At 38.4% G+C, this 144,179-nt stretch overlaps 6 protein-coding genes across 8 annotated transcripts in view; 4 read left to right on the plus strand and 2 right to left on the minus strand.

Moving 5' to 3' along the window:
• The first annotated feature begins 4,103 nt into the window (after positions 1-4,103).
• On the plus strand, positions 4,104-57,722 carry kcnq1.1 (potassium voltage-gated channel, KQT-like subfamily, member 1.1). 3 transcript variants are annotated; one of them, XM_044355411.1, is made up of 18 exons: positions 4,104-4,779; positions 17,926-18,016; positions 25,124-25,250; positions 25,733-25,811; positions 26,357-26,453; positions 31,618-31,758; positions 34,651-34,761; positions 36,758-36,853; positions 37,039-37,155; positions 38,647-38,785; positions 45,069-45,095; positions 46,750-46,806; positions 49,656-49,785; positions 55,285-55,360; positions 55,723-55,817; positions 56,014-56,060; positions 56,167-56,228; positions 56,880-57,722. In XM_044355411.1, the coding sequence occupies exons 1-18, from the start codon at positions 4,421-4,423 to the stop codon at positions 57,141-57,143; spliced, it is 2,115 nt and encodes a 704-aa protein (XP_044211346.1). In that variant the 5' UTR covers positions 4,104-4,420; the 3' UTR covers positions 57,144-57,722. The 3 variants fall into 3 exon arrangements, with proteins under 3 accessions (XP_044211346.1, XP_044211348.1, XP_044211347.1); XM_044355413.1 differs by having other exon boundaries at positions 25,760-25,811; XM_044355412.1 differs by lacking the exon at positions 45,069-45,095.
• A 2,915-nt stretch (positions 57,723-60,637) lies between these two features.
• Positions 60,638-62,620, minus strand: cdkn1ca (cyclin-dependent kinase inhibitor 1Ca). Its single transcript, XM_044361171.1, has 2 exons — positions 61,310-62,620; positions 60,638-61,195 (listed from the first exon to the last, which is right to left on the minus strand). Exons 1-2 carry the CDS (start codon positions 61,719-61,721, stop codon positions 61,095-61,097), a joined length of 513 nt encoding a protein of 170 aa, XP_044217106.1. The 5' UTR covers positions 61,722-62,620; the 3' UTR covers positions 60,638-61,094.
• A 1,813-nt stretch (positions 62,621-64,433) lies between these two features.
• On the plus strand, positions 64,434-85,468 carry trpm5 (transient receptor potential cation channel, subfamily M, member 5). The gene is made up of 26 exons (XM_044355414.1): positions 64,434-64,505; positions 66,404-66,471; positions 67,645-67,801; positions 67,890-68,070; positions 68,556-68,722; positions 68,865-69,042; positions 70,453-70,517; positions 70,953-71,138; positions 71,473-71,572; positions 71,774-71,892; positions 72,693-73,040; positions 74,537-74,680; positions 76,972-77,095; positions 77,303-77,448; positions 78,255-78,367; positions 78,462-78,563; positions 79,055-79,313; positions 81,512-81,630; positions 81,806-81,938; positions 82,071-82,245; positions 82,374-82,542; positions 82,682-82,860; positions 83,034-83,166; positions 83,520-83,592; positions 83,743-83,833; positions 83,989-85,468. Exons 1-26 carry the CDS (start codon positions 64,479-64,481, stop codon positions 84,135-84,137), a joined length of 3,705 nt encoding a protein of 1,234 aa, XP_044211349.1. The 5' UTR covers positions 64,434-64,478; the 3' UTR covers positions 84,138-85,468.
• Positions 84,715-91,100, minus strand: traf6 (TNF receptor-associated factor 6). The gene is made up of 8 exons (XM_044355416.1): positions 91,018-91,100; positions 89,425-89,750; positions 88,997-89,147; positions 88,119-88,277; positions 87,929-88,000; positions 87,384-87,461; positions 86,936-87,265; positions 84,715-86,603 (listed from the first exon to the last, which is right to left on the minus strand). The coding sequence occupies exons 2-8, from the start codon at positions 89,748-89,750 to the stop codon at positions 85,998-86,000; spliced, it is 1,722 nt and encodes a 573-aa protein (XP_044211351.1). The 5' UTR covers positions 91,018-91,100; the 3' UTR covers positions 84,715-85,997.
• Positions 91,101-91,173: 73 nt separating this feature from the next.
• ttc17 (tetratricopeptide repeat domain 17) lies at positions 91,174-111,108 on the plus strand. The gene is made up of 25 exons (XM_044355415.1): positions 91,174-91,354; positions 91,960-92,049; positions 92,361-92,530; positions 92,979-93,090; positions 94,622-94,753; positions 96,771-96,880; positions 97,026-97,173; positions 98,029-98,168; positions 98,697-98,857; positions 99,994-100,106; positions 100,329-100,481; positions 100,659-100,774; positions 100,956-101,112; positions 101,275-101,346; positions 101,679-101,903; positions 103,025-103,244; positions 105,473-105,592; positions 106,890-107,185; positions 107,278-107,431; positions 107,558-107,678; positions 108,058-108,217; positions 108,556-108,639; positions 109,392-109,511; positions 109,675-109,818; positions 109,937-111,108. Exons 1-25 carry the CDS (start codon positions 91,184-91,186, stop codon positions 110,066-110,068), a joined length of 3,621 nt encoding a protein of 1,206 aa, XP_044211350.1. The 5' UTR covers positions 91,174-91,183; the 3' UTR covers positions 110,069-111,108.
• Positions 111,109-127,311: 16,203 nt separating this feature from the next.
• Positions 127,312-144,179, plus strand: part of hsd17b12b (hydroxysteroid (17-beta) dehydrogenase 12b) — a 19,557-nt gene continuing 2,689 nt past the window's right edge. The window contains exons 1-10 of the mRNA XM_044355419.1: positions 127,312-127,644; positions 136,726-136,772; positions 136,923-136,998; positions 137,749-137,856; positions 138,177-138,241; positions 138,945-138,989; positions 139,750-139,784; positions 140,951-141,032; positions 141,766-141,831; positions 142,115-142,264. Of these exons, the coding sequence (XP_044211354.1) occupies positions 127,467-127,644; positions 136,726-136,772; positions 136,923-136,998; positions 137,749-137,856; positions 138,177-138,241; positions 138,945-138,989; positions 139,750-139,784; positions 140,951-141,032; positions 141,766-141,831; positions 142,115-142,264 (852 nt within the window). The 5' untranslated portion in view covers positions 127,312-127,466. The remainder of the gene's footprint in view (positions 127,645-136,725; positions 136,773-136,922; positions 136,999-137,748; positions 137,857-138,176; positions 138,242-138,944; positions 138,990-139,749; positions 139,785-140,950; positions 141,033-141,765; positions 141,832-142,114; positions 142,265-144,179) is intronic.

Raw genomic sequence — 144,179 nt, forward strand, 5'->3', positions numbered from 1 at the left:
ATATTTGGTCTAGAAACGCAGACTTCAAAGGATGCAGCCTTTGAATTGGGCCACAGTGAATATGTGTACAACAGCATCGACTCAGTGACGCACATGCTGGAGACTCTTCATCATTATTAATTGGGTTATATCACAAAATGCAAAACCCTCACCCATCTTTACACATTATGTGCCGTTGCGTGATTAGCCACGTCTTTACATGAACAGGCTTAGTCACTGATCATTTGTTTATAAGGCCATCGAGTGATGGCTCCCCTTCCCTTTATGCGTTTATATTACTCATAAATATGGAGGACAATACAGTCTGAGATCCCATGACTAATTTCTACTGACTGGCCCGAACGCTTGGACAGAGCTTGCTAGGAAAGGCTGTCTGTTGAGTCCCCTGCAGAAACATTTCAACTGTATGTAACTGCCTATGAGTTCAAAGTATTTATGAGAAGGAAGCTGAATCTACTAAAAACTGTTGATATTTCATTTGTAAAACTTTGAATTCTGACTGTGTTTTTCCTCTCCTTCTCATTGTCTCTCTTTCTTTCTGGCTTCCATTTTCTTTTACTTGAGGTCATCAATTAATTATTATGGAGTGTTACAGTGTGTTTCTCCCTGCAACTAAATTATGAGTTGCTGCTTTGTCAGCTGGGCCTTGCTAAAAAGACTCCCTTAATCTCATCTGGATCAGCCTGGGTAAATAACAGTTAATAAAAAAAACTGCCTGCTCTAAACAGTATGCCCTTGTGGAGGGGGGATGAGAAACACATGGGCTCCAGCATTTCTCCACCTTATCTCAATGAATGACTCCAGACTCCAATAGCTTTCTGACTGCCCTCTGGTGTCAACTTCAATAGAGGGCGTTCTCCTCTACAGGTGAAAGTCAGTTTTCCAAATTGCTTGTTGGATACGGGTTAATGTGCATAATATTATTCGCCTCATGGGAGAATGAGTTAAGGATGATGCAAAGTGAATGTTATAGGTGATGTGTGGAGAGCAGTGTAGAGTTGTCAAATAGATGTATTCTCAACACATGTCCTGGGTGAAAAAAGGTCAAATACAGCACAGCTTTGGTTTGATTTGAATAATCTTACCATTGCAATTTTCTTCTTTTGGGCAACACGGATATACATACCAACCTGAATCTACTCTTTTTAAATAAAATACTTTTCCTATTACATATTTAGCTGGCAAAGGGATACAACTAATGATTATTTTCATTATCTATTAATGTACCAATTATTTTCTTTATTTATTATTTCTTTGTTTGATCAGTAAAATGTCAGAAAATAGTAAAAATGCCTATTGCAGTTCCCCAGAATCCAAGTTGATATACAGTGGTAAAGAGCCTAATTTGTATTTGTTGGTAATAAAATAGCTTGTTCTGTCTTCCAACAGTACTAACTTCCATCAAAGAAGAAAACCAACACATCTTCACATTTAAAAAGCTTGATGCAGTGAATGTTTTTGGCACGTTTGCTTAAAAAAGGACTTAAACAATTAATCAGTGATCAAAATTGTTGCTTATTACTGTACTGTAATGTACTGTTTGTGTCAGTTGAGTGGTCAATTAATTCAAAAATCAATTGTTTTGAAATAGGGAATACCCTTAGAAATTAATAGAAATTAAATGTTGAATTTCTTTCACACTATCAAATATTGGAAGATGGGTGACCTTCAATAACATACACAGCAATAACTGCCCTTCCTTTACTAATAACAAAAACATTAATGTAGTGGGTTGCCTCTAACAGCAACGACCAGTTGGAGCTGTGGTTAATATCTACCCGGTAACAGAAGCTGTCATCACATGGATGCCACTCGACTCTTATTAAAATCTGCTCCGGCTGACTTGTGTCCTCCTCCTTGGACTAGCTTGGCCAAGGTCACTGCAAAAAAAAGAAAAAAGAAATCCACAGGGTAACCTTGTCAAACTAAGCTGCATGTGTCCCCAGAGTTTCTGTGGATTACACTGACACCAGGGTTGAAGATGTAACTTCCAAACTGTAATAAATCACACATGAGTCAAGGAACAGACTTGAAATTTTAAACTGTAACATGTTGTATTGCTCCAGGTATGCAACAATGCAAATATACTAGATCTATATTTTATCATGCATTTGTGAGTTTCTATCGTTTCTTATTTTGAACAGCACATAGTGGATGGAAGTAAGAGATAGGAAACATTTTAGGTGGAAAACAGTATGGAAAGGTATGTACACAATACCAAATTTACTTAGTTACCCAAGTTGCACCATCTGAAATCATATTTACAGTCTCAGCAGTTGCACCTCTTAGTATTGTTGGTGACAGGTATGTAAAAGGAAACTGGATATGATTCCCAAACATACCAGAGACTTTCACACAATAACTTCCAACTTACTTCCGGCTGACAGCTTAATGAGAGAAAATAACTCAGTCTGTACGTCATCTCAAACAATGGGAGGCTGTTGTATACACTTCTGCACAAGTGAATTCTGCCAGTCGACTCTTTCCTCTCAGAGATTTGTCTTTTCTTGATAATAAATAAATTAATGAAAACACGTACAAAAATTAAAAAATGATGTGAAAATATATTATAGATGCAAAGGAAATTACAAATGCATTTCAGAATGAAAACTGTGATACATGTCTATGTCTGCAACACTATAGGTATAGTACAAAAAGCCCTTTCAGAACAGGAAGCTTATGCTTGAATCTGTCACTGAAAACAGCAGCATTAACAAATGAAAATGTGTCCTTCACATCACATACAACTATGACAAATATGACTTTTAACTCCAAATGCATTCTATCTGACCATGTATAGACAATCTATGTACTGTTAGCTGGTGTCATAACAGAACAAGTTATTCTTCACACACACACAAACAGACAAAAACCCTCATTTTTTTCTGATTCAACACTAAAATCCCAATCTGCCATTTTTGACAAAATAAATAAGAGGGTTATTCACATAAATTGTTGCACAGCTTGAATACAAATTAAAAACATATTAGTCATAACTGAAATTACAGTAATGTAAACAATCCTTTAACAGCATCAGAAAACAGTAATAACTGAAATTTCAGTTTTCTATTGACAGACTTGTAAATAAGTGAGTGCAGGAATGAGAGCAGGACCCTATCTTGTGTTTTGAAGTTTGGTGGTGGGGTCACCTGTTTGATAACATTTGGCTTAGGGCTGTGCCTTTAGTTTCTTTTAGTGTATGATTACCCAAATGCTGCAAGAGCTTTTTCTACAGTGTTGCAACACCATGCAGTATGTAGGAGCTTTGGTTGCTACTTATGTGTGCATCTTAATATCTTATATAACCTTTATTTAATCAGGTAATCTCATTGAGATCAAGATCTCTTTTGCAAGAGAGACCATTATATACTGTAGATATTATATACAATATCTTAATATGCATAATGATTACATACATAAATGTGACAGTGATAGAATTTCACTAAAGGCAATATGTCAGTTAATCTATTTTGATTAGCAAGGCTTTAATTATATATGTATAAAATCAACTGACATTTGAGTTAACAAGTTTGCAAAAATTAGCAAAGTCAAGTGCCTTTTGTGCGTTTAGTGCTTTTTGTTTTAAATATATTGGAAGTGGCTGGGGCAACATCAAGTTCTGGTGCAAACTTATTCAGTTACTCACCCCATTTCCCACAACTCGTGGGTTTGTTTTTTGTTTGTTTGTATTTTATATTATTGTTTTATGGCATTTTAACAATGTATGCATTGTTGTATGTAAGTGTATGGTTGTATTTGCAAATACACATGGATGAGTGTAAATGTATGGGTGGATGTGTGCATATGGATATATGTATAGTTTAATACTTTTATGGTGTACAATCATTCATAGATATATTTCTATTTTTTATTAATGTAAATTCTTCTTCTCAGTTCAGTTACTGTGAGCATGAATGCTAATAAACTCAAACTCAAAAATATTCAGTGTTTGCATATGGGCGAAAATAGTAAACGTGGGCAAAACAAAGTTAATGGTGTGTTGTTTTTTCACACAGAGCTGAGGCTTGAGTTCATCAGTTGCACATTGCTTTTAAAGCGGTTTTGCAAAACAGTACAATGTCTGAACAGCTGGCGACTTACAGCGCACCGCCTGGCGCCCACAGCTCTCCAGGCTGATAAGTGCTCTGCAAGAGGTAGGGGAAATTCATTCAGGGCTGAGACTCGCCATATCCTCAACAACCCAGAGAGCAGTAAAGTTAAGTTAAAGAAACACCATCCTGGTGATCTAGAGCATTAATAACCCAGTTTATGTTGCAATTTTATGCGCCCTGGTGCGATCAGGCGCGCAACAGAAGGTGGGCGCACATGGGCGAACATTTGTCCGTTTGAGTCAGTGACCGAAAAATAGCCTAACTGTGAAAAAGTTAACCCAGCGACAGAAGAAAGCCGGGAAGCTACAATGTCTAATTCCGCCCCCTATGAGGGTAACACACGGAGGTCTTCTGGTGTGGCACGTGGAAAAAGACCACCGGATTTGGAGCTGTCGGAAACCACTTTTAACGCGCCTGAACTGGGGACACCTGTGGGCAACGACACGTTTTCTGAAAGAGACAACATGCAAGAGGAAGGTAACACAATCACCGAGATACCCCAAGTTCACCTTCACCCGTACTTATCTCATCCCCGGATGTCAGTGCGGATGTCGGTGTACAGTACCGGGGTCCGTCCAGTCCTCACCCGCGCCCTCATCCAAGGACGCGTGTATAACTTTTTGGAAAGGCCATCTGGCTGGAAATGCTTCGTGTATCACTTCACAGTGTGAGTGTTTTTATTTTCATAATCATCCAGATCCATGGGGTATTCAAGGGTATAATTGCAACTCTAAGATCCTAATTAAACAGGGAGTTAATTGCGCGTGCGGAGCCTTGGAAGCCCGCACTACAAAGAACTGTTAATCCTGTGAATTTTAGAGAGATGCTGCACAGATATCACAGCACAACTGGGGGTCCCTCTAGGAATATTATAGCGATATTTTATAAGAGCCATAGCAGATTAAAAAATACCATATAACTCACCACAGAGAAGAGAATATCATATAAAATACGCTCTCTTAGGAACACTAAAGGAATATTATACATATTTTTCATTTGGGAAAGTATTTTCCTTAGCATCAGTGAGTATTTCATTTTGCAAAACAGTTTGAGCGCAGCAACACAGAGGTGTTTGGGGTTTGCATTCAGTGAGTCTATGACGACAGAACATTTACAACCTATTCAACCTTACAATAAATGTTTTAGTATTCTTTTCTTTTTCTGACAGTCTGACAGGTATGTGACTTAGTCCAGAATGAGGTGGATTTTATCTACTAAAGCTCCAATATCATGAAGATGTCAGATTGTTTCACCACCAAAAAATCAATGTGACAGCTCTGTCAGGTAGCTTGAAGAGCTGTCTTTTTTGACAAATGAAATGTGGTTAGTAGTGAGGGTTCCCTACCCACTGCCAAAAGAGACATTTCATAGTTTGTTTTTCCACCCACATTTGTGAATCTGACGGTCCAGTGGAACCAGACTGGCATTTTCAGGCAGTGGTTTAGGAATGTAGGATATGATCTTCCAGCTCACCCTCATGTGTGTTGTCTGTCCCCACTTGCTGGCACTGATAGCAGGCAGCTAAACTTGGCAGTGTGTGTGCTGTGGAGGAGGCAGCGGCCCTGTCTGGCGCTGCCACCCTGTGACCCTACAGTGTCGGAGGGGACGCAGGGGAACGCAGCCTGTCGGAGCAGGTTAGAGTCTCAGTGACTCAGAGGGAGCATTTCACAGTGCAACTGAAACACATTAGAACATCACCCTGAATATGCACAATACACAATAATAGGAAAGTCAGTGGCTGCTATGATTACGGGAACATCTTAGGTTTAATATCAACAATTCAAATATCATGTAAGTGCAAGCAAGCATGAAGAAGTGCTGTAACCTTCCTCTAATGACCACCTCATGCTGGATCCAAGAAAGCTTAGACTGCACAAAATGGGTGGAAAGACCACAGAGTGTCTCTTAACGTACAAAATCAATATTATTTTGCACAAGCCATGGTATCAGTAGCAAATGTCACTTCCGCTGGTGTGTTTGCTCTTGATAATTTGAAAAATAAGATTATAGTAGATGATAGAAGTATGTTTTGAGGTTGTATTTGCCTTGAGTTTTTCAGCCTGTCATTGGCATGATGGTTGCTGTCTGGCTAAGAAAATCATATTTTTAGAAACCTACAGTATATCTATAGTAAACATTTTCTAATATGCCGCCTCTATCGATGCTTTCCAAAACCATTACAAATCACTGTTAAAAAGTAATTATATTTATGATGTGACAACACTGTGGTTAAGGTCTGGTTAGGTTTAGGCACAAAAACCACTTGGTTAGGGAAAGATCATGGTTTGGGTTAAAATGATCACTTGAAACGTGGTGTGGGTTAAAGTTACAATTTCTTTAAAATTACCCAACCTTCATCATCAATAGACACCGAGACAATCGTAGTTACAATTTTTAAAAAAGTGTCCTGACTCGCAGTTGGAAACGTGACACTTGCGGTTGGAAACAGGAAGTGAACAGCGATGTCCTTCAGCTAAGCCCACTTTTTTCCACCTATCTATCTAGCCATGCACCCAACCCGCCACTTCCAATTATGGAAATTTGTCACCTTATATTGACGTCATCTGAACTGCATCACGTCTCCAGGTCATAATTACCATGTCTGCTAGATGGCATCTGTCACTTAAACGTAACTACAGGTTGTTTTTGCTGGCTTAATTTTCAACCTATACTTATTTTCAGGATGGGCTGATAGATAGTGTGGTGGCAAATAAATGAACTTTAGGAAAACAAAAATCATTCAGAGGCGAAGTTGTCAAAAAAGTAGAAGGTCTTCATTGAATTGACAAGTGGCAAAGACCTTGAGTTATTCTGAGCAGAGCAACTGACATGTCAAGCAATACAGTGTCATTTATACTTGAAAATGATATATGAGCACATCCTGATCCCTCTTACATCTCTCATTGGTCTTTCCTTATTTATCCCAGCAACTCCCCTAAAATATCAGTGGTTATAATACTAAAGAGGAGCTCACAGGTTTATTTACTTTGTCTGTTTATGCTTGGCAGACTATTGATTTTGTCTAGTGGTGGGGGCACCCTGCCCCTCACCAACTCCCCTTCTGTGTCAATCAGCAAAACAGTCTCAAAAACAAGAGAATATGAGCTTTAAAGGACATGTACAGAGCAATAAAATAAAACATATATCTAGTACATTAAGAATACGTGAGTATATATGCACTTAAAGAATATATGTAAGCTTAGAAAATATATATGTATTACATCATAAAGCTTCAACACATAATCAAAAATAACTGCATTACACTATGAATTTTCCACAACATTCCCCCCTCCTGGACTTCCATCAGTCACGATAAATTATCTTATGTACAATTACTTCATTCAGAATGTGCGTTCTGAGTTAGACACATCTACATCTTTTAATGTCATTGTCCATTTCTTTGTTCTCGTGAATGTATATACCTATAAACGCACACCTCGTTCTGCCAACACCCAATCTTGGGCCTGCCTGTTCTGCCACGTCGCAGTGCTAGTCGTTCGAAGTTGTTCTCCCAAAGCGCTTAGAGCGCCATCTGTGTGGTTAATAGATCTCTGTAGGAAGGGTGGAACGCAGGCACTGTTGTCTACACATCCAAAACTGGTCAGCCACTGCCTGAGTCTGATGATGATAAGGGCAAAGTGGGGGTGACATTAGAATTACATCTCCTTTCACTGTGATAGAATGTTTCAACCCAGCTTCAGTGCAATTCTCAGTTGCATCCCATATCAAATCACATTGGTGCACTGGAACACTCCCAACTGGTATCTGTCCCTGCTTTGGAAAACATTCAAACTTTCCTACTGCGGATGATGATATGTTGTCTGGAATGGTTATTTTCTAGTGATGTGGGCAGCCGGATATCTAATTTGTGACAATATTTTCCCATGTTACCTGTTGCGTCTCCTGAGGAGTAATTACTGATATACAGATATTCTCTGGATCCTAAAGACATGAGGCATTCTGTCTCCTCCCAAGGTCTCTCCGGTGAGAAAGTAGCGCAATCTGGCAAAGCAAAATCTGAGGTGGACGTTTTGGTGGATGTAGGTTGTTGCTTTACTTCACATGCATACTTAGCCATGTCTTTGTTAAATTTTTCCCAACTAAATTTAGTATTGGTGACATATAACTTATCAGGCTTTTGAACAGACATAACAATTGCTCATTCTATTTTGTGTACCTGTGTAGTGAGTCCATTGGTACCAATAATTAGCCTGTGCCTTTTGGTAAATTACATCTATTTCAAGATGCTAAGTTTTTATTTCTTTTAGAGAAAAAAAAGACGTGACTCTATCTAAGAAATCATTTAGTTCTACATGTTATTAGCTATTTCTTGTAATATTCTTCCTACATTATCTTCTGTAAATGCAGGAATAAGGTTATTAGAACTAGTTTTTCTTTTTGGTCTCTCGCTAGACTGTTGGCTGGGTCTTCTTACTTGAACTTGAACAACTTCAGTGTGAGTTAATGCGGTAGGAGTAATTGGTTCAAGTGTGGAGTAGATTTGCTGTTCGCTAGGTGTGGGGGTCCGATTACTGTAGCTATCTTCTTTACACTATACATTGGAGTTCTTAATGAGTCTTTGGTGTTTACTTTTGAGTTAACCTGTGGGAATTGAGTGGTGATTACTTCTAGTGAATAGCCAAAAGCTTGGTCCCACTGAGGCCCAAGCCCAAGTGTGACCTCTGCACTTCTGCGGGGTCTGCTCTACTTTTATACTTACGCATTATTGAGTGTGTCCTAATTTTACTGTCAGAGTATGTTGAACAAAGGATGTGGACAACAACAGGGCTCTGAGATCTTGAGGTGATATGCAAGAGGTTAAGATGCTTTTGCCTAATCCTCTCTTTTGCAATTTATCAGTATAGGAGGTTAACACACAATTTTTAAGATCCTGAACTCTACCTAACGTTAGACATCCACCATTGATCTAGTCTATCGTACAAGCATTCATTTTTGTAGCCACTTACAAGGAATAGATTTGATTACCTGGTTCGGGAGATATGCATCTTTCTAGCTGAGTTGATCTAATGTCCAGTGCCCAGAAGGGGTCTGAAGTGCAATGGTCTGCGTTCCTTGACTATCATCTCTATAGAGCATCCCCTGGAGTCTGCAAACATTATTAATGTGTTTATTATGGATCATTATTACAATTGCTGCCAGTAGACAATTCTTCATTTCATGCGTGACTGTAAGATTATTTGGCTTTAATGGATAATAGTCTGGTTTTAAATTGTACAAATGTTTTTAGTTGGCTAAGCAATGCCTTGTTCCCATTTGTACAGTACAGAACTTATCCATTTACCCTGATCCACTATTTTAGAAAATGATATTTTTTACACCCTATGTTGAAGAATAAATCGATGCTTGTGGAATCTAGTTTGCAGGTTCCAATCATGGCTATGGTTTCCAATCTGTGTGTCTGTTTGATTTAACAGCAATCAGAATATTTAAAGGGTATCTGTGACAGTAAAAGGCAAATTTAAAGATTTTTAGGAGTAAGAGACAGAAAGAGTTTTAATTATCTAATAGACTGTGTTTAATTTATGCAGGCCCTCTCAGAAGATTATCTATTGAGTAGTTGTGATTTTGCTCTTCCGATCTTGCTTCATTCCCCAACCTACACCGACTTTCCCGCTCTCCATTCGGGCCTCGAGCTTTGAAGTAATGTGTCAATCAATCTGGACAGGGAAGTTCAGATTGATCAGTCAAGTTCTTTTTTATTCTTCTGCTCCTCAGTCTGCACTTGACCTCTACGTACTTTTAGTCAGGCCTTCGATGTTGTGATATTGTGTACGGAATGTGACGTAATGATCAAGCCATACAAGGAAATTTAGATAAGTTAGTTAAAGCTTTTAACCAGCACTTTTAACCTTTCTTCTGTTACCCTCTACTGTATTCCTGCAGTGTGTTATGTCAATTCAACAATAAATCTCAAAATTAACCTTCCAAGGAATCAAAATATTCAGCAGAAACTAGGAATGTATTTGTCAACTCAACAAAAAGCCCAAAGATAGCTTTCAAAATAATTCAAAATATTAAGCAGAAATGTTTAAAGGGTAACTGTGTGTTTCTAATTTAACTGACAACAGACAAATAACAAGCTTAAAGCAATTTAATTAATCAGAGCGCAACTGTGTTATTATTTTTAATTTTACCAATAATCAAGACTGTGCTTAAAGTACGCCAAAGTCTGTAAAACAGTTCAAAACTGCATTTAGAATGGCCCAATACTTTAATTAGGGAAAGACAAATGTGTTTAGTGTAATCCAAAACTGTACCCCAGTTCAAAAATAGGTGACTGTGCTGTGTCAATTTAGTAACCAATAAGGGCATATATATATATATATATATATATATATATATATATATATATATATATATATATCCCAAAACAATAAATCTCTAAGCGATTCCAACTATTCAGTAGAACCGAGCAGTGTGTCAATTTCAACAACAAAGCTACAAAATAGCTTATTAAACAATTTAAAATATCCAGCACAAAGTAGCAGTGTGTTATCAACTTCAGCAATAAACTCAGACAATTTAAAATATTCAATAGGAATTAGCAATGTGTATCAATTCAATAACTCAACAATAGCTTTTCAAACAATTTAAAATATTTAGCAGAAATTAGCAATGTGTTGTCAACTTCAACACAGCTCAAGCGAAAGCTTTCAAACAATTTAAAGTATCCAGTTGAAATTAACAATGTGTAATATCACTTCAATAATAAACTCAAAAATAGCTTTTCAAACAATTTAAAAGATTCAGTAGAAACACAAACAATGTGTTCCTCATCTCTCCTATACTTGAAACTCCTGATCTTCTAGGTTAGTTATCATATAATACTAGTTATTTTATGTTTAGTTGGACCCGCTCATGGAGACTGCAAATATACTTTATAGAGTTGCACTCTAGATACACAACCACAGATTATCTTACCATAATGATCCTATTTCTTATTAGCATTCTTCTTATTGTTATTATTTTTATTATTGTTACTGAGTGAGTTTCTCTTACTCATAGTGGGTTACCCCAAAGATATTTTATATTAGATAAACTCTTTTTATTTGCCCGTGCAGACCTCCCGGGCCAAAGGAGCAGTATTCGCGAATAATGTTTACTTCCTGGCTCAAGTTAAATTTATGAGCGGTTCAACCCAAGTTCACAATTATGGGTTGGTTTTGCAGTCTTCACTTTCTTAGACTCACCAGTCTAACAGGTTTATCAACACCCTCAGTACCTTCGGGTTAAAGGTTCCTATTGCAATAGTTTCACTTCACTCTTATTCTGGTGAAAGCAGCTAGTCATGACCATTCACACCAATTCACCATTCACACGTTATGACTGGTTAGTTTTCTGACAACTTACCCCTGTTTGTTACAATCAATTATAACTTCTTCTGGTGCTTTATTGGTGAGCTTTCATGCTACCTTACCAGCTGGATGGCGTTAGGACCCAGAGCAATATCACCACACAGATTTCTATTATAAAGCAAAACTGCTTACCTATTTTTGCGGCCACGTCTGTATAGCGACAGGCTCCAAGGTCCCACGTCCTCCGGTACTGCAGCCTGCTCTTTGCTCAATCCTTGTTTGTAAATGCCAATTTTTGTGGTGGCAAATAAATGAACTTAAGGAAAACAAGAATCATTCAGAGGCGAATTTGTCAAAAAAGTACAAGGTCTTTATTGAATTGACAAGTGGCAAACACTTTTATTCATCACATTTATACTTGAAAATGATATGAGCATTTCCTGATCTCCTGATCCTCATTGGTCTTTTCTTATTTATCCCAGTAACTCCCCTAAAATATCACTGGTTATAATACTAAAGAGGAGCTCACAGGTTTATTTACTTTGTCTGTTTATGCTAGTGGTGGGGGCACCCTGCCCCTCATCAACTCCCCTTCTGTGTCAATCAGCTAAACAGTCTCAAAAACAAGGGAATATGAGCTTTAAAGGACATGTATACAGCAATCGAATAAAGAACATATATCTAATACATTAAGAATACGTGAGTATATATGCACTTAAAGAATATATGTAAGCTTAAAAAATATATATGCATTACATCATAAATCTTCAACACATAATCAAAAACAACTGCATTACACTATGGATTTTCCACAACAATAGATAGATAGATAGTTAGTAGGGGTGTGCCTGAATACAAATATGTTATTCGGCAAAGCACAAATAGTGTTTTGTTTTTTTTTCTTCGAATATTTGTTTCATACAAATATTTAAAAACGTATTTGTTTTCAGGAAGAAAAAAAACCCATGTCAAATACCAGCATACAGGTCGGTTACATCGCTATCTCAGTCTCTCTCCTCTGCTCCGCTGTTATGTCTATCAGCAGGTCTCATCAAGGGGAGTCACATCCACCTGCTGCATGACTCACATTTCCTAATTTGGACATCACTGCTGGAGTTGGTGGTGTTCCCCAGAGATAAAACTGAGCTACTGACACACGGAAAGTGCTCCCAAGGGACACTTCATAATCTGTTGTTCTCTTTCTCCTTTCCACAAAGTTATGTTGTAAAAAATAGGCAATAAATGAAAAGTGTAAAGCGAGAATCGCCTTTGAAGTTCCACATGCTGTGCTGTCTCTGTTATGGGTGTATAAATAGGAAGAGGTCTGTCTGCAATGAGGCGATTAGTAAAGTTTTAGCACAGTAGTCAGTGCAGTCGTCTATGATCTGGGAGACTCCAGTTCAAGACCCAGAGTGGGGACCTCCTTCGTAAGCTAGTTTATTCATGAAGACTTATTGTAACATTTTAATTTTCTAAAATTAAAAGTGTAATAAAAAAACAGGATTTTTAAGCCTCTTTCCACTTTTTTTCGAACACAAATACAAATACAAATAATTTTCCTCAACAAATATAGATACAAATACAAATACTGGGCGCTCTGCACATCCCTAATAGATAGATAACTAAACAGAGTAGGGGATTAAATATAAATCTATGAAAACTATGAAAATGTAAACTATAAGCACAATATATACAAACTTACAAGACAAAAATACAAAATTAGATACAGATATAAAATTACCAATAAGCTATGCTTTGGGTAGGGCAAATAAAACATCTGGTTACAGTTGAGCAAATAAATACGCAAAAAAATGATGATGGGACACAAACTCAGGTCTCCTGCATGAAAATCTGATGCTTTAAAAGGCGACTACCACTCCACTCACACACACTCTCTATATATAGAGCACACGACTTCCTGCATTGGCACTGAATATTGGCACTGAATGAAAATAAATGAAAATGAAAAAGGACACTGATCTGCAGTGTATTCACAGTTGTAATTTTGTTTGTATGTTCAGTTTTAAGCACAGAATATAAAGTGCCAATTCATTAATTTTAGCACTGGTCTTTCCAAAGCTGAAGATAGACAAAACTCTCTCCAGATTTGTCTCAATTCGACAATACAGCCAGGTGCTTGTTGCAAGAGCATGTTGTATGGATATTTAACTATGAAGCAGGTTTTTGGGGTCAGTGTGTTACCTTGTTTTGCAAGTGTTTGAGTGGGAGAAAAGCAGTTAAGAACAAGCATGGCCTTATCATTGACCCAGAACTAGAACGTCAGCGTGACCCAAGTCCTTATCAGAAATACCCTTGTGTGTGCGTGTTTGCGCATGCATATGTATGTCCATTTGTGTGTGTGTGTGTGCTTATACAGTATGCTTACAGGGGAGTCAGGTCTATTATGGTAGGAAAAAAAATCACACTGCACTTCTCTGAAAAGGAGCACAATATATATTTATCTTTACACTTCTAACAAAGTATATTCCATGCTCACTTTAGAAAGACAGAGCATTTATCCGCGGTTCATTTATGATTTTCTTCTCTGCCTTAACACATTTCCTTGATGTTTGTCTGCTACAGTCAAACAGTAAATGCAGTATTTGGGTCTGGAGCAGCTTGGATCCACCCCACATGCTGGTTGTAGATGAGTCTGCCAGGAGAGTTCAGATAAATCAGAAAGTGTTGTTTCAGACCAAGCCCCATTAAACTGAACTAGACATTCTGTCTAACAGTATCAAGCTGTAGGAAATAAATTCAGACACAATTTTTAATTATTTAACAAACAAGCCAAGCGCTCATGTGTTGTTATTCTTTTCAATTTGAGCAGAATTTTTGACTATAGCTGTTTGTATCATGTCCTGTATTTAAGTAACTGTGGGAAAAAGGGATCTGTGCTTTTATGAAAAAAACAGTCTTAGACAATCACTTCACTGCTCTTGCCTCAGTCCAACATCTTTCTTTCAACCTTGTTTTACAAAACTGATTGTCAGTAGAGCACACTGACAAGACCTATAAACTGAGGAAGGTTCCAATTGGCTATCTAGACAAGGGGTGAATTGCATTTCTTTTGGTTGATTTACTTTGCAGTGTTGATTTTTTTCCCTCTTTATCACTCTAAAGCACTTCATAACAGTGATAAAAATAAAGTATGATTGTTGCTGTTGTTGTTCCAAACAGAATATTTGATGGTAACAGCCAGTGACATGGTCAGCAGCGTCATTACTAACTCTTATCCCGTCCCCAGCTTTGTCTCTACACTGGCTGCACAACAGACTGCAAGTGAATCTGTCCATCAATAATAGATAGGAGGAATGCTTTGAGCTTTTGTTTAGAGTTCAGTTGTATCTGTGTAGCAGAGCCAATGTATTATTTTGTCTGTTCCTACACCAAGCCCATGGGTGCCACAGTGACACAGAGCTTGTATTATCTAATAGGCCTTGAGGTAAAGGAAGTGAAATATGATGGTGCAGTTAGTAAAGAGGGTCTGACGAGTCAGATAGTCTCAGATGGATTAAAAATAAAGCTGAAGTGAATGGGTCAGCATATTGAGTATGTATGTTTACTGGCATTTCCAATGCTCTGAAATAATTTAAGCAGAACTTCATTGACAAATTACAACCATTAGCATACCGGGGTGTTTGGTTGGGAAAGTTTGATATTATTTTTCTTTTGATCCTCTTTTTATCTGCCTCTGTCACATTTGAACATAATATTTTAAATTACTTGCTGCTTCCCTAACTTGTGAGTTGTGTTATCTTTTGCCCAATGTGCCCTGCTTTTCTAAATAGACAGATTTGCTTCTATTTCCAGACTGTAGATGTAACTTTGCAAAAGAGACAGGTACCAAACTACTGAGACATTTCGTTGTATCGTGTACTTGTTGTGTTCTTTCAGACAGGACCAGCTGCTTTGTTAGCTGTGTCACGCACCGGCCCATCTTCCCTGAGAAGGTCTCCCCTCTGTCTTTTATCTGTGTTGACGTGTGGCGTGCACGCACAAGCCGGTGTATTTGGATTCCTGGCCAGTCTTCAATAAACTCAAGCTGTAGTATGAGGTGATAAGAGTCTTCATGGTGCAAACACTGACTGGAAACTATAACTCCCCCTACACATAGTTTCCATCAAGTCTGCTCATATAGGAACAAGAGAGTGATTCGTAAGGGCTTAATGGTTTTACGAACAATAGTTGAACACTAGAGACAGTAGAGAAAATACTTCCAGTGTGCAGTATTGTTAAGATAAAGCCAATTCCACTATGGATTTCCTTCATGCCCCAGTATCAACTTGTTTCAACAGGACATTGAGTCTTGCAGAACAGGCAGGCTCATGTTTTTGTTTCATGTTTCATACAACCTCCAATCATGTATGTCCATGAACTGTCTCCCTGTTCCAAATAAACATTTGGCACTCAACATGTTGGGCACAATTCTTTTAATGTGCTCATGTCCATCAAATGTTGTTTATTTCAGGTTCTGCCAGGGGGTGTTTGTGAGCTCAGGGACAGTCTGTGTCAAGCTTGCTCAGATTTTCTCCAGAGCTTCACATGAGCAGAACCATAATTAGCCTAACTGCCAAACTACAATGCATAATGTTGCAATGAATGGTTACATTTTGACATGAGTTATCATGGCTCATGAAGCGTCCTGATGGCCTGAGGTTTTAAGACGCTGACCATGTAATTGCAATGTCCTCGGTTTTAGTGTTGCTGGTGATGCGAGTCTAGTTGCATGTCATTCCCCATCTTTCTTTCCTGTCTCATGTATACAGTCTCCTATACAATAAACAAAAAAAGCCCCCAGAAATACTGAAAAATTTTTACTTCTTTAGTAATGCCAGTTATGTCCATATTTTGTTTGGTTAATATTTAATTATTACATTAAAATATTTACTTTAATGTTGTTGTTGTTGTTCTTGTAGTTTAAGAAAATATTAGTTTTCTCAAGTTCTCATAATTCCATACTAACCACATACTTATATCAACATATACAAACATATATGGATGACAGCAAAACACAGAAAAATTATCAAATTTGATTCAATTAACTCAATTTTTGTTTAGTAGGCATTAGACTTCTGTCACTGTCCCAAGTTTTGAAATATTGGCAATGCATTTAGCTTTTAAAGAATAAGCTTTTCCATGCCTCCATGTTGTTTGGTTTTTACCAAGCATTGGAATATGCTACTCTTCTATAAGCTGATAAACTCAGATGGTGCCATATGACTCCATTCAGAAAATATGCCTTTCACCACCACGTCGCCTGCCAACTGAAATGAAAAGTTAATCAGTTTGTCCTTGCCTCAGCACCAACCTTCCCTCAAAGTTTAATGCAGATTCTTTCTTAATTTTCTGACTTACCCTGCTAACAGACAAACATGATCAGATGGAATGGGGTGAAAGGATAACCTCATCTTCAACTCTGGTAGTGGAAGCAATGATGCAATGAAATAAAAACAGGAACTGGGCGGACTGAAGCACATGTTAGGGTCAAGGGTTTGAGAATGGCTCATCACCTACATATATTGCAAAGAGATCTCCACTACTATCAAATTGAACTGAATTTCACCATTTGTCTTTTACAGTATGAACAGCAGTGAAAAAATGATTACTATAATTAATTTTGTTTTACAAGACAGTGTTTAAGCCTTTGTTTTAAGTATGAACTGTTGTCTTTTCAAGTAACAGAAGCACAGTTGTCAAAAGACTCCTGGTGTGCTTCAAAATTATAATTTGCATTGAGAGAGATTTGAAGTCAAAACCTCCGGAGAAAGACAAGGCCATGCAAGTGAGTGTTATTCTTTCTGGTATAGTGCCATTGCAGCTTGAAGCCTTATCTCAAAGAAATAAAATATCTTTATCTTACGCAAGTTGAGGAGTTACAGACGTCTTATTGTTGCTGCAGCTGAAACACTTGTGACCTTGAGGGGGAATAAGGAGAATGTTAAGGAGCAATTTAGTGTTTGTTAATACTGTGTGTGCGTGCGTCTGTGTGTGTGTGTGTGTGTGGTCCTCAGACGTGTGTACGAACCTGTGCGCTCATTATTTGACAAGTTTATCATGCGTTTCACATTCATATGGTTGAGTTCAAAAGGTTTCACAGTATTTCCTCTGAAGGGCTGTCCTTGAATGTTTGCTCAAATTGAGTCAGATACTTTTCATGACAAAAATACAAAGTAATGTTATGCTGTCTAGAAACTTTATTTGGAAAGTTGTTCAAAAGCTCAGACTTGAATCAGACACCAAACTTAAGTGAAGTTGTCGCGGTTTAAATCAAAATCTGAGATGTTGACATAAATATGAGGTGGAATGATGAAAAGTGTTTGAGTGACTTGAATGATGACAAATTTATGTAAAGCTTTGATTTGAGGAAAATTAAGTTGATAAGTGCATCAAGAGCATCATTATCCAAATAGAATAAATAACTACAAGACAATAAGAATGACCACCAATGTAAAACAAATTTAAGACTACAGTATAATCTGCTTTGTTTCCTACAGGTTTCTCATAGTTCTCGCCTGTCTGATCCTCAGCGTCCTCTCTACCATCGAGCAGTACCAGGCTCTGGCTCACACAACTCTCTTCTGGGTGGTGAGTGTGAAATTTGATCAAGTAGAAAAGTAACACCTGAGATTAACCGTAAAACGTTTTTTCATTGGATTGTCTGTCAGATTTGATCTACCTCTAAGATAAAAAGTCACATTACATGATTTTAGCACCTACTGGACCATCCCAACCCTCAGAGTTGAGAGCTGAGTTTTGGGTCTGATGAGTGATGACTATTTTGCAAAACTAGAGACTTTAAAGCCACAATAAGACCAGAAAGTGGAACTGCAAGATTAATGTGTTTATCCTCACAAAATAAAGGTGATACTGAAAGCAGGCAGTTTATACTCTGACAAGATTGGGGATATAAAATGACACAACTAGCATGATATATATGGACTCTCCGAGTCTGTGTTCCCTCAAAGGTCGACACTTTCAAGAGGGTTTGAATGGGCCAACAATTTACTTTGCCTGTAAGAGTGAATCCACTGATAGTGGTGAGTCTATTTAATGAATATGAATGGATTTTGCTCAGAAATGTTACTGTTTTAAATGCAGGGATGTTAAGGTTGAAGATCCCTAAATGATCTCTTCTAGTGTGTTGGATTTGGTCAGGCTCAGTGTGACTGTGTGCACACATAGTAGAAAAGCAATGAGATTAATCTTTCCAACAGTGTAGATTCCCAATTCCTAACTGTAGTCTTGAAATGTCACTTTAGAATATATTCATATGTCCAGACTGTGTTTTTGGGAAACACTAAAACAGTCTCAAATAGGCTTACATTCCTGGCGGCCCCCTTTGGACATGATTTTACCTTGAAACTGCTCCACAGGTGGCAGCAGTGAATATCATCTGAGTGTGTTCCGTTTTGGAGAATACATTTACAAAATAATTAATCTGCATTTTATGAATGTTAACATGAGATAAAGTGTGAGCATAAAACTAGGAAACACTGTTTTTGTGCTAATAAGGCAAATTCATCTCCTACATTAAATATTTTATGGACCGTTTTACTCAAGCTGGAAACATGTATTCAGCTTCTAGGGAGGCCTGCATATGAAACTACCTTATGTGTGGTGCATAACAAGTCAAAGCTGCTCATCTGCCAAATGAAAATGAGGATAACAGGTGTATGCTTCACTTTCATGCAGTTTCACACGCACTATCTGTATGTACCAATGATAGTATCTACCAGTATGTTACATAAAAGGTATGCACCAGTACAGGAAGAGAAAAGGAAGACAGCCAGCCAATGTAAATAATGCAGGTTTCAAAACATAAAAAAAAACAAAACAAACAATCAGCTTTATAGATATTTTATGAGGTAGGATGCATCCCACATGTTGGTTATGCCTTAAGGATTCACTGAATGTTATTGGGTGAGAAATATCACATTTTTTTATGATCTTTATTGAATTTCACATCATTAAAATTCACAAAAAAACAACCAAACAAAACAATAAAACAAAGAAACAGTAATTTACATTAACAATAAAGTGCAACCAGTCCCAAAGTGCAAAACACCAATAAAGTGCATCATCTCTCAGACTCATAGACTCTCTTGTTTAAAGTGCTGTCAGTTCATAAGTCCAGTATGTTCCAGGGGAGGTGCTGAGATTTGTCCATACTTCTCCTCCTCCGGAGGTCAGTAAGTATCAGTGTTGGATTACAGTCTGCTGTATTATCACGGCACATCTTGTTTTCCATAATTTTGAACATACGACACATATAATTAATTGTATCAGGTCTGTATGTTTAGATGGCAGTTTTTTCATTAATAATACAATAAATGACCATTTTGCAACATAAATTAAAGTGCACACCAACAGCTTTCACTTTATCCCAGACTTCTTGAGCTTTGTAACAGTCCATTAAGAGATGCTGCTGTGTCTCATCATCATTGCAGAAAACCATTGGGCATTTTTTTGTAGTAACATAACAACTCCAAGACATAACAGCTCTAACAGGAAGTCTCCCCACAGATATCAGCCAGCGAACATCCCTAATGCTCCCTGACAGGTTCATACTTTTTAGATTTTTTATCACCTCTGTGCTTTCATTACAAGTTAAATTTTTATAATTAATAAATCCACCATCCAGAAAACTCCACAGTGTATCCTGATCATTGGTCCATGAAGTACATGTGTCTGAAAGATACAAGTAGAGTGATTGTAGTTTTGAAGAATCTCAGTAAGAAGCTGTACCTTTTTTCACTCTATAAAAGAACTGTTTACATTGTAGTTTCAGCTTGTAGCCTTTTCTCCCTCTGCTGTATCCTGATCTGACCTGCCCATCCATTCAGCACTTTTGTCTTGTCTATTTTTGTTGGATTCTGATTTTTGGAGGCTTGATTCTGATATATGAAGTAGTTAAGAGGAAGTTTTGTTCCCATTTCAACTTTTTATTGTCAAACAACTAATTTAAATAAATTAAGAGATTATAATAATGCTCTTAAAATAAAACAACGTAATAACTAGACATTGAGTCTTTGAAATGACTCATATATTGGATATAATTTATTAAAGCACAAAACTAATTTGAGAGTAAACAAATATGCTTAATTAATTTCTATCACAGTTTTTATAATGTTTGTATAATTTTAATTTTTTGTGTTGCTGGTGCTGCAACAGTAAGCACCATGATTGTGAAGATGTTTCTTTAACAACAAATATAAGCCCTCAGTTTCTGTTGTTTGAAAAGCAATTTCATGGGTAGAGTGACCTAACTGCTGCCTCACAAAAAAACAATTTTGGGAAACTTACTTTGGAACTACATAGACTTTTTTTCGACAAACAATTTCAGGGTGTCCCGCTGGCCTAAGAGGGCGAAGGCTCCTCCTCTAAAATCAATAGTAAATAGGATAAACTTAACCCTGAGGCACCAGCTGTGGAGCACAGGCACTGTTTGGGTGATGGGTGAATCACTCAGGCTCAGACAAAAGAAAACCCCTAGAAAGGATAAAAAAGGACTTGAGGATTTTCTTTGAGGAGGACTAGAGTGTGCCACATATGACAAGTTCACCTTGGCCTGAGGATAATGGGATGAAATGGTCATGGTGCTTCATGAGCTGGCACATCAGAATCTCAAATCCTCCAGGTTCATTGTTGGATCCGGAGAGATTCAGTCTGGTGCCAGAGACTCCTGCGTATGACTCAAAACAATTAAAAAGAAAAGCATGAATTGTGTTAATAAATACCACAAAATCATGAAATATACATTTCATGGCAAAATGTTTTTCTGCCTTAAGTTCACCCTCTGGAGATACTTAATCTTCTTATTATTCGCTTCTACACAGATAATGAATAATTAATATTTGCACTGCTACTAAACCTTCCAAAATCTCAAACATTAATCTTTTTCGTCCTCCATCCCAAAGGGACTATTTTGTACTTTGTGCTTTCTAGTATTGAGATTTGCTCTGACCCTGCCAATCTTTCTTTCTCTCCTCCCCCACCACAGAAGCATCTTCTTTGTCTTGTTTCTTTCTTCCTGCATACTCAAGGTTAACAGAGACTACGCTGTTCTTTACTTGGAGATGCAGCACAGGCTGACAGTGTATTTGGTCAGATGCTTGGCAGTTTGCCCAAAAGATTCAAATTCTCCAAAGAATATGTTTGTTTGTTGGATCCCAAATGACTGTTAGCTACGAAAAAGGTTTTGCTACATTTTATTTCATTCTGGGTCACACTGCAAAGAAATCCTGGCAACATAGCATGTTTTACTTTTAGTCAAAGACCATCAAGTCACTTTTGAATGCTAATCACTTTATTGGAAGGACATATAAAGTGGGAGGATGAACGAGAGTTAGGGAAAAGAAGACATGAAAGGGGTTAAGATTGAAGAGAGGGATGAAATTAGGGTTGTGCATGAGGAGATGAACAAAAGGGATTGATGATGGAGTGTAGGACAGAAAGTGTCGCAGAGAGGAACCCAAGGACTGTGACTCAGTGTGAGGAAATGACTACATGAATTATTCTAGTTTTATCGCCCCCCTTGTGATTCCTGTAATGAGAGAAGAAGGTGAGGAAGGAGAAAGGAGGATGGGGGGGTGTCCACTGATATAGGTAGACACAGAAAGTTGGGTGAGAGTTATGTGTGGTCTTTGTTCCTGATCCTAATTTATAACTCATTTATAATTTATGACCTTAGTGGTGTTTCATGCAGCAAGATTACCAGTTACAGCAAGACAGGCTTACTTCAATAAATCAGGCTTATTTTCAGGAAATGTTTGAAGTTATTTTAAAGGTGGTTTACATAATTAAGCCAGATGTAAGTTACCATGGAAACTTCTCCCTCCAGACTACCCTGGTCCCGGTCAGGCTAGTTTTCAGGCTTACTGAGAATCCACATCAAAAGTGAGACGCATGTAAGCACTATTGAAGTGTTCTATCCGTTCAATCCACACTGACTCCAACCTCCATACGGCCGTCACTGTCCACAGGACCAGCTGTCCTGTCAGCAGCACGTAATGTAGCCCCTGGAGCTGTCTTCACCAGGCAAGCTGACAGCAGAAATTAACAGAACAAAACTTCATACAAAGTTCAGTAAACAGAAGAAACCTGAATGAAATCAATATTTGGTGTGAGCACGCTCTGCCTTTAAAACAGCAGCAGTTCTCTTCGGTACACCTGCACACAATTTTTCAAGGTACTTGGCAGGTGGGTTATTGCAAGCATCTTGGAGAACTTGCCACAGTTCTTCTATAGATTTAGGTGTCTCAACTGCTTCTGTTCCTTAATGTAATCCCATTATCTTTTGTAGGGGCGTAAAAAAATGCGGGGGGTCCTGGAGTGTCTCCGAGTCATCGGAGATTGATACAATTGATAAAATGGAAGTGTATCTGTTCTGAGAGATACACAAGTGACGAAGGTCAAAAACGTTTTTTTGGCTTCTTATGTTTCATTTCAGGGTTAATGAGAGTTACCATTAACATTCTAAACTAAAACACAGAGTCTTCTCCAAAGTTCCTCCCTGAAGGTTTCTCTAATTGCATTACAAGTGAACATCAGTGAATTTGAGATACATATCAAAGTTGACTCACAGTCATGTCATCTTTATCACATTAGGCTCATTCATTTTTTTTGACAATAAGCCCGGCTTTTCTGGACTGCTTTTATGAAACATCGTATACTGTGGACAAAACAATGTTAACTCAAGGTCCACTTTACTCACTTGTTGTGGAGCTGTCGTTGTGTGGTTTTCTAGGTCGTCATGGAATTGCAATTCAAAATTTTGAAACTTTCCATTAGAGCACTTTTACTACCTTTTTTTTTTTACTACTAACTGCATGATGCCTGCAGTTTCTTCTTGATCATGGAAACAACAGTTAACTCAAGCTCCACTTACTTTCTAGTTCAGGAGCTGACCATATCACATTGCTTTCTGTTTCCAAGGTCAATAATGAACTGTCAAGCTCACCCTTTTAAACAAATATCGACAGTTTGATGATGACAACTAAGAAAACTCCATTTGTGGATGAAGATCATGTTATACAGTCTAAAGCTCTGGATCAAGTGAGTAAGTGGACATTGAGACGAGATTAGTTTGTCAACTGCTGTTTCCAAGGTCAGAGGGAACCGTCAAGCTTAACTAAAAACACAACAGCTTCCCTTCTGATTATTAATGCGTTGCTTCTTTCGATAGACCTTTTTTTCAACCTTGAAGTAGAAATCCTCAGTTAATAAATAAATAAATACAAAATTTTACATTTTAGATTCCAAGAGCAGAATTTAACATATTATTAATCCAATTTTCATTTTACAAGATGTGCTAGTTTATAATCACTGATGTTCTAATCTTTGGCTCTGATGAGGAAAAACTCTTCCAATAATTCCGAGCTGAAAGTGTCTCCCACAGAACAAGATGGCAAACATCTTCATTTGAATCCTCCAGTTGGCTCTCCCCATCATTCACTGCAAAAGGATCATGTCACCATTCAAAATCTATGAAAGGCTATTGATTCACTTTCAGACAGCTTCATTTCCAAATGCTTGTCAATGATTAAGAGTCGTGTGGAGGTAATTGCATTCTCATTCACACCAGTTCATTAATTTCCACATGTTGGTGTAATTGTGTGCTGTAATTGATTTTTTTTTTATCCATTTGTCCTCAAGGAGCACTGGAGGAAACTTGCATGGAATCGAAATAGAGCAGCCTTAATTGAGAAGCTTTGATTGTATGAGCTTCATGTTTAGCATTGGACACATGCTGCGGTGCCTTATTTTAGTGATTGTCTTGTAAATTAGAAAAATAATTAGGAGAATAAAAACAAGACGAAAATTAGAAAGTAATCAAGATATGGTAACAAAATCTGCCTGGCGGCTCCACTAAAGCCCACAAATTAACACATTATATTTTGCTTAAATTGCCTAATCCATACAAAAATTGTAGTGTGTAGTTTCACGGGGGGAAGCCAAGAAATAATCTCAGTCATAAAACCACAATGGGCCATTTTCACATTTTTTTCTGTGAGGATTACTCAAACAACATGTCACATGTTCATTTAGTGAGCGCCACAGGTGCTACTAGGTGGATTTTGTTATCTTTGGAGAGAGCCAGGCAAGCTGTTTCCCCGTTTTCAGTCTTTGGACTAAGCTATGCTAACTGGCTGCTGCCAGTAGCTTCATATTTGAACTGAGAGTGGTATAAATCATCATATCTAACTCTCTTCCCCACCAAAATTTCAAATTATTCTCTTAAGTAAACACATTGAAATGAACAAAATACAGATAAATATCCTGAAACGGATACACAATTATTACATAATTACATAATACTTTTTCCATCTATCAGGTCCATGTAGTGAATTAAAGAATGAATCAATGATGTGGTGCAAATTAAACAGTGACAAATGGTGTATCTGCTGAGTGAGAGTCAATATTCCTTAATGAATTGCTGCAACACAATCAAGTTTGTAAAACAAGCCACACTTTACCAAAAAGAGAACAGGTGTGCAACAGTTACATTTATAATTCTAAAAACGGTGTCTGTTTTAAAGCCCACTTTACTCAAGTCTGACCAGCTGTTCAGGTGTTGTTGCCCTAAATAACCTGCAACAACATCTGATGTTTGGTCCCCCCCCCCCACCTGTCCTCCTCCAACCTGTCCTTCTCCATCTTTTGTCTGTTCTCCTCCCTGCACTTTTCTGACAGGAAATCGTCCTTGTGGTGTTCTTTGGTGTGGAATATTTTGTCCGCCTCTGGTCAGCTGGTTGCCGCAGTAAATATGTTGGCATCTTGGGCCGACTACGCTTTGCCAGGAAGCCAATATCCATTATAGGTGGGAACTCCACACAAACACACACACACTCTTCTATACAAATGAACACAAACAGACATATCACTCTACTCCCACACACACAATATTTAAACAATATCTGTAATATCCTGAGCTTCCTCCCAAAGTGACATATGACGAAATTCTGCATGAAATTAAAACTGTCACTGCAATTTTCTCCCTCTATCTTCAGCTTTGTATTCTTAAAATTGCAACCTCCAGGTGTTTTTTAAATATTCCACAATGAATATTAGCGTTCACATTATTTGTAACCTCTCTACCCTCAATTGATTTATAGAATCATTTTGTAATGAAAACCAGTGCTCATTTGTTAATGGAGCACTCTCCCTCTGCTTTCTAATATCTGCACTTTCCTCTTTAACTTTTCGAACCAGATAAGGAGGACAACATTTGCTCTTGTTGTACATCATCTGCATATTTATACCATATTTATAATTAACGGCTCTCAATCTCTGTCAATACAGACCTGATTGTAGTCATTGCCTCAATAGTTGTGCTGTCAGTGGGATCCAAAGGCCAGGTGTTTGCCACCTCTGCTGTAAGGTAAGAAAGTATATATTGAGGCGTGCACTTTATGGCCAAACCACACATTGTGTACTTTGGACTAGGGCTGTTTTTCACAGTTTCAATTCAGGGAAATCTTAATGATAAAGCATAGAATGAAAATGCCCCTTGTGCTCAAAGCCATAAAGAAATTGTTTTCTGAGTTTGGTGAGGAAGAACTTGACTGGCCTGCACAGAGCCCTGATTTTTGGAATGAACTAGAGCTCCGATTGAGAGCCAGGCCTTATCACTCAACATCAATGGCCAACCCCACTAATGCTCTTGTTGCTGAATTAGAGCAAATCTCTGTAGCCAAGCTCCAAAATCTTGTGGAAAGCCTGAAACCAGAAGAGTGGAGCCTGTTATAGCATCAGATTAATGCCCAGGGTTTTAGAATGGGATGTTCAACAGTCACATGCAGTATGGATGCAATGTTTGGGTGTCCACATACATTTGTCCTTGTGGTGTGTATGTGTGTACGTACATAACCACATGCATTTGGTGTACATGTAATGTCAGCATTAAAACACCGTATTATTTTCCAGAGGGATTCGCTTCCTGCAGATCCTGCGTATGCTCCACGTGGACCGTCAAGGAGGCACTTGGCGTCTCCTGGGCTCTGTTGTCTTCATCCATCGGCAGGTACACAATCAGAGCTTTTAAAAGCACATCACATTCCAGCTCCAAAACCATGAAGCCTTCTGATTATTATAAGTAAGCAGGATGCTTTCTGTCGGGGGATTTATAGCCGCTCCACATCATGTATTATTTTTTTCATTACTATGCACGTAGAGAGAGTCTCCACGAGGGAATACACATAACAGAAAAAAGGATATTCAGCAGAGCCAGAAGAAAAGAGCTGATGTGCAGTAGGTTAGGGTAATAGGCTCTTTTGCCAGAGAGGGCTGCAGTTTCCTCCAGGGTATCATTCAGCTGAGAGACAGGGGTGGTTGTGATTATCCCCAGTGGGAACGGTAGTTGTCTTCAATGTCTGTGTAAAAAGAGAGTTGATGAAGGTGAACAGAGCAATAGGGATGTTTCTCATCCAGTGCTGCCCGCTGTGCTTTCTTGTATTGGCCTTGGCTGATGACCACATTGCTCCTGGCTGAGGCTGGTCATCAACAGCCATTGACCTCAGCTGTAAGGAAAGAGAGTGTCGAGCAGTGAGATATTGGGACCCTTTGCCAAACTGATCCCTGCCAGCTAGAGCTTCTCTCCGGAGTGTATAAAATCACTCTAACAGCTGTGGAGGGCACTCTGTATTAAGGGAAAGAGTGTAGAATATCCAATAAACACTGAGACGCACCTGCCACTCTCAACCATAATTATGGCTACGTTCACATCACAGGTCTTAATGGCCAATTCCAAAGTTTTAGTCAGATCCGATCTTTTTGTGTTGACGGTTCACATCCATGTTTGTAAGTGACATGTATCTGGCTCCAGTGTGAACACCGTTGAAGTCATAAAATGCTGTGCATGCGCAGATTTAACTGAAATGTGAGCTGTATGTGTGAAAGAATAACAACAATAATGTAATTTGTGAAGTCAAATCATAAACATGGATGAAACGGCTGTGCTAGCATACATTTCCAGGATTATCTGTTGTGCAGCTTGGCAGACGATACAGATGATGAGGATGAGAATGAGAATGAGAAGGCATTTATTTTTACCTGTGCCAACAATGAATGATGATAACAGGTAATACGCACAAGCGAAGTCAGACGTTAAAAAAAAAAAAAAAAAAAAAAAAACACATGAATTCCTATCTGACCATTCTGACAGCATTGCATATGAATGAAGCCCACATATGCAAGTGTTCCAGATTTGATATGAAAAAAATCAGATTTGGTTTGTTCAAACTTCTGTTAAAAAATTCAGATCTGCGTCACTTGGAAGCAAAAAAATTGGATATCGGTAAGCCATATCTTAAAGGGGTAAATGTTTTTTGCGATTTTCTGTTATTTATATGCTGTTAAGATGTCAGAAGACTATGTTAAACATAGTGAAGGTCCAAAACATGAGGTGAATGTAAAAATTCTCCCTGCAAATCAAAAGCCCAGGCTTCAACCTGCTCTGAATGCTTGGTGTTACCTCTACTTCCTCCTCGTAATGACGTTAGATTGTTCGTGTATACCCACAAACAGTCGTTCACTGGTTGCTAAGGTTGTTCCGGGGGCTGTTGACGTTGTCCACTTGCATAATTAGGATCAGATTTGGGCTTGAACGTATACATATGTATTTGAGAAGTTTTCATTTCGAGTAAAGAACGAGAAAAAGGAGTGATATCCTACTACTAATGTTCATTTAGGTGGCTTCCAGAGCTGCCCAATCATAACAGAGTGGGCTCATCAGGAGGGGGGCCTTAAAGAAACAGGAGCTAAAACAGCCTGTTTCAGACAGAGGCTGAACTGTGGGGCTGCATAACGGGTAAACGAGTACGAGTAAATCATGCAAAGATATTCCAGTAGAGCCCCAGAATGCAAATATAGACCTTGAAATATGCATGATTAGTCCCCCTTTAAATGCATACATACATGCACATAAACATATACACAAACATTCATACTCACGTGTCCATATATGGATATGATACATTTTGAATAAAGCTAGGGATAAAGTAATGGTTCCTTTTATTTCAACTTTATTGCACATCAGGTGATTTTTAACCCCACCAATGAAAAGGCAGTGTTAGGACAGTGTAGCAACAGGTTAATATACAGTATATGATCAAATCAATATTTTAGTAAAGATTGAACATACATTAATTAGATGCTTAGTTTCTGGTCTGGTGTAGTGGAGAATGACAAGATTTGCTGTTGGTGGGTTTTGTTGTCCACTTCCACTCCACTCTAGCTGGTTTGGGAAAGGCAGACAGGTGGGAGATTGGGAAGAGTGAGCGTATAGGGATTGGAATGAGATTAGGCCTGGTTATACTAAGTCTCATTGGACTTTGAAGGCATCAGAGGTCTGTGAGTCATCAACTTCTCCATTAGAACTGGGCTCTTCTTGTTTGTTTTCTGTACTGTGGACTTCTTATTGTGGCTAGAGAGTTATTATATGTTCTGTTTAGGCCCCACACAGCCCCAACAGCCCTAAGGAAAAATACAGTGTGGACTCATACAACAGCCTGTACAGCAGAGGCCACACTGCTTTCAGCCATCTGGATACTGGTGTGTTGTATCCTCAGTATTTGTTACTTTGTGATTTTCTAGCTGAGACGGTGAAGTCAACACAAGACTGTAACATGGACTTGTGCAACTGTAGCCCTTCTGTGTTAACAGCTGGAGTCCTTAAAGTGAGTTTCATTTACTCCAATTACTGTCCAGTCTTTGTGTTACAACAGCATTTAAATACACACTGAGTAGCATACTAGTGCTTGTGGCTTGTAAACACAATTTGCACAGTTGCTCCTGGCTGGCTCAGTGGCAGATGGAAAGTATTGACTCTTGAACGTGGTTGCCATGTCACAGCAGCAGCACCAGATCTACTAAACTTCTGGTATTGACTCAAGGCAGCTGTACCTAAATGCATTAAAAGCTGTTATTTTCAAGAATCATGAACTTATAAGTTGTAAGCAATGATGTTAGTTGAAGGTTTTACAGGTTCTCACATCCATTAACACACGTTTGATGCCAAGAAACATTAAGAAAAATTTGTTTAGCCGTATGAAGAAATGCAGAGCACCAATGGACCATAAGTACTATTTGAGTAGAGTAATGTAAAGGATAGTTTTACACTGTTTCAAGGGAGGCAAACAGCCTTTTCCTGGATCATTTTTGCAATAATCTGCTGCTGCTTCTCTGTGACACTTAGAAAAATCTGGGAGTGACCGAATAAGAATTCCACTCATCAGGAATTCAGTCCAATTTAGTGCAGTGAGTGCTCCTGCACTTTGAGTGGTTAAACACAGTTTAAATCACGTAGTAGGTGAGTGCAAAGAGAACATTCACTTAAAGAGCTCTTTCACAAAGCAGTAGTCCAATTACAGTCAGACAGGATAAGAGCCAAGCCCAATTAGACCTCCTGATTAAATCACAGACAGCTCCTTACTGAATCTGCAACAAGATGCCTCATAGTTATTTTAAACACAGCAGGAGGGATCAACTGCCTGGGATTTAGATTGATTTATGGTGATTTACTGGCCATCTGAATTCAAGCATTTAACACACCACCAGTGATTTTATTAAAATTACACTTCATTTAAACTCTGCTGCATTTAAGACTGCAAAGAGCATAATGATATAGATTTTTTCTGTTACGAAGAAATAATGTATAAATAATGAGAAGATACTTGAGAACAGACTGATCGATTAGTTCCTAGATGTGTCTGAATCTTCATTATATACCCTTTCTCGCAACACTATATTTTAAAGTTCTATTTAGCATTTATAATCAGATATAAGAACATGTTTAATTGTTTATTAATGTACAATATTTATCATCAATCATAACTTCTCCTTTGAAGACATATTTTATATTATGTTAAGTGTGTTTTCCTATGCTATCATTCATATCTGTTTATACACCAGCCTCCAATTATTGGTGTCTACAAGACTTACAGCTGTTGACAGATACATTAATAAATACTTATATCTGCTTACAACTTTAAGATAGTGTGTTGTAAACCATTTATTAAATGTTTATATATATGCTAAATGGGGAGACTTAAAGTAAATTGTTACCCATTTTCTTAATTTAAGGTGAAAACCGATAACTAATAATTACTTTCTTATTAAGTGGATAACCATAATGAGTCATACTGCATCATTACTTCATGATTACCTCATGACTGCAGGCCATGTTTGCCCCCTAAAGTTAAAGAATAAGGTTGCTTTTCTTATAGTCAACAAATCCCATGAAAAGATCGAAACTAGCAACGAATGAATCCTATGAACAATGGACTGTGTGTCCATAGCCTGATATATTGTATTCATTAGTGCCATAGAGCTCCATTGTTGTCCAAAAACTATTAAAACCACATCAGTGAGCCACACTGTTTTCACTGGGTGCCTTTGCTATAATGATCATCGATCAATGAGTCAATTTCACATACACTGTCCTGCTGCCATCACTATCACACTAAATGCATGTTACATGTAATCTGTGGCTGAAAATAGTCCCCAACAAAGTACCAATTACTGTTGTTTGAGTAAAGTTTGCTAAACAGTGCCCTGCTCTTCTAAATTAGAGCCTTTTTTTCTTCTTTAAAAAAAAACAAAACATATATATATATATAGATTTACATCTTCAGTAAGAACTAGTGGTCTTAGGGCTGAGTGCCACAGACAGGGTAGGGACATTGGAAAGTATGGAGAAACAGACTAGAGCATTGTTAGTTTTGGTCTTTTTGTGGGATTTGTTGATAGTAAAGTGATGGTATTACAGAATAATTTCAGCCTTATCCTTAAAGTACATCATCCTACCAAACTAACAAATACATACTGAGCTTAAAATGAGTGTGAAGCCACACATCCGTTCACAAATGACACAAGCCAGAACGGATAGCAGAATTCTAAAAAAAGATTTCAATCATCATATTCACAGCACATTTGCATGAATATTCACATCCATATGTCATATTATTAGCAAAACACAGCCACAATACATCAAGCCTGCTCACTGGTGAACTGGTGTAATTGATATTTTGTGGCAATCAGGAGGCATTTAATACATGAGTAAATAGTCAGTATAAATATTTACAGATATCTAGGCATCAGTTATATAATCGTATGATGTTTTTTGAAATGATCCATGTGTTATTTATTGAGTTTGAAATGTGTCATGCGTTTGTGCATGTGTATTTCAGGAGCTGATCACTACCTTGTACATTGGCTTTTTGAGCCTGATCTTCTCCTCGTACTTTGTCTACCTGGCAGAGAAAGATGCAGTCGACAGCAGCGGCTCCACAGAGTTTGGAAACTACGCTGATGCTCTGTGGTGGGGAGTGGTAAGAATATGTGTGTGTGTGTGTGTGTGTTTTTGTGAGAGAGAGAGAGAGAGAGAGAGAGAGTGGGTGTGTGTTTTCCTTTAAGAGTGAGTCTCTTAAGGGCTCAGTCAGTCAAAAGTGCTTTTCATTTCAGCCAATTTTCTATTATTTCATTCATATATTTATATAATATAAATTATTAAATTGATGTTAAATTCACACGTTATTTGCTAACTTTTTGGGTTTTTCCTTTATTTATTGCAAGATATGTGATTAACACAAATTGAGTGCAGGATAAGTGATTAACATGAAAAAACACGTGTGACACGGGGCAGTACAAACGGGAGAAGCAAAGAAGACCAGACACTAGCCCCAGGAAAACAATAACATGAAAAAAAAGTAAATAATAAATTGGCTTAATACAAAATGCACATGGTGTGTGTGTAAGGATATAGAGGGAAAAGAGCAGAAGGGAGGAAAGAGAAGGAAGAGAGAAAGAAAATAACAAAGGAAAGCTGGGTGGTGGTTGTGGTGGGGGGGGGGGGGGGGGGGGGGGGGTGGTCTCTGGTTAGGCGCCAAGGTGAAACCAGGATGATTCAGGACAGAGTTTTTTTTTTTCCCTCTCGCCCTCTCCACTCCTATCCAACCACTTCTTTTTATAGTTTGTTTGCTTGTCTGTCTGTTGCTCTCCTCCTCCCCCCTCCTAGCTCTCATTGCTCTCTCCTGCTTTAGGTCACTCCCAGACCTGTAGGAGGGTGCTGGCCTATTGCACGTCAGATACCCTCTAGAACAGCCCCCAATGCTACAGGAGGGGTCCGTTCATTTGGGTCTGAGGAGCATCTTCTTTCTCTTTGAAGGGGGATATAATAGGGAATAGGCCCTCAGACACCAGGCCGTCCAAACCAGTCAGGACCCCCGAGCCCCCGAATTATTTGCTTCTTTAGTTTCTGACCAAATACCTGCAAAAAGGGGACCTGGTTTATATTACCTGCTAAACATCAGCATATTAGCACTGTCATTGTAAGCATGTTAGCATGCTGATGCTAACATTTACCTCAACCTACCACTGTTTTATACAGCCTCACTAACATGAGACTTAGACTCAGGCTACTCAGTTGTGTCAACTGGTTGTTGATCTTAAACTGTCGAGTCAATTTTATTTGTATAGCCAAATATCACAAATCACACGTTTGCCTCAGGGTTCTTTAACCTGAATCGACTCTAATGTCACAGTTGTGATCAGACTCCATAGATCAATTGTTAAGCTTAAGTATATTTGTGACATTAACATGAACACTAATTGTATTTTGCTCCAATGAAAGTTTCAAGGTCTTGTCTTCTAAATATTGTTTTAGTAGCTTTCCCATATTGCAGAAGATATCTTTTACTTCTGTTGTTACAGTAGGAGTTCTGTTACAACCCTTGGGCACATCCAGTGGGCTGCTAATGCAAGAAGCAAAACAAGTAGTGTAGAGAATATGGGATGAAGTTTTATTTTCAGACAATAAGTCACCACCCACTCTTCTTGCTTCTTGGGAACTTCAGGGACTGATATTAAAAAACAAACACACAGAGAAGAGTCAAAACAACTTCTCTTGGAGGCTTGTTTACTCTATTTACGCACTACATGCTACACGAGATTTGTATCAGTCTCTCACACTTACATCATGTATCAGGTATTCTCAGTGCATAAAAATGTGTGTCACACAGGTGGAAAGGTTAAAGTTCTGGTTGGAGGTCAAGAAAAACATGGGCTACAACAGAAAAAAAGATGATTGATTACAATAAACCAGAGCTGTTTTTTGTCCTTTTAAGTCAGTCATGCCAACAGTTACATGAAAGGATGCAGCATTTGAACAATTTCCTTCTAAAGCTGAGCAAAAAGTGTCTTTATATACCTAAAATAATGTCTGTTGGTCTATTGCTATCTTATTTATTTTTATTTATCTGTGATTTCACCTCAAATTAAGTCTTGTCAAGTCTTTAAGAGGCCAAATCTCACACAAGTCAGATCTCACGTCCTATTTTTTGTGACTTAAGAACATCTCAAGAAAGTCTCAGTTCTGCAGCTCTGCAGCTAATTCATTTAAAATGTTAAGGATCATGATGCTGTTCTCTTAGTTTTCTTTTTTATTCTCCCAAATATAGTTTTTACAGAATCAAACCATCTTTAAAAAATCTGAAATGTATTGAGCTAAATTTATTGCATATTATAGAGCTACTGCTTTAGTTCAAAATGATCTGAATCATATCTGAACCCTTTATCCCGATTCTTTGATCTCAACATTGAACATGTCCACATGTGAGCTAATCTAGTGGCCGTAGTAATGCGCTCCAGAACAACCCACAGGACCATAATGTGCTGTTTTCCAAAACCCTTTCAAATGTTACAAAATGTTAAAAAATAGTTATGTTTATGATGTGACAACGCTGTGGTTAAGGTCTGTTTAGGTTTAGGCACAAAAAACACTTGGTTAGGGGAAAATCATGGCTTGGGTTAAAATGATCACTTGAAACATGGTTTATACTTAAAGTTATGTAAACTTTGTCGTTATGGCAACAGTAAACCCACAATGTTACAGTTTTTAAAGAAATGTCCTGACTCGCAGTTGGAAACATGACACTTGCGGTAGCAAAGTCCACTTTTTGCCATCTAACTAGCCATCCACCCAACTCGCCTCCTCCTAATAAGGGAAAATCATCTTATCAAGTCAACTTACATTGACTGCGTCACTTCCCAGGTCATAATTACTACAGCCGCTAGATGGCGTAAATGTAACTATAGGTTGTTTTTGCCCTTCTGAGTTTTAGACCTATACTGTCATTCTTCTTGTGAGGACAGGCTGGAAATATGCAACAATCAAAAGAGTGGTTGACAAATAAAGTCTCTTGCATGTTTTTTCTGTTTCCAAGGTAACAGTGACTACCATCGGCTATGGAGACAAAGTGCCTCAGACATGGATTGGGAAGACCATTGCATCCTGTTTCTCTGTCTTTGCCATTTCCTTCTTTGCACTGCCTGCAGTAAGTGGAGAGAGAAATTGCTGAAGCGAGACATCTTTTTATAGGCTGAAGTGTCTGCCATGTGCTCGCTATGTTGTGTATTCAGTTTCTTAACATTATTAATCCCTCTCTAATGTTTCCTATTACATGCAAAGTTGGCCAGTCCCTCAAAAAATGATGGTTTTAAATAGGGCACTTTTTTATTTTAAATTAATTCCAACTGACCTAAAACCATAATTACTTTGGTCCTTCAACTATCTTTAGCATTGCCGTACATAAAGCACCACTTTAGCACTTTATTTATTTATTTATTTGGACTCCCATTAGCTGTTACCAGCGCAACAGTTACTATTCCTGGAGTCTTTAGAAATAATATTACATATACACTTATATATGCACAGACACAAATATGTGTATTTACATATAAAACAGTTAGTAAAATAGAGTAAAAAATGGTACAGTACTAGTTTGTAACTGCCTAGGTCCAGACATTCGCCCACTCCACCAAGTCAAGTTGACTGATAATTCTGTCTGATATCAGGCACAGTTCATAACATAGTCAGCAGCAATGCAGCATACACACTGCCCTCAAATGTCCGTAACAACCGTGTCTCCAAAAACAATACAGAATAATAAGCTTCCCTACAAACTAAATAAACCTTGTGTCAGTCAGGATAGCTTTAGATCTATCTTTGACTCATCAGGAAATTCTTCAGTTGTTTTTTAAAGGTCATGTTATTCAGGGATTTTTTGACAGATGATGGTAAATCCCTGCCCTGTACAGAAGTTTTCTTTGAAACATTAATTCTGGGTTGTGGAAGAGCGATCTTACTCATTGTCACTTGTCTAGTTTTGTAATAGATCTTATTCCCTGTATAGATTATTCTTGAGAAAAGACAATTTGGCAGTTTTAGAACATGTATTCCCCAAAAAAAGGTTAAAAGACTACACAGCAGCCTCTCCTCCACCTTCAGCCTGTTGAGACTGGCATGCATCCCCTCAACCTCCTGTCTGAATGAATAGTTCAGGACCAGACGCTCTGTTCGATTCTGAACTATCCAAAGCTTCTGGAGTTCCTGTTGAGCTGCACTAGACCATATTGCTAAGCAACACTCCGCATGTGTCAAAACCAAACATTGTACAACCTGCTTTAATGTGTTTGGAGGTAGACATGAGTCACACCTTTTATTAGCAGATATTACTTAGACTTCAGCATATTCAGGATTTGTGTGTAAACATCATGTAACAAAGCTGGTTCTGTCATGTTTTGCCACCCTCTGCAAAGAACTGAAAGGATTACTGTTAAATAGTGTTGAGCTTTATACGTGCTTTCGTAATATTGTGCCTTCACGGCTGTAAAGACCTTGACAAGCCATAAAATACTATATATATATATATTCTATACTGTACTTCAGAGTGAAGGTTATTGATGACCTGCAGCTCACAGTATTACAATGGAGCTGTCTTATCATATATTTTAAAACTTTTCTGATTAACTGATTGTTGGTGCCGGGCGAGATCTGTCCCCTTGCAACATCCAAGGTCGTATAGTGGTGCATGAGCCAGAGCAGAGTCAGAAGACCTTAAAGTCCAGAGATATAGATCAACAATGGCAGATACAATTATAAAGTAACAGTATTGGGACAAAGCAGAAAACATTTTCATAGATTATTCTGATTGATTTGGTAATTGTTTAGTGTATGAAATGTCACAAATTGTTACTGGAAGTCATGTCCTGCTTACTTTGACTAGAAAGCAGTCAAATAAGAAAAGTTTTCAATTTACTGTGACATGAAATGGAGAAATGCAAGCAACCACTGCTGATACCAACAAAATTACTTCAGTCCCTCATTCAAACTGTCATTTATTAATTTTCTATTGATTAGTTTCTTGATTAATAGACAATTTTTTGTTTAATTTAGTGTTGATTTCTGTCTTTTGGATCATGCTACTGCCTGTAAGTGTATCATTAGGACTGAATTCATAATCAGTCACTCTTCTGTAATGTTGCTCACAGGGAATCTTGGGTTCAGGCTTCGCCTTGAAGGTGCAGCAGAAACAAAGGCAGAAGCATTTCAACAGACAGATCCCCGCAGCTGCCTGTCTCATCCAGGTATTTGACCAAGAAATACTGAAACCAAACCACAACACAGCCGAGGGACAGAACCGTCTCAGGGCCCTGGTCTTGTTATTGAGACCATCTTTTCATGTAACCCTTCCTTTTTCTTGCAAAGCAGACATGTTGGCATGAAATCTGTCCTGTCCAACCGATATATTGCTATTTTCCTGCCCCTCCAGACATCATGGAGAAGTTTCGCAGTGGAAAACTTTGATTCCGCCACATTCAAGATGTTTTTGAGAAAGAGACCCAACATCCCTGCCTCCTCTCTGAACACCCCAAAGCCCAAGAAATCGGTTGGTAATGATTTTTATAGGTTTCACTGTAACCACTGTTCTACGTTTTCACGCTGATAGCATTTCTAAGGTGTTGAAAGTGTGTGTAAAGGATAGAACAGTCCAGTGTCTGACAAGATGATAGTAATCAACATTTAATTAGTCAAGTCACTTTATTTTTAGTGTAAAACAACAATTAAAAGTCCTTAACGGAGAGATGACAATTACAATCAAATAAAATCACAGACGTACTTATGAGGATCAAAAGAAAATGAATAAAATGTGAAATGGAATAAACGAAATTGAGGTAAAATCATTAAAACAGTCTTATTGCGCAGAGAACAAATAAAAAGCAAAAGCAGAGAGGAGTTCAGAAAGATAAGTTGATGCCAGTCCGTTCAGTGCTTTAAAAATAAATAAAAGAATCTTAGAATCAATTCTGTATTCCACTGGTAACCAGTGAAAAGAGGCCAGTACAGGGGAGATATGTGGTCTCTCTTCTTGGAACCAGTGAGGAGTCTCACTGCTGTGTTTTGAACCAGCTGCAGGCAAAACAAAGCTGACTGACTAATTCCTATATACAAAGAATTGCAATAGTCACCACGGGAAGAAAAGCATATGGTCTCCAAATCCTTAACAGACAGAAATGATTTTAGTTTGGCAAGATCTGAGATGGAAGAAACTGGTGCTGAGAACGGAGTTGATTTGTTTGTGTTTGTGATAAAAGATAATGCCACATGGGAGTTTGGGGTTTGTGATTATCAGCGTATCACAATTTATTTATGATTGGAAGGATTGAAAGCCAGACTTTGATAATCAGTGACAAAGTATCTCACCACAATGTCTACTCAGCGGCTGTTCTGGAGCTTTCAACTGTATCACACAATCCTCTTCGGCTGATGGGAGTTGCCCAGTTGGCGTGAAATTTTAGAAAGTCAATTTCCCCAGAGCACTTAAAGGACTTCTCATCTGTCTTTGCTGGTTTGAAAGTTAAAAGACAAAAGTTATTATTATCAGTGGAATAAAGGTCCATGTTGGTGTGAGAATAGAAATGAAGACAGAAAAGCACAAAAACAAAAAAAGTGAAACCAAGTCAACAGCTAGTAGTAATTTTTTGATAATTCAGTGTCACTGCTAGTTGGATAAAATCCATGCCCATACTAATGCAAATATTTAAAAATACTTTTTATGTGTCAGACGTGTTCTCTCCAAACTTTGCAGGGCCTCATCTTAAATTTGTGAAATATCACATAAACAGCAAAATAGGTAAATAAGGTAAAATACACCAACATAAAATAGTACTTTTATTCTTTTGCTGCTGCACTAAGACTCTCAATCAAATTGTTATACCGTGTTCATGCATTCATCTGACCACAAAAGTTGAAAACCACATTAGCAAACTGTTTCCGACATCAGGCAGCACACAGTCTCACTGGTGTGTCGCTCATGTCTGAACCCTTCTTTTACTCAGGAACGTTTTGTTAAGCTGACATGTTTGCATTTCTTGCGCAGGTAAAGATAAAGAGGAAGTTGAAGAGCATTGACAAGGACAACGGTCCAACTTCTCCCACAATTCCCAGCATCACCTTCGAGTCTGTGTTCGACAATGGGAAGGAGATGAGCTCAGACGTTTACAGCACTGTGGGCACAGGTACTGAAAAAGAGACAAACTGCTACACTACAGTGCGTAAAAACTTTGTCTAAAACAGAACAACACATTTAAATATCCACTTATGCAACACAGATGTTAAACCTGTGGAGCCTTTCCATGTGGTTCCATAAAACAAATGTGTTTATCACTGTAACAGCTGATTTGAATGAACATCAGTGATAACACTAAAGATGCAAATAAGCATAGAAGAGAACTGGCTGATGCTGTATTGGTTGCAAACCACACATTTAGAGAAAATTCCATATTTAGTTGTGGGGTTGTAGCTGTAGGATGGTCACGGGACAAAGTCCAGACATTAAAAATGGAGGAGCAGATTGCAGCAATAAAACATGAGATTGCATTGATGAGTATGAACTCCAATAGTACACTGCTGAACTTACAAAACTTCACACAATGTACAGTACTGCAGGATCAATAATGAAGAGCTGAGGGAAAAAGCAAATAAAATCATATACTGAATCTTCTCAGTGTCAGTTGAGGTAGCCTGTGTGCTTCTCATTCTGTATACTCTTATCAAGTCAATTTAAACTTAGGCTACTTCAGTTTTTAGAAGGTAAAAATTACTACTCAAGAATATGTTTTGCTTATTCTTATTTCACTTGGATGTTTGAAAAAACATAACAGACTTGGTAGAAATGGAATATAATATATAATATATCCCACTCGCTTGGAAGGGGAGGGTGAGGGGTACTCAGTCGGTTGCAATCTGAAACCTCACTGCTAGATGCCACTGAATCTTAAACACTGGTCCTTTAAATATCAAAATCAAATTCAATCAGTGGCCTGTTTTTTCTTTTCCTATTTTTGACTTGAGCATAAAATTGAAGTATGAAAACAAGTCGCTATTAGTTTTTTTGTGTTAGATTCAAAAATGAATCATGAAATAATGAATAATTTTTCCATTTTCTGATTTCGATTCCCAATTTGAATATAAAAAGAATAAATGAGACATGGATTATCAAAGTGGTGGGTTAGACCTTATCCTGCAGCTGGTTCAAATGACAAGCCTGTTATCAAGAACCCTTACTGCCTTACCTGATTCTGCAGCAGGTGGTCAAGGGTTTTTGACAGCATTTCAATGTGTCATAAGAAACAATGGCTGTGCTCAAGATCATTATAATTGCGTGTTTGCACACTCTCTTCAGCAAAGAGCACACAGGTTTTAATTACAATTAAATACTGTTGCAAATCATTGCATTGTACCATGTAAAATAGAATTAGAATGAGTAACCAGAGGCACTTCAAGGCTCTGGTTCAGCTGTTCCACCCTTCACAAGAACTACACGGTCCTTCAACCTCTCTCACATGGAACTCGTTCTCTCCTGTGCATCTTAACATCCTCACGATGTGAAACTCATCCTCTCTTGCACACGTTAATGACTTATTCTTTCTCACACACCTTAACAGTCCTTCGGCATCTCTCGCATACATTCGTTTCCTCTCGCAATCTTTGCTCAGCTACTGTCTGGTTTGGCGCCTCATTCTTGCTATAGAGCAGAGAGAGTGAACCGAAACAGTAAAGTTGCAGCTGGACAGCTAAACAATGAGCTGAAACTCGCTAAAGTCGGGAGGAGCTGCAGAGTCTCTGATCATTTTCTATAGGTTCATTACTATGAGCGACAATGTTCCATACATTGTTATTATAGGAAATATTGATTATAGCCACTTTAAAAAAAAGTCTAACAGAATATCTGTTTCTTTCTTTGTCCCTAATGCAGTAATGACTCAAAGAAACACATCTGGGTCTGCTTCCCTGTACCATACACTTTACATATTACATCTATATTTTAGTTACATAAAACATTTTTCTTTCAAAAGACAATTTGTGAAAAGATCAGGATGATTTGTGAGGACAATGAAAATGTGAGTGAGTTCCTCTTAAATTTTCACTTACTTGCTGACAGAAGAGAGAAAAGACACAACTGAATAGCTTTTTGAAGATAAAAACTATGTTTCTCTTGAACGTCCCAAACCTTTATATAACTGATGTACCAAATATCAACAATGTCATCTTCAACTAGATAGCCTACCTTTCAAAAAGCTTTATAAGAATTATATGAATCATTATAATTATTACCATCAATGCTGCATAGAGGTCATTAATGAATACTCTGTTCAATGCAAGAATAGACGAACAAAATGAGACACTGGAGAGGACAGTACTTTTCAAAAGGAGATAAATATGGACACTTTTATCCATTTACTCATGAATGCCTGTAACATGTAAACATCTAATTGGATCATACTCTTTGTTATCCTCAGTTACATAACCTTTTTCTTTTTACACCAGCCACCAACCTGAAAAGCTGGCTAAATGCGTGACTGCTGTGCTGCCACCGACATGTAACTGTGCAAATGGCTTTGCTTTGCACCCGGTTCTCAGTAGAACAGCAGGATTTAATTTGCCAGGTTGTACAGATGTATGCATATCAGTTTGCTTCATGTTCAATGAAAATCAGTGTCTTTGATTTGAAGCTAAATTGATTCTACAGGTCTTACTGCACATCGTACATCTACGGCATGCTGCTTTTAACTATGAATAATTTAACTGAATTTCCATGTTGCCATCTGGCGTGTGGATGTATTGACTGGATGCACACAGTGACGGTGGCTCAAATGCTCAGCTGCTTATAGTGTTGTCAGGTTAACATTGTTGTGGATGGATTTCTAGAAAACGCAACCTGTGTCTTTCAAATTTAATTTAATTAATTTCAATACTGATTAAATATTGTTGGTTTAATCTAGTGTGACTTCATATTGTTGAGAGGGTTTCATGTCGACTGCGAGTTATTTAAAGCTCTCCTCCAGACATGTTTTAAGACTAGAGGCCCTATTTTCCTGAAATAGGGCGCAGGCACAGTTTCAAGTCTTAAATCCTAGCACATGGCGTGTGTGTGTGACCAACACATCTTTGAAATTTTTCCTGGCCATCAGCACTGGCGCACTCTGGGCTCAGCCAGGCGCAACGTGTAGGAGAGACTGAATACATTATTAGTAGGAGGAATTCAGAATCAGCAGGTGGTGTCGGGGCGAGCTTTAGTAATGACCGATCACATGAGCTCCTCCGATCCCTTTTAAACGCAGTAACAGGTTAAACAGGGGAGAGAGGCTGAGTGAGAGCCAAACACCTGTGTGAAGCACCAAAATACAGATTCAGGACACCACAAATATTAATATACATCAATCCAAATATGATGGCAATGCTAGAAAGAAAATAAAGTTGATGTGTTTTCAAGTGTGCTGCTCTTTATTTTATGCAAACAATTAATATAGGATAATTAATACATTTAAACTATGTAGGTCTACTCCTAATCTGCATATTTGAAAGCCTTCATTTATAAAGTATAGCTTTTAAGTATATACAATATGCTTAAATAAACAAATACAAAATCAGGTTTGGAAATTTGCTGGATTGTGTTTGAAGAGTTATCACTGTTTCATCGAAATTTTTTAAATGATGGATGACGGTATCCATGCTGTGCCAGCTGTGCAGAAATTGAACAGGATTTTGTTTAAACCTGTTTTAAAATGTTTTCACGAACATGTTTTATTACTTCATGGCAGATAGGATGTTGATACTCTGTTTAGGAAAGTGTGTGCACAGGACAGGACCTCTGGCTGTCAGAGGCTATTTTACACACTGATTATATGGATACAATGGGCAGAACTGACAACTGCAAATATTCTGACTGCAAGTAGCAAAGCTGAAAACTCACCGTAATAATCCATGTTACATGACAGAGAAAAATAATTTAATTCTCTAAACTCAGTTTGAACTTTTATTTGATAAAAATGTCCAGATAGATTTGATGGGGTTCAGGATGAATCCTGAGGACAGACGCGTTATTTCAGATCATTTTATCTGTATGTAACAGCTTTCCAGACTGATGTTCAGAAAATACAGAACATTAATTACCTTAGATCCTGCCCGATCCTATCGCTGTGTCAGAAGATTTAAATAATTTATGAAGTTTCCTCTGCTGTGCCTTCCCTGTTTATAATGATGCACAGCCCCTCTCTCAAATCAGAGATGGTAGATGAAACGAACGTATCATTCCAGTTGCTGTGTGATGACTACAGCTTTTTAATAAACATGGAAAAGATCCAACATTCTACAAGTTATTGTGGGAAACTCACTGATCCAGCAGAAGGTGGCCTATTTCTGAACTCCAGGTCATTAGATTACACTCATGGATATTATTGGCAATAATCTTCCTTAAAAATTGTGTTTTGATTTTCATATCAATCTGTAGTAAATGAAAAAAATGTGCAGCAAACCGAAAGGGGCAAAATTTCATATAAATGAAAGGTGTTTTGTGATTTTGGAGACATCGTGTCCATGCACCTCCGCCAACTGAAGCCATGTGAATTGCCTTGCGTTTGCTTGTGCAATAAGAGGTGGTCTGAGCAGGTTTTATTGCAAACGCAATTTCATGCCGAAATGAGCAGCAAAATTGCACTCCGTTGCCTAATCTGCATAAACACAGCCTCAGCTGCGCCTCTACTCCCACATCGGTGCAAGCGTGTTCCTTTGGTGTCGGGAAAAGAACCAAAACAGGCAGAGATGCAAAAAAATAGATTTGCGCCTGAGGAAAATTGCATAAAGACTGCGTTTGGCCCAGTGCTGGCCTTGCGCCTGCAGGAAAATAGGGCCATAGGGCTTCAACTAACGATAATTTTCATTATTTATTAATCTGCAGATTACTTTCTTGATTCATCGATTAATTGTCTATAAGAAATAGTGAAAAATGCCCGTTATAATTTCTTAGAGCCCAAAAGGACATCTTCAAATGTCTTGTTTTGTGGGACGAACAGTCCAAAACCTAGAAAACACACAAATAAGCATGAAATCCTCACTTTTGAGAAGCTGCAACCAGCAAATTTTTGGGGCATTTTTGCTTTAAAAATGCCTGAAACGATAATTCAATTATCATTATTGTTTCAGATTAATTATTTGTCAATTGAATACTCGATTAATTGACTAATCATCACAGCTCTATTTAAGACATATAAAACAACAGCTTTCAATAATAATTTGTGTCTGTTGTGTGTGGTTTTTACACAAAAAATTAATTACTAGAAGAAATTCATAAAATAATATTTTTTCCCTCACTGAAAAATCCAGAATCTGTGAATATGAGAATATTTTCCATTACAAAAGTTTTGCTACTGAACAAGACGTCTCCTACTTCACTCCTACTACTTTATTGAGAAGTGCAATCTCAGCATATGTGCATTGAAAGCTTCAAGTTTCCTCTTTATGTTCGTGTAATTTGCATATTGAACCATGATCATCTTCCAAACTAGTTGTGATGTCACAAATCATGCTTGTACGTACATGCCTCAAACTTAGATTTAAGGTGAGCGCAAAAAGAATGACTGACAGAAAGATCACATCCCACCACTGAGGCGACTGTTTGAAAAGCTTTATTGCCAAAAAGGAGGCTTGACAGGGTGTATGTCACAAGTGTGTCTACATGTGTGTGTGTGGTTTCTAAAAGGGGAAATAAAAAGACAAAGTAAGAAAACCTTGTACAACACGTAAATTAAATCTTTTTTTTTTTTTTACTTAAACTAAAACTAGCCTCACTAGCATGACCAGCAGTAACAGCCAACAAAAACAGCTATAATCATTTTAGCAATATGCATGTAAATATATTAAATGTACTAACAATTTGATGAACGCACACAACAGCCAAAACCAAAGGCAGTAACACACGTCTTTGGACTTCATTAGTTTCAATCCTTCATTCAGTTCTCCTCCTTCATTCTCTGAGATGGAACATACCACTTTAAGAGGGGGAGGGAGGATTGGTCCAAGTGGTGCTGACTTTTTTTTACACAGAGACACTTTCCACTTTAAACAGATGAATGTGAAAACAGTGTCAAACTCTGCAAATACACATAAACATTCTACGCAATGAAGCTCAAATATCCAATTGAAGGAACAAGAAGCAAAACTAATTTTTGAGTGGAGGAGGTAAACATATGTTTTGTTTGTTTACCACAAAACCCCACAAGGCACCTTTAAGTAAAAGATCTGAATACTTCTTTACCCACTGTTCCTTGTCAGCTCTTAGTAGAAGTATATCTGTAGGTATCTGTATAGTATAGGTCACAGATTTGGTGATACGACAAACTCTTTTACCATTTCATGTCTTTCTGATGTATATCTCCTGGGCCTCTCTTATCCAACTTCACTGCTTATTTCCTCTCTGTTCTCTTTCCCTCTGTCGATATTCTGTGTGTCTCCCCGGTTTAGCGGGATCCCACACTCTGGGAGGATGTGGTGAGCTGCTGTTAGTGTCCACATCCTGCACACGTCCTCAGTATAATCACTGTCCTCTCTTACTGTCAGTTTTAACAGCCTCCTATTCAGTCACTTTATCACTTCAATTACTCCAATAGCATGATACTTATCAGTGCATGATCTTGTTGTGATGTGTTATGTTGGTGTTTTAAAGGGGAGATATCATGCTATTTGAGATTTTCTTTCATTTATATACTGGTAATGTTGGATGTCTATGTTAAAATGTTATGGTCAAAGTTCCAAAACTTGAGATGAACGTATGTAGAAATGCTCCCTGCAAGTCAGAAGCCCAGGCTTCGACTTGCTCTGAACACTTTGTTTACAATGTCCTCTACTTCCCAGTCAGAACGTTCACGCACGCCCACAAACAGCCATCTGTTGCTAAGGTTCTTCTATGGGTTGTTTGCAATTGATTAATTTTTTCGATAAATTAAAATGCAATACACAGAATGTGCAAACAGTATTAAAAATTCATTAAGATATCACAATAACATCACTACACATCCTAAAAAAGATGTGTCATTATACTAACTTATCTATTAACTTAACTTATCTATTCAGAGAATGAGTTAATTTTGTTTGGGATTTTATTCCATTCCTCCCCCGCGTGTAGAGGAATGTACTTCTCCCTACTTTACTTTTTAGATTGGGTTGTTTCAGGTTAAATTCACTAGTCCTCATATTCAGGCATATGAGAGTCCCAAACAAACTGAAAATAGTGGATAAAATATTGGACATAAACCTTGTAAAATCTTATAGACCATAATGAGTTTTAACTGTTGAACTCTACATTCAACGGGGAGCCAATTCAGATCTTTAAAATGGTTTGGGCTCACGTGGACTGAGGTTAAGGATGACCCTCATTAGTTTGTTCTGAGCTTTTTGAAGTTTATCTTTTGTTCTTTTAGTTATACCACTGTACCAGGTTATGCAGGTATAATCATAGTGGCATTGAACTAATGATGTTGCTATTATGTTCTCTTAGTTTCCTTATCTAGGAACTTGAATAATCTTGCCAGATATTTTGTTTTTTAATGAACCTTCCCAATGACAAAGAGGGCCATAGACTCACCGGACATAGACTGTTCCAGTTCACATCCAAGATTAGTAATAGAGCATTTGTCCTGTATCTTTGTTCCATTACATTCAACAGAAAAACTGCAATGTCCAATTCCATATTTTGGATCAGATTCAGGCTTGAACATGTACTGGTGTGTTTGAGAAGAAAAACAAGTGAAGTTCACCTCCTGCTGTTTGTTTTATGTAGCCTTCGGTGCTTCTGGAAGTTGGCCGAGAGGCAGCTTCCCAGCTGCACAGCACCAATCAACACAGAGTGGGCTCATCAGGAGGGAGGCCTTAAAGAGACGGGAGATAAAACAGCCTGTTTCAAACAGAGGCTGAACTGAGGGGCTGCAAAAAGGATAAATAAGGAATTTTTTAAAACTGTAAATCATGCAAAGATATTCCAGTAGGGCCCCAGAATAAAAGTATAGACCTGGAAATGTGCATGATAAGTCCCCTTTAAATAAAATGATATTAGCACCATATTTTTGACTAATATCACTGTTATTTTCCTTTTTGTTGCCTTAGAAAGCATAGATTTTGTTTGTGTTTCTCTTAATGTGTGTTTCAGATCACCAGCAGTCCTGGACATCTTTGTCCTCCCTTCAGTTCAGCTCACCATCTCCAGGTAACTCACATGTCTTGACATGAGTGTTTTTATGCTGCTTTCTCTCTCCAGAAGCGAATAATTGCATCACATGGGAAAGATGTCAGGCCATCTGTGGTTTAGAGAGTTCTGGGTAGGACTAAAAGGTTGAAGGTGATAATTCAGGTGGTATTTAATGACAGTTTAAGTTGGTATTTGATAAATGGTAGAAAAAAATACTAGGACCTTGTCAAAACTCACTAATATCTCAGAGGGTGAATGTGGTTAGTTATTATTGGACACAAATTAACAATCTTTATTTTCTCTCAGGAAAAAAAAACATCCACAGTCAAAAATGTACTCAAATTTAAATCTGTTTTTAAAAAGTAAGTCATTTATATATCCTTATGTTTAGTGTAGTATCACAGTGTCACAAACCCAGTACATTAACCATGATTAAAGGATCTCTGTGTATTCTGTTACTGAGAAACTGGCTTGTCATGGCTTGTCGTGTCACATCTGTCCTGGTTGACAGCGCTAATTAAGTCCATTCCATTCAAAGTCCATTTACAGCGGACGCCTTTCAAACCATGTTTGTATATTCACATATTGAAATTGAAGCAAAATCAAGACCAGTTGTATCACACACACGCTAGCTGACGCAGTTTCAAAACACTGCAGTGACAGACTCAAACACACAGCAGGCGTCCACAACAACTATGCCATCTTCTCACCGCTGCAGAGGGCTACGACATTCAGAAAGTTCTGGATGTCAGTGAGATTCCCTGGTTCTCTATGAGATTTAAAAATATCCCCTTTATTGTGCAGTAAATATAGAAGTTACCTAATATTTATTTTTAATATTATCCCTTTTTATTTTTGTTGCATGCATAAAATATGGATATCTTTGTGACCTCATGTATCTCTACCTGAATAACCAGTATCATGAAGTTGGCTATCAACTAGCTCAGTCAACTCTGGGTTTTCTTATCCAGCTAATGAGTGTGTTCATGTGACAGAGGCAGGGTTGTTAATTATGAGCCACCTTATCAAAACCATGAATGATGTACTTCATATGATATGAGATGAAACAGTGATACCATGTAAATAATCGTTTGAAATCATACAACAGAATAAGAAGATGTAGAAACACTAGAAATGATTTCCACATATTAAAAGTAGGCTAAAATAAAATACATGTAGGTATTATTTTATATTTACTTCAGTATAGAGTTAGTGTTATTTACTATTTAATTGGATGATGAAGAAACCATTCTGAGTTTGTCATGCACATAAAAAATCTTAAAAGTAATGCCAGACTGTTTCTGCTACTGAAGCAAAGTGTGGAAAAGTAGTTAATGACTGACGAGGTCTATCTGAGCAAAATGTTGCATTTATAATCATGGGAGCCAATTAACAGTGTGTGGATTATTTTTCTAATAAAAGACAAATCTTTCATTTTTATTTTCCATTATCATCAGACAGTTGTCTCATGTTACTCTGAGCTGCGGTGATGGAATCTGTCAGCTATCACTCTGGGGATAAAATAAACTTTGCATGATTAAAATGTAAAATCATTATCATGTGATTAACGTTGTTAATGATTAACGTTAACAATCTCTCCATTTCTTAGAAGCTCTGTTTTAAGACCAGAGTGGAAATAGAAAGCCTGAAACAATAAAATGTTTCTACTGACCTATAAAAATATATATCACAGGATCGTCAGGATCCTGTAGGAATGATGACTCTGATTGGTCAGTGGTCAGGGTGTTGACAGGCTGCTCTGGAGCAGGTTAGCTGTTCAGCATTAGTTGCCATGGTGATTTATCCCAGTTAAAAATTAGTCAGTTTTGTGATACTGGAAGTTAAGCCCAAAGATAGCTGGTTAACCTACTAATCTCGCTTCGTGATACAGGCCCTAACTGAGCTTGACACATGTTGCCAAATTTGGGATTCGAACCTCAGCCTTATATTTTAGTTATTGCTTCTTCAAAGAGAAAATTATATGCTTGCTTTGGCAACACAGAAATGTTTTCTTGCAGATATAAAATAACTGATTTGGAAACCAAAATTAGAGACATAGTGTACCAAAGCTCTGTTATGCGCATTTCCTGTGTTTGTTTTTGTGCTTGTGTTTGTTTTTTGGTTCGTGGGTGGGGGATTAATAGATAGGTGAAGTCTATGTTTTGTTATGTGTTTATGTCTTATGTGTTTATTGTTTGTTTATGTATAATTTCTTCCTGTACTACAAAATAATTAACCGTATTATATATCAGGCCTTCACAGAATAAATAATCAGCTACGGCACTATAGTATCTACAATATTTAATAATATAAACCATCTGCCTTACCTGGCCTCAGGCTTAGTGTCACCTTTTTTCCAGTATTGGCCTGACGAATGTGGCTGTAAACTCTAAAACTGTTTTCCCATCTGAAAGTAATAGTTCTGTCATAATCCAAAACAGCACAGAAGGAGTCACAGGTCACACGAGGTCATAACATTCCCACAATGAGGAAACCTCCTCCAAATCATTGGGGACTTTGCAAAGCTGCTGCTTTGGCATATTTTATGTCTTTATTTTATACTGAACGTGCAGTGTTCAGTATGAAATATTTCTTCTTTGGAACTAGAAAGAGCAATATAATGAATGAATTTCACAATTACCAAATAATAACAAAAAACCCAGCTCAGGTTGGTGAACAGAGCTCTATCAGCAGCATCACTGTACATTTTTTGCTGCACAGATATGTTGATTATGAAAGTCCAGTATATATGTGTGTGTGTGTGTGTGTGTGCGCGTGTGTTTGTGTCTGTGTCTGTCTGTGTGCGCGTTTGTGTGTGCGTGCGTGTGTGCGTGTGTGTGTGTGTATCCCTGTTTGTGAATCTACAGTGAAAAGAAGTCCTGGCCTTTTGGACGTTCACTCACCTGGTCCCCTCCGGAGAAACTGCAGTTTTGCAGATGACCTGGAGCTGGAGTCGGAGCGAGAAAGTGAACTGGCTCCTGCCACCTCAGTGTCACAGTGAGTTCTATCACCACCACTCTGCCATTGTAATGATGCTGTGCTTACGTGCAAGTGTTAACTTTTGTAATCTGTCAAAGCCCTGAGCACTTCTGTCTCTGCTCTATAATGATTCTCTGTTTGGGAAAAGCAGCATTATGTTTGCTAAAGCACTTGCACAGTGAGAGACTGAGACTGATATGAGGAAATGAGTGTTAAGTAACTGCATCGTAATGTAAGTGCACAGTAAGTGAAACAAGTGGTGCGACAGTTTTGACCCATGGGACTTCCTGTCTAAACGGTGGGGTAATGATGCAGAGTGGGATTTGCATGCAGCAACGTTGTTGGCAAAGATCACTCTGTGCTCTGCTGACTAAATACGTAACCAGCTGTTCTCATAGAGCAATGCCACATCACATCTCATGCTAAATGGAACCATTGTGAAATACTATTGCTTGTTTCATCCATGACGAGACAACAGTGAGTTAACATAAGCTTGAAAAATGGGGTTCTTTTCAGCAGGTTTGTCGAATTTCTGTGAAAACCTTTTCAATTTCAAGATGAGCCGCAGATTGAATTCCAAATTGTCTACAACTGTGGAGAACGCTCACAACATTGTTGTAAATCTAAGATGCAGCATAGGTTCCTTATTTGGAATGGTTCACAGAAGTCCTATTTCTCTATTTACTTTATTTTGACATGACAGTGCAATATGTTTTGCTAAATTGAAGAAGAATGGGGAATTGAGAATTTTAACAAAACTGCCACACTTTGGTCACCAAACAAACAGAAGTGACACCTGCAATAACACAGTAGACATGGCCTTTAAAGTGAAACAGAAAGTTGGGATTGTGGTAGGTAGGTAGGTGGGGGGTAAAAGTTAGAGCTTCCTTGAAAAATATTTCATGTTTCTCATGTTGTCTCTATTAATTCCTTTTAATGAAATATTTGGACTATAAGCAAGAGAAAAAAACAGTACAAAAGCTGAAACTGAAGGGGCAACAAGCAAAGGCAAAATACATTGAAGCACAGTTGTTGAAACTAGAATAGAGTAATTTCTACTAGGACAGTAACTGTACTGAAAATGTTGGTGCTTACTGAGAAATATGATGTGATTAAAGTGTTACCCTCAACACGGATCATAAACTTAACTTTCTGAGCTATCAAAGAATGACAGACACTGTTGATCAATGGAAACAAGTTAGTTAATATCAAACAGAAATGGTACTGTTTAAAGGTCTCCCTGCTCTACAAATAGGGAAATGACCAGTAAGAGAAAAGAGTACCTTTTCAGAAAGTAGGAGAAGTACTGAAACATACAAGATGTACACAGCAGATGCACTTTTAACTTTGTAGCTGAATTAAATTAAACAGTCTTCACTTCTAAAAACATTTTTGATCTCTGTGAAATTATGATCCTTCAGATTTCAGTCTTGGATAATTTGGCGACAAGTCCCAGAGATCTGTTTTAAATTACGTGTATCGACCACTGGGGGCAGCAAATACGCATTGAGAGGCTACCCTGTTAGAAAGACAACAGAAGAAGAGCCACTTGTGTATCTAAAAATAGCTTTGACTGCGAGGATTCATCCAATTGTTTTAATAAAGAAGAAGGAGAGTAAGAGTAAAGAAGATGGTTAACACTGGTGCAGTAATACTAAACTAAAGATCAAATGATGCATTCCACATTCCGTGAAATCCGAGCATGCATCGGCGTTCACATCACATCCAGTGCATGCATTCATCATTTCCTATGAGTCACTTGTGCATTGGAGGCCACTTCATCAGTAACAATGATGACTACTACATAAAGAGGCAACTACAGAGTGCAAATACATTAAACGACTTTTGCTAAAAAATGCTATGACTCTAATCAAACTTTGGGATTGATAATGAAAAGTTCAACATTTTGGGTAACATGCTTACTTGCTTTCTTGCCATGAGTTAGAAGATTTATGCCACTCTAATATTTGTCTGTTTAATATGAACCTGGATCCAGGAGTCTTGTCATTACTGTGAGGTTGCCGGGCAAAACCAGCAAAGATTCCAGGAAATTATTGATCCTGGCAAAGAAATTTTTCGTCTTACAACCCCACATAAAACTGCAAGTTGACGTTTTTACTCTTAGAAGTAAACATATAAAAGTATTAGTTGCAAAATGTACTCAGAATATTGAAAATAAAAGTACTCATTATGCAAAATATCCCCACTAAGTGTTATATGTATGTATTATACTGTATATATATATTGTATATAGTGTCTGTAAAAAGTCATGTTTTGTTTTCATAAAACATTGAAACATTGAAAGTGGATTTAATGTGGATTTTTTGACACTGATCAACAGAAAACTGCCCTTTAATGTCAAGGTGGAAACAGATCTCTACAAAGAGATCTAAATTAATTACAAATGTAAAAATTATAGAATACATCATCTGTTTTACATGTAAAATACTGATCTGAAAAGTAACTACTAACTACAGCTGTGAAATAAATGTAGAGATGTGGAGTAAAAAGTACAATATGTTCCTCTGACATGAAGTGGAGTGGATGTATAAAGTAAACTCAAATAAAAGTACTTCAAAACTGAACTTGAGTAAATGTACTTAGTTACATTTCACCACTGGTGGTACGCTAAGCTAACTGACTCCTAGCTCCAGTTTGATATTAAACAGATGACAGACATGTCTGTGGTATCTATCTTATCATTTAATTCCCAGCAAGCAATGAAAAGCGAAACAGTGTTTCCCAAAATGTCAAACTATTCCTTCAAAGATAATAACCTTAGAGTTAGGTTCAGATTTACACATGTTCATCAGTATCAGAGTAAAGATAAGACATGTTCACTCTTCAGTCTCTTCTGTAATTGTAAAACATCTGTCATAAAAGTGGAAAGAAAATGTGTGTACCCATTCAACCCACTATCTATTTCTGGTTATATCACCACCACATAATCCTTTTGTGGTGGAAAATGGATTTCTACTGTATAGTAGCTCACAGAGCACAGTATTTACATTTCATGATATAGTGGTAATTTGAGAAAATACTATGAAAGCTGCATTTGAAAATGAGATGATAGCATCGCCTGTGGAAGAAAATAGATGGACCCATTATGAGACACACAGACCTTGCTCCTCTGCAGTCTTGACACTCATTCACAGCTTTCCAGGGTAATCAACCCTGATGAGTAATAGCACCTCAATAATCCCCACAACATAATAATGGAGGCTAAATGTGCTACAATTACTCTGGGCTTTTAGCTAATGATTTTCAGATATACACACAGATCCCCCAAAACACCAGTCCTTTGTCCTAACTGTAACTCACCTTGGATCATATTCAAAGGCAAACAAACCAAAAGTGAGAAGCTTTTGATGTAAGGCGAGGCAAGGCAAGTTTATTTATATAGCACATTTCAGCAACAAGGCAATGTTTTATGTAAAAGTGCCTTACATAAAACATGAAAAGCATCGAGACAAAGTGCAAAAGAAACACATCATAGAAAGGACACTTAAATACAATTAAAAACAGTCATTAAAAAGCCAAGTGAATAGCAAACAAAAACAAGCTAAAATAGAATAAGACAGGTATAAAATGCAAGAATAAAAGTTACCGTGCTGTGTAAGAAATTAATAATTATTGGATTTAGGAGGAAACGTCTTCAGTCTTGATTTAAAACAACTGAGAGTTGCAGCAGACCTGCAGTTCTCTGGGAGTTTGTTCCAGATATGTGGAGCATAAATACTGAACGTTGCCACTCCGTGTTTAGTTTTGACTCTGGGGACAGAAAGCAGACCTGTCCCAGACGACCTAAGAGGTCTGGATGGTTCATAACGTAACAGCAGATCAGAGATGTTTTTTGGCTCTAAACCATTCAGTGCTTTATAAACAACCAGTGGTATTTTAAAATCAATTACATAGATGGAACAGTAACAGTTTGGGTATGAAGGCCATGTCAACCATCTATTCATTGATCCACAGAGACACTGAGATGTTTTAAACTCGAAAAATAAAACAAGTTTAAACAGTGTTTTTGGAAGATTCACCTAATTTTTACAGGGTTTTACAGGGTTATGTTTTCTTACTCTTTCTCTGATACAGGAATTTTGGCAGAAAAACAAAAATCAACAGTACCCACTGCAGTCTGTTAAAATACTTTCCCTTGGAGAAGTTACAAAATATGAACATTTGAGTGATTACTTACTAATCTATATTGGACATATGTTCATTTTCTGAAAGTAATTTATGGTCTCATTTCACTGCATTAAGCTCCATTATTAAAAGTCCAAATGAAATTAAATAGTCTATTTAACAGTCATATCTACTCTGAATACCACATTTTCTGTGCTCTCCTTTTAGACAAAAAAACTTGTTTTCATGATGTCACCACCTGTGTTTGCATTAATATGTTGGAATACCAACTAATAGATGAAGAATTTCATCTACGTAGAACGCTGAAATAGGTTTTGCTTGCTGCAATCATTCCTCCTGTTCATACTGACCTTTAGAAGATCCCCTCCGAATGTGCTCACCATGTACGTGATGGGAGACAACATGTACTCCTTGTTTGAGCAAAAATGGATTCAGAAAGTTTATCTGAAGTTAATATGAAACTTCAGCAATCTGATTTAATCAAATCAAGTGGATATCTTCCGAAGTTAGTCTTTTTGGAAGCATATTAACAAAAAGAGGGAGTTTTGTACTAAAAAGGCTGTAAATTGGACAGATATTGACTTGATTTGACTAATTTGAAGCCTGGAGCCTCCTATTAGCTTAGGATAAACGTTTTAATACCTTTTTGCACAAAATGAGGACTGTGGATTTTGGCTCCCATCACTTACATTGAAAGCGCATTAGGAGGGGATCTTCTAATGGTCAGTATGAACAGGAGGAATGATTACAGCAAGCAAAACCTGTTTCAGTGGTTATATGGGCACCTGACTATTGTTTTAAGACAGACTTGAACAATTGTGAACCCGTCCTTTAAACCATATGTGCATAACGTCAGCGTTCTATCATTGACAGAGCAGATGATCACACTGACTAACAGCCAGACAACCAGTCTGCTACACAACACAACAGAGCACATTAGCTAACATTAGCTTTCATGCTATAGTGTCCTTATTATCTAACTTGCAAACAGGAACACTTCTTGTCTTGTCCTGCACCTTAGCTTGTTGAACAAGCCGCCAAATAAACATTCACTGGAGAAAAGTGCATCATTAATGTCAGTTTGTAGTTTATAGCTAATTATCTGCCCAGCTGCAGCACATTAAACAGCATGTAAACATGTAAACTGCAAATGCCACTTAAGTCCATTTAGATACTTTTCAATACCACTGACACAACATGCTGTCTGCCCACAGCTTGGGGGCTACAGGTGAGAGCTACGACCTTGTGTTGATTTACCCCGATAATTATTAGGTAGCCTTTGGCAACGTTTTTTAGCCTTGGCATAAACAATTCAAAGATAGAAATCAAGGGATACTGTGTACTGAATGGTCATATCAAACCCTTTCACAGACTGACCGAGTCTCACCGAAAAGCCATCCGGGTGATCCAGAGAATGCGCTATTTTGTGGCTAAGAGAAATTTCCAGGTCAGTATGACAGTATTGTATTGTGAATAACTTTTTTAATTTATGCACATTGGAAAACTGTTGCTTTTCAGACATCTTTTATTTTTAAAAAAAATAAGCTGAAATTGAAAAACCCATCTGCATCCTCACAGTACTTGTGAAACTAACTGGAGGTTTTTCAGTGTCATCATTTTCTTATGCTCATTAAGACTGATTAATTTATCATTTATATTAATTTATCATGTGTGCAAAAAGTAAGCAGGGATTTTGAAGAGGTTCACAAAATAGATTGACTAGTGCCTGAGGAAAATTGCATAAACCCTAGTGCTGTATTTTTTGGAGGTTTTATTTCTTGATTTAACAATTCCAAGCCTTTTTTATAGCAAGCTCGTAAGCCATATGATGTTCGAGACGTGATTGAGCAATACTCCCAGGGTCACCTCAACCTCATGGTGCGAATCAAGGAGCTGCAGAGAAGGTACATAATTTAACTTAGATAAGCTTGATATGAATTACATCAACTGAGTAATGCATGAACAGATGTTTTTTTTTTTTTTTTTTCTTTTGCATGCAAAATCTCATTAAGGGAAGACAGTAAGAAAATGAGAGATGCAGATGCAGAGAGAGCATGTAAACATATTCCCCTGACTTGAGCCTCTCATTGTTTCTCTCAGACTGGACCACTCATTAGGGAAGATAACTTTGTTCCAGTCGGGTACAGGTAATGAATCACTTCACTGCTCTCTTAAAATATATTAACTATGGAGCAAACCACAGTCCTGATCCTCATGTCTTGTTATTTACTTGACTATTGTCTCCCTCTGAAGACAGAGCCAAAGACAAAGGCACCAACTCTATTGGATCCAGACTAAACAGGATGGAGGAAAAGGTGGGACGTGTGCAACCTCAGTGGGAAATAAGAACAATATTCATTGAACTTTTCAATCTGGCTGGGTTTGTCTTTTATTCAAATTTTTTGCTTTAGCCAAACTAACAAATAAGCTTTCTCTCAAGAGGATATCGACAGTACACTTGCAGGTCCACTATACATGTGGCTCTGCTCTTGTTAATTTAAATATAAAACTTTATAAGTTTGCTAGTTCTGGTGTGAGAAAACAGAAATCTTAAAATGCCAAACAAAAATGCTGCATCACAACCACCTCCCCAACACCCACCCCAAGAGTGTATCACATTTCTGCCTTGCCACCGTGTATAAAACTATAATCCTAAAGCTCTGTTTTGTCTGTTAAACCTGTAATGAATTTTAATGTTAATTACAAATTATTCTTGAAATTCAATTTTGCTTGAATGCACCATAATAAACCATGCGTACTATAATGTATTTTGTCTCACACAAGGCAGTTAAATTACATGAATGACATAATTGGTATATTCTCCTGTGTTTGAACTCACAGATGCTCCCAAACGTATTTAATTTTGTTTGAATGACTAAAAAGCATAATTAGCAGTGAATTCAAATCTGGGCCAGCATGTAATTTTGAAAGGTTTCTTTCATCAATATTTGATTCAACTCTTGTAGATAACACACATGGACCAGACGCTGAACTGCATCGCAGAGTCCCTTGCCTTTCTGCTAGACCAGAGGGACGTCGGTGGGGGCGAAGGTGGAGGCAGGCCGAGGCCACGGCTTGGACGGACCATCAACGTCCTCCCCAGTCAGGACAGCCTGCCAAGCTATGACCAGCTGTCTTCATCACCCTCGTCCTTCTCCTCTAACACTGCCAGCACCGCTGCCTGTCCCAACCCTCCCCTCAACCCCACCACCAGTCAGGAGGAGAGCTGAAACCTGAAACCAAATCTATCTATCTATCTATCTATCTATCTATCTATCTATCTATCTATCTATCTATCTATCTATCTATCTATCTATCTATCTATTTAAGCAGCTAGCAGCTGCTTTGCTGATTGTTGACAGCATGATATATATGTGGAATGTCTCATCATGTGGAATATATGGGACATATGTGTGAGAGAAACATCATAACCAATGTTTCGACACTCATTTCTCAGCATATCACATCAGCATTAGTTTGATCTTCTTGGAGTGCAAAGTTCCTTAGAATTGATAGGAATTGTTAGATGCCTTTTATGAGTATTATACCTACTTGAAATTCATTCAGGGTAATGCCAAAGACATTGCCACTGCCATGGCATTGTGTAACTGTGATTCAATATGCTATACTCTTTTGAAGTAATATTAAATTTTAAATGCATGTATCTTCATGGTGAGGCCTTAAATTTCAATATTTCATTTGAAAATTTTTAGTTCAATCAAAAGCTGTTTTCACCGTTTTGATTTTGTCTCACTTGTTTTTGTAAATGTTTAGAGATATTCTATAGCAATAAAAGATTGTAGTAATTATGATGCCTCTGTGTGATGTGTCTGGTGCCTTTAGGGAACTCTGACTATAACAGATAAGAAAAATATTTCAGTTTAAATTAGTTTTTTTTTTTTTCTATTGCCAGAGGTTTGATAGAAAACATGAAGCTACACTTTTTCCTCCTCAGTCATCAATCAAATGGATGGTTCACCTTTCAGTTCAAGAGGAATCTTTCAAGTGGCTGTTTCCTTCGATTCACTCTTCACTCGTGTTGGCAGCAGAATTTCCTTTATCACTGTGAGGTGGGGGTTGCTATGTTGTGTCCTCACTGACTTATGGAAATAGCCAAAAGCATGGCTAATACCATGGTCTTTAGACAGGTGACCTTTGGGCGGCAGATGGTGACCTTTTCCCTGCTAGCCATCCATGGGGTGTCCAGGCATTCCTTCACACAAGTGGCCATGTGGAGAAAAGGCCCAAATGACCATCTGCCTCTAGTGTCCACAACAATGGGCTCCACCCTCCTAAAGTGTGCTGAGTGTGGTTGGCCTTTGTGTTGATCAGGAGGTGGGTGAGGGGAGAGTTTCATTAGGGTGTGGAGGTTTGAAAACTTTTTTTTTTTTTTTTGAGGTAATTAGTGCTATCTGGGGTATTGGGACAGGAAATCATTACAGCAGTCATAAACAATAAACAATGAGGAGTATCCATCCATCTAAACAACAGTAAAACTAAATTGCCTTAGATGCATCATTGATTAGTTAATGTAAAAATATTTGGATATAAGGCTACAATTTACAAAGATGCTATTTTTTTTTTCTTTTGCTTGAATAAATGTATTGGTTTTCATATTTTTTTACACATAAAACAAAGAAACAAAAGAGAAAACATGTTAAAAAAAATGAACAAACATACTGGAAAAAGAAAAGTTATACAGTAGTAGTTCAGCATACTGTCATACATAAACTACACTTCTTCATCACTTCATCAGTAGTAGGTAGGGTAACTCCAGATGGTGACTAAGATGCTATTAAGCTATAAATGTACAAAGATGCAACTGTGTGGACCATTTTTAATGCTTTTGATGGGTTTCACTTAAATCCTCCAAACTTTTGGATCCCTGATTCCTGAATGCCTTATACATAAGGCCATTGACTGGTACTTGACTGGATATATATGTCAAAGAACAGCCAAACTACACTTAGATGGCTTCCTTCCCTGCAATTTCCATATTGCAAATCTGATTATTTTTGACAATTGGATCAAAGCCTGATAAAAAAAAAGCTATAATCTTGAGGTTTAACGCTGTTTCCACGGCTGAGTGTAACATACATTCTGCAATATCAGCTAACACAATCACCGCAGTATTAATTGTTAATGTAGGATTTATTTGCTGGTGATGTACTGAGCAGCTTGTAGTATAAATTGCTGAGGGAGTTTAATTAAGGTAGTGGGTGGGAAACTGGGAACCCATGGGACCCTTTGGACCCATGGGACAGTTTGACTGTAGATCTAAGATCATAAGATCACCAGTGCAGAAATAATAGTAGTTAACATGGTCATCCTTAGTCTTTAGATAGTTAAAAATGTAAATCTGATGTTTGCTCTTTCTTTTGTGCATGTATGTAAATATAAATGCAGTGTTCTTGCGAAGGTGGCACACGAATAAACATGAGCCAAAGTGAGAATAAACATTAGTAGAATTGGTTTGGGCACATGTCAATGATAATAGCTGCTTTGACTATGAAAAGGGCCCAAGTGAAAAGAGAAAAGTTGAGGAAAGATCTGGGGGGTTGAAGACCTCCAAAGGCTGATTTGCAGGTGAAATAGATGGCACACTCTGCTTTGTGGCCATTGTCCTGCTCTCCGGCCAGATGGTCGCTTGAAATTCTTTAGAGCTGAAGCCCCAACACTGTGGGAGTGAATATGCTTTCTGTGGGATGTGACCTTTCTAATGGGCTAATGTGGCAGTTACAGTTCTTATTAACGGATATAATTTTAAGCCTGACAGCACAGTCCTTATAATTGTGATTATGAAACATCTCATAATACAAGCCAGAAAATGCAATTACTTTAAAACGTTTTTTTTTTTCTTCTTTCGATTGCCAACTCGCAACTTGAATTGATTTTTCCACAACTTTAGAGAGACAGTTATTATTAGCTAAGTCATCTGTAGTTGCCATAAAGTCAGCATAAAACCAAAGATGTACTTTTTCATAAGATTGCGGTCATATTGAAAAACTAGTCATCTGAAACCTAAGTGTCTGCAATTATAGAACTCCAGAGTGAGTTTTTTATGCCATAAAGTTATCACAGCAGCTTTTAGATTGAGTGTTTTTGTACTTTTAATACCTAAAACTGCAGGTGAACATTCTAAGAAAAAACTGTTGCCGTGTTGAACATACAAAGCTGACATGTGGTTTGACAGCATGGGATTAGAAAGCTTGAAATCTGTTTGCTGCGAGGATTTCTTCCAGAATTAAATTTGCTTCAGGCAAACACACAGCGAAAACAGACATGTTGTCATTTAAACATTATCTTAGTAAATTAAAAAACTGTGTTTTTTTGCATACTATCTATGGGCTGCAGCTCACATGAAAGCTTTACATAAACAAGTCTGGACTCAGCTTTGTGAGGTACTGGTTGTAGATTGATGTTCTCTGAACAACTGTGTCACAATTAACTCAAGATAGAGTCCTTTGGAACAAAATTACAGTGCTGTGAGTGCTCTACACATTGACTGAATAAGCAGGGTTGACGTGCTGGGTGCAAATAACTCACTGAATTAACATTTGTCAACAAATTCATTTGGACAGTGGATTGTTATGTTTTTGTCTGTATATGAAAAATGTTGTTGTGCAAAAGTATATTTCCCCAAGCAGACAGCGGAAAATGTCACAATCACTCAATCAGAAGTGCAGTTAGTGTCAGTCATATAACAGTTTATTAAAACTGCAACATTTATAGACATGTACACGCTCATTTGTTCTGAATCTCAGTTAACTTTAGGCGAACATGACGAGAACAAAATAGTTGTTTTCTATACAGTTAACAGCAGCAGCTCAGTATATTACAAGAATTCACTAACAAGGTAAACAGCTGACAAAGAGATGAAACATACAGAAACGAAAATGTATATTCAGTCTCACAAAACAAAACAATACTGATGAAAAACAAAAACAAATGTTAAATAAAAGTGTCCATAAATAGAATCAAATAAATAACTCAAACTTCCACACAAATTTGGCACAAATGCCAAAATTGATGATAAAATAAAATTAAATGAACATAAAATAAGTGAAATAAAATAAAATAAAATAAAATAAAATAAAATCCATTTGGTGCAGCAAATTAGACCATGGTCCAGTCCATGGAAATGTATGTATAGAAATGTAAATAGTCCATTTTCAGCATGTTCATCTTATTGTTTTGCACAGAGCTGCTTCACTGGAACTTGTGAGAAAAGGATTCAGGACGCTCTTTGTTTCTGAAGTCCTTCTCCTCTTTACGAAGAAATCTGCCAAGAAAAAGAAAAAAAAGGAAATGTTAATTCAATTAATTATTACTGACTCAACGTGGATTACACGAACTAATTAACTCTTTATGAATCTGTGTCTGACTTGTTCCTTACCTGTAATTCGTGCATTGCTTCTGGGCTTGACTGCCGACTTTGAGAGCCTCCTCTTCCTCCGGACGGGCGTCACTTCAGCGGGACACTTGGGTGTGTTGGAGATACTGGGGCAGTTCTCCTGGTTGGTCGCTGCGCCCAGCCTTTCATCACCTTCAGTGTCTGGAGAACAGACAGCTGCGTCCTGCATCTCCTCGGACTCCTGGTAGAGAGCAGCAGCGCAGTGTGCGGGGATTTCCTCCCACTGAAACCTGCCAGGCAGTGGCGTGTCAGTCTGGAAGTTGAAGTTCCAGCGGCGGCTGTCCTGCTCAGTGATTTCCTTCAGCTTCAGCTTCAAGTCTCGGCGCAGCTGGTCGTGGTCCACTGGGCCAAACAGACTCCTACACACCGACTCTCTGCGCCTGATGGGATTCATCCTCCAAATGCTCCTAATGGACTTTTGGTGTAGTTTAAGGGGAAGCTGCTGTTGGCTGTCTCCCTCTGGTCTCTCCTGGTCATCACAGAGCTGCGGGGAGATTTAAGGACTGCAGGGCGCACGGTGCTCTGTTTGTACACAATGAGCAGAGGCTGCTGATTGGTTGAAACTCTCTGAATTGGCGCATGAGAGGAGGGGGAGATATCCATTCATTGTGTGGAGCTCACAAAGACCATCAATAGAAGACTCTTGTCCCATGCAAATAGCCTGAGTGTGATAAAGTCCGTCCCAAACATCTTAACGGTCATTATTTACTTCAGATAAAAACGTGCCCTTCTATCTGCTGTGATGTGTTAATGTCCTGAGAATTTCTAGAAATCTCGTCACTGTGACAGTTTATCTTTCTTTCAATTTGAATGGTTGCAAATTCTTAGAAAGAGCAAAACAACATGGGATCCTAAAAACCTCGACCTTGCAGCTGTTTTTCTGGTAACACTTTATAACAAGGATACAACTCACACTGTATACTGAAGTAATGCTTAACTAATGCATGAGTCATGATGATTTAATGCATGAATTAATGCAGGATGTATCATGAATTCCTGTTACTCACCATTAACAAATGCCCTCAGGCAATTAGTTAAGACTTTATAGGTAGTCAGTTAATGAATGTCAATTCAAAGTTACTTCACACATCACACGTTATTATCTGTTTCTTTCACATCGGTTAAGTTCTAGAGTACAAATAAACAAGCCCACACCCCCACAAAACGTCAGCTCAGCCCTGCAGCGGTGGACCGCACCCTCTGATATGGTCTGAATACAGCCTAATTGATATATCACCAAAGTAGTTGAATTCCAGGTATAGTAAAAGGCACACTGGTCAAACATCTACATGTTAGTGCATGACTCAATGGTCTTTATTCCAGACCACTAGACAGATATATTGTACATGATCAAGTTGTATATATAATTTTAATATTATACCCCCAGTAACTGACAATTAATGTATGAAGTAACTGAATTTAGATTCATTCATTGACTATCTTTTAAGTGTAAACTAATCACATAAAGTCGTGGTGATTTGATCAATTGCTAATGGTCAGCAACAGAAATTCATGATTCACCCTGCATTAATTCATGAATTAAATCATCAGGACTCATGCTTTAGTTAAGCATTATTTGTACCCGTATTATAAAGTGTTACCATTTCTCTGGATGAAGCAGTGAAATTTAGCCACTAGGGAAAAGTGAGTAGCCACTACTGGCATTGCTGCCTGCCAGCTAGAGAGGAAGTCTTGTGGCCAAAATGAGATTAAAGTAAGTATATGGTCCAAAATGAAAACTTGTTCAAATCAGGGGATGAGATATTATTTAAGACTTGGTGGAGTAAATAAAAAGGCAATACAGTATTGAAAATAAGAGATTTCCTCTCACATTAGAGTTCTATTTTTTAAATATGCTTTAGAAACCCAGTTCTGTTTGCTTACCTCGTAATTCATATTATAATTTCTACTTGATTTAACATTTTGTTTGGTAGCTTGCTCTTTTTAACCTTCATTTATTCAGAGAAGTTTTGCTGAGATCATCCTGCTCTTACTCACATTCATAGCAGGAAGCTGCCCTATAAAGCTGCAGTCTGATCCGGCAGCCAGTGAGCAGCTCCATTGAAGCAGCCGGGGAAACTCAGCAGAGGTAATGAGGGAAGGGGCTTTTCACTTTCCCACCCAGAGTGATCCTGCTGATTAAACCGGCGACCTTCCAGGCTCAAGCCTGCTTCTCTAAGCTTTGCCTCCACTGTCCATTGACTAGACACACAGCTTCACTGTACCTTTTTCGTAAAGAAATGTTTGGAGTAATATGGATGTTGCTGTGATGTTTTATATATGATAACATTATAAGATTTGATTAATTTGCATTTTGTCATTTTTCAACCCCTTTCCAATCTTTAGTATGATGTTTTCTTTACTTACAAACCTGGATATCAATGTGTTTGCTCAAGATGTTTCATTCACTAGTTGAACTAATTTCTGTGGTATATGAAACTCTTGTGATGCTTCCCTGTATACCTTATGAAGCTCAAACAGACTGAAACAGCATAAACTAATAAATTATTCCAGCAGTAAGAGAGACAGTGTGCGGGAGTTTTCTCATTTTTATTCAAGTTCTGCTTTCCTCCGACGCAATTTCATAACGAAATGCCCAAATTGAAAAAGAAAGGTTTACATATTGAGCTACATTAAGACTGAGATACTCGCCCAGGAAAACTTGTGGTTCTCTAATTCTTTGTGCTATAATGATGAATGAGCAGACAAAAAAAGTAATTGAAGTCACTACTATTATAACCAATATGTTTTAATGAAGCATTTTCATAGAATATATGATATATTATTGAACTGTATTGAACAATGCTGAAGCAAACAGGAAAAATTACACCTATTAGCTTTTTGAAATGTGGACTTTGTATGATTCTTTAGCTGCACATGATCATGCCAAAATATGTAGAAAATAAATATGCAGCTTTCCTCTTGATCAGTAACAGTGTTTCATTAGGTAGGAAGTATGTGTTGCTGATGAGAGCCATGTACAGTAGCTGATTAACATGCAAAGTAATGGTGCACAGCAGTGTTTGGGATTGGCTGGAGGGAAAGCCCCACCTTTGCACCACTTCCTCATGGCCCAGGTGGTTCACCTGAGGGTTGTGAAGAAAACCTGTGTGTGCAGGTACGCAGGAGGAGAGGAGCGTTCATCGCAGCCATGCAGGACAGACAAGGCACACCTCTGGTGAGTATGTACAATGTAACTTTTTTTCTGTCTAAACAGGGAGTCTAAACAGAGCTATGTGGAAAGATAGATGCTCTCAGGTAAGTTAAAATGTGTATTGTTCATAATGACAAATGTTTTCACATAAAGGTGCATCTGTTATCACACACAGGTTCAATCCTATATTGTCAAAGGAAATAATGCCATATGAGAATAGTCAATACAAGCATTAATGAAAATGAACAAAATGATCATATGATTATGCTGCATGATAGAATAGTTTATATATTTTTGTGTCAGTATGGAATCAATTTGAATATTTAGATTTATAATATAATCAAACTGTTGAATAGTTTAACTTGCAGATCAAGCAGAAAAAAACTTGAACAAAGAGATGTACTTATTTATGTGTCCTCTTTACAAGTTCTACAGATGTAGATGCATATTTTATGCATTTCCCTCTTAAACATAATCAATCCATTCCTGCAAAGACTTGCACTTTTTTATTTGCAACATCGTACCTCTCTTTTCTAATAGCTAAGTTAAAGATTGAATTTTTACCATGAGATAAAAAGTTCAGAAACTGAAAAGATGGGTTTGTTGTATTTTCAAACTTCAGTTTCTACATTATTTATTCCTCAGTACGCATTTTCATAGCAAAATATTTATTACCAGATGCTCAGTCAGATTCAGTGATATTGCTTCTCAACAAGGTTTATTGGATTTTACAATGTTGCAAAGTGTTGATATCAAATATCAAATAACAAATAATGATGTTGAAAAATTATATTTCTACTTTTTTCCCCCAAGAATATATCTTTTAAAATTAAAAGAAGGAATGTTTTTCTATATGTGTCTAAGAGAGACTCTGGGGCCGCACAATTCAACACTTACTTATATACTGCAACTGCAGTGCTAATGTACACAAATAGACTCAGACATCCAGGAAAATCCTCTCTTGTTATTGAGAAAAGTGAAGTTCATCATGCCAGACTTCAAGCAAGATGTAAAGTGTGTGTGTGTGTCTGTGCACGAAAGGGTGTGTGTTTAGGTGAGACTCACACACACACACACACATTCACACAGCTGGGCATCCTTTCCTCTACCTTTACATGCAAATCGTCCTGTTTGCATGTCCAATAGACTTCTCCCTCTCAAACTCAGACCTGTAGTCAAATAAAGGCTTCCACAACAGGCTGCTCCCCTTAACATTAAATCAGATGGCTTAACACAAATTGACTTTCAGTCTGTGTGTTAACCATTGCACCACAACTATTAAAACACATTCCCGAATTCAAGGCAACAATTGTGGTTGCTGCTTTTTGTCAAAGAAATGTGCACTTGTGTTGCATTTTTGTTTTAATCATCTTTCACAAGCAGCTCAAGTGCCCATGCAAATAAGACTGACTGATAAAAGCCTGTGTTCACTCAGGCAAAGGGATAATCTTATCAATAATGAATGAGCTTCCTTTCTGAAATCTGTCTTATTTCGAATCAGTCAGAGATAAACAGACTGTGGCTGTTTTTTATTGTAAAACAATAACTACATACAAACCATGTCATAGTATCATAAGCACATTCTTAACAATCCAGACTGCTTAATAAAAACCTGTATACTCTTTTGTCAAATGATATGGTATCAGAGGGATTTTATGCTCAGGGGTTCTGGTGGGAGCCCGCAGTATTGTGGCCCAGTTTGCTTGGTTTCATGTATATGAGTGGCAGTGTTTTGTGCATTTCTAGTTCAAACATCAGGCAGGCAGCACTTTGCATATGAAGCGAGGATGAAAATTCTGCCAACTTTGCATTGACCACAAGTACTTCTAAGAACCTTCTCCATCTGTGAAAAGAGTGGTGAGTGAGTCATAATGGGTTTAGTGGAAAATGGGCATAATATCTGTGTATTCATTTGTTTACAGGGGACGCTGCAACCGCAGACACGATGCCTGCGATGCGGGGATGTACTGGAGTGGTCAGAGGAGCACAGGTGTGTGCGCATACGTGTATGTGTCTATGGACATCAAAGACAACAAAAGCTCTTCTTTGAAACAAAGTGCTGAGCATAATGCACTACCAGATCCAACTGAAATTAAACATTTGCAAGGAACCAGATCAGCTCAGTGATTAACTGCAGGAAGATGTGCAATGGGAAGCAAATATTTGTACTGGACTAACAAGCCTAAACTAATTTCAAGTATAGTTTTCCATTTAAATTATTCATGAGAGCCGGTCGTACTTTCCTTGAAAAGAATACTTAATTAAATGTTAAATACAGAGAAAAAAGCAGAGCAAAGTGCTACATTCTTGATACAGTATATTAGCGACACAGCAGCAAAACTGGAAAGCCTCAGACATACATCCAACAAGGCAAAATCCTTTAAATTAGTTAAAGTAATTTTAATCTGGATCTGCATCAATACATTCAACGATAATATTGAACTGCTTACCCTGAATATTAGGTCTCCGTACAAGGATGAAAGTGAGGGTTAAAGTTAGATTAAAGAAAGTTAGGTTATATTTAAATGATATCTAATTAATTTTATTAAAACATAAAGAAAATTATATGACATTAAAAACAACAACAACAAAAGAAGATTAATATTAGTTCACTATCATCCAAATATTAGTGACAACTGGGTAAGACTAGTAGGAGGAATATTGAAAAACCTAGAAAATAAGGTTTTTATTTTTTGGCAAAAATGCATTATGGTGAAAGATTTAGCTTGAAATAAACTTGTACTGAAAGATTCCTCTGGAGACAAGAAATCCTTCTACGCCTTGCAGTTCAGGATCAAAAACATTAAGTGTTTCGTACAGTATTCTTTACATCTTTGACCCATGGCTTACTTTCTAACAAACTTCACTGAAAGGAGTTGTTTTTGGAAGGAAATGGGACAATTATAACCTCTTTGGTGGAGGTAACTACAGCTGATAAAAAGAGTAGACACTAAAAATATGTAAGTGCAGATACTCTTTAAGAGGCAGGTCTTTAGTTTGTGTTTGAAGATGACAAGGCCTCTTTAGGTGCTCGCAGCACTATTGGAGTGCAAAACCAGAGAGGTTACAGGTGATTCCAGATACATTAGAGATGTTTTAATCATGGTTAAGAAAGATTTATAAGATACAATACAAACATCAATTAAATGTGTTTCACTTTCAGTGTCCTCCTGGGCTGTTCATGCTGCTCTACTGTGGACGAGACCATGGAGAATGTAGCCAGGGGTCTGGCCAGCAGAATCAAAATGGAGAAGAGTCACTGGTCAACTGGAAGAGTGGGCGACATTGACTTCATTGGCTCTTCTAAGACAAGAGGAAAGGTTAGACTAGATGACATAATGCTGTAGGTTACACCATGGCAATAGATGATAAAATAATTGTTATATCGACTTGTCTCCTTCTATGCAGTTTATGAGGGTGTCTAGCAACACAGACCCAGTGCTGATCTACCAGATGCTGACACAAGAGTGGGGTCTTGCTCCTCCACACTTGGTGGTGGAACTGGTGGGAGGAGATGAGCTGTTTCAGATGAAGCCCTGGCTCAGGGACACTCTCAGAAAAGGACTTGTGAAGGCTGCACAGAGCACAGGTGAAAACCAAGGAGCCTTGGCTTGTCTAACCAACAGTCAGTGATCAAGGATGGGCTCTCTGATGCCCTCTATTTGCTGGTAGCAAATATACACATCACCAAGACTGAGGCCTGTCTTTCATTTAGATATATAAAATCTTATTTTTTCTGTAAGTACTTAGAGTCAGGAAATCTTCATTCATGGTTTGGAGGTGTTTTGGTAATTGCATCATTAGTAATATTAGTAATAATATAGTAATATTCCCATTAATTGTAATGCATGTTAGGATAACTAGACCATCATGGTTTATGACCATATAAGGCAATATTCTAAATAGCACTACATATAGCACAGCGCTTTATTACGTAACCCTGGTCACAGTTATCTAGTTTGATACATACACATTATAGTGACTCATTAGTCCCTGTGGGCCTTGCTACCAAATGCGGAAAAGCTAATCTATACCGCATAAACACACACATGCAAGTGCTTTTCTGTTCACCAGGGGCATGGATTTTGACTAACGGCCTTCGCTTTGGCATCACCAAACACTTGGGCCAGGCAGTGCGAGATCACTCCTTGGCCAGCACCTCCTCTAAAGTTCGCGTAGTGGCAATTGGCATCGCACCCTGGAACATGATCCACAACCAAGAGGCACTACTCTCTGCCAAGGTTTCTGTACATACACAACTCATATAGAGCTAATAAAAACTGGCAGCAATGTCTACTGTATGAGCAAGTATTTACATCTTTAACATTTATGTGTTTTGTGCTGTCCTGTGGTTTTTGGCGTACTTGCATTCATGATCTTAAGGTGGATGAGCCAGCAGTATACAAGCCACAGGACTTACCCCATGGGTCAGTGTATTCCCTGGACAGCCACCACTCTCACTTTGTGCTGGTGGAGGAGGATCCAAACAGATCAGGAGCCACCAGCGAAATGAGAATGAAGCTGCTCAAACACATTTCTCTTCAGCGCACTGGTTATGGAGGTAAAACCCTTTCGGCCACTTCTTGGAACCAGTAATGGAAAAAGAATAACTCCATTAAATGTTAAAATCCTGTCTTTACATTTACTTACGCAGACTTTAAATAAATATAAGCAGTAAAATGTACTTAAATATCCAAAGGATAGAAGTACTCATTCTGACAAATGGTCCTTTTGAGAATGTTAAATTATAGATGCATAAAGCATTATTTCACTGTGGTGTGGTACATAGCTCAGGTAGCTGCTTCATACACTGGTAGTTTTTAGTAAAAAAGCCCTGCTTCATATTTTATGAGCTCTTCATATGGTTCATATGGTAAAATCTTAATTTGCAATATAAAATGTCCACCACTAAATGTTTCCAAATGAGTTGTTGTGAAATAGATTCGCATTGCCTCAAAATTGTCAGAGTAGAGTAAATGCATCTACTCAGTTCTTTTAATATGTCAGTTATGCTCTGACACTGCTCCTGTGAAGTAAAAAAAAAAAAAAATTAGAACTGAACTTGGCCTTGGCCTTGGCTGAACTTAGAAAATAAGACTCCTTTTGTATCCTTTGATTTAAAATAAAATAAAATAAAAAGTTAAGACAGATAAGTGGCGCTCCATCACAAAGGTACAGTACTGTGTGGAGTTTTCTTGTAAAATGAAATTATGTTTGCATCCACTAATTTTCACCAAAAAAATGTTTATCTTTGAAGTCAAACAAATGCATTGAATGCATTTTCTTTTTCATATCATCTCAATTATGTAAACATTTTAAATTGGCAACTTTTACATCCATGTTTGCTAGCTTGCAGTCTTCTTCATTGCCTGCAAGACTGCTATGCTTCTTCGCACGTAACTGCCACCAACTGTCAATCAGCAAAATAGTCAAAAAAAATGGGGACAATTTATCTCTTAGTGTCTGCTACCATTGTACAAAGTTGTATAATGTAGTTTTATTGTTCCAGGGAAACCGTAGCACATTTTATGCACCTTGTGACAAACTCCTCTGTCACTGACAGTGATTAGAATCAGTGGGAGTAGTCAGGAAGTATGCTAAGGCTAGTCTAGTGGGTGCACACACTTCACCAGTCTAATATTTCACATCAAGCAATATCCTGAGCTATATATCAACTTTTTTTCTTTTAAATTAATATAGTGGTTCCCAGTCTTAGGATCTGTGAAATGATTGACAAGATATGAAACATGAAATAATCATTTTATTTTATTTTCTCTGCTCTAAGTTGTTTAATACTGAAATACTGGATAGTTTTTGCTCTTCACCATGCTCAAATGATGCAATCTGAGAAAATTTTGGAAATGACGGCAGTATTATGTCCAATTTAAATGCAGAATTCTGTCATTATATCGAACCAAAATACTTTGGCCAGACAACGGTTATTTTTATAAATTGACTTTGTTGCTTGCAGGTGCAGGAAGTTTTGAGATCCCTGTCCTGTGTCTGTTGGTCCACGGGGAACCCAGGATCCTAAAGGTTGGTCTCATTTCACTATACGCTGTTTGAGATATACAAGAACTTCAAAAACATGACCGCAAAGTGACCTTTTGAAACTCATATATCTCTTGGCTATATAACTGTGCACAATCTGGATTTGAACAGTGGCTGAGACTTGAGAATTAGGCTCTGAATCAAATTTTGGTTGTGCCATGTCATGAAGGAGAAGGCCAAAGCCAGACTGAGAAACAAATGATTTCTTTCTGTTCCTCTGTTCTCACAAAAGTAATCTCTTTGGCTTGAAAGCATGTCAGAGCCACCAATTTATTTGCATAAAGAGAGCCATAACCGAAGAGATTATAGACTACAGCTAACACTGATCAATATAATTCTCTGTTTAAGTTTCATTTTGAGTGAAAATGAGGAAGTTCGTGAATTTGTCTACAAGTCTGAACATTGTGTCCCTTTCTGTAGCGGATGTATAAAGGCATTGGCAATTCGACACCATGGCTGATTCTGGCAGGCTCAGGAGGTGTGGCTGACATCCTCGTCACGCTGATGAATAGGGGCTGCTGGGATACGGACAGTGTTCATGAGCTGCTGCTGGACACCTTTCCAAATGCCCACCACAGCACAGACATCAGTAACTGGGTCAAGCTGGTGAGAGCGATGTGCGCAGCATGGAGGCAGGCACATACACAGATATGCACATCACAAGACTTGAACATTGCCAGAAAAATGGGGCAGACTGGGAAAGATTGTGAGGGCAGCTATAGTGGGATTTTCATCTTTATCTTCAAAATTTGTATGTGATGACCTAATTAAGAATATGAATGAGGAGGAAAAAATGCAAATAATGTTTTTTTTCAAGCTGAAACATGCAGCAAAGAGATTGTAATTTGAGAAAACAATTCATTAGCGATTATAAAATTGCATATTACTTCACTCAAATGAAATAAGATATGTAATGACTGCCTGTCAACCTGCCAATCAGATCCAGAAGATATTGGATCACGGGCATCTCCTTACTGTCCATGACCCTGAACAGGAGAGCTCCGAGCTGGACACGGTCATCCTCAAAGCTCTAGTCAAGGGTAAAGTACTTCTTGTGAGATATGTTATCAAGAAACTTGCAATTTTCTGAGGCTGTACAATTACAGTTGTTGTGACTTGACACGTGGATATAGAACCCTGACATTTGAGCATTTGTGATCCTATTGACATTTTGTGTGGTGTGTGTGTGTGTGTGTGTGTGTGTGTGTGTGTGTGTGTGTGTGTGTGTGTGTGTGTGTCAGCTTGTAAGAGCCAAAGTCAGGAAGCCCAAGACTTCCTTGATGAACTAAAGCTGGCTGTGGCCTGGAACAGAGTAGACATTGCCAAGAGTGATATCTTTAATGGAGATGTGGAGTGGAAGGTGAGACAAAAACATGGTAATTTAATTAAAAGGTTTTTGTCATTATGGTAATTAAAATCATCAGACATTCTAGTGCAACATTCAGTGAGGTTTAAAAAAAACAACAAGTACAACTGAGGCTGATGGGAATGCCAGGAACAGCAGTGGTTTGAGCTAAATGTTAGCATCTGCATGCCGGCAGCAGTGCTAACATGCAGGTAGCAGGTAGTATTCACCAGGTTCAGCTGATGTTTATGGGTTATTATTTTTGCAGGTATTTGGTCATAAACCAAAGTATTAGACAGATTAAGATTTCGACCTGATGATGGCTCTAGATGAAAAGCCACCAAAGTCATTACAATTCATTTTCTGCACCGAATTTCACAACAAATAATCCAACAGTTGTCGAGACATTTAACTAAAAACCATAAATGTCAACCTTGTGGTGGCACTAGAAGAAAAGTCAGGGGTTTCCAAAGTCAGTAGGAATCATCCTCTGGGGACCATGAATGTCTGTTCAAAATTTCATGGCTATCCATCCAATAGTTTATAAAAAGAAATTTCTGTGTGGAGTGGTGGCCCGACCTTGCCATCCCTAAAAAATCAATTTTGCATGAGCATATCTTTCAGTTTTACTCTTATTTGTCAAAATTTGTATTCAAGCAGTATGAAAGGGACTATGACTTTTCAGATATCACAAATATAAGAGTGGCAAACCACTGTAAACTGTAGAATCTGACAATTAAAAAAGCTTTTGACTAGGAAGAAGAGAAGACAGTTGCTTTATGACTCACTCTAACATTGAAACATGATCCCTGCAGGCATGCGACCTTGAAGAGGTGATGATGGACGCATTGATCAATGACAAGCCTGACTTTGTGCGCCTCTTTGTGGACAACGGTGTGAACTTGGGTGAGTTCCTTACCTACGGTCGTCTACAGGAGCTCTACTGGTCTGTGTCGGAGAAGAGCCTCCTCCACAACCTGCTCCTCAAAAAGTATGAGGAGAAACAGCTTCTGCTTGGTGCTGCCAGGACACCCGGCCCTCCTGGGCACCACCCGCCTGAGCAGGGGGACCGGAAACCCCGCTTCACCCTGTATGAGGTCGCCAAAGTGCTGAAAGACTTTCTCCATGACTCCTGCAAAGGCTTTTACCAAAAGATTCCCACAGTGAGTGATATAGTGTCTCTACAGATTAAGTCAATCATAAATACTGCACTCGATAAGCAACCCTTTCAACTGATGAATTAAATCCAATCTTGTATTGCTCCTGGCGGTGGTATCCATCCTTTTTGGCTTGTGACACCTTAAAATGAAGCAACGTCTATTTGTGACCCTGTGTCACAGTTAGAATATATCTGTGAGTTGTGAGCAAAGAGTGATTTTCCATTCTAACCCTCTGAGATTATTTCATTTGAGTAAGTGTTAGAGGCCTGAAACATGTAATGAAATAGACAATAGACAGACTTAATGGTAAACTCACTTCCTGGAAAACTGAATCTTTTATGGTGACTTCATAAAATATAATCAATAAGGCCTCACAATTTTTCAAGTTATTCTACCTTTCTGCCCCTCCTAACAAATCAGTCTTTCTCTCCTAAACTGATATTCCAGTGGTTAACACTTTAGAATGATCTCTCTTTTGCTTTATGTGTTTTTTTGTGCCAAAATATGGTGTAAGTCAACAGGGAGGAGCAGGAAGTCAAGAGACCATTACATGAGACTTGGTAGAAGTAAAATATCTCTATTTTCACAAAAAAAAACAGTGATGAGAGTGAAGTCAAGAAAAAATGAGGGTCATTTGTGTAGCAGAACTATGTAATTTGTAACTGTTAGTTAACTAACGACTCCTCAGAACTCACTAAATGGGCCCTGACCTCCAGGTCAGGAACCACTGGTGGCTGGTATTATATCTCATGGAAAAATACAGCTTGAAATTGAACAAAACAAAAAATTAATCAATAAGTGAAATAACACCATTTTTCACAATGTGGACATAGTCATGTAATAAATGAAACAATCTAATGTTATTTTATGCACATTCTATGAAGTTGCCTTATCTAAAACCAATTATCATTGCAAACAAAACATGCTGCTACGTTAAAAGATATGATTCGGTTAATATGCTTCCAGGATTTGCAATTACTTATTCCTCTATGTTGTGTATTGTATATTGTGTGTGTCATGCTGTATAGCTTAAAAAGATCATTCAGAAAATATCATTCTAGCTCCAGATCACAATCAAAATCGAAACTTTTTTTTTTCTGAAGGTCTGCCAGTTTAAAATGTGTTGCATCAAAATCAGTTAATGCATTTTTGACATAGTAATAATAATAAAACATTTTATTCATACAGCACTTTAAAAGGCACTCAAAAAACTTAACACAGATAAACAAATTGGTTAAAAGTTAACATAAAAAACAACAACTGAGCAGCAGGAAAGACACATCAGGTACCTACCATAGGTACCTACATATCCTTTTCACAGACAGACAGACTACCAGAAAAATATGACCTCCTTGGCAGAGGAAGTAATTAATTTTGAATTCATGACTGGCACAGATTTTAATGACTCATGTAATAATTGCACATAATATAAACTGTGTGCAACTGCTCTTTCTTAAATACATATTTATCACATGTGGTGCATTTTGTGTGTGCTCCAGGAGAAGCCGGCGAAGGGTCGACTGTTCCACAGCCAGAAGAACCTGGCTGAGTTAGAGGAGCGCTGCGAACATCCTTGGAGGGATCTTTTCCTCTGGGCTGTCCTTCAGAACCGACAGCAGATGGCTAACTACTTTTGGGCCATGGTCAGTCTTGTCAGCTTCTTAGGCAGTTCAGCTTCAGCTCAATACTGTGTAGCTCAATCAATAAAAGTCTAAATGTGCCTGGCATTGGCAAATACTACTCATACCAATACTGAAGTGAGCTGAATTATATTGTTCTTGTTTGTATTCTGTGTTCAGTGTGAACAAGAGGGATGTGGGCCAGCACAGTGCAGGTGTAGGTCAGTCCTGCCATATGAAAATGTCACTCTAGATAAAAGGGCCCAGCAAGCGGCATATTTATCAAGAACTGAGGTAAACTAAAAAGCTATCTTATCTCCAAGAACATTATTCAAATGAAGGTCATGCTGCTTGCTGGGGCAGTATATTCAACGGACGGTGAGGTAGTGCAAGCGTATCTAAATCCTGATTAAGTTAATGAGAGATATGCCCTGACATGGGATTGATGCTTTATGAATAGTTTAAATGACATCAATCAATGATAATTGCTCTTTGTTTTCAACATTTCAAGGCACCTTACATTTATTTATTGCCCTTCCCCGAACTAAGGGAACCAATTAGCCTACTGTTATCTCACAAGTGGTCACCCTGATGTGCTCCTTTACTGTGTCTTATTTCAAACAGTATTTGAAAATATGGTAATTGCATTCAGTGTGTGTACATCCCCTCACTGCAAATCATTTTACCACTCAGGCATTGGCTGGGATATCTGCATTCATAATTTGATTGCTTGAAGTAGCTCATGTTGAAGGCCTCATCACAATTATCCTAGCAGCCTGGCTTATGCTAGCAAAATATCTCAATTTAATATGAACCCAGGAGTAACATTATACAGTGTGATGTATAAATATCTTTGATGATTCAAGCAAAGAGATATTAGGTCCACACCACTCAGACTAACTTCAAATGGAGAACCTTCTGTTTTAGTATGTTGCTTCTCATGCGCAAATTTTTCATATTATTCCTACAAATGATTCTGCAACAAAGTGTAGGGCCTTTGCCTGTTAGAAAATGATAATATAATACATTAAACAAAATGTAGAATGATGCCATCTTACCAGAAAGGATCAGCTAAAGATTTTCTTTGTATATAAAAGAGTACATTGGGAATCCTTTGGCTCTCTTGTTCCTATAAACACCCTCCTTCTTTGGTCTTCACATGTATATGTGACAAACAAGTTTAAGTTTAAGTTTGAGTTTAAAAAAATAGTTCAACATTTTGAAAATAAACATTTATTCGCTTTCTTGCTGAGAGTGAGAGAAGAAGATCGATACCACTCTCAGATTAGTCTGTTCAAAATGAAGCTGGAGCTAGGAGATGGTTAACTTAGCATAAAGACTGGAAACTAGAGGGAAACAGCTAACATGGCTTTTTCCAAAATTAAAGATATTCTGCCTACCAGCACCTCTCAAATTAACATATTATACTCAATTTGTTTAATCTGTACAAAAACCAAAGGGTAAAAATGACAAATTGTGGTTTTATAGGAGGTTATGTGCCAGGGTAGGGAGCAGTGCTAGCTGTTTCTCCCTGTTTCCAGTCTTTGGGCTAAATTAAGCTAACAGTATTCTAGCTTTAGCTTTATTCTGAACGGACAGATAAGAGAGTGGTATGAATCTTCTCATTTAGTTCTTGGCAAAAAAGTGAATAAACTTACCCTAAAAAAATCAAATTATATATTCCTTATTAATATTCCTTATACTTCTGAAGCATATCAGTTGTTTAGGGCATGTCTCAGCCTATTGACTAAAAATCACATATACTTTGCCAAACTACCAAACATTTACAAAAGCTCCAGAATATATTCAGATTTGTTTTCTTTCAGTGATTTCCATTTGAAAAAACATTGGTACAGGTAGTTTTTCTCTGTTTCTGTGAAAAACACCACATTAGTCATTTCCAAAGTGAGACTGTATTTGGTTGAGTCCAAGGTTGTAAAAAATTGCAACACCAAAAAACACAGGATTGTAACCTGCTATCCCACTTAAACTGAGATCTTTAGTAGATGTACCATGACAACAACTAAATCTAAGATATTTATGTATTCTGACACTGTTAAAGTTTTTTATTCACATCAGTGCTGTTGGTAAACATAGGGGAAAGATTAATTATATACTGTTTGTGAGCATGGTTTAAATTTACACGGGCCTTTAGAAACAGCAGGTGAACTTGAAAATGTATTAATTGCAGCCAGATGCACATGACACACCCCATTTAGATGCAAAAGATGAAGCTCTCTAAAATTCTAAACTAGATTTCTCAGATCCCACTCTCAGACCCATTTCTTGGATCCAGCTTTCTTTTAATCCTGCAGGGCCCTGAGGCTGTTGCAGCAGCGCTGGCGGGTTGTAAGATTTTGAAAGAGATGGCACGACTGGAATCTGAGGCTGAGTCTGCACGTAGCATGAAGGAGGCCAAGTATGAGCAGTTTGCCCTTGGTGAGTACTTAAACTGTTCCATGACAACAGCTGACAGTGTAATCAGAAGTAAAGGTCAAACAAGCAAAAGATGTAGGTGTCTTTTTTTTCCACTGATCTCAAACCAGGAGTTTCTTTCACAAGCACAAACAGATCCCACCGGAAGGGAATAAAATATGAATTTGAATGTAGCTGAATGGTTGACATGCTGTTCCTGTATCATGGCAGATGTCTTTGGAGAGTGTTACTCCAACAGTGAAGACAGGGCTTATGCTTTGTTAGTGAGGAGAACACACTGCTGGAGCAAATCTACAGTCCTTAACCTGGCAACAGAGGCAGATGCCAAATCCTTCTTTGCCCATGATGGAGTTCAGGTAACAAGGAGACACGTCCATATGCTCATTTGGCTCCAGTGCAACTGATTCAGCCATTGTAAAATATTTAACTTGCATCCAACAGTTTTAACATGTCGTGCCTTTGATGACAAGAGTAGTTTATTTTGCTGCTTTTTGTAATGGAATACTTTGTTAATAAGTGCAATAAGTTGCCCTGCAGTAATTAAAAACTTTTCCAGGGTACTGCATGTCATTAGATATGCATTTCACTGGATCCTATTCAGTGCACAGTTTTGCTTAAACATCCCTCCAACAGACGTCCTTGTCATTACAAAGTCATCGTTGATAGTTAATTGGTATTCAGTGTCAGCAATGAAAGTTAGTATGCAGCAAACCCTTGACAGACAGGTAATATTTCATTTAAAGCACACAGTTGGAATAATATAGCCTTTAAAATGGGTAGTTGTTAATTAAAATTCAGTGCATGTTTGATGTGTCAAGATAATGTGTATTTTACTGGATCTTACTGTTATAAAAGACCCATGACTCAGCATCAGGTGTCCCATCATTTAAGTGACCTTACTGCTACTGTACAGCTGTGGAGAAGGAAATGGCCCACACATCATGTGAAATGTTTTGATCAAAAGGGAGAAATAACATTTTTTTAACAGTTAGGCTAACTCACCATAAGATACTTTTAAGGATTTAGTCACAAGACGGAAAGGCAGAAATATTCTAAGGCTTATAGTGCCCTCTTGTGGTACACACAAGTTAGGTTTTCACTGATACAAAACCCTTTGTGATTTTAAGCTAAATTATGATTAAAAACTCATCTTTTACTGCAGGCTCTCCTCACAAAGATTTGGTGGGGAGCGATGACAACAGACACAGCCATCTCCAAACTTGTGGTGTCTTTTTTCTGTCCACCTCTCATCTGGACCAACCTCATAAAGTTCAGGTGATTCATCCTTTTTCTTAGTCACGTGGATATACAGTGTGTGCCCATGTGTCTCTTTGTTATGTGCGCTGACACTATCATGTGTGTTTCTTAGCGATGAGGAGCTGGATAATCGTAATGGTCGAGAGCAGTTTGTGGAGCTGGACAGTCTGGATACAGAAGACGCTCTACTGCTAAGAGATGATGATGACTCTTTGTGAGTTTGTAGACAAATAATGATGAAATTGTAGTTAAGTAATATTAAAATATATCTTTATTAAATTGTTAACTGTAAGCATAATTTTAGTTGTTTTATTGTTAAATGTCTTAATCTTATTCTTATTTCTCCCCAAGGAAAAATAGTCATACAACACAGAACAACTTGAACATAATAATAAACATATTAAATATAAAATAAGCATATAAACTACATAACGTAAATATGCTGAAGACATGCTAAAACCCGTCACAGAGGCACAAATAAAATAAACTACATAAGTGAAACTATAACATAAAATCTGAATATCCAACCTTCATCAACCAACCAACCATCCAATGGTTTAAACAACATCAAAAATCTTCCCATGCTCCAATTTAAGAAGACAGGATAAACTCTATACATAGATCATTATTTCTTGTTAGTTGTGTTTTGTATGTAAAAGGAGTTGGAGAAATACTTAAATGTGTTTCCCATTCTTTGTTTTCCAGGGACTCTCCAGCTGGAGGCCCAGCAGCTCAAAGCTGTGCCTCAGTGTGGTGGCGTTTCTTGCTCCGCCGCTGGCGTCGCTTCTGGAGTGCTGCTGTCACTGTGTTCCTTGGTAATGTCATCATGTACTTTGCCTTCCTCTGCCTCTTCACTTATGTGCTCCTGCTGGACTTCCGCCCACCACCGCCCTCGGGACCTGGAGCCCCAGAGATTATACTCTACTTCTGGGTCTTCACCTTGGTGCTGGAGGAACTTCGACAGGTGACTGTCAAAGCATTCAATCCCACTGGTTCCATTTTATATTTGCACACATATTCTAAGTCCTCTGATCATTATTCAGTGTTTTTTTTAAGGAACCATATCTATCTACCTATGCACTGGGACACTCATTTTGAAGTATTGTCATTTCTTTTAGCTCTGTTTGCATGACAGTGTTCAGGCCTGACACATCAGACACATCTGAGTAGGAGGTGATGTGAATTGCTACAACAAGCTCATTCTCTCTGGGGCTTTAAGGATTCATGAGCCTTTCACCTCTCTGCCTGACTCCCTCCCAGTGAGCTTGTGAGGTCAGACAAGCATGATCCCTTATTGCGCTGATTCCACTGAGCCTTCCTCCCATGGGCACAAAAGCCCCAGATGAGACAGGCCTTCACCACTGTTCCCTCAGGTCGCTTTTTCACTGTGCACCTCAGGAAGTCCCTGAGCTGAACAGAACTATAGCGCAGGTTTCCAAAAAAAGAACCACATTGCTATACTCCGCTGGCATGGCATTTTACCAAGCCCAGCGGGGCCTCTGTGCCTTCAAAGAGATGACTCTGGGGTGCATGCCTGTCCCTAAAGAAGACAACGCCACAGGGGCCCCTGTTAGAACAAGGTTAGGGTTGAATCTGATAGATGGGCTGGTGCAAGGCTGCTCACTCTCACATAGTTGTGACAACTAATATGTTGTTGCATGAATTGGTGTGTGTTGGTACCAATGAGGTTGCTCATTACATCAGCAGACCTCGCTGGTTCACATGTATGTTGAGGATTTTCAATTCTGTACATTGTGCCAACAGTGCATGTTTCCAGACATACATTTTTATTGTTATTTATACAGAATTTATTTTTGACTTATTTTGAATTTGACTTTGAATTTATTTATTTTTGACTTATTGGCTAAAATTTAACTAATAGTAATACATCTGTGATAATTATAATTTCACTCATAGTTGGTCTACCCTTAGTCTCTAATTCTACAACATATTATTTGTTCCCAGAATCTTCCATCTGTATTAACAAACCATTTATGTCCTGAAAAGGTCAGACAGCAGTGTTGTGTGTATACAGGCAAGAAAGAACACAGTCCCATCCTGCTTTATAATTATATTTTTTGTCTGAAGTGAAAACTATCTATAAGAAGTAGAATTAGCGGTTATGATAATGCCGATTAAGACAAATTGTATTCTATAGTACATTGACAAGACCCTGTGATCTCAAATGTATACAGTCGTGCAACAGATGTGATTTGGTTGTTTATCATTGCATCCTGGTCATTCTTGTGATGCTGTAGTTGGCATTAGTTAGCTAGTTATTTTCTTGTCATGTTGGCCTTTGTGGTATGACAGTCAGGGCTTACACACCAGTGTGTCACTTTGTAAAAGCATCATACTGCCTTCAGCTTGTTTTCAAACCAAGTATGCCATCTAGGGATCAAGCACTGATTCTTGGAGCACTTACAGGTGGCTTGTTCAAACCACAGGAGAGAGTAAACCTTACACTCTAGGTGTAAAAGGCATTTCAGAAGAATGACACTGCAGGTGCTACTAAAGCAGCAAGGCTGTGTACTTGCTAACTCCCTTTTGGCCCTGCAGATGTGTCTGAACGTGGCTCCACTGCATGACCTGGCAGAGGGCATGCAAACATGAGAAATGTATTGCTCAGCTCTAAAAGAGAAAAAAAAACAGTTCAGACAAAATTGATGGTTAAAAAATGTTGATAATGTTTACTAAAGCAGATTTTTTTCCATCGCCAGAACTGCTCAGGATGTGAATACTGTATTTCAACATGTTAAATGCCAATTTTAAAGTAGCACACAACTTTTATAACAAATTTCAAACTAAAAACTTAAATTTAAAACTGATTTATTATGTACCAAATGAAACATATGTTTTAGTCCCATTTTCTTGAACCAACAGCATGAAAGAGACTTATGATGTCCATACACTTGTATACTTATACTTTGTATCCAGTATATTTTAATTTATGTCATAACAAAACAAATGTTGTGTCAATTTTGCTCAAATTACCAATCCTACTAAGCACACATCTGTTAACAAAAATTAAATAGAATTAAAAATAAAAGCAAGGCTTGTACAACAGAAAGAAAAATGCCACTACATTTCTTTTTTGATTTTTCAAAAATTTACAAATGACTATGTGTTATAGTAATATATAAACTATCTGTTGTGATGCAGAGCTTCTTTACGGATGAAGAGATGAGCATCTTGAAGAAGTTCAAACTCTATGTGGAGGACAACTGGAACAAGTGCGACATGGTTGCCATCTTACTCTTTGTTGTCGGAGTATCGTGCAGGTAAGGTGACACTTTTTATAAGACAATATTACAGAGCAGTTTGGAGGCTGTAAGTTACAAGGTATGAAGATTTAGACACAAGACTAGAAAGTAAAAATAATTTGGGAACAGGAGAAAAAGGGTAGAAATAAGTAAATCACACAGTGAGAAATGTCTGTTTTCTTTGGTTTTACAGGATGGCTGAAGGCACCTATGAGGCAGGAAGGACAGTTCTGGCAATAGACTTCATGGTATTCACTCTACGTTTGATCCACATCTTTGCCATTCATAAGCAGCTGGGCCCAAAGATCATCATTGTGGAGAGAATGGTGAGTAAAACAAAGCACTACTATCAAAGCATTTATGACATGACAATACAAAGTGATGTGTATGTTCATAAATCGAGATAGCGAAGACCTTGTGTAACCCATAAAGACGATGAAAACTTTGTTTCTTTTCAGATGAAGGACGTCTTTTTCTTCCTCTTCTTCCTGAGTGTGTGGCTCATTGCGTACGGCGTGGCCACCCAGGCTCTTCTCCACCCCAATGACCCAAGGATTGACTGGGTGTTTCGCAGAGCCTTGTATCGCCCTTACCTGCACATTTTCGGCCAGATCCCACTGGAGGAAATAGATGGTAAATTACAGTAGATTGCAAATTCTATATTTGTTCACTGTAAATATGATGCAGGGCTGGCTTTCTGTTGGCCTGAATTTCATGTCTTATGATCTTATTTCCTTGTTCTTTCATTTAACGGAATACAGCTGCTCGTATGCCTGAAATTAACTGCACCGATAACTCAGAGGAGATTATCAAAGGCCTACGGCCACCATGTCCCAACGTGTATGCCAACTGGCTGGTCATCCTGCTTCTGGTCATCTTCCTTCTTGTCACCAATGTCCTGCTACTTAACCTGCTCATTGCCATGTTCAGGTCAGGGGTTGAGAATCCTGAAATACAATCAAAAGCTACTCATGGAAAAGAAGAAAAATACTGTATATCAGAAGAAACACATATCCTGATTTTATTGAAGCTAATAATTAGCTTTTTGTTCTTCTTTTCCAAATTGTAGCTACACTTTCCAGGTAGTGCAGGGCAACACGGACATTTTCTGGAAGTTCCAGAGATACAACCTGATCGTGGAGTACCACAGCCGCCCAGCACTGGCTCCACCCTTCATCATCATCAGCCACCTCTCTCAGCTCTTCCTCTGCCTTGTCAAACGGCCTGAGTCCAAACAGGAGCATCTTGGTATGAAGTTCAGCATATTTCTATCAAGGGACATTTGCAAACACACAGTGTGGTTATCTTATCACAGTGTCCTTTGCCTACTTTATCCATGGAAATTGCCTGTTGGTTATCTGGTTGTTGGACTGCTTCCGTGTTTGTGTGTATGTATATCTATATATATTTTTTTTTACCAGAGAGAGAGCTGCCAGCAGGACTAGACCAGAGGCTGATAACATGGGAGACGGTGCAGAAAGAAAACTACCTGGCCAAACTGGAGCGGCAGCACTGGGAGAGCAGTGAGGAGAGACTCAAGAGTACCTCCTCAAAGTAACCGCCATTGTCTTTCCTTGGGTTATCTGTGTCATGGTCATAGACTATAATCATAATAGCATAGAGCTGGATATATAACCTGGTGATTGACTAGATGATACTATGTTTGTTTCTTTAAAGCTGCATTAATTAGAATTAATCAGTAAATAAAACAAGCTCTGATAACCAGCTATACACTACCTGCCCAGCATCAAACTCTAGCTTGATTTCAAGGTCTTCTGTCCCCTTGTGGCCAAATTCATTAATGCAGCCTTAAATAGGGATAGGTACAGCCAGTCAGTCTAATCAAATACTTGTTTGGTACATTTGTATTATTATAAGATTTTGATCAAGGCTTGTTTGTCACCAAGGGTCCAGAGCTTGCTGAGGATTGTTGGTGGGTTCAAGGACCAAGAGAAACGACTGGCAGCCCTGGAAGCTCAGGTAAGACTTATAAAGTGCTGAACACCATTTGACACATAATCAGGTTGCATTTTTCTAATTTCCTATTTCACATAAAAATCTAGCTTGTAAGTAATCTGACAGACAGTGATAGTTAACATAGCCCTAAGTCATCTCTGGATTTGTCTCTAGGTCAGATACTGTGTAGATGTGTTGTCCTGGATGGCGGAGTGCTTTGCTCAGAGCACACTGAAGTGTGGGAAAGACGCACCGAGAGCTCCAGGTGAGTTAAGAGGCAGTCAGAAACACAAATTTGGTAACAATAGGAAAGATAAATGAGAATCATAATAAGTAACATCATGTGATTGTACTCTTGCATGATTATATCCTCGTATTTTGATATAATTCAATGTTATTTCATGTGCCACAAAATGGCAGTGTCTTTGGCAGGCTGCAAGGCAAGCAGCCACAGCAACGAGGCACCTCAAAGTCAACCAGAGAAAGAAGCCAAACAAGAAGGAGCAGAAGCCAGACCAGGTCATCCAGGATATGGAGCTAACAAAAAGTTCCCTTACATTGATGAATAAAAGCAATAAGATTAGCTGGTAGCATACAGCCAGCCAATTACAATACTATAAGTCTTTTTTTTTTAATATACTAAGGTATGATGATATAATTGGAGGAAATGGGCACTTTTGGTTTTGAATTTGATTTAATAAAATTATATGGTATCGACAGATGTCCTCCTGGTTTTTAATAATGATCAATAATAATATTTTTTCCTCATATATTATATAGCCCAAGTGAGTAGAAGACATCAAATGATAGATACTACGGTGAGTATGTGTTTAAGTAGGCTTGGCTGTGATTAGTAAATACTTTAATAGTTTTTTTTTTTCAGTATTGTATATTTAATTCTTATAGAGCAAACAACCATTCATGTATTACAATGATAATATTGATCATTATTTACACAGTGGAAGGCCATCACAATACTAAAGGCACAAGAAGAAGACAGGAAATACAATTCAGGCTATTACCTACAGCTGTAAACCCTAACCGGGCAGCATATTGTTTTAAAGTACTGATGCATGACGTTAACTCTTATCTACTATTGATAAATACAGTAGTAAGTTAACTTCATGTTTTTTTTTTCTCTACACAGATCACATTAGGCAGGAACTTGTGAGAAAGGCACCATAAACTCTATTAAAAGCTAAAAGAGCAACTCACTGACTGTAGCAGCTATACTATTCAGCAAAAATTTACAGCAGTGATGAAAGCTGGTGACAGAGGGCCCACCGAGTTCAAAGAGTGCTGTCATTTTTTTGCTGATGACAAAATACAAGTACAGTCAAAAGTAATGAAGTATGGCATGCTAAAATCCAAAAGCAGTTTGTGTTTTGAGTTACTTTCTCTTACAATAAAATAACTTAAAGGTACCCCGTGGAATTTTCTTGAAATCAAACAGTTATGTTTACAGACAGTGTTTCTCATCAAGATGTACTATACGTACTCTTGAAGCTCAAAAATGTCTTGAATGCATTTCCTTCTTCATAAAACATTTTTACATCAGTTTCTATTAACACATTGTTATGCTGTTTGCCATTTTACCACCACAATAAAATGTCAATCATCAAATGTCGATCAGTGGAATATCGTAAAAATGGAGGGACGTCATATATATGTTCTTGCTTTAAACGCAGCTTCACTCTCTCCACTTAACATGATAATCCTCTGCTTCATGGTTCAATCACTGAGAAATGGATACCATGTTCCAAGATGGCACCTCATTAATTCCAAAGAAGTTGCTCACCTGGCGCATACACAGAAAAGGTTGTCCAGGTTTCCATGTTTTTGGGTCCACAGTGCATGCACATTAGAGTCCCTGAATAGCTAAGCCAACTGACTTTCTGCACACATGGTCAAAAATGTCTTTTGTAATATTTTTTTTGTAAAAAAAACTGTGAATGGGAAAAAAAATCTTTTTGAGAACAAGCCACTAGTGGTCAAAAACTCCACAGGGTATCTTTAACATTCAGTGCTGTCTCCTAAACCCAGAAAAAAATCTTATTCAGTCTGCAGGTTGCAAATGGACATTTCAAACAGGTATTTTCAGCTCCTATCTGCTGAACATACAAGGCTTTCTGAAAGTTTGTACCATACAGGTGTGAGTACATTTACAACTTAAAATTATTTGAAATATAATGATTGCATGAATTTCTGAAAAACAAAAATCACATTAACAAAAAATGGTGAACAAATAAATACTAGCATACTTGCACTGTCAAAATTTTGAATGGGTATGAACACCAATTTTCTTCCTCCTAATGTTCAACCATTAAAATAAATCAAGCAGTATTGAAACACTGGGAAATGTACTGTACTGATAACTCAGCATGACTGACAAAGGTTCAGTATGTGATCCCATTGATGTCAGTTTGACCTTAGTCCCTTGAAACTGAGGCCTCGGGCCCTCTAGGTTGTACTGTTGGTCCCTCACGGTGAAAGATACTGTCGAAACGTGGTGTGACCTCACAGCGGATAAGAAGAGTGTCATCTTTAACATAGGCTTTCTGATGCAGCTGATTCAGGTGCAGAAAGGTCACGTAGCCAAATCCTTTAGGGTTGCGCTGGATGGTGGGCTTCTGGAAGGCTTGCAGGTCTGGCTTAGTCTCCATCACCTCCATGTGGTGCTGACCTTCGGGGCCCTGGTCTAGGATAGCGAGTCGGATGGTGCCCTGGAACGGCCAGGTCAGCTGCCCATCAAAAGATCCTTGCATGGTGTGGACAAACAGGGAGATGTAGTTGGAGCAGCGTGGGGCGTTGGGGGTCTGCAGGTGTAAGCGCAGGCACAGTTTGTAGCCTGGACGACCTGTGTAGAAGCCTGGGCTGTGTTCAACTACTGGTAGGCCTGCTTCTTGGTTTCGCAAGTGGGCAGTGAAACCTTTGAGGCGCCAGATGAAGATACCGTGGCACTGCTGGACCTCCAGCTCCTTTACTGTCTCCTCCAGCACAGACACCCTACGCTGGAGCTCTGCAAGCTGGCCTGCCTGAAGAAGAGATGGGACAATAGTTTTAAATTACAAACACAGGCTTAACGACAATCATGAGAAGATCTAAAATGTCTGTGCTTTAACAGGTAGAGACAATGTGCTGGCAATACAATTGTAACAGAAGGAAAAGAAAAGAAGACACAATTCTTGCCTTGAAGAAAAATATAAATCTATAACTGATAAAGGCATGGCTCATGTCTTCTTTTACTAGAGCTAATAAAAAAAGAAAGTACAAAATATATATTTAAAGGTATTTCTTTACGTACAACCACTCAGGTACCAAACCGCACACACATATTACTACTCTGAGGCTAAAGGACTTCCCATACCCGCGTTTCTTTCAGGATGATGAGCTCACGCAGCTGGTGATCCTGTTTTACCAGTCGTTTATCCATCTCCCGGAGCCTCTGCATCTCTTCACTAGGCTGAGATGAGGCAAAGTTGCTGCTGCAACCTGCAGATGCTCTGGAACCACTAGAGGTTGATGCTGATGCTGATGCTGCAGCTCCTTGGTCTTCAGGGGGAACAGAATGTCCAAGCGCCCAGAGGGATTTTGGTGTGGTGCCATTAAGGCTAAGGCCACGCAGGAACTCTGCCATGTAGCGCATATGCATCTGTGTGAACTCCTGCATGTGCTGAGCCAGGTTGTGGCGCTGCATCTACAGAGGAACACAATTTTTCTTTTTTATATTTGGTCTGGTCGACTAAAAGGACTAGTAATTTAGTAACAAGCAGGTTCTCAACAATTGTCCCAACAGTGTAAATTTGATAACTTACCCTTTCCTTGCATCCAAAGGTGCTAAAGTTACAGGCGATGGGTGCTTTTGGGCAATCTGTATCACAATGAGATTCCATCTGAAAAAAATAACAGCTTCATTCATATTTATTTATTCAAATCAGGTTTTCAACATGTTATTACTATAATAACAAAGTCAATGAGGGAAACCTTTTGGAAACAACTCAGTTCCTGTCTCCTACAGAAAATCATTCAACCATCATCACTTACAGTTACTATTGTGGAATCAGTGTGTATCCACATGAGCTGTGACACTGCACAGGAAAGGTTCCCCATTGTTCAAACAAAAGAGAAGTTCTTGTTGACAGAAGTTGGCTAAATGATTAACAATTCACAAGTGTAAAGATTTTGATTTACCATTTTTTGACAGCAGACATTGTGACTTGTCATTGCTGTAAAAACACAGTTTTAACTAATACATGTAATGTCCCAGTAGGCCATGCCAGTGTGCTTACATACCCGATAACAGGGTAACAACCACACACCTAGGTGGAATGGAGCCATTACTCATGCAGCGCTCACTCACCTGGTCTCTGATGAGAACCATCTCACAGTACTGGCACGTGACATTGGCAAAGGGACACTGCTGCTCATGAAGCTGAAAAAGCGACAGAAACCAGATTGTAAGGAAACTAATCCTCATTGATACACAGTGAAACTAAACCATTTTTCTGGGGGAACTATTCTGGAGTGGGTCATGAGTGAGTCAACGGTACCTCTCTCTCCTCATACACAAAGCACGCCACACAATCTGGACACGACACAGGTCTCCTTTGGCACTCAACAGTTATATGCTCCTCGAGGTGGCTTTTTCTCACAGACTTTTGGCACTGTGGGCAAGGCACAGTTGCAAACTGACACTGTGCCACATGATTCTGGAAGAAAAAACAATATATTGAAACAATGCATTTGATTTTATTCAGTAGTAGGACAGCAGCGGTCCACATATAATAATGTCATCGTCTAAACCAGAGGAAGATGCAGGTATTCACTTATTACATGCCATAACAAGAAATAGTGTCATAGCCCCTGAAGTCCCTTTCACCCCATTACTGTGCCCATATGTCAGAGAAAAATACAAAATGATGTGAAAGTGTTTTTTGCTAATTCATAAAAATTTGACATCCTCTGTACTGTACTGACTGCCTCTTAAAATGTTGAGACATGCATCAATCTGCAGTTGCTGCACAGTGCTTCATTCATACATCAAAGCATAAAAAAAAATATTTCTTTTGGCTTAGATAGAAAGCTAAGCACTTTGGCAAACTGAGCCAACACCTGAGTCAGTGCGCTCTATGGTTTCCAAAGACAGTGTTTTCATACTGAGCTGCAGAGGAGGGAGTAACACAAAGCAATTCTGTACTTAAAAGACTGTAACATTATAGAAGATATATCAGCTCAACTCAGACTGCTGAAACTTCATATTAACTTCCAATAAACTCTGGAATGTTTTCAGCATGTAACAGGGTCTGTGGACCCCCCCTCCTGGCATGATTACAGCAAGCAAAACCTGTTTCACTGTTCATATGGAAGCCTGACTATTGCTTGAAGACAAACTTGAAAATTCGTGAACGTATCCTTTAAAAATTCTTACCTCTAAATGTCGGAGCTCCATTTTATCAGCACAGCCAGCGTTCGGACAGCGAACAGTTAGCGAGAGAATCTCCCGTTTTGCGAAGTTATCAGGAAACAACTGGTCTTGTGACAGCATTTCGTTGTCCACAGGGCACTTCTGTCCTGTATCACTGTATAGCAGGAGGAAGACAAGCAATTCTTTAGATTTAGCCTTATGATTATCACTTTGTGCCCTTTGCTTATATTTGAGCAGGAAAGCCTGTGATACGATCAAAATGTTACAATATTTACACATTATTTATAGTAGAAGGCATATAAGACAGATCGTTCTGCTGCTATTGCTAACAAAGAAATAACGACTCTTCAAGAATGAGCTGTTGTTAATAAATTGCATTACAAACCTAAATTAGCGCTCAATATTCTCAAGACAGTTACGCAATAGCATACCGAATGGACTTCTCAATGCAGTTCTTGCAGAAACGGTGACCACAGGGTGTTTGGATGGCATTCCTCAAAGCCATGAGGCAGATAGGGCACTCATATTTACTCTCTAGAGGTGGGTCAAACTCAACGTCATAGCCCTGGAGAGGGGTAGCAGCCTGAAGACTACTGGAGCTGCTGCTGATGAAGGTACCAGGGCTCTCTGAGGGGCTGAGCATCGATTCTTGTTCCTTTTCCATCATCGCCAAGGCACAGCCGGACAGCTCTCCACCAACAGCTCCCTCATAGCTGTCCTCCTCCAAACTCCCCTTATTACTAACAAAGCAAGACATCTGGAAAGCAGGACAAAAAGGTGAAAATGTAAGGAAATAAAGCATTACTTACATTACTTGTATATATTCATCATTTTTTCAAGTTGGCATCAGCAACTATTCTCTTTTCTTTTAAGTGTGAGGTCAACACTATTACAGGACTGAAGAAAGCTCAGAAAAGACTCGTCTTTTTAGGACAGTTAGAACATTTTTCCATATCACAGGGTGTTATGATGCAATTTTATTGTGCTGGTATGGACAACACTTAATGTTTGTCTGTTTGTTTGTATGACTCAAAAATAACTTTGCTGTTTAAATTTCCATAAATCCACTAATTGTTTTGATCATTTAGGCCTATCATTTAGGCCTATCATTTCTACGCATAAAGGTTTTATTGATTGATGAAGCTCAACTATGATTTTAACACTTGTCTCAGTCTGCTGATGTGATGTCTTGAGGTTTCTGTTTTGTTTTTGTTTTTGTTTTGAGTAAGGTCACCAAATCAACTTTCTATCAACTACACTGAAACGGCAATACAGTATTGATTTTTAAAAAAAAATGTTTTATTAGTGTATATATATACATATATATATATATATATATATATATATATATATATATAAATATATAATAGTATTGAATCTTGAATTTGAGTTGAATATTATTTTTCTGGTCATGGTATCACTTTGTGGCGTCGAGATAAAAAATGATATCAACACAATTAAAGAGCTATATCAATTTAGTAAAAGCACAGCTTCAGATGTGTAGGCATGGAAACCACTGTTACTCATACTGTTATTAAATGACGTAAGATTGAAGAATATATCGTGTAGGAGTGGGCACTGTAACTAACAGTTATTTAGATCAGTGCTCACTGGCACTGTGAATTTCTAAAATGAGGTAAAGCGACATCTGTAAGGGAAATAACGTTAAGGTCATTAGTTTTCATAATTAGCACTACTCATCAAGGCCCTAACTACTGTGGTTCAACAGCTATTAGGGTGTACTGACGCAGAATGTCGCAAACTTATTTTAGTACAAATAAATTAAATCAAATCTCTTGCACACGTTAAATAGTGATGACAACGTTGTCACTTAAGGGACCAGTCATGCCCCTGGATGCGGAACTCAAAACTTGAAATCGACAGTGCTAAACACGATTAAAAAAAGAGAGATACTGACCAAACCAGCAGGCAGCAATCACACACGTCCTCCTCAGCAACAACAGCAGCATTCAAACACTGACTGTGTCTATAAAAGCATGTATATATCGTTATATTATGCTCACCTTTGCCTTGAAAACGTCTCGAACTTTTCGTTTCTACAGAATTTCCTGTTTTTTTTTCCAAACGTCATCAAAGATAACCTGTTAGGGTTTTTTTGTGTGTGTGGTGCGCCAGTGAGCGACACCGCCTGGCCGGAGGTTGCGCCTTGTTGCCACAGAGCAAAAAAAAATGGCGGACCTCAGGAAAATCTGTCCTGAGTCTTTGCCCTGTCGTGTCAGCTATCCGCGAAAACCGTCATTTCAGGGGAAGCTTTTCATCCTTCTTTGCATACTTGTAGTTGACTCCGGAGGAGCTACGACTCATTGGGTTGTCACAGAGGATGGAAAAATTCAACAACAAGTATGGCAGTTAGCTCATTGACCTGCTAACGCTTACGTTAGGTGGCTAGCTTGTAAAGCTATTATTGCTAGCATCAACAGTAACGTTTTGGTTTATGGTTTGTTAACATAATGTTGGTAGTTCGTTTGAACTCCGTACGACACGTTTGACCGCGTCGGTAACGTTACATGCAGCGAGAGAATAACCTTTTTTATTTGTTTAGTTTGGCTATGTCTGTTAGCTTCCATCAGCTACCTTAAAACTGACGTTATCGCTAGGTGTTTGAGGTCAAGATGACCAAAATATTTCAGGCCCATGTCAGCGTCCGCGTTGGAAACGGCTTATCAGTGAGCTCGAGTTAACGTTGCTGTTGGTCGGCGCCAACTGTCAGCAAACTGCTACCTTCATTTAGAGAGAAAAATCCTGTTTATGTTTATGTGACAGGCGGTGTGGCTGGCGAGTTTGCACATATTAAAAACTAAACTTAGCAATAGTCCATTTCTTAGATGATTTAAAACTTGTGTATACTGTCATATTATCAGATTTTTCCGCTCGCTGAATGTGTTTCGCACTCAGTGTCTGGGACTGATATAAACATGCTGTTTGTTTGTGTTGTGCTGTTTCAGGTTGACTCCCCTTTAAATCTGAAGCATCCACATGATGTAGTGATCTTTATGAGGCAAGAGACTCGGGTTAACTACCTCAAGAAGCTAGAGGTGTGTGAGTTTTCCTTTGACTGTGTCATGTGCAATGATGTTGTGCAAGCGGGTTTCACTTTGGGTTTTCATTCTGGTCCTAAAGGTGTTTACCTCTCTATCACTGTCATTCAGATCTCCCAAAAAAAGAACATGCTCTTTTGCTTTAACATAAATACCTTCTATCCATGCATTGATTATTTCACATATCATTTAAATACCTTCTAATCACTTCCTTCTTCTTAACTTTGGGTTACTTAATTTGTCACCTGTCCATTTCTCGAACCCACCCGTCCTCACTGATTTCATTGTCCTTGGTTATTGTTGAGCAGAAGCAGCTAGTGGCACAGAAGATACACATTGAGGAGAACGAGGACAGGGACACAGGGCTTGAGCAGCGACACTACAAAGAGGATGCAGACTGTGTTATGGCTAAGGTACCCCTGGGAGACCTGGACTTGTATGATGGCACTTACATCTCCTTGGAAAGCAAAGACATCAGGTTAGTGTCAGGAAGGAGAAACACATCTCTCCTGAATAAAACGTGTTCTTGCTGATGTTTTTGTAAAGTGTTAAGGGTACTGGGCACCATTTAAATTTTACATAGCCTAATGACAGAAGTGAGGGTACTCACAGTTTTGCACCTGGTCTCTCAGTGTCACCATGAAGGAATGTGGGTTGTATTTTCAAGTAATTTATTTTGCATATAATTATTGTTGTTGCCTTTAAACACATGCATATCAAAAGTAATTAAACTAACTCCCAAGTGACTTTTGCCATTGTTAATGTTACTTTTCTTGTGTTTCATTGACGATTTTGTCGCTATATCCAATTAAACTAATATATAATAGTATATTTTCTTTTTTACGCTAGATCAGTTAGTCAAATAATGTTGTGTTTTGTTTTTTTTTTTAATATGTTGTCATCTCCTTCTTCCCTCTTGCCTGTAGCCCTGAAGACTATGTGGATTCTCGGTCAGCTCTACCCCCAGACCTAGAAAAGCCTGACTGCGCCAAAGTTTTCGAACTACCTTATAGTATCCATGCTTTCCAGCATCTCAGGGTGAGTAGAGGCCATACTTGTCAATGGTTTGTGTTTAGAACGGAACAAGAAGGGAATGAGTCAAGATCATGAGTGTTATCATAATTGCCTTCATCACTGAACAAACAGTTTGTTAGGAATAATGTATTGACTTACACCTTTGTTTTTGAAAGAAGGGATGCAGAGTTATGCTGCAAAGTACTCTACTACCTGTGTTCAAACTCTCAATAGTCATTGGTTCTTAACGGTTATTGTTTAAATAAGGTTTCAACAGTTTTTATTGATCAAATGTTAGCATACTGTTGGTAATGTTTTTAACCTTTTGTTTGGCTGAGCTTATGCTTTCTTACAGCAATTATCTGCTTACAGTTTCACTGGAAAATAATCCAAATATTGTCAGCATACATAAAGCAATCATAGACGTGGACAGGATAATAATCGAGAATGATAGAGTCTTAAAGTATGGGTATAAGTATCTTGATTTGTTGGTGGTTTTGCATATTATTCCTTTTAATCAGTGTGCTAACAGGAAAAGAAGTCTTAGATCAAGGCAGATAGCCACCCAACTAGAGCCTGGTTCTGTTTGAGGTTTCTTCCCATTAAAGGGGAGTTTTTCCTCGCTGCTGTCACCAAGTGCTTGCTCACGGGGGATGTTTAGTGTCTGTAAATTAAGGAATACGATCTAGACCTGCTCGATGAAAAGTGCCTTGAGATAACTTCTTTTGATTTGGTGCTATATAAATAATATTGTCTTGACTTATCAAGATCGGTTCTGGTACAGGGTTATCAAGATTCCCAGTCAGGGAAGCCCAATGAACCTCATCAAATATAATGCAGCGGAGTCTTGTAATTATCCTCAGTAATGACCATTAGAGTGTTATGGGAAATGCAATCTAAAGGCCCAGAGTGGGGGTAACAGAATGATTTCCCGATAATCCATAAACTTAGAAAAAAAAAACTGCTTCAGCAATCATCCTCTTACATCGCAAAGGAGAACTGGTTTTGTGTCTGTACAAAGTTGTACACAAAGTTGTCTGTAGGGTATTTAAATGTAAATTTCTATTTGGACCAGATGCTAAGACATTTATATTCTGTGACCCTTTAAGTATTAAAAACGGTCTCTGTGGACATAATATACAAATTACTGTAATCTGTGTTTCTTGATCTTGAACAACATGATTTGATCTTAAGGTTGCATCTAAGTCCAAAAACTATTTTACAAGGAAGGCCCCTCTGTCATCCAGTGACAATAAAAAGGCACATTGTTTACAGTGACAGTGGAAACCCCCAAAAACTCTGCTTTATTTCAATAGGTCGTCTTTCTGTTGTCTTCTAACTTTATCAGGTTGAGGATCACAGGTTGGCCAGAACATCAGATTTGTGTTTATGTAACTCCACAGACGTTTGAAATCTGTGCTTCAGTAGTTGGTATGCAACATTATGTAACTGGGAAAAACATTTGATTATTCCCATGCTGTCAGGTGAGATCAGTTGAAAGCAGAAATGTTTGCGAGTTGAATTTGAAAGATCATTTGACTTTGGTCTCCTCCAGGGTGTGCAAGAGAGGGCAAACCTTACCTCTCCACTGCTTTCTAAGGAGGACCCCATTTTTAGTTCATTGTCTCAGAAGCTGGGCCGCAGTATTGATGTGGTGGGCCATCGCATCCACCAAGGATTACTGAGGGTAAGTTCAATCTGGACAACTTTGCCTCATAAGGCAGTTAAAGTTTTCCCCTTTGTAGATTTAGCACATAAGCATGAAATATGTGTTTAAAAATGGCATAGAAATGGTAGATTTAGGAGAAGTGTTATGGTAAAGTTAGTTAGTCAGTCAGTCAGTCACCATCGGAAAATCTGTGTGGTTTTGTAGATTTGTTGATGACAAGCAATAGTCACTGTCTGTACATGCCCAGACATACTCAGAGTAGTGCTGGCTGGTATACTGATTCATCTGGTATACCAGTTATAACTTCCCGTACAAGAAGAATTTTTCATTTACCGCCATACTGGTGCATAGCTGAAATAATTGCTGTAACTCTTCAATAGGCAGCAAAATATATAATACGGTCGGGCCTATTAACTACATAACCTTCTTACTAACAGTTATAACTTAATAACACAACAAGTAGTAACCCACAACTAACTCTTTTAACAGGGTAAAACACCATGGCATACCAAACTTTGTGACGCATAAACAATTCGTAACGCTAATAATTTTACATTTACAAAATTAAACCGCCGACGCGGCATCCTGGGTACAGCTCGCTAGCTAGCCAAGTAGCTCCATTATTGAGAATCTGGAGATTAAGATTAAGATTCAGGTGAATGAGGCTCCACATGTAATTACACTCCTACTACTTCAGAAACAAACAAGATTTTTACATGAATTGCTTCAAAAGTTTGTCTGAACGAAAATAAACAGGAACTAGCCGTCTGTAGCAGCTATTATGGCTAACTGCATAGGGAACTACATCCAGGGCAGTTTGTATGTCAGATTATCTATGTCTGAGGCTATGGATAGCTCAGCGTCTGTTCATGCTAGAGAAGTAGAAACTTAGTAGATTAAATAAAATGGTCCACGTCTGCAAGTTTCCAAATTGCAAGGATAAAATGACAAGATACACACCGAGCAGTTTTCATGGACTACTGCCGGATGATAGAGACTTGCATACTGTAATTCCACACGCAGTTACGTATTGTAAGCATATTTTTCTTACAGTGTGGCGCTGAGTGTTTGATCCAGCTGGCTTCGCTCTTTTCTCCCGCTTAGTTTTGCGGAGATAAAACAGTCTCCAGGACGACAATGTCGATAAACGCTGTAAATCCATGTGCAGTATTTACACAGTTGGGGTTACTCTCATCATCGGGCACTTCTAGATTTTCCCGAGTCTGGCAGTAACAGGTCCAACTGCAGAAAAAGTTTTCCTCTGCACTCTTCAGGAGAGCAGTGACTGCAGGAACAGCAGCAGTTTCTCTGAGGTAACCGTTATGGTACGTTGACTTTCCTGACGGTCCTGTTGCCCCATTCTTTGTTTTCCTTCTTTCAGTTGCTTCATCTCCTCTCTGCGTACTCTGGTTCAAATAAATACGCTCGGCCAGTCCAAGTGATCATGACTCACTCATCATGACTCATCACTCATGATCGTCCTCATAATAGTCCACGGGATAATCCCTCATTGCACTTAGTTTCTTTTAGTTTCCCAATGATCTAACCATGGTGAAAACCAGCCTCATACATGTAAACAAACTAGTGTGTGCAAATGAATATGTGGGTGGTTCGGTTAGCCAGCAAACTTCCCCGGATACAGATCTCTATGTCGCTTGCCATAAGGCAGCTTGTTTGCTTTCATTCAGACTCAGAAACAAACTTTTGAAGCAATTCATGTAAACTCTATGTACTCCTGACATAGAATAAGCTATTATAAACTTATAGAAAGGCCCAGTCATGCAAAAAAAAAAACATGATATACCGTGAAACCGCCCAAATCTTAAAAAATACCATGATACAAATTTTTGGTTATACCGCCCAGCACTAATTCAGAGTATCAGGAAGTCAGCCCAAATAGGCATGTGACTGAAACTATCTTAGGGAAAAAACTAAGACTTCATAGAGACCTAACAGTTGGCACTTAGTCCTTCCAAGAAATCAAAAAAATGTATGTGTGCATGCCTATGCATGTCTGTATGATTGTGTTTTCCAGAACTCATCATCCTGGGTGCTGTACAACATGGCATCATTTTATTGGCGTATGAAGAACGAGCCACAGAGGGCAGTGGACTGTGTAGTGCGCGCTCTGCATTTCTCCCCAAGGTACTGCCAGGCTGGACAGAAGGCAACTGCACTAGTACACTGTTTATTGTATGAGACTGCTTTTTTTTTTTTTTTTTTTTAACACAGATGTCCACATTCTCACGCTCTTTGTGTTTGTGTGCGTGTATTTGTGTTATGTTTGTAGGCAGCACAAGGATGTAGCCCTGGTTAACATGGCCAACATCCTGCACCGTGCCCATTTCTCAGCAGATGCTGCTATTCTAGCCCACGCCGCCCTGGACCTTACCTCAGATCTCTTCACCAGCCACTACACATTGGGTAACATTTATGCTGTAAGTTGAAAAGAAAGCAATCCACAGCAGCATGTTCAAACACTATTGTTTTCACTTTGTCAGTATGTGTAAAAATCAGATTGTTTAAGTTTGAAACTCTTTGCCAGTAAGGTGCTGTATTTCATTATGTGTGCGCGTATGTTAAAATAAAAGCTTATGCAACAGGACAGCGCACACACTTTAATAGTCTGCCATAAAAAAACAATTTCAAAGTAAAATTATCCAGTTCATTCTAAGGTTAGTTAGATTCCTGTTTTCAGTTTCTCTGGTTTTATCCTACCAATGCTAAGAACGGATTAATTGCCAACAAATTAATAGTATGCTTACTTTTCCCTCCAGAAAATGTATTTTTCAACTAAAAACTGGATTACAGGATTAATGCACCTGTAAAATGTAATGTCAGTTGATCTGAACAGCAAGCTCCTGTTCTTATCTTTCCTTGTATTGATGCAGTAGCTCACTGGAAAGTGATGTTCTGGCTTTTTTTTTTATTGATAATGACTTCTTCTATCTCACCACCTGGATCTGAGTTTCAGGGCTCCCATAACGCTAATGAGACAAAATCAATCTGTTAGCAATTTCTTCTTACGTGTCAGCGTATAAATAGAAGGTTCATATTTTCAGAATGTAAACAGGATGTGTATTGTCAACCTATAAATAAGCTTTTAATATTTATTCAGTTAAATAACCAGCATTTTACTGAAACCTCTATTTGAGTCTCCAAAACTTTATTCAGTTGTGCAGTAGTTTTAAAAAAAAATGTCACTACATGATTTCTACATGAAACAAATGAGTGCTTTGTCCTCTGCTGTATCCATGGTACATATGTCTCCTCTTCCATCACTGTCTGACCAGATGCTTGGGGAATACAACCACTCAGTGCTGTGTTATGAGCAGGCACTGCAGGCCCAGCCAGGCTTTGAGCAGGCCCTGAGGAGGAAACATGCTGTGCTCTGTCAGCAAAAGCTGGAGCAGCGCCTAGAAGCCCAGCACAGGTAGACAAGCACTCATACACTCACATTCCAAATACTTTGATTGCTTCCGCGCAAATACCACATATGTACACGAAATCAAATATTATAGAGGTAAGGTATTCGCCAAGATGTCTAGACATTTACAAACATGTCCCATTGCAGGCAACTGTGACGCACCAACAATGGCAAACTATCAAATTACCGCTATACTGTGCTTTTGATGCTGGTTTAGGTTGTCAAAGGACGCATTCAAATAGCTTTTCTCCTCTCTCTTTTTCCTTCTATTATGATGATGATTATTCTTTACAAATGAATTTGTAAGCTGGTAAGAAATATGGAGCACCTGGGGCTGTCCAACATATTTCTGTTTGGATAGTGTGAGGCTATTTTAATTAAACGTTTTGGTGGTCTGCAAGGAAAATGCAAGAGTATCACTTCCGTGTTGTGGTTGTAGGATTATCATGTCATGTGCCGTATTACCCTGCTATGCATCTCTGACGACTGTCCTGTATTTTTCATTTCGCCTTCCTCGTTTTCCTACATTTGTAGATCGCTGCAGCGGACACTGAATGAGCTGAAGGAGTACCAGAAGCAGCATGACCACTACCTTCGCCAGCAGGAGGCACTGGACAAACACAAGCTGCTGCAGGAAGAGCAGATCCTGCGCAACATTATCCATGAAACCCAGATGGCCAAGGAAGCCCAGCTTGGTAAATTGCCATGCACAGTAACTAGTCCAGGGCATGATAGTACTGAGTGTACCTAAAACAATCATGATATGTGAAAGTTGTATCTTACTATTCTTTATTTTTTTTTAATTTTGTATACAGAATGTTGCTATGGTCATAAAGCTAACTGCTTAGTTAGTCCAGAAAGGAAGTACCAGCCTGTATTGGCTGAGAGTTAGCTTGTTCAAGCTTGATAAATACTGATATTGATTACAAAGAAAAGAAAGCGTGTTAGCCGTTTTCATATATGAACTTTCACACATGTAGCACACAGCAGGAGATTGTCTGTATCAGATGTAGTTCTCACCTACTGGAAATACTCCGTTTGCTTTAGGCGAGGGGTGCGGAAGGCAGGACATGACGCAAAAAGTACGCTGTTATTCAGCGTTTTTAAGATTTTCACCCTAAATAAAATGGATTTAATTTTATGAGAAATCACAGGAGGTCCTCTCTCCTATTATTGCTAGCTTCACAACGGAGCGTTCAGGCCCAGTCAAAACAACGCAGGTTTTCTGTAAAATAGCGGCTGCGGATGAGAGGGGAGTTGACTGCTGGAAGTCAAAGACGTCGTATTTAAGTTCATGTTCTGCTTGTTCAATGGTTGTTTGATAAATTGCTTGTACTGTCTCCCTCACTGCCGGGTGTTGTTGCACTTACAGTAACGAGCAGTTGTAGCCCACTCGCTGGCTGTGAATTCTCCGGAGAATTCACTGCTGTATTCACACATGGGCTCAATCAACTTTGTACTAGGGGGCTGGCAGGGTAAAGTCTGTTTAATGTCCAGTCCGACTGATTCGGACATTTGCGTTTACACATACAGCTCCACCGGGTAATGTCCGGATAACTTCAGGGTTGCAGTGCATGTGTGAAAGGGGCTTAAGTTAATCAGGCAAGTGCTGTGCATCCAAGGTTACGGAAAGCACTTCAAGTGAGGCATTATAAATTTTAGAAGAGTTTCACTTTAAAAGAACAGAAGTATCAAAACAGTTGAGTGCACAAGAAATATGATTGTTTGGAACTGGAGAATGGCATTAGAGAGCAAGCTGACTTTGATATTCATGCATATCACTACATGTACATCAACAGCACCTGAGTATTGTGTGTCATGTGAACTCCAGGCAACCATCAGATGTGTCGGTTGGGCCAGCAGCAGCGCAGCCTCTACTGCCCCTTTGACCTGCCTGTGCGCTATCACCGTGGTGATCTATTTGAACATGTCCACTATGTCCAAGTAAGTCTTTGAAATATCACAATATAGGGAATGTTTATAAGAAGCATGGTTTTTATTAGTCCAGAGTTGTTCACAGATAAGGAATTAAAGGTGAAATGAATAACACTATCATATTTATATTTTATGTTAATTTACACTTTTGTTTTTGAGACATAACACAGTAAAGAAATCCTTCTTCAGATTCTGTTTCACAGTTCTGTTTGTTTTTCTCTATGTTCATAGTTTGGGGAGGAGGTGTCCGTGGCATCCAGCGTAGCACTTGTGTCAGAGCGCAACTCAAATCAGACAGCATCCAGCCCTCAGATCCATCCTTCTGTGTCCGGAGACCAGGATCCTGTCGCTGCCCTCTGGGGCAGCCACCAGGATTACACACAGGCAAGACACAGAACTACATTTGATTGTAGATTGTTTATGTTTTATTTCTTTTTTTTTAAAATTTGCCAGGCAGCTAGACGACTGCAAGGTACACTGTCATTTGGCTTACCAGTACACTCTTAGACTGTAGTATTGTTTTGGAGAACAAGACTTACTGTAACGGTGCTTTGGCCATAGGACATGCAGAAGATGTTGTGGCCTCAGAGAACTGACTGTGCCAATGAGTATCCAAGCGTTCCCCCTGCTCACCAGCTGCCGACATACTACCTTCCACCTGAAACGCAGGGCCTCAGGTCAGTACACATTCATGGATTGGGGTATTTTGTGGGTATGTAATAGCTACTTTCCACTTGAGTTTAAAGTTCCTCAGAATGATTTTCGAGCTGCTTTACAAAACCAAGCAAAGAAACCACAGAACAAAACCGACTGCATAAAAATGTCATCAGTGAAATATATCTCATTGTGTGTATTCAGCCCAGTGACAACCCTCCTCTACGGGAGCAGCAGTCCTCCTCAGACGGTTTCTCTGCCAGACTGTGGTCCTGTCCCTCAACCACATCCAGCCCTCCTGCCGGCTTCACTAGACTGGCCCCTGGAAGAGAAGGAGCTGCCAGATCCCTTTGCCTCCCAGGTATTTGTCTGTCTGTTTATTTGTATGTGTGTGTATGTGTGTGTCGAACAACAAAAAGATGGGAAAAGCTACAAGTTGTAGCGTAGTAGTAGTGTGTGTTCGTGTTTCTATGGTAAGTGCAAAAGAATATTCAAGCATTAACATGAATATGTCTGATTACAGATACTGCAGTTACGCAGTGGAGGATGGACTTTGGAGCAGATTGGCTCCAGAATAGTTCAAGCTATGAAACAAGTCAGTGAAACAAGTCTGTTGCAAAATAATGCTTCTCACAGTTACAGTACTGTACATTTCATCCATATCACCAAGGGCAGAAAGCTACTGCTGCAGTCCACTCAGCGATTTATTGTGTCCAAATGAATTGTGACCTGCTTGAGAGTTCAAATCCGTTGAGAGTGGCACATGTTTTCTTTCTTAAATGATAGAATATGGATTTACCCATCAGTGAGACAATGCTTATACACTCAAACTACCATCAATCACTCTAACCCTTCTAAATTGCTCCAAACTGCAGTTGTCTGAACCCATCATTTTCAGAGCTAACAGAAGTTTATTTGTATATATAGGCCACTATACCCCGCTGGCAGGTCTACAATGAGGCAGCTCTATTCTGGCGGGCCAAAGGCAATGGCAGCCGTGCCCTGCAGTGCCTGCGCCAAGTTTTGAGCTCAGCCCCGCCTTCTCACCGCCACTTGCCCCTCACCAATGCTGCTAACCTGCTGCTACACCACGGCTTGACCACCCACGCACAAACACTACTGGAACAAGCATTGGCTCTCAATGCATCAGAGGTAAAGGCACATTAATGCATATACTGTTTGAATTCACCATCTTAGATTTACACACTTACACAGTGTACTCTGTTTATTTCGCACTTCTGGACACTTTATTAGGTACACTTTGTCTGCTAGCACAAACAAGCAGCTTCCTCAGGTGTGATAATCGATGAAACAGTACCCGTTGTACTCTTCATGTTCGTCTCTTACTCGTGCTTCGTCAGTGTAAATGTTTTCTTATCTATCAGGTAAACCAAAATAAAAAAAAGCTTGAATTCTGTAAGAAATTAATAAATGTCTTGTAGGTTTCAGTCTGGCAGACAGCCAAACAGGAATATGAGGATAAAATTGATACTAGGGTATGGGCCATGAGGACGTTATTGTTCAAATGTTAATAAAAGTGATCTGTTGAATCACTGCATTTGTTTTGTTTTGTACAAAGCTATGTACTCTGGCATTTCTATGTGTCTAGAACAAGGTGTCGTTTTCCAGAGTCATTACCAGCCATACGAGTTGACTACCATGACCTTAATACCAGTTAAACCACATTTGAATACCACTACGTCATACCCAAACATTGCTGACTTAAGTGCAACTTTGAATGGCTGCACACTGTACCCTTTGTCAAACAGAGGAAGCCTCCAGCGGTATATTGCCATGTCAGAAAGCACTCATCATCTCAAGGCGGTTCCAGGAACGTGACTAAGAATTCACTTCTCTCCAGGGGCCTCCAGACTATCCATATTTCAACCCAAAAGAGAACATAAGGAAGATTTTAAACGTGTGTGGCCAGGAAATGTGGATGGATGCTATCTGGTCAGCATTGACAGAGATCAGTGGTTAACATTTCCATCATTTTATTAAATCAAGCCTTGTTGTAGAGGTATCAAAGGGGTGTACCCAATAAAATGACCACGAGTAATAATGCAATAATCTTGCATCACATGAAAAAAATATATAAACTAACCAGCCTGTGTAGGGGAGGTGACAAAACCTTGGAAGATTATTCAGATAAAATACTTGCAATGTCAATCGCAGGACTATAGGATGTGTACATATCTTTCTAAAGCTAAGCAGCAGTTTTCATGTATGTTTCCCTTCAGCTAACATTTTCTGGTTTTGTTTCCCCGCATCAGCCCCACACCCTGCTCAGCTCGGTGAGCGTGCAGTTGGCCCAGGGCAACGTGACAGGTGCTCTGGCCTTGTTCCGCCACATCCTGGTGACGGCCGTTTCCTCCTCCGCTTCCTACTCGTCCTTCGCCGGCTGCGAACAGTGTCGCACCAGCCTACCTCTGCTGCGTTGTCTGCAGTTCTATCCCTTCCTTTACAATCTCTCACACCGACAGCCCTGCTCACGTGAGTAACTAATGCACACGCTTAACTCACTGTATCCCCCAAGTATAATTCATGTTTTTCTTCAAGTTTACTACCTATAGAGCATCAGCAAAACATCAGCAGTGACCTGGAAGTTTTGGGATTCGGAGGTACTGTTTGGTAGTTGCAATGAAAACAAGCAGCAGAGCTTTGCATGTTAAAACAAGATTTATCATGGTTTTTTTTGAAGGTCATAACGCACTGAACTACTATACAGCTGCTTGCAGAACCTGACTTTTTTTTTGTCTCTAAATTTGTGTTTTAATCTCATTTTATTTAAAACATTACTAAAAGTCTTACTAATGTTTAATGGCAGAATGTTTGTGCTGCTCTGTGCAAATCTAATAGCATTTAAGGCTGCTGATTGTTTTAATTAGAAAAATTAGGAAAGTCCCCTTTTATAGCGTTTACAGGCACTCAATGTTATTATATCTATTTCTGTTTTTCCCCTGTTCTACCAGTTGGCCATATTGAGCTAGAATTGAGGCATGGACTTAAAATGCACTTGGGCCCCAGACAGGTTTTGTGCTTGTTTTCTAATCTTACACTGAGAAACCCCCCCCACCCCCCACCCCCCGCTTCCCGATGTTGTCCCTTGAAGCTGCAAGAGTGGCCGTGAGAAAGGAGTAGTACGTCGCGCTTCTGATGTGAACAGAAACTATGCACCTTTTTCGTTATTCATATCAGTGGGAGTGAAGAGAAAAGTGCTTTGAAGTGGAGAAATTTTGCCACTCAATAATTTAAGCCGCAGAAAATAGCTGATGCCGAATTTAGAAGGGTCTATATTTTACTCTCCAAAGCTAAATATTGCTCCCACGAAGCACATTGAGTACATTTGGTCACACAAGAACTTATAAAACGCACACCCACCTAAAGTCAGGGTAAAGGTTGTAAGATACACAAAAAAATATTTTTGTTTTCTCATATAAAATGTTATGATGGCTGCAGTTCCTCCCACATGTTTGATCCTGTTAGGCGTATTGCTACCTTCAAACATATGCTAATAATCTGGGCACTCTTCTTTTTTTTTTTTTTTTTTAATGGTTCCGGAAAACATTCAGTACATTGATTCAAAATTGTGGTGAGCAGCAAACAACTGCACCTGAGTTACATTACTACGGGCCTATTCAGAGCTCTTGTGATATAATCCTTGAGGACAACTGGAGTTAATTCGAAGCAACTTTTATAAACAAATAAAAACTCACACGCCATGTAGGAAGTGAATGAATGTTTGTTTCTGTTACACCAGCCTAACACAGTCCAAAAGAAAGCCATATAGGAATGAAACTGACACAATTCCTGCAATTCTGACCGACATCACTATCTAAACAGCATCTTCCCCTTATTATCTGAGAGAGGTGTCATTATTGTTGTTTATGAAAAAAGCCTGTGTGCAGCCTGAAACAAATTCCTCATTAAAAATAATTATGGGGTTAGACGTTTCAGTATTAGAAAACAAAAAAAAAAAAAAGACACTTGGCTGTTGCAAACTAGCCACCCATGATGTCTTTTGCACACTTCATGGGTCTCCCACTGTTCCTATAGCATTGTGGCATCCAGTAACGTAGTGTACAGATCTAATGTCTTCCAGACAGTAGAGGGAGCCTCAAGGTTGAAAATGTCTGAGCTCTGCCAGAGTAAATCGAGACAGTGAATAGTGGGCCAGAGTGTAGAGACAGAGCAGCTGAAAGGACTAATTTGTTTGTTCCCAAAAAACAAAATAAAACCACAGTTGCTCTGTTTTGAAATATAAAATGAATCACTTTTTATCCAGGAGAAGATTGTTCCCAGAGAAGAGCTATGATCTTGCTATAGGATTAACGACTATTGCATCTCCAAAGTAAATATCCTAACTTAATTATCTGTAATAAAATTAGTTCAATTATAAAATATAATCTTATCATGAAAATAATTCATTTTAGACTAATCTTATTTTGATGTTAAGTCACAGAATATTCATTTTATTCCAAATGTACCAATGCACAAAAGGTACATTATCAAAATATTTACAAAATACAAAAACAGTGTTTGAGAATACATTTAACATTTGTTTGTCACATGCCGTACATGTTTTTTTATCCATGTCTTTGTTAATATTGTAAATTTGATCATGTTTGTCTCACTGCCACCAATATTTTTTTTTTATTCTGCAGGTCTACCAGCGAGGTATGGTTTTGATTAATAAGTGTACATAACTTGTGTTGATTCAGAGGGCGCTTCCTGCATGGCTGAGGATGACCTTGGTATACAGCTGGAGGAGTGGGAAGGCAGTGAAGAGAAACAGGACACACCAGCCATTTCTGCCATGGAAGACTCCTTGCTCTTTGAGAGTAAGAATATGATTTAGTGACACCCTCAGTGGCGATGTAAAATCTTCTCATTATACTGTATACTCTACTGTTTGGTCAAAAGAAATCACTCAGTTAACGGCAATGGCATACCGTCCATTGTATACAGTTTGATAGAATAAAACTACAACCGCCACGGTTTTCAATTGTACATTACTATGTTTTAATAAAATATTCATGTCCTCCAGTCTTTGACTTTTCCTAAAATAATGATGTGAAGCACCCCTTATTGTTAAAAATAGTGAAGATGAATCCAGATTAAAAATACATGCATTTATACCTATAACCACCAACCCGGTAAAATTTACCTGTATAAGACATGCATTTATTTCCGCAAGGTTCATGTTTAAACATTCTAAGTTGCTAGGCAACGGTTGGAGTGTGTGATTTGACAACTTCGTCAAGTCATAATTAAATTATAAAAAGAGTAAAGGAGAATGACCTGCAAAAAAAACCCTCATCAAGTGCCTTAGCCTAATTTGCCCGTTGCCTTACTCTGTTTTCATGAATGGAACATCAAAAGAAAAATATATATTCGCATTATAAATGTTATAAAATTTTTTAAAAAGCTTTAAGGGTGACCTCAAATTTCTTGTTGATCCTACTCACACATTGTTGAAATGCCTACATTAGTAATTGATTAGATAAAATTGTGTAAAATTTTGTTGTGACATTAAATCTCCCATATATGCGGTGATTGTTTATTATTATTATGGATTGTTATTGTCTATTTGGAGTATTTAGGCTTGGTAATTTATATAACATGGGTTATCTCATTATATGATGAATGTTGTTTTATAATATCACACCACCCAAATATGCAAATATTTCCTTTTAATACCGATTTTCAGTGTCATTTTAGACTGATTTATACTGACAGCCATGCAAAGCAATTAGTGCTCTTAAAGATACTTAGATTATAAAAGAACAGGACCGAAACACAGGTGATGATTAAACAAATTCATTTCATAACTTTAGACATTCCTTTGTGAAGACGATGCCTTAAAACAATGACAGAGTATATTTTTTAGTGTTAGAAATGCAGTAGCCAGGTGCATGGGTAAATCTCACCTATTGACGGTTTTAGCTATATAGCAACACCTGGTGGTTCTAGTGGTAAATTGCTGCGAGCTTGAATAATACTGAGTATATGGTCATCTGAGAGTTGAATGTCTTAAAGATCTCTGAATAGTGTTTCTCTCCCATTCAGTCAACAAAATGCTCCTTCAGCTTAACACTATTTTAATTTCTCTTTCTCATTTTTCCTGTGTTGATACAGAGGTTGTCTTAGACAGTAATGGGTCAGGTGAGGCAGCTGGACAACATCGGGCTTCTCCCTCTGTCTCAGGAACCGCTAAAATGGCCACCCCGTTTGGAAGTGGAGGAGTGGAAGGGGAGGAGGAGTGGCAGCTGAAGGAAGACCTGATGGGAGCTTTTGAAGGGGCCCTGGATGTCGGAGGCAAGCGAGGTGACTTGCGAGGTATCCGGGTGCTAAAGAACGACCGTGTCATGGGGGCTCGGGCCGGTGGAGGGCCCTGCTTTGGAAACTGTGAGGACGATGAGGGAGCAGAATGGGTAAGCACTCGTTCTTGCACATTTCACAACATGGAATTAAAACCATTACAGAAACTCTGAAGTGTGAGTTTCTTTTTATTGTTTGTCATCAGATCACCTTCCAGGTAAAGCGGGTCAGGAAGGCAAAGGTGGACGGTACAGAGAGTGTCGCCACCTCTGATGACAACCAGAACGGGGAGTCGCTACCTGGAGGACACTCTGTCTTGGAGATCAGTGGACCGACTATCCCATCACCTGGCCCTTCAGGTACCATATACACCTGCATTTTATATACTTACATCAGTATGAACAAAGAAAAAGCACTGAGGCGTTGGACTCCACCCAGGTGACAGAGATGTTTTTTTTTTTGTTTTGTTTTTTTGCTTTGGGCAGGTCGCTGGAAGGACTACACAAGTCTTGGCTGGCCAGGGCCAGAGGAGTGCCAGCGGACACGGAGGGTAGACCTCACCACTGTAGCTAGCACCTGGTTGGCTGTCTCTGCCAAGAACATTGAGTAAGCTTAACACTGTCCTGATCATAGTCACATTTTCAGTTAGATTATAACCAGTCAGTTACAAACAGCCTTAAAGATGATTTTTTTGTATCTTATTCATGTAGTTGGTCCACTGTCTTCTGTTTGTTACTCATGGAACAACTGGAACAAGGCATATCTACAAAAATAATATCCACAAACTTTTTAAGATATTAGAAATGTGCGAAGTGTTTTTTAATAGCCATGTAGTGTTAAGAGTTAGAAAACAGGCAGTAAAACAAAGGAAAAAAAAAAAAGCATTGCTGCCTCATTGACGTTCTTGCATCATAGCATATCAAAAACCAAAATACAGTAAATACAATTTTGATGCTTAATTCCTTCCCCTCACTGTCTTCCTCAGCATCACAGAGCACATAGACTTCGCCACTCCGCTCCAGGAACCAGCTGCCGAGCCTTTATGCAACGCCAACCTAGCTGCCAGTATGCACACCCTCGACCACCTGGCAGGGGTGGCCAATCGAGCCGCCATCCACTACACAGGAGAGAGCCAGCTGCGTGAGGTAGGCTGAGGCAGAGGTCAAACATTACAAGACATAACATGCACACTCTTCCCTTTGTATACCAAAAACAGACAGAAGGAGCCTAAAAATATGGCTTTTTTATTTTTCAGAGCATTGCTCCATAGTGCCACTAGTAGTTAAAAACTCCAATTAACAATGACCCCGGTTTAACAGCCAAGACATCAGGGGCTGATTAAGATCAAATGCAGCAGGTGTAGATAATGCATGCATGACGTATGTTATACTCAGTGGAGAAAACCCCTGGGATTCCCACATTACAGGCCCACTTTTTTTTAGTAAATAGTTTCAAACGTGTCTCCCCTTACCTCAACCCTCAGGTCCTGCAGAACCTCGGCAAAGATAAGTTCTCTCCTCAGTCCTTCGAGCAGGTGGGCACACGCATCGCTAAAGTACTGGAGAAGGTAAGTGCTCTCAATGTTTAGACAGTTTGGAATATCACCTACATGTAAAACAGCAATTTTTCTCCGCTTTGATTCGGAACCTAATGTTTTTCAGTTCTTCCTACAATACCAAGCATCCTGCTAGAGTCAACTACTATTAGAACACTGATGTTAATGTGCAATTGGAACATAAACACATCATGAACCAACATTTTCAAGCTCTTCTGTCACAGCTTTTTAGAATATCACCAGCGCTGTCCTCCTAAACTAAATCTGACAAACATGAGTTATCTAATTTGGTTCTTCATCAAAGTATTTCCTGACATTTTCTCAGAATATAGATATTTCAGAAAAGCTGGTAATCATAGTAAACAAAGACAGGGTTATGGCCAGGATTTTTTTCCCCACATTTTAACTGTCTACCAGTGACATAACAAGTGGACAGTTTGGTAACATTTCAGACACTTCGAGAAGACTGTTCGGTGTCATGGCTGCCTATAAAGTGTTAGCTAGTCCAGCCCTGATCTCGCAGATTTTTTTTATTAGTGCAGCCATGATTGCCAAAATGAATTAGCAGCTGTTTTTTTTTTTCTGAAATATAATGCATTTAGCATATCATGTTATTGTTTGTTTTCTTTATTTCTGTGGGAAAAACAGAAATAATTTGAATAAGATGTTATTACTGTGCATAAATTATTACTAGCAACACTTAACAGTAACACATCTCCTATTTAGGTTAAACATGTGTTTCTCTCTCTTCCCTGAAACTGCAGAATCAGACGTCATGGGTGTTATCCAGTATGGCTGCACTGTACTGGAGGGTGAAAGGTCAAGGCAAGAGAGCCATCGACTGCCTGCGACAGGCCCTCAACTACGCCCCCCATCACATGAAGGCAAGTTACCCCTGCACTTTTTTTCAGCTGATAAACTTAACCACACCAGGATACCTCTTGCTACAGTTGTGCAGTAGTAGCATTTTATGTAATTCATATAGTTTTAAAGGTTGTTTTGCAGCAATTAAATCACTGTTGTTTTTCCTCCTTGCCTGTGACCCAGGATGTGCCCCTCATAAGCTTGGCCAACATCTTCCAGAACGCTCGACTATGGGAGGACGCCCTTACAGTCGCTCGTATGGCGGTAGAAATTGCCCCGCACTTTGTCGTGAACCACTTCACCCTCGCCAACGTCTATATAGCAATGGTAACGGCTACAATCAATTTGATCATCATCACTTTTACAGAAAGTAAAGTAGTGTAGTCATAGTGATGCAGGTCATGTGCCCTCATGCTGACGCTGTTGTTCTGTTTCTTGACGGCAGGAGGAGTTTGAGAAAGCCATGCGCTGGTACGAATCTACTCTGAAGCTGCAGCCGGAGTTTGCCCCCGCCAAAGACCGGCTAAGAACCATTCAGTGTTACCTGCTTACCAAGAGGGAGCGCCGTCAGCCCTAAACCACTGAACCATTTTGACCCCAGGAGTAGCCCGCAATCATGCACACACCAGATAAAGAACACTCACATGTGCACACACACACACACACAGACACACAGTCATCTTTAGACTACAGATAACTTGCGCAAAAAAGTATAAGAAACGTAATTTTTTGTTAAAGGTGAGGTATCAAAATTCATATCCAGTAGGATCTGGGTTCGTTTTTTTTCTTTTAAGTTCTAGCTGCCCAAAGAATTATGTTTAAAACGTCACAGAGTTCGACTGTAGATAATTTTGCCCCTCAACTTATATTTCAAATGCAGGATCTCTTGTTTCTCAAACAATCAAACTTAAAATTGTCAAACTTGTTGTTTTTTTTTCTAGGTTCGCTTAACTTGCAGAAATGGAAGGGGATAAAATCGCATAAAGCTCTCGAGTTACAGTTTATTGTTCTGCATTGGGTTTTTTTTTTTTTTAGAATATTTTTATAATTGGAAGAATAGCTCACAGTCTTCTTGAAGACACTGCAGCATTTCCATAAGAGGAGGTAGCATCTAAAATTCCAGTATATCGTACCATTCTTCTCTTGGATAACACTACAGTCTCTTTGCTGATGTGTGAAACCTGGTGTAAGCCTGGTGATGGTGCTGCATTTTAATTTAATTTAATTGGAAGTTTTAATTGAAAAGGTTGCAATACAGTATTTTTCTTAAGTCTTTTGCTGAGATGGTAAGGAATGTGCTTCTCAACTCAGAGGTTAAATGAGTTCGAATTGAACAATATATGCCCTACTATTTCTGCTTCATAAAATGGATGGAATTCTCAGTTTTTGCACTTTTTTTTCTATATCATTCCTATTTATATGGGACCTACAAACTGATTTTGCTACAAGCTAATTTAACTACAAAAGAGAGAAACTGAAATATGCTATTACATTTGCTTCATAACTTATGGAAATCATCAGGCAGAAAAAGGTTTGTCATTGACCATCTATAAAAAAAAAAAAAAGTGGAATCTGTATTAAATGTACAGTATTAAAGGCAATGTGTGGATTTCATCAGTTTGTTTTTCTGTGTCAGTTCTTTGTCTAGTAGTATTTTTACTATTAACACTGATCCTTTCTTGTAAATCCGGCCTTGTGGTGGCACTGTCCGACCTTTTTAGGCAAACTCCTTTTATCAATTCCTTTAATAGCTCAAAGTGTATCAGGTTTAAAAGTAGATATTGTCACCAGAAACACAAAAAGTATCCACAAAGGTTTCAGTATCTCAGTAGTTACAGGACAGCGAGCAGCCACATTTGGTCACTTCTGTCATGAGTCACTCATGATTCAAACATAATCACAATTGTAGCCCAGATATCAGACCCCATTATGTAATATTTTGATTTATTGTCCGATTTGCCTAATTTTTTTATCCAACAGTATACGGTTCACACCTCTTTGAAGTTTGTAAACAGTATTTCTTATAGTTTTCACAATAACCTGACATAGACCTCTGTCTTTAGTTATGATGGTAAAACAAATTTAACCTCAAATCAGATTATTTCAAATACTGGATATACTTTCAAGGTACTGATATCTGACAGGACAGTTTTTTTTCTAACTGAAGAATGAAAATGACTCTCAAGTGACTTTATATCAGAAAAACTTCACAAAAATCCAAAACAGCATCCAAATGTGTATGACATTCAATCATTAATCTCTAATTCTAATATATTCATACTTGTTCTTCAGCTTTTACACATGTCACACCTTAATGTCCACAGAAAATAACATCAGGTCACATTCAGGATCTTGAATTTCAGTTTACTAAATCTTAAATTTAACTGTTTGGATTAATGCTTTGAAATCTAAAGAGGCAGGTTAAGTGAAGGCTCTCTGTCACACTGTATTTGTGCTCTTCCACTTTCACACAAGGCTTTCTGTGCATCAAATCCAAGTTTGATTTGCATCTTACTAATGCTATTTATACGCATACCAAAACCAAAATAATTGTCAACTTCTCAAATGAATACATTTTCCACCAGTCACCAAGTACTATAGTAAGTATAGCAAGCCAGTTAAAATCTTTAGATCCAACAGTAAACAAAGACACTTTTAGTTTTAAACAACATTCATTTAAGATAGAAATAAATATTACATTTGTAGAAACTGCAGAATACACTGGTAATTACTGTGCCGAGCCTTGTGGACATTACCAAAGCAAGCGGTCTGCAGCATTGGTGAACCCAGGATAAAAAATTTAAAAAATTGGATTGTCATAAACTTTATGAGTGACTCCACAATCCAGAAAATAAATTCAAAGCTATGAATAAATCATGTCAATTAAGACATTGACTCTGCTTTGTCTGAACTGTGTTTGGGAATCCTGAAGAGTTTGACTTGAAGGTGTAAAAAGACTCTTTGAAACAATCTGCTTCAACTCTCAACAGATGAGCAGATGGATACTTCAGCAGTTTTGATTAGCATCAGAGATGTCAAAATCTTCATTCTTGTTTTAAAAAGCCTTAAAAGAAGCTTTATGCTGAATGAAGTCACCACATAAACACATCTGTGGTCAGTGTCTATTTTAAATGGCAAAACTGCGGTCAGATGTTTTCAACGTTTTTGTCATTTGACATTCAGACCTTTAGACAATTAGACAATTAATATCTGCTTTTTCCAACTTGGTCACTTCCAATCCAAATTTCTTACCACCTATAAACAGTCAACTATATATAAACATGCATATACAGTACAACTTATTTTATTTTCCTTTTATTTAAAAGTTTTTAATTTTATGATAGCAGCTGATAGCATCATTATTTGGAGTTATATTCTGAAGCAAATTATGAATAAATAAAATCTTTATTGGCTTTGTGGTGTCGCAGTCAAAAACCTGAAAGTGATAATAATGGATATTTTTATAGCACGTCACAAAACTAAAAGCTTTCCAGCCAGTCAAATACAGTAACAAACAAAGCACTAAGGAGACATGAATTAAAACCTGGCAGTTCAAAGCTCTTTAAATGTGATGCTGCCTGCTGACGCAACATGGAGCATCTTAGAACAAAGACGGAACAGTGTGTTCATTCACACTAAAGAGTGCGTCCACATAGTATAAGTGTGAAACAGCACTTTTTTTTTTTTCCTGCTGTCTTTTTTTTCCCCCTCCTTTAAATCACTAGAGCTAAAAATGGCACAAGCACAGTGCAGCCTGCTATTTTTAGACTCCTGTAAAGGAACAAGATGGTTGCTGAGAAGCTGAAGTGTATGCACAGAATCCTATAAATACGAGCACAACACATGAGAGGGCAAATTTGCAGTTACGCGTTTCCCGCCCTTCCCCTTCAGATTCGGTACCACTGAGGACAAACGGACTGCTGCATTGCTAATGGACATTATTTATTGTTAGCCCCTCAATCTATTCCAGTGCAGCCGAACCCACTCCCCCCACTGTTTTGGAATGTTTCTCAATGAATAATTGACTGGAGTGGTATTTTTGACCAGCCCCAGTCTTGGGTGCGGTATATAAATAGCTCATGTGCAGCAAAGCGTGCATGGATTTGTCAGGGGCGTTAGGCCTGGGAGTAGGAGCCTTGTTATGTAATAGGCATGTGAGTTGGCACACCACAGAGACACTGCATTGAATGAGTGTGTGTGAGGCTCTGTACCCATTGAGTGTTTTCAGAGTGATAGTATACTCACTGGGAGTCCTTTGTTAAGTCTGCTGCAGCTGAGGCAGCTAATTCTGTTACTGCACTGGCTAACCATGAACTTGCATACACCTTTTATACAACTAAACTAATGCGCTTTGTTGACTTTATTCAATGCATGCATGAAGCAGTAGAGTACGTTCATCATCTTAAATATTGACAGCCTGAAAACCGAGCTGCATACGTTCACATGCACATAGATCTGATGCGCTGATTTCTTTCTAAAAACTTAAATAATCAATGTTTGTGCAACACTCTTGAATCGTACAGTGTCATTTTTACTGATTTGTGTTTCTTTTGCTCAGTTGTCACGGGTTAAAATCTCCGTTTAGGGGACGATCCTCTCTTGTTTTCCAAGACCAGACCTAACAATGTCTTAACATACATCACTGCAGTCTCACGTAAGTATTAAGTGATGTATTCAAGACTGCTTGCAATTATCTATTTAAGTGTTAGCCAAACTTGCTTTTAAATATAAGCAAAAAAAAAATCAGTTTGGGTTGAAGACCTTTGGATCAAGGGGGAATGTTCTCAGGTTCTCATTTTGATACCGATTTCTGTGTTGAAATGTATTATTTCACTTCACAATATGTAGATATATTTGGCTCACCACAGCTGAATATAGTAACACTGAATGGATGCTGCTGCAAGATATTACATAAGTGAGTGTTAGACGGTGACTTTTCAGTTGCTGCAGCAAAATAACACCGGACCTGATTTGAGACAGGACTTGTAAAATATGGTGAATTTTCCTACATTTCTACAAGACTTTATTGCTTCAACAAATAAAGATATGATATATGATTTTAAGTAGAATTTGAAATTATACCATAATTATATATATTGTGTGTAATACGATCAATAAAACTTAAATTCTATAAACTTGCAGCTTGCATTTGTACACAATAAGATTTAAATTATGTGTAAACAATTTAAAGTCTATAAACGCTAATTATCAATACATAATATAATAGTTTTAACAGAGCGTCTCTTGCCAGCTCTGATCTGGGTTCTTGTATTTGGGATCGAAGACGTGCACCTGCAGATCTTGTTGTCCATAGTGTGAAGTAGAAAACGAGTGTGACTCTTTCCCCTTTACTTTTTTGGCTCAAATCAATCTAAATACTGCACCAGTTCAGTAGACATTTATAGAGCATGCGTTATGTTTTGCTTGGCTGTATCCTCGAGGGCTTTTCTAGGCTTTTCTTTCCAGTTCAGTGTAATAAAAATGTATTAGTCCTGAGAGGACAATAGTTTTCACTGCCATTAGCACCACAATCCCTTCTTCTTGTCTCCATGACCCCTTTTACTGTCTTACTTTTCCCACAGCCTGAATTTCTTTTCTTTCTTTCTTTCTTTCTTTCTTTCTTTCTTTCTTTCTTTCTTTCTTTCTTTCTTTCTTTCTTTTTATGTGTTACATATAATTTCAAAGCAATTTAATTTTTACTCAAAACCAGGGCAGTATCAACAAATCAGTCACTGAGAATTTCTGTTGCCTCTGTCTTCAGCATTTCCTTACCTTAAAGTCTACTCTGAAAAAGCTTTGCTCACAACCACAGTGTCTATATATGCAGACAATACTATGTGGCCCTGTTTATTTACGACATTCACTCCTAGTTGGGTTAACTGCTTCAATCTTACTTTGGTACCATGGACAGCTCCATAGTCATGCTGTTAAACTCTCCTTAACAGGCTGCTGGATCGCCAAGGCTACAGATGTGTTCCTCTAAGTAATGTAGTTATTTTATCTTGTGTGGACATTACATTTGTTGATATTCTGGATGTCTACAGTATTTTTTGTAAATCTGTGTTGGTTGTGGGTCTATCCTTCTCCAAAGTTTTTCTTGCAGCCTACAAGTAAGACAGAAGTTTTTGCACTCAGGTCTCAAGTCGGCTGCCAAACAGCATTTCCAAAGTCAAGTCAAAAATCAAGACAGGCATCCCCAGGAGAATCTTTAAAGAAGTGTAGTGTGGTAGTTAGTTGTATGTTAAATGAATGTAAATCATAAATGGGCTGTAAAATTTGTGTTTATACTTTTTCAAACCTTATCCCATTGTACATGTATAACACGCACAGTATGGTATGCAAAAAACAGTAATGCGATTACACATGAAGTGGCATCTAATTTGCTTTTGAAACAAAACACACCAACTGGATATTTATTTCCCATTAAATAAAACATGCTGTATTTTCAGGGCATTAATGTAAGCTTTCTATAACCCTCCCCTGTCTTTTCTCCTCTGCCCCTGTCATTTTGTACAAATAGTCAGAGACACCTATAAGAAATCCTGCAAGTAATTCATAATCACTCATGCAAACGCATATCAAAACAAGTACAAGCTGCTTTATCAGTTCTTTTGATCCATAAGCCTTGAGTCTAAGTGAAATCAGGAGTTATTGGTGATGAAGTCAAAGTCAAGTTTCAAGTCCTTTTTCATTTTGTCAGGACTCTCAAGCTATGAAATTTGCAACTTGCATTTAATTCAAGTCATATGATGTGAGTCCACATATACGTTCATATCACCGATTCGTTCATATCAACACTGATCAGCTTACACTAAGGACACTTTTATTAATTTTTGACAGAAGGTGCACAGATAGAGTCTCCTTTGGACACTCTGCATCAATCAGCTGATCTTGTTGTTTGCAGTCATGTCTAGTAGTTCCTCATCTGGAATCATCTGTTATCAATCTTGCGCAAAAGCTGCAAGGTTGCCTGTCTCAATAAATGTGTAACTGCACAAACCACATGCGTAAGAAAGACCTTTGAGTTGCTCATATTATACTATGATCACTGATCCTCTCCTCATTGTGTTGTAGTCAGTCCTTTAGAACAAAGCATTCAGTGCAGCAGGACCTGTATGATTGTCTAACTATAGCTCCTCATTTTGTACCATAATCCTTGAACTACTGATCAAACTGAACATCAGCTCTTCAAACTCTGAGTGGATACCAGACTTGTAAACACATGACAGTATGTACTGTATGTCTGGGACATAAGGCCCTGTCACCAACAACAGTAACAACACAGTCAAAAAGAATATAAAAACATTCAAAAAAGCCAAGTTGTTATGAGTTGGTTAAAGTCAGTATCTTAATCACTCCAAGTTTAAGCTGCACATTATCTCCTTTTCTAAATCCAATTTCAGCCAGTCATCCACCCTGTCGGTCATGTATCCAAAAAACAGGACAGGATGACTTTCTACTACTACTAAGCAACCTAAAATTTCCTCAGCTTGTACTGTATGACCAACCTTTATCCAGGAAATATCACCCAACTTATCACACCACACCAAGCAAGCAAGCACACCAAGTATCATAGTGTGCATGATGTGTGTGACATGTCTTCATTTTAAATAGTCCTGATTATTTATGTCAATGACTTATCATATTTGTATTAATAGAAAATAAACAGTACATTTTAAAAAAAAGCAGATTACAAGTGTTGGATATATTCTTAAATAAGATGTAGAATACATGCATTTTCATGTATTCATAATACTCATCATGCATCAATTTTCATCACAAAACCTCTAAAACAGCATCAAATAATGCGAAAGATAAGTTTAATCTCTTGTAAATGTAATGCCATTGACATGAAAATCCTACAGGTTGCAGCTTTAATGAATGAGCGTCTCATTCTTAAAGAGATACATTGATAAGGGAAAAACCCCATCTCACGATCTGATGATGATGATAATGATTGTTATTATTATTATTATTTTGTTCTGGGAAAACAAAATGCAGCCCTGGAAGCTGTCCTGTGTTTATGTTTTGCCTCGTACAGTAGTAGGCTACCTTGAGCAGAGAAACCCGCAGCGCCAGGCATGTTGAGTATGGGAGTTAAAAATAGCATCATCGGTCGGCCAAGCGCCGCTCCGTTACTACGCGTTTCAGCATTCTGCCCTGTGCAGGGGGAGTCTGCAGGACTGAGACCGCGGCAGCCTGTAATGAGCCTTCCACCTTATTGTGTGGCTCTGCATCAGCACACCGAGGGGCCACCTTTGGAGTCCGCGGGTCTCCTGGAGGGTAAACCCAACCTGGAGTCATTTTAAGCACCATGATTTGAAAAAAAAGAGCCGATTCATGTTCAATTAAATGCTTTTTATTTGATGTTTGCAGTTGGTTTGTCTCATGCTGACAAAACTGGAGCTTCATTAACAAATGTATTTACCACTGCATCGCTGACTGACATGAAAGAGAGGTTTGAGTAGAACCAGCACACAATGGCCTTTCCAGTTTGGAGGAGGAGGAGGGGGTTGCGCCTTCTTTAGCCTATCCTCTTCTCTTTTTTTCCACATTTTTAGCCGATGTTTCATTGGACACAGAGATTTTTTAGCCACAGTATAGGCAACGGATGCTCCTGCTTCCACCTTCAAAGTGGGAGATTCTCCACCTGACGTCAATGCCTAGTGACTGACGCAGCCCCCAGGAGAAGGAAGTCTATTTTATTTTCCCAATCCTTTGGCGTTAAATATAAAACAGGCCGGGTAAAAATAATGTCGTGTGCCACTGAGCTTCAGAATTAAAGCTTTGTGTATGTCACAATCTTCTAATTTGATTGGGTGGGGGCGCCTGTGTGTGTGTGTGTGTGTGTGTGTGTGTGTGTGTGTGTGTGTGTGTGTGCATGCGCGCGCGCGAGGCTAGTGAGGGTGCCACCGTGCTTTCAGAAGCAAACCATGAATTAATAAAAGCCGAGTTCTGCACACTTTCATCATCCCGTTTAAATCGGCGGAGAACGAGCATGCAGTTTGCCACAGAATCACTATCGGGGAGATGCTGTCGTGCACGCGCATTTACCGAGAAGGGGTGGGGGGTTGAGGGGGGGGGGGGGGGGTGGTTGAAGCGGGAGCTCGCGCCAGTTCTCAAACGCTGCACGCTCGAAATTCCTCCAAGGAACCTCTGCGAGCTTTTCTTTTTTCATCACGCGCGAGCTAAAAATAGAAACGGGGTTGGATCGTGATCCAGAAATAGATAGGGGGCATCACTCCTATAAAAGGCACACCATTCAAGAGTACAGTGTGTGCACAGTTTGAAGAACCGGGAAGCCAGCGCTTATTTTGTGGAGAAACTGGCTTTTTTTGTCCCTTTTTGTGTGGTACTTTTGGTGTTTTGATAGGAGGCTCCGGTGCTACAATGGGTGAGTTGTGGAAACCTCTGTGTTGCTGCACCTGTTTCCTTTCTATTCCCTTCAAGGTTTTTGCTATATTTATATGGGTTTTTTTTATTCATACCACTGCAAAACATAGGGTAAATGTGACTGTTTGATCAAAGCGAGATGTCTGCAGAAAGAAACGCGATGTCATGAGTGTTTCAAAGCAGTCTGTCTTTGCAGCTAAAAGGGAATCACCCTCAGTTCTGATTAAAAAGGGTGGATGTGTGCTGTCGGTTTACTGTAGTTAATGTGATCACTGTTGCGCTTATTTGCTGTTAGTTCATCATGTACTGACCGATAAAAAGCTAAGATATTTGGATCATTTTGGAGTTGAGGATGATTCTGTGATGAGTGGGGAGCTGTCCTCTTGTTGTGGTGCTGAAGTGCTTTAAGACTGGGTTTGCTCTTTTACACGGAGCGTCCTTACAATAACCACTGTGGGCATTTCTGATAAGTTCGATGCACCAGATTTCGCATCAAAGGCTTTCAGCTTTTAGGATGTTTTCTTCTCGAGGCTTGCTCTTCTATTTTATTTTTTTAATTTTTTAACCGTTTCAAAGCTTTGCCATCGCCTCAGATTTCGCAGTTTTTTTCCTAATGCAAGCTGAAGGGCAAGCAGTCAGAGCAGCGCCACATTTACAATTTGATCCTTGTTTGCAGATTTTTTTTTTTTCCGCCTTTGTGCACGGCGAGTCTAGAGTCGTGACTGCTAAAAGTGAGTAAGGCGCGTGCTGCGTCAGTGGCGTCTGGCTCCGGTGCGCTCGAGACAGATGGGGGGAATCGTGACCGGCTGGGAGACGCGTCCACGAATGAAAGGCTGGACGGCCCAATGAAAACGGAGCGAGGGTGGGGCCCTCGCTCCGGCAGCTGGAGGTTCGGAGCCAAATTAACCCTTTGCAAATAAAGAAAACTTCGGCCACGCTATTAATACAACTGGAGGTACAGCTCGTTTTCAACTAGTGTTTTTTCCACTACAGATTGGAAACCACGCAGCAGATAACGATGTAGTCTCGTATATCCTCATCTTAGAAGACTTATTGTTTGCTATTAAGTCACACACGGTGTATGTAAGGGGGAGCAATGAAACTGTCAGGTGCTTTGGCCTCCTGGTTAGGTGCTCTTTTCCTTTGCGTCGCTATTGGTAGATGACGAGTCCCAGTGTCCAATGAAATCGCGTCCAACCCTCTGCTGCGTGTTAAAGTCTATAACGGCAATGAGATGCCGCCTCTCCTCATCGCCGCTCTTTTTAATAACAAGGCTGCGTGTTGCTGCAAAGCAATGCCAATCCAGTGGCTTTTCAGTGCGGATGATAACCCAAAAAGCCGAGCCGTTTGTACATAAACACCTTCCTGCACGTGCAGAGTGTTTTTACCTGAAAACACTTTGATGATGAAGACCCCCGAGGAGTCGTGGACTGGAGTGGATCTTGGATTTGGGAGATGTAGCAGTTGTCCGTCACGAATCTTTTTGCGGTCTGGGCTTGCTGTGCATACGTGAATCTGGGAAGCCCTTACCCCAAAAAGCATTTGTGGAGGATATGAACGTCGTTTGCTGTTGTCACGATAGGCTCAGTGGTTTTGTTGTAACACCGAGGTCTGGACTCACAAAGTGCACAAGTGTGACCCATGCCTTTAACACACACAGGTGACAGAGGGCTCAGTTGTAAGAGCATTAATAGATGGAGATGGGTGTTAATCACATGTGTCTCCAGATGTGGTGCACCATCAGGTGATGGAGGCCACAGGTCAAAAAGAAAAAAATAACAACAACACAAGAATAAGGAGTGTTATTTTGCACACACACACACTCCATCTCCAGCCTCACACAACCTCAAACACATATTCAGCCGTCCTTGGATGGTTTAGTTTTATGCCTGTGATGTGCCTAATTATGCACAATGTTTGTTTCTATTGTGCTATAAATAAACATGTTTGAAAGAGGAACAGATGTGGAGGATTTTTGTTAACACACTAGAAATATTAATCATTATCTTCCGAAATGTGCTTTTTTTTCTATTGATCAATAATTCAGCATCAAAATTACATCACTGTCATCATATGTTTTATATTTTTTTCAGGAAATCTTCAGAAAGCAGAATTATGTTTTGTTAAAGCAAGTAAGTGGAAATGCAAACATGTTCTTTTTTTTTTAGAAGCTCTAATTTTCACACAGCGTTGTTTTGATTCTTGTCTTTCTGCTGACTAAACATCTGGGACGTAGACTGAATGTTGGACACAGCTGTCAGGGAGAAGGAGGTGAATCAGGTTTTAGTGATATATGTGGAAATAGTTATGAAAGCTTTTTTTTTAAGAACCAGATACTTAACAATGTCACAGATTCATTAATCATGAAGTTACTCTAAATCCAGATGTGAAGGTTTTGAATCTTCTGTGTAGACGTCAAATGGAAATCATTTTAAGCCCTGGAGGAAGGTTGTTAAGTGTGCTTACGTCAGTTTTCATGCTGTTCCAATACACTTTCAATACGCACTTCAACTTTCAATACACATTTATTTCTATTCTTTTGCTCATGTTTTGTGAACAGCAAACAAAATGCAAACTGGAAAATGCAAGATCTTTGTTTTTATGAATGGACAGCATGTATGGATGTTTTTAATTTGGTCTTTCTTCTGTTTTATACTTTGTGTATTTTATTATCATCCACACCAAATGTATACAAAGTCCGAATTAGGTTTATCTCTAAAGCAAGAAAGAAAGAGCAACAGTTCTCTGTACTATGATAATATCAGCGTCTACTAAATCATATTGGTTTTACTTCTTTGTTTTTATAAAACTCACAGGTTGTCCACATCACACACACTATGGGAGATGACAACAGTGACCAAACCACAGCGAGGGCAGTGGCTGCAGTCCACAGTGTGAGTGGGAAAGTCTGTGAAAAGGAAAGTAAACAATAGTTTTTCATCATACCCAGCAACAAACACTGTTGACATGTTCGTAAGCATGGATGTGACCCCCTCCTACACTGCATTTATTTTACATTTTGTGTGTCACCCAGATAGTTTTGTATTTTAAATCACATTTCATGTGCATGCTTTATGTGCCCATTATGATACAGTACAAGAATTGATTCAACCCTCTTTTTTTTTTTAATGATGATTATAGGTTTGCAATTCAAAAGGACATCCCTTCATTTTTTGAAAAAAATGAGTCCAAATCATAACAGTTAAAAGCCACGTAAGGTGTTTTATTTGGTCCAGTTCCAGCTCAACACTAAACCAAGCAGCAAGTGTCACGCCACAACATCATGTTGCTTATCGAACGTGCGTATTTTCCTTAATGTGCAATAACTTTAACACAACGCAGCCTCAGCACATGTTCCTGGCAACACTGTAATCTAAAAATCAGACTTTCTAGATGATTTCATTGCAAATCACTAGACCTGAGGTGATAAGTGACGACTTGTTTCATATAATATCTTCAAAGTTTTAGTTTTAGCTATTCCTTTTGTTTTACAGACGTACTTTTTGGTGATGTTTTTTAAGTGCATCACCAAATATTTTAATAACGTCACACACAGGTTCATGCCTCCTTACTCCTTGGGTAGCCTGTGTCTCATTCGTGCCCAAGTAGTGAACCTCCTTCATCTCCAATGAAGCATCCCAGCAGCTGACAGCAGTTAAAGTAGAGAGCTCCTGATTTAGGAGAGAGAGAATGTGTGTAAGCCTCCTTCTCCCTGCAATTTCTCCCCCCAGGCCATCTTTTTTAATCAGCTTACCTGCTTAAAGGAGAAGTAATAACAATTACACAAAGTCAGAACACACACACACACACACACACACACACATTCACTGGACAGAAGACATTTATGTCCCTGTCCTGTGAGGTGAGAGGATGATAACATGAGAGAAATAGTAAAATGATGATTTGATGTCCAGAGAGAAGTACAACATGATTAATTTGCCTTTAGTAAAAGAATAATTCTTTTCAACATGATTCTTGTTTTATTTAAGTGAAAGTAAATACTGAAATTAATTTGAAAATGTAGAGTTTATATAGAAGAAGTAAAGATGGTGTGTGTGTGTGTATGTGTGTTTTAGTTTTCACAGGATCACTTTTTATGCATCATTTTGTTGCCGTAGCTGTCATCGGTAGGTGATTAGGGGTTTACATTTTCATTTTTGAGTGTGATAAAAGTAGGGTGTATGTTATTATTTGCTTTAGATGTCTTTTTTTAGGGGAATTTATGCCTTTATTAGACAGGTGACAGTGAGGATGCAGACAGGAAACAAGGTGAGGGGGTACCAGCATGCAACAAAGGTCCCCACCGAAATCGAACCGGTGACACCGTGGCCATATGGTATGAGCCCCAACTATTCGGCCATGCGGGCGTCCTGCTGTAGGTGTTTCATACGTAAAAACTCAACTCACACATTATGTGGAAATACTGTTTATAAAGGTATTAGGATGTGCTCTTCTTTAATTTAATTTTTTTTCTGCTTAGACAAGAGTATCACTGTTTTTATGACAGTGGACATTTGAATCTTTATTTAGATAAAACACAGAAAGTGAGATGTATGTATGGAGTTAATGTGCGTCCATGTTATGTTCATAATTTTCAGATGTAAGAGTGTATGTGTCTGTCTCTGCGTGTGTGTGTGTGTGTGTGTGTGTGTGTGTGTGTGTGTGTGTTTGTAAAAGAAGGAACAATAGAAAGAGAAAATCTTTACATTTATTTGTAAAATACAGTCTGAAATTCAGTGAGGTGTGTGTGTGTGTGTCCTTGACGTACAAACTTAGAATTATTTTATATTGACTGACGACAGGTTGTGATAGATCTGTCCGTATTACTTGTTTTTATGTTGTTTGTCGGAAACTTTATGTCGCTGCCTGTCTTGACCTGGACACTTGCAAAATAGATTTTTTTTAAAATTTCAATGAGCTTCTTCTGATAAAATAAAGTAAAAAAAAAAAACAAAATAACAAAACAAAACAAAACAAAAACATGTATAGCAGCCCATAGTATACATGCCTGTTGAAGCCATATGATTAGTTTCAGAGAAAGACGATGTGTGACAAATGTCACCTACAAGCCAGACACACACACACACACTTGTTCTGTTCCTGCATTTGTATTAATGACAATCTAAACTGAACTTTGGATGTGGATTCAGTCTTTGGCAAAAAAAAAAATACATTTTAGATAAAATTGTCAGGGATTATATAGAAACTAGTTGACCTCACTGTTTGTAGTTTTGAGACATACGCAGCACAGACACTTATCACTGATTCAGTGGAAATCTGCAACCATTTGTTCTTACATGTGTTGAGTCCAGGAAATATCAACAAGCAAATTTAACATTATTTGAACATGTCATTAAACTCAGCTTCTCATTTGCCCCTAAATAATTGAATGGTGGTCATAGTCTCAATTTAACAACAGCTTACAAACTACACATTCACTTTACACCTTTATTTCCTCTTCATGTGTGCTTTCTTGCTTCATTTTATTTTACTGCTTCTTTTTTGTGACATCCCTCTCCTTTATTATACACATGTGCCATAGCGTAAGTTGTCTGCATGAAATCCTTTAATAACTAGAATAAGAAAATAACTCTCTTTGTCATATCCACACGTTTCTCCCAATTTAACTGTATGCTGTTATCTATGTACGTCTTGTTTCAGAACATTCTGTATGTTTCAACAGATGCATTTACACAGAAGCTCACATTTTGTAATAAAAGTGAAGTGAAATCTTGTAGTGTCTTTCTTAATAGATTTTGCCAGTTGAGTTTTTCTAATAAGACCATAGCCTGTATTTTTGAGTTCCTAATTACTACTTTATTGCACCTCATTTTTATGTGGTTTCTTAAATTTTTTCTTAATCGAGCATTATTTGAATTCATCAGCAATGTCCATACAGTTAATCATGTTTCAATTGTTTTAGGTGCTATAGTGATGACTCGAATCATCAAAAATATAAATAATTGTGGTTCAAGAAAGAATAACAAAGCATGTCATGTTTCAACTTATAATCAGCCTGTGTCTTTGTAATGTGTTTCACTGTAACACTGAAATAAATCATCAATAAAAACCTTTGGAGATGGTGTGCTGTATTTTTTTTTTTTTTTTTTTTAGAATATACTCTCTTGACAAATGTAAAGAAGATGCAAAATAAAGTGTAATGTCGCCCTATAAAATCTACAGAGTGGTGTCCACCTGAATAAAGTGTGTGTGGGTGTGTGTGCGTGTGTGTTTTCTTTAATTACGTGCAGTCAGATATTTTTGCCGTATAGTTGTAAATCTCTCCAATTTTCCATCTCTATATCAAAAACAATGACATCATAATAAGTAACTGTCAGTCAACATGTGGTGCTGAATTAAACACTGTGCAGGGTTTTATTTGACTAAAAGACATTCATATACTTCTGGTGATGCTTTCTATATTATAATACACATAATATAATATTATATATTCACACATTTTGCTCTGCATATTTTCTCAGAGTCAAAAGACAACTTTTCTCTTGATGTACTACAGTCTCAACTCTGTCTTTATGCACCTCATTCACACTCAGTCACACGTGGACATCAGGTCTACTGTACTGTACTTGCTTGCAGGCTCTCATGGTCATGATCAGCAGCTGGTCCATTTATGTCCGAGATGGCGCTTTAATCTAAATTTCATTCAGGTTCCTTTGAAAGCTTAGAGCCAACAGTTTAGACTCCTGTTTACCATTGCTGCATTTCTATTTTTAGATGCAATGCTCTTATGTAACGCTCACTCTCACATTATGGACCACTGCTGTCTGCTCCACTTGGCTGAATTGTGTTCCGTGTGTGTGTGTGTCTCTATACTAAGTTAGATTTAATTGTAAGTAGTCTTGTAAGTAGTAACTTCTAAGTAAATAATAAATAAATAAATAAATAAAAGTTAAAAAACAGATGTGTTTAAGCTAAAGGATCTGTAATTTCAAAATGAAATAAACATTTTAGAAAGAAAAACAAAGTATCAAATTATTCAAAATTTAAATCCACCTTTGGTAAAATATATATTAAAAGATCTTACAAATTCTCTTGTTGAATATGGTGTACACATCTGCAGTTTCTTGTGTTTATAGATTCCTCACAATGCTGTTAGTATATTTCATGAACACATTTATGATTGCTGAACCAAAAACCTTACCACTAACATTTCTGAAAACATGTCCTATCAAGTAGTTCTGTAAAATCAATAAAGCATGAAGCAAAGCGAGTTTTATGTTGCAATATAATCTACCAATTTTCACTAGAACAAATATATAATCCACTGAAACAGACTAGGGGTGTAAAATTAAACAGGACAGTGACTTTTGGATATAGAGAAACAGATGCAGTAACAGAAAACTGAGCTTGATAACACAAAGTTCATTATCATGATCAGCTATCATGTCATATTGGATTTCTGCTGTTGTTGTAGTTTCAAACAAGGTGTTTAACCTACTCAAAGGTTAATTTTTCATAACATTTGAAAAGTGCACAGATCACAGTGATCAAGACGGTCTTTCTCAATCAATACACCACAAATGAACAATTTGTGAAACACTATTTTGCACAGCCAGCAGCTGTAATGTACAATTTAATTTCAAGCTGTCAAAATATGAGGAAAATCTTAAACATGAGTATCTTATTTACACTGCGATGGAGTCAAGTGTTTTCCCCAGAAGACAATAAACTCTGCCTGTCAGAGTCTCAGAGTTTGAAATCAGAGTGAAATTGTTGTAGGATCATTTGTTGTGACGCAGGAAGAGCAACAACACCTGTGGACAAGGTAAAGGGAATCATCACAAAAATTAAGAAGATAAGAGTCGAGTAGAAAATTCAAGTCTGTGGGAATGATGCAGAGTGGACTGTTGCAGGTGTAGAAATGACAAAATGTTTGTTAAAAATACATAGTTCATATATCCTAGATGATGAACATGAAGCAGAAAGACCGAAAATTAATTTTAAATTACATTGTTTATTTAATTTTATTGAATTCTTAAAATTTAAAAGTTGTAGGGTGGAGTGTGAAATACATCAGATTCAAAAAGATGTATGAGGCAAGGAGGAGAAGGGAATAAAAATGTGTGATTTTTAAAATAACACTTAAATAAAAAAATATAAATATAATAATTATTATACAAAAATAAATGAATCTTTAAACCTAACACCTGCAAGTGGAAACAGGATGACTGTGGAAAATGGCATTTTTGTTTGTTTTATTATAATATCAAATGCAAAAAATCACACATTACAAGGAGCTTGGACAGAAAATGCGTAAAAAAAAATAAAAGCATAATAAGTCAGGAAATGTTTTATAACATACTATACATTTAAAATGTTTATAAAATACGAGACTAACAACAGGGACTATAGTGCAACAGCAGATGGCAGTGTTGCTCTGGTCGGTTGCAATTTGCTTTTAAATCAGGAAAAGAAGAAGAGTCTGACGCGGAAGTGATAACCTGGATCCTTTCTGACGCATGCACGAGCGCTTTGTGCATCTCTTTTTACAGCAGCACCGAGTTTGAGTCCACACTTTAACACTATCAGAGAATACAGACAGAGGTGTGTTTGGTGCAGGTATGTCGTCCGGCGGAGAAGCAGTGTTTCGGGCCGTGGAGACGCCGCTGTTCTGGCTCGGTGCTCTGACCGCGGCCTGGCTGTCAGTGTGCTCCGTGTACCGGCTGCTGTCCGGGATCAGGGTGTGGGTGCTGGGCAACGGACGGCTCGTGTCACCCACTAAACTTGGGAAGTGGGCAGGTGAGAGTCTGACGGAGCACCAACGTTACTGACCTACCTGAAAGTGTTTTTTTTTTTAATTTAAAGTGTGTGAAAGAATGTTAGACAAAGTAGCAGAAGTCTGTTTAAAGCCACTTAAAGACCTGTGAAAGCTTTATTTTGCTTTTGAAAACAGCAAAAATGGCGGTTTCACTCATATTTCTCCATCCAGACCACATTAGACCAGATCTAGATCAAAAACCACTGCACTTATACTTGTCAAATCTGGACTAGATTACTATTAAGATTTGACAAGTGTAAGTATAGTAGTCTTTGATCTGAATGTGGTCTAATGTGGTCTGGGTGGAGAAATATCAGTGAAATCGCCCTTTGTTCTCTTTTCACAAGCAAAATAAAGGTTTCACAAATCTGAAAGTGGGTTTAAACAGCATTAAGGCTTTTTGCTACGATATCTAACACTTCTTCATAAGAGAGGGTGGTGCAAAAACAGGGAAACAGCCGCTAAATATCATTATACTTAACTTTCCCCTTAACTTTTCCCTTTTTCAACCCTGAAGCTCAACATATCACATTTAATCAAAATATTAAATGGTAATAACATATAACAATTTCCAATTATAGGCCTGTAATTGGAGCTTGGATGTCCTGTTATTTATTTATCTTACATTTTCTTAGTATTAATGATAATCTTCCTCAATAATGTCATTCTTTGTGCAGATGAGCATCATCTTGACCCTGAACTCGAAGAAAACAGAGTATCTTTACTACTTGTGACACTAAAGAAAATGTTGTTCACCTGCATTTGTATTAGTCAGCTCTTCTTCTTCTACACATGAATCCAAACTGCTCAAATTTAGGAAAAAAATGGCAAATAGTTTCTGTCTCTGATGTATAGAAGTTCAGAAGAATGTTCAGTATCAAGTCTAAAATTCATCTTTTAGTAGTTATAATCAATGATTCAAAATTAATTCATTCAAGTCTATTGTTATTAAAAAATGTATCACTATTCAACACATCTTTTGTTTGTTCATAGTCACATTTTATGAAGCTGAGTTTTAAAAGCAGCGTTCACTGACCTCTTCTGGCTGAAAGTTTTATAGTCTGTTGGGTGACAGCAGCTCAGTTTTTCCCAACCTACACTGGTCTCTACTTGACATTTAGCAATAATACCTCAAGTTAGTGTTTAATAATTTTTTTAGCAACAGCAAGCAGTTTGAATCTTTTACAGCTTTTAAACTTATCTTTTCATTTTAGTCTTCACTTTGTGACAGTTTCAGGTTATCAGTTATAGATAACAGGCCATTGAGCAATGAAGGCGAGCCTTGGACCAACCTGGCTGAGAACCCGTGTTAAAGAAACACCCTTTATAGCCATAAATATTGCTTAAAATGTTTGTTTAGTTTCACAACACAATCGATTCTGAATTTACCAATTTATTTTATTTTATAACAGCAAATGAACTTCTAAGTCATTCACTAAACACTGTACACTCAATTTGAGAACAAAATCATTATACACCATCATTTTTCACATTATATTACAAGCAGACATAAAATTAAATGAAATGAAAGAATATGTTGTTTGTTGTAGAGCTGAAACAATTAGTTGAAGGAAAAATACTTTGCAACTACAGTATTTGATTAATTGATTGATTTTAATTCATTTTTCAATTCATTTTCAGTCATTTTTCAAGCAAAAACAGTGAAAAAATGCAACACACTCTCAGGTTCCAGCATCTGAAATGACAGGAGTTGCTGCTTGTCTTTGTCATATTTAATAGTAAACTGAATATCTTTGGGTTGTGTCAGACAAAAGAAGACATTTGAAGACGTTACCGTGGTCACCGAGAAGTTGTGATGGGCATTTTTTCACTTTTTTTGACATCTCATAGACCAAACAAACAATTGATTCATTTCAAAAAATAATTGCCAGATTAATCAATAATGAAAGTAATCATTATAACCAGCCCTACATGTAATGAACAACCTGTAAAGTACTGTTCTGTTGGACTGTCTTACATAATAAGTTTACTTTGACTGTTTCATGGTTCAAACTGGTGATTGTGGAGCCACCGGTCTTCTCATGTTGCTTAAGCTCATCTTTGCCAAACACACTGTGGCTGCTTCACGTGTTCTCACATGGTCAGGGTAAAAAAAAAAAAATAAAGAATGGGCAGAGAATGATCACTGTCAGCCGTTTGTCATCGGGTGTAAAGTGTAGTAAATCTGGTGATTGGATTATGGCTCGAGGGGATTATCAAATCAGACTGAATACTGTCCATCTGCCTGGCCTGCTCACTGATGGAACCTTGAAGTTTGAGCAGACTGCTGGGATTGGTTGGATGTTGGCACGTCTGGTGTTCAAGGTTCACATCATAAAGACAAAAAAGCTGTTGGAACAAAAGGCAAACAGAGTATGTGCTTTGTCATATGTAAAGACTAGAATATTATAACATTTACTATATGATGAAGGGCTGCAACTAACTATTATTTTCATCATTATTATTCATTAAAATAGTGAAAAATGCCTGTTATAATTTCTTAAAGCCCAAGATGACGTCTTCAACTGTCTTGTTTTGTCCAAAATCTAAAGATATTTAGTTTACTATAATGTATGACGCATAAAAGTCTTCACATTACGAATATTTGACATTTGTCCTTTAAAAAAAAAAGACTAATATAATGATTATTCGATTATCAGAATAGTTGCAGATTCATTTTCTGTAGATCAATTAATTGATTTGGAGGTTTTCTGATTAAGGATACATTTAAGCATCCTTTTTTGAGGAACGGGGTAATCACTTTTTTGTGCATTTATCCCAAATGTTGAATCTTTTATGTGTGTATTCATCTTTTTACATGAACAGATGGCTTTTCCATCCTCAGTATTTTATCATTTTGTGTAGATTCACAGCTAAAATGAGGTGATTTAATTGTAAAAAACCTGAGCCATATTTTTCAGTCTCAGTCACATCAGTGTGCTAGAGAAACCCAAATGTTTAGAGGATGCGGGCTGAGGTTGCCTTTGATCTCTTTGTGCGCAGCTAAAAATGGAAACGCGTCAGACGTTTTTTTATTTTGGGATAACGCATGCAAAACGATTCAGAATATGCAACGATGCAAAGGAGCCTGTTAGCCTCTCCTGCTCTTTTTCATTCAAAAACTTTGTCTAACTGAAGTGGACTCGATTGAGAGGATGGCCTGATTATGCAAGGGAACTAGAGCCATTCATAAATGAGTTTCACATGAGACGCTGGATCCTCAGGATTCTGGTTCACTGGTGCATGTGTGTGTGTGAGAGAGAGAGAAAGAGTCTCTGTGACAGTGTTACAGAAAGCCATTGTAGTGGCAAATGGCGTCTTTGGTTCTGAAACAATGCTTCCATTATTAATAATATAGCTGCCTTATTGATTTTAAACTAATAATAAGGCAGCTGGTATATTATAAATCAAGTTCATAAAACAATAACATGTAGGCCTATCTAAAAGGAAGGTTACACCAAATTCCTCATAATCCTGTTATGGCTCGTATAATGACATTATAATCTGTCCACATGCAATCTGATATAAATTCCTCTCTGTAAATTTGAGGCTGTCCTCGCATGAAAAACCACACAATAGGTCATAATGTCAGTCGGCCAAAAATGATGTAGAGACAGATGACATCTAGTGGCCGTGCAGCAGTGGTGCAGTTGCGATGGCGTCCATATATATCAACAAATTTCCTTATTTGGAAGAGGAAATGAACTTTTAAGGCATTCACTAAACAGTATGATACTACTGTATGTAATTGCTCTCTTAATTTGATATGTACACAGGTAAAACTTCTGTGGATTTGATGCTAAGTTCTTGCATTTTACAGCGTCATATGAAACGGGAGTGTTTCATTTATGAAAGCCAGTTAGTTTCTTTTATAAAATTAGTCGCTAGTTAATTTTCCATTGATTGACTAATCGTTCTAGCTCTCCATGATATTCGCTCGCCCGATCACCGTTGGCGCTGCCTCAAAGTACTGGGAACTTGGCTTTAGATCACCTCCGAAACAAGGCTGAAACCTGGTTCTAGAAACGTCCCCCCACAGCGTGCAGAGAACAGTGGAAATAAAAGCAGAACCTGTGACAAAGGTTACAAAGGTCCTGTAGTGGAAAAGGGGGAAACTACAGTATGGATCTGCATTAAATGAGAGCCTCTAAGCTTTGGTTTCTCTTTTGTGTTTGCCGTTCTGATGATGACATGGGTTACAGTAATGTATATCAGCTAATCTTGCCAGCACGGTTTTGCTAACGGATCAAAACTCATGTCAAATGTATGTTCCGCACATGCTTACACATAGATTGAAATTATTGATAGAGTAAAAGAAACATATCCTCTAAAAATCATTTATGTTTAAAATAGTTTGACAAGTACATGTGCTGTTACTCTCCCACTGGAAAGAAAGCGAGCGTAGAAGTAGGGCAGGACTTTGCTTATATCTGTCTAGACTGTCTACTGAGTCGTGTCTTCATTTCTCTCCTGGATTGTACGGTGTTTACAAGTTATTAAGGCAGCACTATGTGGTAGACAAGGAGTATTAAATTCCTGCTTGTCCAGACAAACAGCTGTTTGTTGGTAAAAATGATCTCGACCTGATGTGTGTTTTGCCCGCATATGTTTGAAACCCGGGATTTATCGGACAAATCCTCCTCATGTCTTCCTTGAGATGTGGATGGTTTAAAAAAAATGCGATTTATTTCCAGTCCTTCAATTATGTTCAACAATAAAACGACTATCAAATCCAATACCCAAATGGCAACATGTAGTAGCGCTATCATCAGAGCACCAAACCAGTCTAACCTACATTTTCAGAAGACAGCAGTTCTTAAAATAGACCTTGTTTTATTTGAGCGAAGGGAACATGCACTCAGCTGTAAAAGCTTTTTTTTCCCTTTTCCGACTGCAAAACAGTTCATTCTTAAAACAACTAAAAATAACGCGACCTATGTTTCCCTCATCATTGTGCCTGCAGACTCTCTCTCACTCCCCCCCCCCCCCCTCCTCTTCTTTGTGCTATTTTTAGTTGCCCCTAGGATCTCCCATATTCATGTTTGTCACTTTCCTCCCCCCCGCTCCCTTCTGTTTGGCTCTGCTGCAGCCCCAGAGGATGCTCGGCACCTCGGCGTCATCTGTACTCAGAAAGATCACACAAAGGGTAGATGGGTGGATGAGTAAGAGAAGGAATAGTATTGTCAAAATAGCAAAATATTTGGTTTAAAATGAACTTTCTCACCTCCGCAGGGCTATGTGTATCAGACCTTTTTGTAAGCATCATAAAGAACATATCACAAGCTAAAAACATCAGGCATGTGATGCTGGCCAACATGGTTGAATGTGTTATTATTGTAAAAATTGTCCATATCATGACAATATTTATTTTAATTTATGCTGTGTACATTACATGCAACACAATTCGGTGATAGACTGCAAACAAATGAGTCCAATCACATTTCTGGTAGATTACTTTGCAACTTCACCGCTGTAATTGTGGTATTTACCTCGTGATTGCAGAGACATGCGATTAAATCACGATCGCTTTCCTCCAGAGTTGTGAAATTACGGCTCACAGTGTTATAAATTACTTTTCAGTGTTTTGGTGCCTTTAAACTCATGCATCTGTCACCAGGTGTACAGGCCAAAAAACAGCACTGTATTTAAAAAAATGCAAATGCAAGGGACTGCGTTGGTGGGGGCTTGTTGGTTTTGATACTGTTGATCAGTAAAAGGTTAGTCTTAGTAATAGATCCATGAATTTGAAGGTTTATTAGATGCCAAATCATACAAATGATACTATTAAAAATACTGTGAGGAAGGATTGTTGTACAACTGGAAAAGTATCATTGCGACAATCATACAGTCGCAAGTATTATTCTCACTCGGGAAAATGAAAGGTAAACAGTAGAATCCTGATACCCTGTTCATGTTTCAAAGTAATCTACCAGTAATGTGCACTTGCATGTATGTGCTTTGCTAATGCAGAGCTTTGCTGGAAGACACTGATATGTTCTGTAGCAAAAGTTGAGCCAGGTTCAGCTTGTTTTGACGTGCAACCCTGTAGCAGAACTTTTTGCATTGGAAACTCTCATTGGAATGCTGTGTTTTTTCTTTTTAAATGCAGCGCTAATGTCTGTGAAGCAGCCTTACCCAAACCGGACTCCCTACATCAGATTACATCTTATACCAGTACCAACCCTTTTGCTTTTTTGTAACACAGAGCCATGTTTGGTCTCAATGCCTGCTAAAACCATACGCTATAAGATCGTTGTGGATTTTATTAAAACTTGGCTAGATGTTCCCAGTCTTTGTGCTAAGCTAAGTTAGCTGGCTGTCGTTGATAGCTTCAGACATTCTTCTCACTTAACTCTTTGCATGAAAGTGAATAAGTACATTTCCCACTGAAATGTTGAACCTTTCCTTTAAATTTTATTGTGCAGCGATGACCGAGTATTATCAGTTTGTCAAAAAACACGCTCAACACTTGTCAGTAGGATCTACTTCGAGACCAGTCCTTGGTATATTTAACAACGGTCTGTTTTGGCTTAGACCATAAACCAAACAAACAAACCAGATAAGTTTTTTTGTCCACAGTGTCGTTTCATGATCCTAAGTCACTTAGTCAAGAAGCTAAAAGGCCCACTTGTACACCCTAGAGGCTGTTCTGCTCAGTGCACCCTGGCAGACTGATTTGACCTTACAAACTTGAAGTCATTCCCATTTTTAGAACACTTTGCTCCCTCTAGAGAAAGGCAGAATAGAAACTGGAAAGAGAAGATTAATACCCATTTGACACTTAAGACATAACACAAAAATTGATACAGGGATAGGATGGATATTGCTCTTTAAGCTGAGCTCATAGGTTACAAAGGGACATATTGTAACACTTGTACTCTCATCTCACTTCCCATCCACTTTTTGTTATATTTAGCCAGAGGTGTGATGAATAGTTTGTTCTGAAAGATGGGAATCGCTAAAAATAACCTGCTGCTGCTGTTTGTGCCAGGCAGTTCCAGGGCATCCGTTCGCTCGACTGCCACCGATGACAGAGAGGGTCGCGCTTCACCTCTTTCTTTCTCTCTCTTTGTCCTCCTTTTTCACCTCAGCTGCTCCCCATGTACCTCATCCTGACATTCAAGCCTTTACCAATGAAAGTGAATGTTCTAAAGCTTTATGCGCTTGGCGCTCATCGGTGTTTTTGCGCCGCACGTTTCAGGGGTCATTTGTCAGTCAGTCTCTGGAGTTCAGTCGTGGTGATGCTTTTGTAGGTGGCAATCTTTGTGTGTTGAGCCATGGTGGTTATCACTGCTCACGTTGACTTTGGTTCTTCCATTTCTTTCTCTTGGTACTCCATTGTCTTCTTAATTGAACACCAAGGAAGATGAAGAAAAAGTATCTCTATTTCTGAGGATGGTTTTCCTTTTAGATGTTTCTTTAAACATTGCAACTGATCTTAAGGAATACAGGTAGCCTCTCAAAGTGTTTATTTACCTAATACTATGACAAGGGCTGCCCCTTCCTGTGCACATATAATGTGGTGTGTGTGCAGGGCCCTAAGCTTCACACTGCTGCTGCCCCATGGATTTATTTATTTTTAACAATAATTATAGTAACTATTCCCAAACTGGCATTGTGTGTTTCCCTTTTTCATTAAAAGATTAGAGGAACTAATGATCTAGATTCTGAATTTTTCATTCATATTGTAATCAGTGCACGCTCTGTTTATTTCCCTTTCAAATGTTGTCAGAGAAGCTGAGCATTCGCTGATCTGTGGTCTCCAAGGCGATCAAATGGATTTAAATGGCTGAGAAAGGAAACCACTCCTCCTCATGAGTCCACAGAGGGACGTTTAAATGAGGCAAAACGTCCCATGCCACACTTTAAAAAAAAAAACATTTCTTCAGTGAAAATATTTCTTTTAAACAGTGCTAGCAGGTCATGCTAATAGCACAGTTCAAACTGCAGTGAGCCTTCATATTTGAATGGTTTGAGGTCAGAACATCAGACCACCAAGCTAACACTGAGCTAACAGAAAGCAGCTATGCTGCACTGTGTTCACACCCACAAGTTTTACATTATGTCCGGCTACTACTTCTTTATCTCATAGTATAAAGGTCCAAGTGATAAAGTATGCAGACACACCTGTCCTTTTCATCTGGGGCTGTTTTTCGTGTTTGGGCCTTAGTTCCAGTTAAGGAAAATCTTAATGCTACAGAACACTGATATTTTGACAATAAAGCACCTCCAACTTTTTAGCAATGGTTTTAAAAAGGCCTTTCCTGTTTCAACATAACAATGCCTCCGTGTACAAAACCAGGTTCATACAGAAATGGTTTTGCCAGTTTGGTGAGGAGGAATTTGACTGACCTGCACAGAATCCTGACCTCAGCCCCTTCAAACATGTTTTTGCAATGAACTGAAACCCCAACCATGAGCCAGGCCTTATCGCCCAACATCAGTGGTCGACGACCTCACGAATTTTTCTTGTGTATGAATGTGAGCATATCCCTGCAGCCAGGTTCCAAAAGCTTTGTCTTCCCTGAAGATTGGAGGCTGTTATAGCAGCAGATTAATACCTACAGTTTGGTCCTGGAAGGAGATTTTCACATATGTGCGTAATGTTTGGATGCCCACATACTTTTGACCAAGCACCAGTCTTTTTCAGTAAAAACACCTAGCATTTAGTGTTTTAAGGGCTTCAGTGAACTTAACTTTGTTCTATCAGTTGTCAAGGACGTTGCCCACAGTCATTAATATGAGGCTCTGATATGATTATAATGTCACATTATTAAGTTTCTTTTTCATCTAATTTATATCTACATTCAGTATTTCATCCACTTGTATTGAAACATTCTAATGGTTATTTTTCTCAGTTTTAATGAACCCCAGTTTAGTTACTGGAAATAACCTCTGCTTTGTAATACCAAGATCCAAAATTCTGTGAGAATTTTCCAGTGAATATAGAGAAGTGTATTTTACATCATTAAATTCTGTTTGTTGTTTAATTTGTGTCAGAAGAGTATGCACTTTTTATCCTGCTCATTTGGTTTCTATCTCTTCTTTTTTTGTCCCTTAAGTTGTGACAGGAGCCACAGATGGGATTGGGAAAGCCTACGCGGAGGAGGTAAGATTTTCTCCTTCTCTCACAAACACACACACCTTTTCTTTAATGCTACTTACACTGTTTTATCTGTAAACTGATTGGAAGAGCGTGTGTCAAAATGCACGCATGCGTCTCTATGCGTCTTTATTTACATGTGTTTTGTATTTGTAGCTCGCCCGCAGAGGCTTTTCTATCGTGCTGATCAGCCGCTCGCAGGAGAAGCTGGATGATGTATCTAAAGCTATCGGTAAGTGGCACAATCGTTTTAAGTTGTTCTAAAAAATGTTAGAGGCCAGATATATTACAGTGTAAATGCAGAAACATGTTGCCTGAAATGGAAAATGAATATAAAGTGAAGTTTTTTTTTTAAAACAAGTTCCATATAAATTACAAATAAATACAGGATTTATCTCAATAATTATATTTATATTTAATCCATCAGTCTAAATAATCCCACGTTTTATAGTCAGGGGAAATCAACAGCACTTGTGGTCCAAAGGCACAAGATTAATATAGTTCATGTATTAAGTATGACAGCTGCCTGGACTGGAGTTCAATCGTTGTGGTCCATGCAGTAATATGGCATCATTTATCCTGATGCTCAAATGTTGCATTTGTATCACACTGTATGCAATTAAATGATATTGTATTGAATTGCATGTTTTGCACGAGCGATCCTGTATTGAATGGATATTCAGCAGGACTCTTGTGCTTTTGGTTTGGAGGCTGTAAAGCTTCTTGCTGGAGCGGAAAGTGATTCTGTCCAATTAAATGAAAGCTCCCTCTTAAGGGAGGGATATCTTCATTGATGATGAAGGATTATTTCAGGGTTTAATCTTTTTTTTCTCTCTCTCTCTCTCTCTATGCTCTTCTCTTTCCAAGTGACTATTTTTTCAGCAATGCGGTCATTCATAGATGTTTTTACACAATTGAGTACTGATCCGGTATTTTGCACTGTGTCTCATGTTAAAATGTTATCCGTCTGTGTGCCCCTCAGGAAGCAAATGCGGCGTGGAGACCAAAACGATCGCAGCAGACTTCAGCGCTGTCGATATCTACTCGAAGATTGAGGACGGACTTGCAGGACTGGAGATTGGAGTTCTGGGTAAGACACATCAGGTGCTTAGGCCGCCTCACTTTTCATAAAATGTAATTAGTTGGTCATATGCAATGGCAGATTCAATTTGAATCAAGGTCTGCAGACATCAGGAGTGTTATATAATCCACTATGATAAATGTACATTTTTCACATAATCATAAAGGTTAATTTATTCTGGCTTCTTCAGCCCTTTGCTGCCCTCCTAAGATTGGAGAGAGGAATAACACTCTGAACTCCACATTTATAGAAATGTTCTCTTCTTTCCAACCAACAGTTTAAGATCATGTATGATTTTAAATGACATGCTGCTTTTCTCTTTTCAACAGTCAACAATGTTGGAATATCCTATTCTTATCCTGAATTCTTCCTCAACATACCTAACCTTGACACTGTAAGTTGAAGGTTTATTCATATTTTAATCAATATATGAGTGATTATATCATACAGGTATATAAAGAAGAAAATATCTGTAGGCATTTCACAAGGTTATACTGAATGGAAGTAGCAATAGCGGCATTTTCCACTAAGTATGCAATACATTTTGAGTCAGTCTTTATCACATTTTGTCATAAACATAGAAAATCTGCATTTTTATTTATTTTACTATTTGTACTCTTCTATCTGTTTTAGTTTTCATCATTTTAGTCTAGAAAGCAGTTGGATCAATCCAGCTTCACTACAAGGTGGACCCTTTCCAGTTAGCTATTTGGACAGCTTTGTACATTGACCAGATTTCTGCGTTTTGAACATGAATAAACAACAAAAAAAAAAAACTCATGCAAGATGGCAGGCAAACATTAAACTGGATGTGCAGATGGAGCAGAACTCTTCAGACAAAATGAAACTGCACAAAAATCGCCTACAGAATCAGACCGCAATGAAAATATTTTACTTTTTAATTAGAAAATACGTTTTGTAAGGCCTTCGGTATTTCAGAAAACACTTTTTACTATCCTGTGCTTTAATATTGCAAGACAAGATCTCTAATATCAGCAGCTAATATTGAGAAAATTGTCCTGACAATGATATTTACAAGTAAATGCACAAAACACACAAGGTGAGTAAAAGTAATTCTCCTGTTCTTCTTGTTTCAGTTCATTGACACCATGGTCAACATTAACATAACATCAGTGTGCCAGGTGAGTGTTACAATAATGATGTAATGACACCGGTCAATAATGATAAAGACAGGGAACAAATCGAATGTAAAAGAAAATACAAATATTTCCCCCCTTCAGTTGTTATTTAGTAGAGATATCCTTGTTATATCTCATTCTTCTGTTAAAAACTCAAGTTCAAAAGAATAAAAAATGTCGGGGGGGGGGGATATTCTCAGCTTCTCTTATATAGTCAACTTGAAGACCCCTCGAAGAGATGATCTAATTTCGCTGGCTCAGTCTTTACAACTCGGACTTATAAATGTTTGTCATACGTCTCACTTTGACGTCTTGGTTGCCTTTGAGTAATTAAATTTGTCCTAGCGGATTCAAACGGATGAGATAGTTTGAGAACGACTGTCAGGTTGTCCCACAGACCAATAAAGACAAACACACACGCAGTGACATAAAGCACTAAGTCACTTCCTTCCCTCTTCTCCGTGTTCAGCAGTTCCCAAAGCAACAGCTAAAAGTCCACCTACTCTCTTACCTCATGTCATTCAATATTTCTGCTCCCTCTGCTATCATTATCATTTCCTCTCTCTCTCTCTCTCTTTGTCTTCCCTCCACAACCACCTCTCCACACACAACCCACGCACACACATATTTACAAATGTAGATGCACACCTCCACACACTTGTCCACATCGCCCACACATTCATAGATTTTGACTGTTTTCTCTCATGCTTGTGCTCTGTTTTGTTGCCTTCTCCGTCTTTCCTTTCCCCCATCCTCTTTCCAGATGACACGACTTGTTTTACCTCAAATGTTGGAGAGGTGAGTTTGTCTGACATGAGCAGCACCCACTTTATTTTAATCTGACTGATGGCTGTGAATTTGTAGTAATTAACACCACCACGAATGCATTATGCAACACACAAAGCCGGGTGATTATTCTATTTCATTATTTAATTGAATGATTCCAAACTAATTTGAATTAAAAGTGTCACCAGCACTTCTGTGAGACTGTACTTAGGCATTAGCGCTTTGAGCTCATGCTAACGTGCTCATGTTAAGCAGGTATAATGTTTACTGTATTCATCATCTTAGTTCAGCATGTTAGCTTGCTAAAATTTGCTAATTAGCACTAAGCACAAATGAGGCTGATGGGAATGTCATTAGTTTTGCAAATGTTTTGTCATAAACCAAAGTACCAAATTTGAATCTGATGGTGGCACTATATGTAAAGTTAAGAGATCATTAAAGCTATCAAAATTAATCCTGAGTGGGCCATCCATTCAATATTTGTTGTGATATTTCATACACTATATATCCAGTCTGTGGTCTGGACCAAAGTGGTAGACCTGCCGACCAACAACCCCGGCATTGCTATATCTTGATCCATGCCGTTAGGGTGGCTGAAAACTAACAAATTAGAAGAAAGAAGAAATTAAGATCAAATTTCACATACACCAATGTTACACTGTTAGAGTAACATTGGTGTATGTATGCATGAAAAGTTCATGTTATATTTGAGTTCCAATTATGGAGATATAATCTCTTTTCATGATACTGTTTGTAACTTGTAATTGGATGGATTGTACATATCTAGAAGTCTGCATCACAGCTGATTCATACAATTATCTGATCATTTCACACAGTTGTAGCTGAGTGGAATTACATCTGAAATCCTTTACCTGCTTGGCCATTATATCCACAGAACCAGTGTTTTTTTTCCCCCCTTTTCTCAGAATATCACTCACACCTGGTTTAGATTAAATATTGTATGAAAGCACCACAGGCTGGATCATATTATAAACATGTAGATATTGATTTTACTGTATCTTTGATCTTATCAATATCTATAACGTACAACCAGAGCAGTTTTGGTTCAGCTCGCAAACATACATAGTACCATATTCTCTTATCATCCTGTGATTGATTTCAGACTGAAGTGTTTCTCTCATGCTTCATGTCTCTTGTCACCTGGTCTGTGATTTCAGGAAGAAGGGAGCCATCCTCAACATCTCATCCGCCAGTGGGATGTACCCCGTTCCTCTCCTTACCGTCTACTCTGCCTCTAAGGTAAATGGTTTATGAGCTTTAATCCGAGAGTTAACTGAAGTGTGATCTGTAGGCACATCTCATAAATGGTTTATTTTTATTTATTATACCATATACTGTGGTCCGTGAGGAGAAATCCATCTTTCGTCTCGTTCTATGAATTATTCTTTCTCACCCACCAGCATACCTTAAGGCAAATGTTAAAGGGATAAAGCGAGGGGTTATCTTTTTTTTTTTTTATTTGCTGTTTTAATTGTTGAATATAAATAAGTCAGTGACTAACTCAGGTCCCGGGGTAGTGTACCAATTAAAAATGTTTATAGGAGCATGTGGTGTCACAGTGTTTCATAACCGTCTCATGTTTGTTAGCTTAAAAATTGCCTGTTGTTCACAGTTTCAGCTGATTAATTTTCTGCTGTCTTAATACTGGGTCATGTTTATCCTCTAAATCCCGGTTGCAGTTTAAAAGTGCAGCGAAAGTCAACCTAGGCTGAGGCTAATGATGGTCTCAGTTCCTTTCAACTACCATAACCATTAACATTGTAAAACAACATTAGTAACATGATTTTTTTGTGCATGTATTTGCTCCTTACTATGTTTTGCTTAGCCATCTTTCCGGGTTTCTTTTTGCATTAAATGTTTTTACTCTTTTGAGAATTGAAATCCTATGGCTTCTTGGTTTGTTGCCATTAAACTATTCATTTAGGAATTCAATTGTGGCCTCGACAATAATCTGCCTTTTTGTTTTATGTAGGCATTTGTGGACTTCTTTTCACGAGGACTGCAAGCTGAATACAAGAGCAAAGGGATCATCATCCAGGTACGTCCACAAGCCCACATTAGCGTGGTTGCTACAAGCCCACATGGTTGTGGGTTTCGATGACTCAAACAGAGAATCCAGTGTCTGCACCAAAACCCAGAACTCCTCAAAACTGTGAGCCATTTGATGTGTAAATAGCTGTAATGATACAATCCTTTATAGGACATAAGGCTTAACAAAAAATAAATGTTTTCTCAACACTGTGATATTTGACTCAATTGTGAAACTAGACATATTGTTCATTTATGTAACAGCTGGGATTTTCTTCTTTTTTTTTCCCCAGAGTGTTCTGCCATTTTTTGTTGCAACCAAGCTGAGTAAAATCAGACGGGCCACGCTGGATAAGCCCAGTCCAGAGCGCTACGTTGCAGCTGAGCTCAACACTGTGGGGCTGGAGACTCAAACCAACGGCTACCTGCCCCACGCTATTATGGTAAGTCTGGGTATATAATGGTGAGAGCATGAAAATGAATGCCAGTCATGCACACACAAGTGCCCAACCCACAAGACTTCACACCAAAATACAGCTGCACTGGTGAAACATTTGTCAAACATAGACAAGAACAAAGTGTCTTATAACCATTCATCCAGAAAAAATCATCAGAAATTAAGAACATTTTACTAAATAGTTCAATGTAGCCCTTAAATCATCATATAATGAGCAATAAAACATCAAATGGACTTTGTCTTCAGTGTCACACAGCAAACACAGTCTTTTCTCCTCAGGGAGAGCAGTAAACTTTTCTATAGTTAATTTGTACATCAGAAACAGTTTCCAGCAGGCATCATGAATATTACACTGGAATCTGTTTTGGAAAAATAATAAGAGAGTCAATCATACAAAATAAGGTTTTCACCTCCCTGATCCAAGGGCATCCATGTAAAACGTCCCAATTAAAAAGTCTTTCTAGGGAGCTGCTTTTCGGGCGTATTCACAGGTCTGTTCCAAAGTCGACTCATCTGACATTCGGTGGTTCTCATCACCACTAACGGCCAAAAACTGATGTAAGTTTATGAACCCTCAAAAACGATGGAATAGCTCTGTAACGTGCGGTGTTACAATTCACATATTCACAGAACTCCCAAATGCCAGACACATAATCTGAAACAGGACACACACAAGACTTCAATTGTACAAAAACCCAGATCTTTATATAATCATGCATACTTGGGCTTTATTTTGTTTTTTAAAAAAAAGCACCTCTCAAAAATTGTTACTTTAAATATCTCAGGCACTGCTTTATTTAACTACAAAAGTTAGAAAGCTGTTATTCCAGTTGTACATGGTTAAAAACATTCCCAGTTCATATTGACCACATACTGGTCTCCCTCTGGGCCAATTAATCAATATTATACAGTAAGTTAAGGCTTCAATCACACACACAATCATTTGCACATGCCAATGGTATCACTTTAACACAGTTTCTCTTTAGAAGTAATAGATCTGTTGCAGCAAAACGCTGTTTTTTGCCTCTGATGAAGCCACATTGGTGTTGAAACATTGGTCTGTTTCCACTTTTGAAGGCTTCAAATCAATCTGTGTGCTGCAGTCCTTTTTTTTTCTCTTCTCACTCATCAGAAAAACAGACACTTCTGTTATAGGTAGTCAAGGTCTCTCAGAGCAGGAGGACCAAAACCTCATCAGACCACAATTTCACTTTACACAAAAGCTGTCAACCAGCTCATCTCCATTCATTGAATTAATGTTGTGTCAACAGTTGCTAAAGCATTCTGTCAAACTGGAAACATTCTCTGAAATAATGGAGTGGGATGCTTCACTACCTTGCAGTACTGTCTGCATCCTAACTCTGTAATTACCCTGTAGAGACACATGCATCAGAAATGAGACAGAAACAAAAATCTAGTTCAGATTTTTCAGGCGGTGGCTTCATTTTGGCAGAGGTCACAGAGCAACAGTTGTTTTTTCATTCCGCCAAAGTTGTGTCGGACACAGTCGAACTATATGACCAGAATATCAATGATCATGTTATTGATATACAGATAAATAACTTCAAGTCTCCGTTCTGTGCAGTCAACTGTTTTTATGCAGTTGATGTGAACTCCTTCCTTTCTTCAGCCCCTATATTTCACTAAACCACAAGCTGCAGATAAGTTTTGTCTTGTTAACTAATAATCCCTGTCCCTGCTGCTATGCAGTACAGCTCTGCATTCTGCCCATCTCCCAGTAGTAATTCACATTTTACTTGCATCTAAATAAGACTCCAAGGCGAAGTTTCTGTACATTTCAAAATGATCTTTGATGTAGTTTGTTTGTTGCACAATTAAAATGTCCTAAAAGACAAACAGAAAGAAAAGCAATATGTGCTATGATGGAAGCAAAATGGGGT

This window comes from Thunnus albacares, chromosome 1 (genome assembly GCF_914725855.1).
Source record: "Thunnus albacares chromosome 1, fThuAlb1.1, whole genome shotgun sequence".
Lineage (NCBI taxonomy): Eukaryota > Metazoa > Chordata > Actinopteri > Scombriformes > Scombridae > Thunnus > Thunnus albacares.

What these genes read in the sequence shown, in the direction of transcription:
- kcnq1.1 (XM_044355411.1), top strand. Translation starts at nt 4,421, where the DNA reads ATGTCTAATTCCGCCCCCTATGAGGGTAACACACGGAGGTCTTCTGGT. An exon ending in TTGTCTTCATCCATCGGCAG is followed by an intron (nt 26,454 to 31,617) that starts GTACACAATCAG and finishes TGTGTATTTCAG; the next exon opens with GAGCTGATCACTACCTTGTA. An exon ending in TTACAGCACTGTGGGCACAG is followed by an intron (nt 38,786 to 45,068) that starts GTACTGAAAAAG and finishes TCCCCGGTTTAG; the next exon opens with CGGGATCCCACACTCTGGGA.
- cdkn1ca (XM_044361171.1), bottom strand. Translation starts at nt 61,721, where the DNA reads ATGAATCCCATCAGGCGCAGAGAGTCGGTGTGTAGGAGTCTGTTTGGC. An exon ending in AAGCAATGCACGAATTACAG is followed by an intron (nt 61,196 to 61,309) that starts GTAAGGAACAAG and finishes TTTTCTTGGCAG; the next exon opens with ATTTCTTCGTAAAGAGGAGA.
- trpm5 (XM_044355414.1), top strand. Translation starts at nt 64,479, where the DNA reads ATGCAGGACAGACAAGGCACACCTCTG. An exon ending in CTAACTACTTTTGGGCCATG is followed by an intron (nt 74,681 to 76,971) that starts GTCAGTCTTGTC and finishes TTAATCCTGCAG; the next exon opens with GGCCCTGAGGCTGTTGCAGC. An exon ending in CTGCTCATTGCCATGTTCAG is followed by an intron (nt 82,543 to 82,681) that starts GTCAGGGGTTGA and finishes TCCAAATTGTAG; the next exon opens with CTACACTTTCCAGGTAGTGC.
- traf6 (XM_044355416.1), bottom strand. Translation starts at nt 89,750, where the DNA reads ATGTCTTGCTTTGTTAGTAATAAGGGGAGTTTGGAGGAGGACAGCTAT. An exon ending in TGGTTCTCATCAGAGACCAG is followed by an intron (nt 87,462 to 87,928) that starts GTGAGTGAGCGC and finishes TATTTTTTTCAG; the next exon opens with ATGGAATCTCATTGTGATAC. An exon ending in CCTTTGGATGCAAGGAAAGG is followed by an intron (nt 87,266 to 87,383) that starts GTAAGTTATCAA and finishes GTTCCTCTGTAG; the next exon opens with ATGCAGCGCCACAACCTGGC.
- ttc17 (XM_044355415.1), top strand. Translation starts at nt 91,184, where the DNA reads ATGGCGGACCTCAGGAAAATCTGTCCTGAGTCTTTGCCCTGTCGTGTC. An exon ending in TTGGAAAGCAAAGACATCAG is followed by an intron (nt 92,531 to 92,978) that starts GTTAGTGTCAGG and finishes TCTTGCCTGTAG; the next exon opens with CCCTGAAGACTATGTGGATT. An exon ending in ATGCTTTCCAGCATCTCAGG is followed by an intron (nt 93,091 to 94,621) that starts GTGAGTAGAGGC and finishes GGTCTCCTCCAG; the next exon opens with GGTGTGCAAGAGAGGGCAAA.